Here is a 144,179-nt window from a genome sequence, read left to right as displayed (position 1 = left end):
GTCCCTTTAAGCCGGATGTGCCTGTCTCCCGCCCTGAGCCCAGAGCTTCTGTACGGAGGCCATCCCATGTATGCATGGCCTGCCAGAAAAGACCCCTGCAGGGAGACACTTCAGGCCAAAGGGCCTCCATGAAGAAGACTATGGAAGGCTCTGGTGCCGCCTGGTGGCCACTGCTCCCAAACACAACAAACCCAGTGCCCCTTTCAAGCAAGAAGACTCCATCTATCACAATAGGGAGAAGGCGTTCTTCTTTCATTTATTCTTCTGAGGGTCACTTTCTAGTTTGTTTTCCTACAAAGCACTGAGACAAGTTAAATTATATAAGTAGAAATAGAAAGTTAGGACCAAAAAAGAAGTGTACAAATGTATCTAGCAATATAAAGGAAATTATAACCGCTCTAATTAAATTGTCCTGAAAGTCAGCAAAAAGAGAAAGGTAAGCAGCTTTATAGAACTATAAATGTAACTATACCTACACATAAATATATATATATATACATTCACAATAAACATATATACATGTACATATACATGTATACACGTACATCTGTGTATACACGTATGCACACACACACACACACACACACATGCATATATAACTGAGGAAACTAGCAGTGATTTGTCACCGTGGTACAGACTCTCAGAGAAAAACAAGAAATGTCTAGAAAAGATTCCGAAAGTCACCTTCTCACCTGGGTTACTACATTGGTCCAAGATAGTGGCTCCGAGGGGGAAAGTGACAACAGCTAGACGGGAGGGCGCCCCACCTGTGTGCCTCTCCAGCACAGAGGAACACCTTCTCCCTATTGTGATAGATGCGCATCCTTGAGCTGCACTTCCTACCAAGAGCCACTGTCTCGGCCTTTGTGGGTGGAGGGCTCCCATCTCTCTAGCCCCCTCCCCCACCCCTGCATCCCCAGCTGTCATCTGCAGCTGCAAAGCCCACGCAGGGCGATTCTCTATCTCCCCCAGCTAGGAGAGAGAAATCCCCACCACTGCCTTGCTGAGGTACCTGGAAGTCCAGAGGAACACGAGTCCCCACACTCCTTTCTTCAACAATGAGGGTATTCGATTATTTCATTCATTCATTCATTCATTCATTCATTCAACTGCCATTACTCTTTACCATTTAAGCATGTGTTTTAGAATCATCTCTTTACACGTTTAACATAACTAACCTCAGTTTAATTCACAAATGGAGTCTAGAATTTTAGCATCAAAAACGTCTACCTCCCATATCCGAGCTGTCATTCACTGTGAACAGAAGTGGTCCATCACCTGTAGCATATGGACCTCGGTGGGTCATTTTGAATCTTCAGCTATGTAATCTGTGTCAAAGCTGATAGGTTTTACCTACAAGGGTTTCAGAAATGTGGCGTTTCTTTTCTAAAGAATGGCCATCGTTCCCAAGCTTGAGGATATGGGTAAACAAGGTTCTACGTAAGCCAGCTCTCCTAGCACCCCGCTCCACCTTCCTACAGACAGGACGTCACAGCTGTGATAACCACCTCACCGTCCATCGCTGCCTCAATCCGAGTTTTGTTTCATTTTTCCCTATTTCAAGCCATCAGCAGTAAAGCCAGACCCTGGGACACTGCTGTCCTATACTGTTCCTTCTCAAAGCCCCACCTCTGAGCATCCCTCCCCTAATCATTTCCTTCTTGCTCTCTCCATCCCCTCATGTCTATAGAAGCTGTTCGCCATCTCTGGACTATCTCCCTGCCTAACCCGCTAGGGGCCTAAGGTGCCATTGTCTGCTGCCCTGTAGCAACCTTTGACCCTCTGACCTATGACCTTCATCTGCTCCCAGCCCTCCTGTAAGGTGTTCTGTTCCCATCCCATAACTTCAGGCAACACTGGGTTCAGTCCTCACTCACATCTCTGCTCTTCAGCCTCTTACAGTTTTCCGTGATCCAAACCTTTTTCACTCCCCAAATGGCCCCAAGTCATCCAGCACTGCTCGACTCTCAGAAGCTAACCTGGCCCTACTCAACCGGGGTGAGGATTGCCCATGCTTTCATCCAAGTGCCTCCTTATTGTAAGACACAAAGGCACGAAGGGACAAGAATAATGAGTAAATTGGGTCTACAGCTAAAGCCTTCATCTTTGCCAGTGGTTGGGAGCCAGAAACACAAACTGGTGGAGAAGAGGGAGCTGATTTAAGCGACAGATTGCTTGTCTTACTTCTCCAAAAATTACCTTCCACAAGCTGTGAAATGGACCTCCTCTACCGGAAACCAGCCTACTCGCCCCGCCTCCTCTGCCCAACACCAGTCTGCTCGTCCCGCCTCCTCTACCCAATACCAGCCTGCTCGCCCCTGCCGGGGGTTGAAGGGGCCCTGGAGGTCACCTTGGTCATAAAGCTCAGTGCCTTCCTAGGTCTGTGTTCATTATTCAAGCTGTTTCTGCAGACCTGTGGGGACCCTCTAGCCTTTCTGGTGAGGTTCAGTGTTTATGGCTCTGCCCTGTAATCAGAATTGTCTCCTCTGCCCAGTATTGCGCTTGTCAGAACCAGTAGCCTTGCAACCCTCCCAGCCCTAGCAGCTGGGTCACACTGACCATCCCAGGCAACTCTACTGATCATGTTCTGTCTGCACCTACTCCAGCCCGCGCTCTGAGATTTCCCACTCTGCCCACTCTTTACGTCTCGGTCTTCTTGTGCGGTCCTGTGTCCCTGCCCCAGTCTCCCCGACACGTTCCATCATGCTTTTGTGGGAGCTCCACCTCAATTTTCAGCAGCCTGCCACACACCCATGTTAACGACATTTTCCCCTGCCTCCAAATCCACCCCACCAAGCACCACCACCAACTATGAATCCCAAACGGCTCTCCCTCAGCCCCTCTCAGCTGCTCCTCCTGGTCCTCATTCACTTCAAATACTAAGAGAGAAGCGCGAAGGCAGCGAAGTTGACGGAGTTGTGGAGCCAGAGGAGATGAACTCACTAGTTGTGTGGCCCTCATTAAGTCACTCCTTGGCCTTGCTTTCCTCCTTCGCTGAGTTGTGGGGATCCAGCCAGGACTCCGGTGAAGCAAGAGCCGTGCTTGTATAAGGGGCAAGCTTCCAGAATGGGCCTGAAACCTCAGCCATCCAGATTAATATGCTCAGGAATGAAGGCCTTTCCACCAGTCAGACACGGCTTTCCTCTGTCTTTCAAGTTAGCCAGGGTTAAAAAAAAAAAAAACAAAAAACAAAAAAAAACCCTCATTTTATGTGTGTCTGTGGCTTCAGCACTGATTCTTACTCCTGTTTTTGGAATACCCCACTATTCTGTTTCCAGGACTCTATCCCAAGAAATTATCTAAACAGAGCTAAAGGCTTATATATACTCATCACAGAACAGTTTATTATCAAGCCATGGAGGCGGGAGGAGGGTGCCAAACCTGAATATTGTTTGACTCACACATTTGGAAAGAAAGGGAAATTAGGGACACCAATACAAGAAATAATGCCTCAAGGGATGTTAACAACAAAAAAGAAAGCCTGATAAAATTTTAAGGTTACAAAAAACTCAATATGTTGCCCGGTGGTGGTGGTACACACCTTTAATCTCAGCACTCAGGCGGCAGAGGCAGGCGGATCTCTGTGAGTTCGAAGCCAGCCTGGTCTACAGAGCGAGTTCCAGGACAGGCTCCAAAGCTACAGAGAAACCCTGTTTCAAAGGGGGGGGGGGGGAATGTGTAATTCAGGTGTGGTACATGCTTGCAATCCCAGCACTTGGAGAGGGGAGGTAGAAAGATTATGTCATCATCAAGTCTGCCTGGCTTTTGTCTGTGTTCTCCTTAGGTTTTGAGGCTTGTGTTCCTCCCTCACCCTCCCACCCTAGATACACAGACAGCACAGACTAGCGGGTAGAGCCTGGATCCTCAAGTCTTTAACCATAACCAGTTCCTCAACCTTCTCCGACTCAGTCTCCTCATCTGTCAGCTGAAGACATCAGACACTTCACTGTGCCATGTTTGTGTCTTCATGGTGCAGAATCTGCCTAAGCAAGTCACTGCTTGTTGGAACAATGACCATGCCAGCAGTAGGGTCACAAAGTGACCAAGTCTCCACCCCATGTCTCCTTGATAATGCTCCCAGGTTCTCACTGGGGGAGCGGGCCCACATTGTGACTACAGTGGAATGTGACAGTGACACCTAGGACAGTGACTTTTGGTCGGAATGAGTTTGGTTTAAAGGATGCATGGTGTGCTTTAACCTCTGACCTGTTGCTTGAGAGTCATACCCACGACCTCATGCCGCTAGGAGCTGTGTTCTTGATCTCCTAGCACATGGCCATGGGGCCAAGTTGTCATGGTCCTAGCATCCACCCACTTCCGTCCGGCCATGCATGTGGCTAATTTTTAAGTATTTTGCACACCTTCTTTCCTGAGACGTTTCCCTGACTTCCCGATAACTGTTTTAGTTAGAACTTCTATTCTAACACAATGACCAAAAAGCAAGTTGGGGAGGAAAGGGTTTATTTGGCTTATACTTGAAGGAAGGCAGGACAGGAACTCAAACAGGGCAGGAATCCATGGAAGAGTGCTGCTTATTGGCTTCTTCTCCATGGCTTGCTCAGCCCACTTTCTTATAAAACCCAAAACCACCAGTTCAGGGATGGTACCACAAACAATAGGCTGGGCCCTCCACAATCAATCACTAATTAAGAAAATGATTAACACAGGCTTGCCAACAGCTAGACTGTATGGAGATTTTTTTTTTAAATTGAGGTTCCCTCCTCTAAGATAAATTTAGCTTATGTCAAGTTGACATAAAACTAGCCAGCACAGACTGACCCTTTTGGTCAACTTGACACACAGTGTTAAGCTACCACCTTTCTTTTCTTATTCACCCCCAAGACGACACATTAATATCAATGTCACAATATAAGACATTTCCCAAACTTTAAAAGTCCCACAGTCTTTTTTTTTTACTTTTTTCTGTTTTGTTTTGTTTTTTGTTTCTTTTTCTTTTTCTTTTTTTTCAGTCTTTACAAATTCAAACACTTTAAATTCAGTCTTTTTAAAAGATCAAAGTCTCTTTTAAAACCTAAAATATCCTTAAAAATTCAGTCTCTCAAGTATAGGCTCTGTAAAATCAAAAATACATTAAATATATGCTTACTTCAAGAGGGAAGACTCATAGTAAAGCCACCTCTGAACAAAGAAAAAAACAAACTTCGACAGTGTAAATAACTCGATGTCCAGTGTCTGGGGTTCACTCACAACCTTCTTACTCCTCCAAAGGGCTTGGGTCACTTCCCCAGCAATGGCCTTGATAGCACACGCAGCTTGTCTTCGACCTTCAGACAGGCTCGACTCCACAACTTCTGCTGTTCTCGGTGGCTACCCCATGGTACTGGCATCTCCAAAGTACTGGGGTCTTCTGCTGTAGCTGGGCTGCACCTTCACCAATAGCCTCTCTTCATGGGCTTTCTTCATGGTGCCAAGCCTCAGCTTCTCTCTATGACCCCTTCGGTCCTAGGGTTTCAACTCTTATTGAGGCAGCATCTTCTCTAATGGCCTCTCCTGACCTCTCCCAGTGCCAAGACTCAGCCGCTCTCCATGATCCCTTCATGCCCTCCAAACCAGGTCCAAACCAGCTGTGGCTGCCAGTACAAGGGGCAACCTTGACCACCTCTGGAACAAAGCTTCTGTGTGATGAATCTGAGGAAACACTTCCCAAAAGATTTCACCTTAATGATGCTAGTCTTTTGTTAATCACTGCTAATTTCTTAGCTCCATCTAACCAGCATTAATTATCCCAGTAAAGCAAAGGCATTACTTTAGTGTTTCTGGTCTCTTGTTAACTACAGTCAATTATTCAACTCTAGCTGACCAGACATCACTGATGTGGGATTCCCCTCTGTATGCTGTGAATACCATTGATTAATAAAGAAACTGTCTTGGTCCTGCTCAGGGAATAGAGGTAGGCAGGGAAAACTAAACTGAATTCTAGGAGAAATAAGGAGGAGTTAGTAAGAAGCCATGTAGCCCCACCAGAGACAGACACTGGAACTTTACCGGGTAAGCCACATCATGGGGTGATAGACAGATGAATAGAAATGGGTTAAATTAAGATATAAGAGTTAGCCAATAAGAAGTTAGAGCTAATGGTCCAAACAGTGATTTAATTAATACAGTTTCTATGAGGTTATCTCAGGGCTGAGCAGCTAGGAACCAACAAGCGGGCTCCTACAACACACCACAGATTCTTCATACAAATGGCCTGGTAGAAACTTCACTTCCCTCTGAAATGTCACAAGCCAGACCTCCACTGTCTGCACTTTTCTAACATTCTTATCGTCCAAACTCGCACAGAACAGCCCATTGAGCTCTCAACAATCAATGGCTTTTCTAGCCCAAAGTTCTAAAGTCCTTCCACAGTCCTCCCCAAAACAATATGGTGTCTGGGAAGATGATGTTTTCTGTATGTTCTAGAACAAGGGTGTGGAGGTTCAACAGCAGCCACCCCCAAGGCTCTTCCTTCTGTTCACATAAAACAGACACGATCAGCAAACACCTCATGGAGGAGTAGACCTCTTGCAGGGGATGGGAGAAATTCTTTCTCACGAGCCTGGCCCAACCTCCACTCCCATCCAATACCTCCTCAGAAACTGGCCCCAACTCTTTTCCTCTGGCCTTCCTTTTTCTCTTCCCTTGTTCAGGGAGGGAAGGTGGTGTCAGGGAGCATAGAGGGGCGCTGGATTGCCTAATGGTGTGGGCAGTTTTCAGGACTTTAGAACATGAAGTATTAAATTCAAGTTTAGCGGGACTGAAGAGATGGTTCAGTGGTTAAGAGTCTTGGCTCTTTCAGAGGACCCAGGTTCAATTACCAGCACCCACATGGAAGCTCACAACTGTCTGTAACTCCAGCTCTGGGAGATCCAACACCCTCACACAGACAGACATGCAGGGAAACATCAGTGCACATAAAATTTTAAAAATTAATGAAAACATTAGCTGGGTGTGGTGGCGCACACTTGTAATCCCAGCACTCAGAGGGAGGCAGAGGCAAGCAGATCTCTGAGCTTGAGGCCTTGGGGTACAGAGTGAATTCCAGGACAGCCAGGGCTACACAAAGAAACATTGTTTCAGAGAAAGAAATCTAGGCTTGTTTCTACTCTGTGAATTACAATCACAATTATGAAAAAAAAAAGAAAACATGCACTAGGGACACATGATTCTCTGTATAGCTTATAATGGGGTTCTGCCTATGCCACCTCATTTGATCCTCACAACCAGTTACTGTGAAGCTGGAGTCTGTGGACCACTGGAAGCCCTTAGGATTTTCCGGGGGAGAAACACTGATGATGACTTAGTCTCCAGCCGCAACCCCTTCTGCCCTCTTCCTACATCAGCTCTGCTGAGCAGACCCTGAGTGGAGGTGTTATGAGGACCCGATTTCCCATCTACCCCTTCCAGTCACGTGTCTTCCACCCATCCCCTACCTAATATTTAAATTTATCACGAATCACGATGAATATACATCAGCGCATAAATCAGAAAGGCATTAAAGGAACTGCTCAACCTTGCTATTTTAACTTTTAAAGATTTATTTATGAGTCTGAATGTTTTGCCTGAATTTATGTTTGTGTGCCATATACACGAATGGTATTCATGAAGGTCAGAAGAAGACATTGGATGCCCTGGAACTGGAGTTACAGACAATCGTAAGCTACCACGTGGGTGCTGAGAACCAAGCCTGGGTCCTTTGCAAAAGAGGTTGGTGCTCTGAGCCACTGAGCCTCAGTCCAATCCCCAGCTGCTATTCTAAAACACTTTGCATTTCCATAAAAATCATTGTCCCTAGCAAGAAGGCACAATGCTGAAATCCGCAGTCATGGAAACTGAGACGCAAGTGCTGTGAGCCCTGTCCCGTTCCAACAGCAAATACCACTCTTCACGGCAAACTTTCTAGTAATAGTAAAAAAGACAGTGCTGACAACGTCATGTTTTTCTTTATTCAGAATTCCTGTTTCATTATTTATTAAAATTAGTTGTATATTCTTCTTTTATCAGTTGACTACTGCCTAATAATTCATGACAACAACAACTGAAAGGAGACATTTGTAATGGGCCTTTTGGTTACAGAGTGGAAGTTTTTGTTTGTTTGCTTGTTTGTTTTTTGTTTTTCGAGGCAGAGTTGATCTGAGGGAGTGGATTTTTAATACTTCATCTTATAGTCTTTCTTGTTTTAGGGATCCATGCGATACTCTTGGAACACACACCTGACCACCGGACAACAGGCTGCAACTCTTCCTTTTTATCTATGTATTGAAGGCAGAACCTACTTTCTACTGCATACTTCCCCAGCCAATTTGTAGCCATAGCACAGACAAATGTCTGTGTGGGACATGTGAGGTCAAAGACTTCAAGAAAATTAGCCAATTTAGGGAAAATCTTTTCCTTCATTATTACAAAAAGAAGAGAGAGAGGGGGGCTGGAGAGATGGCTCAGAGGTTAAGAGCATTGCCTGCTCTTCCAAAGGTCCTGAGTTCAATTCCCAGCAACCACATGGTGGCTCACAACCATCTGTAATGGGGTCTGGTGCCCTCTTCTGGCGTGCAGGCATACGCACAGACAGAATATTGCATACATAATAAATAAATAAATAAATAAATAAATATTTAAAAAAAGAAGAGAGAAAGAGAAAGAAAGAAAGAGAGAAAGAAAGAAAGAAAGAAAGAAAGAAAGAAAGAAAGTCATTTTCCCCTTCCTTCATTTGAATAGTTGGGAAGATATGAGGCCTGAAGCTATTACAGCTGCCTTAGAACCACAAGAAAAATGCCAACAGCGCCCAAGCAAAGATGAGGCAAAGTCTTAGCATCATTGAGCTGCTAAACCAACCTTGGAAAGGCTTTTTGGATTAAGGAATGGTTTACTTGACTTACGGCTTGAAGGGATATGATCTGTTGCAGAAGGGAAGGTATGGACAGCAGGACCGGAGTCTGCAGCAGGGACCCCTCACCTCACATTTCGGTGACACAGGAAACAGGTAACAAAGGAAGTAGGGCCAGGCTGTAAAACATTAAGGCCCGCTCCAGAGGGCTTCACCCCCTACACGGGTCCTCAACTATCCAACATAGTGATGCAAGGTGGGAAGGAAGTGTTCAAACACATGCCTTCCCTTGGGAAATTTCACATTTGAGCCACAATCCTCTGCCTCTGGTCCCCATAAGTTCACAATCATCAAGGGTCCCTAGAGTCTTCAGTGGTCCCAGCGTTGTTCAAATGTCCAAGCCCAACATCTCTTCTGAGACTCAAGATGGTCTTCCAACTGTGATCCCCTCAGGTCTTGGTGGAACTGGGAGCAGAGAGAGCCCTCAAGATATGCTATGACAGAGGGTTAGTGCTTCATGGTTAAAACACTGTGGGGTGTGTGAGGTGTCTCTCCCGCAGCCTTGTGCTATACCATTAGCCCTGCTATCACGATTTAATTCAGAATGTCACCCTGGGGGCTCATGTTTTCAGTGCTTGGCACCCAGCTTGTGAGAGGCTGTGGAGCCTTTAGGAGGTGGCCCCTGTCTGATGGTGGCTGATTATGGGTAGGCCTTGGAAAGTTATATATGTCCTGAAAGTTCTAGCCTGTTCCTTTGCTTTCTGATCCATGTATCATGTGAATTGTCACCACCTTGTACCCAGGCACACAGCCACTCTACTGTGGATTCCCCGTAGGATGAGCTGAGAGCCTTCTGAAACCGTGAGTCCGAGGGAATCCTTCCTTCATTATTTCTGCCAGGCACTTTGCCACAGTGATGTGGAAAGTAGCCGGTATACATGGAGAGTCTGGTGTGCGCGAAACCCAGGGGGCCAGCAGAGGATTCTAAGTAGCAGGCTGGGTTCCTTATTTTTAAATTGTGTGTATGTGTGTGTGTGAGTATGTGTGTGTATGAGTGTGTGTGTGTGAGAGAGAGTGTGTGTGTATGTGTGTGTATGTGTGAGTGTGTGTGTGTGTTGTAGGTAAGTGTGCATGGGGGCTGTATGAATGTGTGCATGCACATGCGTATGTGTGCATGTGGGCCAGAGGTTGGACTTGGGTATCTTCTTTGATTACTCTCCACCTTTAAAAAATAATAGTTTCTAACCTACATCCTTTTTTATTTATTATTTATATGTATTTATTATTTTATATGTATGAATATTTACCTGCATGTATCTGTGTGTGCCATTAGGAAAAGGGCTGGAGAGATGTACCACCTAATGTTGGAAGATGGTATCTCCTTCTGAACTTGGGGCTCACTGATTGGCTAGTCTGACTAGCCAACAGGTTCCAAGAATTTGCTTATATCTATGCCTCACCCTGGCCTCAGTAGAGACTGGAGACACATGCCACCACACCTGAACTTTTAACATGGGTTTGGGGGGTATATGACGGTGAGTTCTTAGCTGTCAACTCGGCACACCTAGATATTACCCAGAAAGATAATTAACTGCAGAACTGTCTAGATCAGGTTGACTGTGGGCGAGTCTGCAGGAGATTGCCTCGGTTGTTAACTGATGAGGGAAGACCCTACCATAGCACCACACCTAGGCAGAGGGCCCTCAACTATACAAGAGATAAGAAAACAAAGCAAACAGGTCTCTCTGCTCTGAACTATAAATGTCATGTGACCAGTTGCTTTGAACTCCTGACTGGGTGATCTCTCTGATATGAGAGGCTGTAACCAGGAACTTGAAGCTGAAATAAACTTTGTTCCCCACTGAGTTATTTCTGTCAGGCTATTTTTATCGCGGCGACCAAAACGAAACTGGAAGAGTGTCCAAACTCAGTGCCCCATGCTTTCCCTGCTGGACCATCTCCCCAGGGGCCCAGACTGGCCTCTCTGAAGCCATTTGAGAATGCACTGGAAATTGGCATCATGACCCTTGTATTAGTTGCTTTTCCATCACTTGACAGAATACCTGGTGTGAACAATTTCAGGGAAGGGTGATTTGTTCAGGTTCATGGTTTCGAATGGTTCAATCCATGGTGGCCTGGCCCCAGGATACATCTGAGCAAAATATCACAGTGGGGAGAACTTACGGAGAAGGTCAATGGCCTCATGGTTGACAGGAAACAGAAGGCAAGGAGGGGATGGAGGACCAAGTATAACCTTGAAAAGACACAACCTGATGGCCTACTTCCTTCAACTAGACCCCAATTCTTAAAGGTTCCAGAAGCCTCCAGAACAGCACTACCAGTTTGGCAGTGAGTGTCCAACACACAAGCCTGTGGGGGACGTTTCATGCTCAAACCACAATACTCCTGCCTTAACATGTAGCTATCAGTGCAACCTACTGTGCTCTTTAAGAGTGAAGGGTACCCATTTCTACTCTTATAATCACTTGCTAGTGAATTACAAAATAGTTGAAGCTGCTTACCAAACTCCAGTCGATAAAGAAGCTCTCAGGGGTACAGGGAGTGGGGCTGGGCACCACAACCTTCAACGGGTGGCCTGCTGCTCCAGTCTTTGCCCTTTCTCTAGTTAGGAGGAGGTGAAAGAGACAAGGGAGGACAACTATTAACTTTAAATAAAAGCCCAGACATTGCCCGTTTTTCATTGTTCATAGCCTATAAGGACACTGGAAGATGTAATTCAGATCTGGAGGCCATGTGCTTAGCTAAAACTCAGACTGCTCTATTACTGACAAGAAGGAGGCAAAAATGGCTATGAGAGACATTTCACTTGAAAACTAAACAAAATTAGCGGTGCTTCGTGAGATTGGATATCACATTTCCTTAAACGGAGCTGGCTCTTTGAAGCATAGACAGATGATATGAGACTCTCACAGGCCTGAAGTGACACAATCCTGGCCTTACTGTTCCTTGACTCTTACCAGTGTTCCCGTGACACACAGAAGGAGTGGGCCTCTGAATTCAGGACAGGTCTCAGGAAGACAAAACAGAGCCTGGCCTGGGGTCAGGGGCCTCCAGGAACAGCAGAAGGAGACTCATTATCTGCTGACGTTTTCAATCTCTGTCAAATTTCAATCTATGAAGACATTGAAGAGAAATGCTGGGAAGAGACATCACTTACCACATGAGAAAACTAAGCTTCCAAAAATATGACTGGATTAAAAACTGCTACCTATGAGTGCAAGCAAGCTTGTGAGAAATATAGCCACCCACCAGGCATCCTGACTCACTGACGTCCAGAGTGAATGGCCAAGAGAAGAATCTAGGCAGGGAATAAGGCAGAGCAAAGATAGCTCAGAAAAAAAACTGTATTTGAAATTATATAAATTTATTTACATGTATTTAAAAGTATATATTAATTTCATGTTCCCAACTGCCAGGAGCCACAACGCACCAAGGGACAGCTTGGGAAGAATTAATCAGGTGACTTAGTATCACAAATAATACCACTTTTATTGGTACAAATCGGTGGGCCTCAGTGAAGCTACAAGGCTCCTCTTTCCAATTTATAAGAGTTAATTTAATAGAGGAAGCCATCCTGTTAGAATAATTTTACACCCCAGGGAACGGAACTCTGAGTAATTTCCTCTCCTTGAGTGAATATTCTTGTAAGAATGTTTTGTAAGTTATGAAGTGTGAGTAGAAGCCATAGAGAGAGAAGCACGTACACCCTGTGCACGGTAATATGCACTGGTGCTCCCAGGAGCCTTGGACAGCCTCTTCCAATCTTATGGCCTCTGTGAGATACATTACAATGGTACTTTACAGCTTTGTCAAAGACTTTTCCTGAGATGATCATGTGGTTTCGTTTTTCACCCTGGGTATGTGATGTTTTACATTTATTGATTTATGTACATTGAACCATCTCTTTATCATGGTGGATGGTCTTTTGGGTGTTTTCTTGGATTCTTTTTGCAAGTATTTTATCATGAATTTCTGCATCCATGTTCATGTCTTAGAGTTTCTCTTGTTGTAAAGAGACATCATGACCATGGCAAGTCTTATAAAGGACGGCATTTAATTGGGGCTGGCATTCAGCTAAGAGGATTAGTCTGTTGTCATCATGGCAAGAAGCATGGCCAGACGTATGGCAGCACACAGCAAACACAGTGTTAATGAAGTAGCCAAGAGTTCTACATCTAGATCAGCAGGCAGCAGGAAGAGAGAGTAAGCCACTGGGTTTGGCTTGAGCTTTTGAAACCTCGAAGCCCATCCCCAGTGACACAGTTCCTCCAACAAGGCCACACTTACTTCAACAGGTCACATGTCCTAATCCTTTCAAGTAATGCCACTCCCTGTGAGCTTATTGGGGACATTTCCATTCAAACCACCACAATTCATACTGAAAATTGGCCTGTAATTTTTTTTCCTTGTTGGATCTTTGTGTGGCTAAGTACCAGGGAAATGATGTCCTCATAAGAAGAATTAAGGAGTGTGCCTTCAGCTCAGATATTACCAAATAATATGAGGAGTGTTGACATTTATTCTTCCTTGAAAGTCTGGAAGAATTCTTCTTTGAATCCGCCTGGCCCTGGGCGTTTATTAGTTGAGAATGCTTCATTACTGCTTCTTTTTCACTAGAGGCAATAGCGCTATTTAAATTGCTTGTCTGATCTTGATTTAGCCTTGGTAGGTCAGGTATATCAAGAAATTGATCCATTTCTTTTAGATTTTCCAGTTTGATGTAGTACACACGTTTAAAGTATATCCTTATGATTCTCTGGATTTCCTTGGTATCTGTTGCTATATCCCCCTTTATGTACCTAAGTTTCTTTTTTTTTTTTTTTTTTTTTTTTTTTGGTTTTTCGAGACAGGGTTTCTCTGTGGCTTTGGATCCTGTCCTGGAACTAGCTCTTGTAGACCAGGCTGGTCTCGAACTCACAGAGATCTGCCTGCCTCTGCCTCCCGAGTGCTGGGATTAAAGGCGTGCGCCACCACTGCCCGACTTGTACCTAAGTTTTTTAATTTGGATATTTTCTCTCTATCTTTAGGTTACCTTGGTTAAGAGTTTGTAAATCTCACTGATACTTTTCAAAGAGCTAACTCTTCATTTCATTGATTCTTTGGATTCTATTTTTGTTTCTGTTTTACTGATTTCAATCCTGAGTTTGAGTATTTCTTGCCATCTATTATCTCAGTCTGGGTTTTCTTTAGCGACTCTATCTCTACTCTCATCCCTTGAACTGTTTCCATCATTTCATCCCTATGTTTGTGTTTCCGTAGACTTCGCTAAGGTGTCTATCCACATGCTGTTTATGGTCCTTGTACTTATTCATAAAGGCTGTTCTGACATCCTTGTCTTGTGCTTCAGCTATGTCTCATGTCTCAGGGCTGCTGGCTTCTGGTGTAGGCACATGGTCTTGACCATTCGTGTTTGGGTTGTTCACTGGTATCTAGGCATCTGGGGTTAGTTTGATTGAGGTGCTGCTATGTGGTCTTGACTTTTAAATAAGTTTAAGACTGTTACAGCCAATGGGGACTTTTGAAGCTGCACTGAATGCATTTCTGCATTATGATATGGCTACAAGTCTATGGAGACCAGGAATGGAATGTGGCAGCTTGGAAGAAAATGGTTCCATAGAGGGTGGCCTATGAGAAGGGGTGGCTTTGTTGGAGTAGGTGTGGCCTTCTTGAAGGAAGTGTATAACTGTGGGGGTAGGCTTTGAGCTCTCCTTTGCTCAAGCTGTGACACACAGTTGCTTCTGCTGCCTGCAGATCAAAAATGTAGAATTCTCAGCTCCTTCTCCAGCACTATATCTGCGTGCATGCTACCATGAAGACAATGAACTGAACCTCTGAAATATAAGATAGCCCCAACTGAATGTTTTCCTTCTAAGGGCTGCCATGATCATGGTGTCTCTTCACAGCAATAGAAACCCTAACTAAGACATCAACTGTTGTTGGAATTGTTTGGGTCTTCAATAGGCAGTGTGTTAAGATTTCATGGGTATCGCTATGCAGACTAAGGGAGGAAAACAATCAACAGGGTCCTTCCAAGTGCTGACAGCTATGAACCATGACTAACATGGCAAGATACGCCTAAAAATGCAACAGTGTACTTCTGTCTTGGCGTCTAACTAGCGTTGAGGCCCAATTAGCAGAAGGGACATTGTTCTTGATACTGTGAGCCTAGCCAACTACACATGGCTAGTGAAATCCTGGGTCTTAGAGCATAACCTACTGCTGCCACCTTCCTAAGCCAGCATCATTCCTGATGCAATTTTAACACTTATTCGTATACCTATAGTAAGTGTAGCTCTTACGACCACTACCCCTGGTTTTAAAAATCTAAGTGCAATTCTGGCTAATGAGGTGACTGCAGAAGTCCTTCAGGTTTACAGCACTGCCAGCTCATCTTAGCTTCCCGAAGAAACACCAAAGGGATAATGAATGTGTTGTCAGTTGACCAGAAGGAAAACGATTATGTTCAATGGCCTCATATCCTATCTTCACCCCAAACTCCTCTCACATAGACACCTGCCAGGGCCCCTGTGGACAAGGTGGCTATTATTTTCTGAGCATTCTTGACCATGGTCCAGATTGGGCTTATATCTATTTTGGGGAATCTTTCCACTAAGCTTCAAATGCAGCTTGCAAATGTAGTATCAAAAGGTGGCTATGACATCGTGGCATGGCGAAAGTGTTTGTATCAGGAACCCTCGGCCTTTTGATGGCAGTGAGAATTATAAGACTAGGTAAGAGTACGGCTTTCAAGGTTGGATGGACGTGTTGATAATGACAACAACTGACACTCAGCTCAGATTACGACATCTCACTGCGTTAATCCAGTCAAAGTCTGCCCCTTGCATGTATAAAGCTCCATAGCAATGGTGACAGGGTGGGTTTGGAGACAGGTACAGTCCTGGGCTGTATTTCTTTTCTCACTGGTAAGATTAAATACCTGACAAGAAACAATTTCATGGAGATGAAGTTTATTTGAACTCACAGTTTGAGGAGCTACCGTCCATTGTTGTAGAGATGGCCTGGGAGGAGACAATCGAGCAGGAATGTGTTGCTAGCTTGTCTCTCTCATCTCAGAGGAATAGGACGGGAAGCAGAGATAGATGGATACTGGGGCTCACCTGGCTTTTCCCAGGCTCCCCCTCCCCAGGGTTGGGTGCCAGGGTGATGATGGGATGGCACAACTCATGTTGAGGATGGGTCTTTCCCGTCTCAGTTATTTCTCTCTGGAAATGCAGACATTCCAGAGGTATCTTTCCTGAAGATTTTAAATCCAATTAAGTTGATAGGGAAAATTAAGCATCACATCAGCCATATGCAATCATTGAAAAGCTCAAGCAACCAGACGTTTTAGCATTTCCAAGGTGGCTTTGGGTGTCAACTCCCAAGCCATAGAAAGGAAGGGGAGAAAGCTTGTTATAGCCATGGATTAGACTATCAAGGGGCCTTGCTGAGACACCAGAGAGGCTGACAGATATGAGCCACGTTAGGGAAGAATAAATAGGACACACTGTGTGTGAGACTCTGGCTTTTCTGACACATAAAGTATTACCACCTAAAGTATGAACCATCTTGACTTTCCCAGGATCCTCCAGTTTGGGCACTGAAAGTTCCAGTAAATTAACAATTGAACATAGTTGCAGCTAGAGAGATGCTTCAGTAATTAAGAGAACACAGAATCATAATTATTTTCCTAGCACCCATATGAAGCCACTCACAGGCCTGTAACTCCAGCTCCAGGGCATCCAGTACCCGCTTCTGGCCTCCTCGGGTAGCTGCATACACGTGGCATACACTCACACAGACTCGCATAAATAAATAAAAATAAGTCTTTTTTAATTGAACATAGTACAATATAAGAAATAGAGAAGGCTTCACATGTGATCAAAAGTTTTAGGATATGAAAAGCTATACAAGAGATGGCATACTATTATTAGCTATTTTTAGTGAGCAATTTACTAACATCTAAATCCATTTTTAGAGAGATGGGGTCTCACTATGGATCCCAGCCTGACCTCAGACTCACTATGTAGACCGTCTAGCCCTGAACTCACTCCTCCTGAGTGCTTAAAGTATAAATGCAACATTTTGAGAACTCATTAAAACATTGTCCAACAAATAAGAGCTATAATCAATGAAAGTAGATTGGTAATATATGAACAGTAAACTCTAAACTATTTTAAATCTTCCATAAAGCAGAAAGTAAGCAAAATAAATAATAATAATCAAAAAGCTGTCAAATTGCCCTTTGACGAAAACAAACTGTTCCTATCTGAAATGAGGTCTGTTTGTCTCTGCCAATCACCATTTGGCTAGTGTGTTATTGTAAGGACCACGTATCTAGCAGGGTTTGTTGGTGCACAATCAATAAAAACTCAGAGACAGATATTGGGGTTCAACCTGAAGAGCAGAAAAGCAAAGCCGTCAGCCCGCTGACTCTTACCTCAACCTCAGTACAAAAATGGCGATCCTGTTTCCAGGAATCTCAGAATGAGACTGAGACTAAGAGCTGTCTCCTCCCACTTTATAATCCTCTCTAGTTGTAGGATTAAGGGTGTGCATGACTACCACCTGATTTCTATGGCAAGGTAGCTTGGCTGCTGGGATTAAAGGTGTGTGTCATTGCTGCCTGGTCTGTAAGGTCGGCCCGTGTGGCTGTTTTACTTTTCTGATCCCCAGGCAAGCTTTTATTCATTAAAATACAAATGAAATGCCACGACAGTTTGTTTCATAGCACTGGACTCTGCTCCTGGTCTGTGGTTGGCATAGGTGAATCCTGATTCTCCAGGAAGACTGAGATCCCGCTGGGCTTCACCTCAGCTTCTTTTCTTTCTCCCTCTGTGCGGAGCTTTGCCTCATGAGGTCTCCTCCTCAGCAGCATTTACTCCACTGCTCTCAGGTATGACAGCAACGTGCTCCCTTTGCTTGTATTCCCCTCTCTCGCCTCACACAATCCCAGCAAAAGAAGTGATACAATCTGAGAAGACCCGGTCCCAAACTCTCTCCGGGACAAAATGGATGTCTCACTGATGGCTCCCCACACTCGTCAGAACTAATGTCTCCTTTCCATCTGCTTACCCCATACTTCCAGTTTTCTCAAGGCCTCTCACGGGCTGCTGGAAGCATCTGACTTCTTTGCTAGTCTACGAATTTCTCAGGAATTCTACATTGCCTTGCACTGAGCTGGTTTGACTTGACAATGTTACACGAGAAACAGATGCACAAACTTCAATCACGTGAGAAAGTTAGGGGGAGTTGGATGGCTACCGCATTCCCATTGAAGCAATCTGGCAGCTTCTGTGAGGAATCTGAGCTCTGGAGGGCTACACTGACAAATCAATAAATTCTGCCTGGCAGCTTCAGCTGTTGGCAGCCATAAAAGTCTCATTCTGCCCTGTGTGCCTTCAGTTTTCAGAGCCCCGACTCCAGCTGCCTTTCCTGGGCAGTGGGGTTCATTTGCTGAGGTCATTGCTGATTTAAAGAAAGTGAGCGGGGCTGAGGCAGCTTTTCACAGCTGTGGGCCACAGCTGTGACTCCCCCAGGGTGCTGAAGTAACAGCACCGTGTGCTAATCCAATCTGCGCTCTTCCTGGGGGCTGTCATTACTGCAAAATGAGGTGGCTTTATACTTGGTGGCTTTAAGGCTCTAAGGAAGCTGCAGTGCACGGAGCTGGAAATGAGGCAAAAAACCATGTCAAGACCTTAATGATGAGTTATGATCAGAAAGGAAGACATCCCCAGCAGCCCAAGGACTGTACCATAATCACTATAGACGCGACCACAAATAGATTGCCTACATGTGTATACTGTATGCTCATATAGGTATATACGTATATAAGATACAATACATGCTATAGCCACCACATTACTAAAGACATACCACATATACACATACTGTATATATGTATACAAAATACACATGTGATTGTCTCTGTATATGACTCTCTAGATACATATGTGTGTGTGTGTGTGTGTGTGTGTGTGCTGTAGTCCCTAAGTATACTAATATATATGCTACAACTGCATATGGGTATACAGACTATAAATAATTGCAACAACCACTTACACAGCTTCTTCCCGCTATTCCATCAGTCTATCACAATATGGTCCCTTTCAACATCTCAAGTATGTCATACTTGGTATAACACACCCAATATGTCATGTTCATACATAGGCTTTTCTTACAGCCAGCCCAATGTGCTGACACAACAGGCTCTCACGACGTCACCAAATATGAAAGTGACAGTGGTTGTGGTGCATTTATAACAAGTCCTCTTTGCTATACCAGCGTTTCTGCTGATGCCCTAATTAATGCCCAGTACCTCAAAATGTAACCTCATTTGGAGAGAGAGCCTTTAGAAAGCTGACAACCCTAAAATTGAGGTCATTAGGGTAGGCAAATCCAGTACGACAAGTGTCCTATTAGAAGAGAGAGAGACATGCACACTTGAGGAGAAATGACCATGTGAGGATCCGGGGAGAAGACAAATTTGCAAGAACAAAGCAGACACAGAATACACTCATCTTGCCAACACTGTCATCTGGGATTCTAGCCTCTAGGAGAGAAGATACCTTCCTGTTGTTCAAGCCTCTACCCTGTAGTAGTTAGCCCAAGCAAAATGCTGCAGAGAGTTCCTGCCCAAAGAACAGACTATAAAGGTGAGGCTGATGATGGTTACAGTCTTCAAAAATGTAATAAAAACAAAAAGCAGAGGCCAGGATGAAGATTGACCCTGTCCTTGACAGCTGCATGACCAGGTTTAAACCACTAAGTCCAAGGGGACTCCTTTGTCACAGAGGAGTGGGAGTGTCCTCACAGAGAGGGATTGTCCTCACAGAGAGGGAGTGTCCTCACAGAGGGGGAGTGTCCTCACAGAGAGGGAGTGTTCTCACAGAGAGGGAGTGTCCTCACAGAGGGGGAGTGTCCTCACAGAGGGGGAGTGTTCTCACAGAGGGGGAGTGTCCTCACAGAGGGGGAGTGTCCTCACAGAGAGGGAGTGTCCTCACAGAGGGGGAGTGTCCTCACAGAGGGAGAGTGTCCTCACAGAGAGGGAGTGTCCTCACAGAGGGGGAGTGTCCTCACAGAGGGGGAGTGTTCTCACAGAGAGGGAGTGTCCTCACAGAGGGGGAGTGTCCTCACAGAGAGGGAGTGTTCTCACAGAGAGGGAGTGCCCTTACAGAGAGAGAGTGTGTCTTCATAGAGGAGTGCCTTCACAGAGAGAGAGTGTCCTCACAGAGAGTGTCCTCACAGAGGGGGAGTGTCCTCATAGAGAGGGAGTGTCCTCACAGAGAGGGAGTGTCCTCATAGAGGGGGAGTGTCCTCACAGAGAAGGAGTGTCCTCACAGAGAGGGAGTGTCCTCACAGAGAGGGAGTGCCCTTACAGAGAGAGAGTGTGTCTTCATAGAGGAGTGCCTTCACAGAGAGAGAGTGTCCACATAGAGAGGAAGTGTCCTCACAGATGGGGAGTGTGCTCACAGAGAGGGAGTGTCCTCATAGAGAGGGAGTGTCCTCACAGAGAGGGAGTGTCCTCACAGAGAGTGTCCTCACAGAGAGTGTCCTCACAGAGAGAGAGTGTCCTCACAGAGAGGGAGTGTTCTCACAGAGAGAGAGAGAGTGTCCTCACAGAGAGTGTCCTCACAGAGAGGGAGTGTCCTCACAGAGGGGGAGTGTCCTCACAGAGAGGGAGTGTCCTCACAGAGAGGGAGTGTGTCCTCATAGAGGAGTGCCTTCACAGAGGAGTGTCCTCATAGAGAGGGAGTGTCCTCACAGAGAGGGAGTGTTCTCACAGAGAGAGAGAGAGTGTCCTCACAGAGAGTGTCCTCATAGAAAGAGTGTCCTCACAGAGGGGGAGTGTCCTCACAGAGAGGGAGTGTCCTCACAGAGAGGGAGTGTTCTCACAGAGAGAGAGAGAGTGTCCTCACAGAGAGTGTCCTCATAGAGAGGGAGTGCCTTCACATAGAAGAGGAAGTGCACTCACAGAAAGGGAGTGCCCTTGCCAAGTGGGAGTGTTCTCACAGGAGTTGGAGTGTCTTCATACAGTGTTGCTGTGTGAAGAAAACAGAAAAGTGTATAGAAGTATCTAACAAAGTGGCCGGCATGTAGTAGGTATGCTTTTTGAAAATTAAGAAATAAGCCAGGCCCATACCCTAGCATTTAGGAAGCTGAGACAGAAGAATTATAAGTTTGAGAATTTCCTGGGCCTTTTTTGTCTCAAAGCAATCAAAGGAAATTATAGACAGAAGTTTTTGTCCCATCTGGTCCCGTGCTCATTCAGTCCCAAATAAGCACACAGAGGCTTGTGTTCATTGTAAACTGCGTCGCCTATTGCTCAGGCTTATTACTAACTAGCTCTTACAACTTATATTAACCCATAATTTTTATATATAACGTTTAGCCATGTGACTTGGCCTCTTTTCTCATTGAGGCATTCTCATCTTGTTTCCTCTGTGTCTGTGTCTCTGCCTTTTCTCATCCCAGAATTCTCCTAGTCTGGTTGCCCCACCTATACTTCCTGCCTGGATACTGACCAATCAACATTTTATTAAACCAGTAAGAGTAAGAAAACCTTTACAGTATAATACAAGAGCATTATCCCACAGCAGGAAATGGAGATGTGTAGGCCAGCAAGCGACACAACTCCAGACAAAGGAAGCATATCACCAGTGGTGGGGACCGACGTTTAGTCAGTCTCACAAAGTTCCTGAAAATAAACAACCTATAAGGAGAAAGGGGTCCTTGTGGCTCATGGCTTTAGAGGCTCCAACTTATGTTCTGGGAGAGGGGGAGTCCCCCATTACTTTCAGACCTCCCTTAAGAGTGTCAGGTGGCAACAACAGAACCACATTGTAAAGCAATCTTCTCTCCCTCATGGCTTGGAAGAAAAAAGTGAGAAAAGGGGGGAGGGGAGGCTAGAGACCAAAGTCTATTTTGGGGTACAGCCTAATAACCTACATACCTCTTAGAAGGCCTCATCTCCTAAGATTGTGCCACCCACTAGTAGCACCACTCTGGTGCAAAGCCTCTAACTCATGGATGTCTAGATGACATCCAAGACCCGGATGATAGCAGAAGCTACGATCAGTAGAGGCTCTCTTCTACATCTGTGAGTCATCTCCACTGAACCTCCCAGCAACCTTCAATGGCAGCTCTCTGTTCTCCTAATCTTATAAATAAGGAATTGGAGGCTTGGGGGAAGTCAGGAAAAAGAAGGGAGCCCAAGCCCTCACAGTCAGTAAGAAACGCCAGGAGCCCATTCCAGTTCTGGTCCCAGGGCTCATGTTCTTAACCTCTGCAGCACACTGGGCACTGAGGAAACAAGAGTTCCTGCCAGAACCACTGCAAGGAGAGTACTGTGCCTGGCACTGGCACACTGGGGAGGTTGGCAAGCCCAACAGCAGTAGTTGGGCTCTTTGAAGCAGTGCCAAGTGACAACCCCAGTGTCTTCGGATGAGGCTCTTTAGCAACAAATAAAAATGATACATCTCATCTTTCCTCCAGGAGGGCATGTCTGCTGGGGTCACTCTTGGTCATTTTTGAACTTGCGAGGCCAATAACTGAGGCACTTGACTGACCTAGATATGACTGATTCACCTTGCTCGGAGGCAGTGGAGCAAGGCAGCATCTTAGAAAGACAAGAGAAAGGCAGCGGAGATCTAGACTGCCGAGGTAAACTCTTTCAACATCTAGCATTTGATTGTGTGCTAGTCAAAACAATTTTGTTCTATTTTTAAACAGTGTTGAAATGAAAACTAAATTAATATGGAGTCAGATTCAAAGGGAAAGAAAGGCACCAAAATCCGTAATAAACTGACAGGCTGATTAATGCGTCTGAACAGAGGAAGGAAACCATAGAAACAGGCTGGAAGTCGTGTGGACTTCATTCATAGCAGGGAGAAAGCAGTCAAAATCTTCACGCACAAATCGATTAACTGTGCGATGCACCCAGAATGTGCGGTGGTCTAGCTTTCTTCTAAGTCCCAAGGAAGAGGTAGGCATTGCCTCCTAACCAACAAGAATTTCTAGAATTCATGACGAGTGGGTATTGGGATGCCGTCACACACTCAAATTCATATCACTGATTGCCGGGTGGCCCCGACTGCAAGATCAGGCCCAAGTTTGGCTTCTTTCTGCTTATTCCTCTCTCACATGTCTGCATTACATCTTGGGAACAGCCAGCCCCCCCCCCATGGAGCCATAATACCTAACCATTGTCTGAGCAAGTGGGTGAGGAACTGGACTTAAATATATATTATAATTTTGGGTAGAAATAAGGAAAGCTCACTTAATAACAAACTACAAGGGATTATTTTGGAAGGATGAGCTTGGAGAATTTCTCAGCACTGTATAGCCAGGGAGCAATTGTTGTGGAATATTCTTTTACACTGTGGGAATATATGTCACTGTGATTGGTTTAATAAAAAGCTAAATGACCAATAGCTAGGCAGGATTTGGGGGGCAGAGAGAATGCTAGGAAGAAGGGCAGAGACACCCAGAGTTGCCAGCGGACACAGAAGAATCAAGACATGCAGGAGGGTTAACAAGCCATGAGCCACATGGCAGCACATAAATTAATAGAGATAGATTAAGTTATAGGAGCTACTTAAAAACAAGCCTAAGCTATTGGCTGAGCTTGCATAATTAATAGCAAGTCTCTGTGTGGTTATTTGAGAGCTGGCTGGCAGGACAGAGAAAGACTTGCTACATATAAACAATGACAGCTAAAGACCCACAATAACAGTTCCAGAAGCATCCTGCTGTGGCTCAGCCCTAACTAGGGCTCAAGACCCAGACCTAGCCTGAGAACTCCTGAGCTTTAGTCCAAACCATTGGTTCTCAACCTTCCTAATGCCGTGACTCTTTAATATAGTTTCACATGTTGTGGTGACTCCCAACCATAAAATTATCTCATTGCTATTTCATAACTGTAATTTTGCTACTGTTAACGGTTCATAATGTAAATATCTGATGTGCAGGATGTCTGATATGTGACCCCTATGAAAGGGCCATTCAGCCCTCAACGAGGGTCATGACACAAAGGTTGAGAACCACTGCCATTTAGCAAACAAGACCCTTTGTTCAAGAGGTGGTATTCAATTCTCACCGGCTGAGTGGCTTTGATTGCCACCATGGCTAGAGGAAAGCCACAGCTGATGTCCTTTCTCATTGTCCCACCAACTCAGCAGAGGTCATGGCTTTAAATGTTGCTGTGTGGGTGCTGCCTGTGCTACCAGTGGGCCATAGATGCCCGAGAAGAAACAGACAAATGCGTCTCTTCTCTGCTGCTTTTACCTCCTCGCACCGTCTGGCGCATGGGAGGTACTCCATAAGTATTTTTTTTTTTTGATGAAAGGAAAAACTAGGAAAAGAAAGGTTGTTGTAATGGGAAAAGGATAGTGACATTAGAACTAGAGAGACATGTCTAAGTTCTCAAATCTCTGGCTGATCGCTCCTAGCTCCCAGCAGTATTGTTAGTATAACAGAGATTAGCAATAGGCTCCTTCGGTCTTTGCACATCGCTTGGAGAGCCTACAACTGTGGAACCTAGATGTGAAGACGCACGGGCATCTCCCCTCAAGATGGCCATTTTTCCTAGGCAGGTGTTTCCCATTTCTCATATTCTGTTGGCTCCAGCCTGTGACCCCTGGGCATGATGAGCGCTTAAGATCAAAGCTTTATCGCTGTCACCTCACAAGTGCTGAGGTCGGTGTACACTGACTCAAGGGGCCCTTCACAGAACCAGCCAGCCTCAGTCTTCACCCTGGAGTCTCCACCCTTCCCCTTTACCTGCCGAGCCATCTCGCCAGCCCTCATCTCCCTATGAATGGCAGGCCTCACCCTGTCCCAGCCACTTACAGTGACTACTATCAGGGCCAACTGTCCCCAAGAATCTCAAGTTTCCGGATCTAGAAGCTTCAGAGCTTGAGATTTGCTGCCCGTGCCACCCCTTGCTATGATGACTAATTGTATACACTTGCACCCAGACATTCGGCCAGCATGATTCCACGGTACCTGAGAGGGTGTGCCGGGTGAGCTGGAGATTAGAACTGGTCCGTGGAGGACAGCAGATGGCCCTCCCTGATATAGATGGGGCAGATGTAGTCGGTCAGGTTCTGCAGAATGAGAAACTGAGTAAGGGAATGGCCGCCCACCTGAAGCTGAGTGTTGGTCTTTTCCTGTCTCGAGGCTTGAACTGAACTCTGGCTGCCAATGGGTCTTGAGTCTGCCGGCCTTGGGGACTGGGCTTACACCCCTGGCTTTCCTGGTTCTCCAATATCTTCCCTCTCTCTCCCAAACCAGTACAGAGAATGCAGTGTTGCCAAAATTCCTTCCCAGATAAAGACTTAATGACTTTAATTAGATCCCAGTCCCCATGTGTTTGCAGAAGAAAAGCAACTCCCTGTACTTGCACTATGATATACCTAACACATTCTCTCTCTCTCTCTCTCTCTCTCTCTCTCTCTCTCTCTCTCTCTCTCTCTTTCTCTCTCTCTCTCATGCATTCACACACACACGCACACACATACACACACTCTCTCTCACACACACAAATAAAATGTAATGAGAAATTTAGAAAAATACAGAAAAACATAACCTATATGAGTAAGTAATTTCAGGAGAAGAAACAGAAAACCAAGCACACTATGAAATCCTCATGCCACTGGGAGTCACCCAAATGACCAAACTGGCACAATAAAATACCATTTTGTATCCAATACACCAGAAAAATGGGAGAGAGGTGAATCTTTACTTGTTGGTTGGGATGTGGGATGTAGGTAGTATAATGAAGGGAGATACATGTTCCAGCTACATGCATGTACATTCTAGTCCCCCAAACTGGTTTCCTCTGTAATAATTCCAGGGAAGACAGTTCATGTGAGAAGCCCAAGGCCTGTTTGCACTGGGAACCATGGCTGTGGGAGTGGATGAAGCCACCGTGGTATCTGCACACAGTGAAGGTCGCTGCTGCTGACCAGAAGGATGCAATGGATGTCACTACCTGATGGATCTAAGAACACAGCGTTTGCCGAAAGACATTAGAAGCCTTAGTGAACTGCATAAAGCCATGCATGCAAAGTTAGATGGAGCCACACAAAATGCATATTCTTCATGGGGAACTAAGGGAGAAAGCAAGAGGGTAGACTCTTTGCAGGGTCCGTGTGATAGCTGGCATGGACTGAGGAGAGCTAGCTCATTTTGGTGGTGTGATTTGAATGTGAAGCCTTCCCTTCTGGGCTTCTGTGTTTGATTCCCAGCCAGTGGATTTTACTTGGAATGTTGTATAGCCTTTAAGAAGTGGGGCATTGCCGGGCGGTGGTGGCGCACAACTTTAATCCCAGCACTCGGGAGGCAGAGGCAGGCGGATCTCTGAGTTCGAGGCCAGCCTGGTCTACAAGAGCTAGTTCCAGGACAGGCTCTAAAAAACTACAGGGAAACCCTGTCTCAAAAAACCAAAAAATAAAAAAAAAGTGGGGCATTGCCAGAGGAAGGAAGTCCCTAGGGGCAGATCTGGCCCCACTTTCTGTCTATTCGCCACCTCTGACAGAGCATCCCATGTGTCAAGCTACCTCACTCAACTGTTGCAATGCCTCCTCACCTTGGTGGACTGCACCCTCAAAGTAAGAGACAAAATCAACTTTTCTTCCCTTAAGTTGCTTCTTGTCAATTATTTGGTCAGAGCAACAAGAAAAGTAACCTTGGCACCCAAGTGAACAACACTGAATGACTTACTTTTTAGAGTTAGATAAAACTTACGACTGAAGCTGGACACCTGCAGAGACAGGAGAATCACAATGTTGAGGCTGGCCTGGAGTTTATAAAGAGGGTCTGTCTAAAAAAAAAATAGTTCCAAATCAAGAATAGAAGCCCCTGTTATAAATAAATGTAAAATAAATTTTAAATAAAAAGTAAAAGTTTTTAGACTTTCTTTATAAATGACATTTTAATACCTTTGTATGAAATGCCATAGATTTGTCTCAAGAAGTTATATGGTGACTCCCAAGGCCCTTCATATGTTCAAATGAAACTACCTCAGTGGTCATTTGAGATGGCATGGAGGCTGTAGTTTGAGTCTAAAATGTCTCCCAAAGGCTGGGTTGTCAAAGGCTTGGTCTCCAGTCCATGGTGTTAGTGGGAAGCAATTTCAAGAGCTGGAGCCTAATTTGAAAAAGTTACATCAGTGAGTGCATGCCTTTGGAGGGACAACTAGGCGCTCTCTCTCTCTCTCTCTCTCTCTCTCTCCCCGATGTCTTAACATGAGAAAGTTGCTCAACTGTACGCCTCCACCACAATGTGCTCACCACCCAAAGACCGTGGTGCTGACTGACAATGACTAGGATCAGCGGAACTGGGAGTCAGAATAGTCCTGTCCTCCTTATAGATTGACCTCAGGATGCATTTTGTCATTGTAACAGAAAGCAGGTGCAAGAGGACACAACCCAAAATCTCTGATAGCTTTAGCCTTTCACTCTTACCAGATTCCATGCTCGGTGATTCAGAGAGGCAAACTCATCGCATCTTCAGTGCAAGAGGCAGCTCCTATGAGCCCATTTTGCTGAAGGGGTAACTGATGCTCTGGGCAGATCAGTGACTTGCCAGTGGGATCTATAGTCAGTGAAAGGTAGTCAAGTGTGTTATCCAGTAGACAATACCGACAGGCATTAGAAGGTCACTCATTTGGACCTTATGCACTGGGTAACTTTGAAGAACTACAAAGCTGTTTTGCAACAGTCAGCACTGACAAGTCTAGAGATGGTCCTTTCTATCCTTCCCTTCCTAGAAAGACAGACAGAGGGACAGTCCATGGGTTTCCTCTAGCTTCATGGCATAATCTCCCTTGCAATACTCCCTGACTCATTCTGGCCCCAGGACTTCTTTCTTTGGTGAGGGCCTGGCTCAGACAGCTAGTATGCTTTCTTCCTGTTGTGGACTCACAAAGGCTAGAGTTACAAATAAGGGCTGTTCCCACACAACTCCGGAGGAAAAGTCTGTGTGTTAAATGTGTTCTGCCTAAATTAAAACAACATGCTTCTATTCATTCTATTAATTTGAATAGTAGACCTCCAGGTTTGAAAATTATTTGTTTATGCTTGTAAGAAATTAGCCACTGGAAAATTAAGTGTCTTTTATGCCATTATTCTTAATAAGTATTTTATTGCTCCTTTGAAAATTGTATAGAATATGTTTTTATCATATACAATACCTCCCTTCCTTAACTCCTTCAGGGTTCACCCCTACCCATTCTTCTTTGAGTACCTTCTTTTAAAAAAAATCAAGTCCAATTTGTGCTGTCCAAAGATTCTTGGATGTGTGGCCTTCCGCTGGGATATGACCTACCAGGGTCCCTCTCCCTGTAGCTGCCAATGCGAATAGCTTTTCAGTTAAGGGCGGGACTTTATGACCAACGCCTTTTGCCATGCTGGAATTTTGTCTGGCTTGAGTTTTTACATCTCCTGTGCCTGCTGTCATAAAGTGCTTTGAGTTCAGATGTGCAACTGTCCTGCTGTGTTCAGAAGACACTGTTTCCTTGTGGTTATCTATCACCTTAGCTCTTATATTCTTCCCACCCTCTCTTCCTCACTGATCCCTAAACCTTGAAATGAGGGGGTGGAGTATGGATGTTCCATTTGGAACTAAGAATCCTTCAGTTCATTCTATGAACCTTGGCCAGTTGAAGGTCTCTGTGTTAATTACCATCTACTGCAAATAGAAGCTTCTCTGGAGAAGGTTAGGCGATGCATTAATCTATGGGTATAATGATGTCATTAGGATTCAGATTAATACTATTTAGCAGAATAGTCCTTGGTCTGATAATGGTGCCATGTAGATGGAAGTTTCTTTCCAAGCTAGTCCCACAGTTGTTCAGTCCCAAATAAACACGCAGAGGCTTATATTAATTATAAACTGTTTGGCCTATTACTCAGGCTTATTACTAACTAGCTCTTGCACCTTAAATTAACCCATAATTCTTATCTATGTTTGGCCACATGACTTGGTACCTTTTTTTCAGTAAGACATTCTCATCTTATTTCCTCTGCGTCTGGCTTGTTATTGACTCTCTGCCTTTCCTCTTCCCAGAATTCTCTTAGTCTGGTTGCCCCACCTATACTTCCTGCCTGGCTACTGGACAATTGGCATTTTATTAAACTAATGAGTGACAAATCTTTATAGTGTACAAGAACACTATCCCACAGCAGTGCCAGGTATTGGTTTTATCTTGTGGAGCAGGACTTAAATCCAAACAGAAAGTGGTTGGTTACTCCCATGATATTCACACCACTATTGCACCAGTGGGCATATTTTGCCAGGCCAGTCATTATTATTATAGCTCACAGGGCTCACAGGTAGGTAAGGTTGATGATTATTTTCCTGCTCTGAGGGTTGTATAGGACTTTCCAGAACTATGAAAGCTAGCCAACAGAGATAAAGCTTCTAGCTTAATTTCTTCATATTCTATAACTCAGGTCTGTGGTATTTTCAGCAGTAGGGTCTTATTGTTAATATCTAGAGAGTAACTGAGAGTATTTGCAAGTTTGTAATGTTTGGGGGGGGAGGGTCTATAGGACCTCACTAACCAACAACTACAAAAGATGTAGCCCATTCCTGGCAGTGAGCTTTTCATTCATTAACCTTTGGTGTCTATTAGAGGCATTTTCAATTTGCTATAGGGTAGCTCCATTTTGGATGTGTGTGTATGTGTGTATGTATATATGTATTCATATATATTCATACACACACACACACACACACACACACATATATATATATATATATATATATATATATATATATATATATGCCCGATTTTCCTTTTCCTTCTTCCCTTCTCTACCCTGCCCTCTCCTCCCCAACCTCAGTTTGACTCTTCCTATTAGACTGCTCCATTTATACTGCATTCTCCCTCTCTTGATCTCCCCACCCCTCTCCCGTGACTCCTTAATAATTTCCTGGCCTCTAAGGGTATTCCAAATACAACACACATATCTATAGGTTCAAGAATAACATCTGCAAATGAGAGAAAAGAAGAGACATTTGTTGTGACATTAGTCTGTCTGGGTCAGGGTGGTTCCTTCACTCCAGAATGATTGTATCCAGTCTACACATGTATCCGCTTTATCGCATAATTTCTTACCAGCTGAGTTCTTTTCCACTGTGTAAATATACCACCCTTTCACTACATTCATCAGCTGAGGGACATCAGGCTATTTCTATGTCCTGGCTATTGTGAATAGGGCAGAAATGAACATGGAAGTGCAGGTATCTCTATAATAGGATGTGGAATCCTTTAAGTATGCATCTGTCTTAGGCGTGCTGTTGCTGTAATGAAACACCATGACCAAATGCCAATTGGGGTGGGTGGTATCTGGCTTACACTTCCACATCACTACTTATCATTGGAGGAAGTCCCAGGGACTGCTGAGCAGAATGGGTATTCTTTCATCTTTGTATGGAATATCCTGTAGATGTCTGTTATATACATTTGACTTACAATGTCATATAGCTCCAGAATTTCTCTAATTAGGTTTTCTTCCCCCAAAATGATCTGTCTATTGGTGAGTAGGGTATTGAAATCCCCCACTACCAATGTGTTGGCATCAATCTGTAGTTTTATATTTAACGGTGCTTCATTTATAAAATTGGGTCCCCCCATGTCTTTTGCACATATATTTTGAATTGTAATTTCCTGTCAGTGGATTTTTCTTTTAATAAATCTCTCTTGTCTCTTCTGACTGGTTTTCACTTGAAGTCTATTCTGTCAGATATTTAAATAGCTATGCCATTTTTTTTCAGTTCCATTTGTTTGCCACACCTTTTTCCATATCTTTACCATAAAGTAATGGCTGTCTTGATGGTGAGGTTTGTTCCTCGAAGGCAACAAAAAGACAGACCTTATATTCTAATACAAGCTGCTGGCTTGTGTTTTTTTATTGGGGGACTGAAACCATTTATATTCAGACATATTGTTGAAATATGTGCCATTTTGTTGACAGTTTTGATGTTTCCTTGGCTCCCTTTTGATTAGCTGTCCTGGTATTATTTGGGCTCCTGGTGTATTTATTCTTCACTTCAGATTGAAGATCTGAAGATTCCTTCTCATATCCTCTGTAGAGATGACTTGGAGGTCATAAAGTCCTTTAATTTGTTTCTATCATAGAAAGTTTTATTTCTCCTGCAGTTCTAATAGAAAGCTGTGCTGAGTATGTTAATCTAGGTGGCAGCTGTGGTCTTTCAGGATGTGAAACACAGCTTTCCAGCCCCTTTTGACTTTAAAGGTTTCTGTCAAGAAATCCAATGCTACTCTTGGGCACGCTTTGTACATAACTTGACCTTTCTCTCTTACAGATTTCAATGACCTTTCATTATTCTGTTTTTAATGTTCAATTGTAATGTGCCAAGAAGAATTTCTTTTCTGCCCTTGTTTGTTTCACATTCTGGAGGCCTCTCTCTACATAGAAAACATCTCTACCTCCAGGTTTTGAATTTTTTTCTATGATTTTCCTGAAGACATTTTTTATGTCTTGGCTATGACGTTCTTCTCCTTCTTTATGAGCATAATCCAGAGCTTATATCTTTTCATGGCGTCCCAAACCTTTCCATGTACCGCTCATATTTTCTTAAATATTTATTCATTTATTATATACACAGTATTCTGCCTGTATGTATGACTGCAAGTCAGAAGAAGGCAGCGATCTCATTACAGATGGTTGTGAGCCACCATGTGGTTGGTGGGAATTGAACTCAGGACCTCTGAAAGAGCAGCCAGTGCTCTTGACCTCTGAGTCATTTCTCCAGCCCATATATATATATATATATATATATATATATATATATATATATTACTTCTCATTGACCTTCTCTGAATGTTCCAATTCTCCTATTCTATTTTCCATCTCTGACTCTGATTTCAACATGGTCATTCTGTTGTTGAAGTTTTCCAGTGAGATTTTTTTAATCGACATGTTGAGTTTTTTGTTGAGATTTTTTTAATTGGCATGTTGTTGAGTGTTTCATTTTCAGCATCATTTCTTGGGGTTTTCTTAAAATTCAAACTATTTTTGTGTCTTAGACTGGTTATCTTGTTTTATTCTTCTCTTTGTTTTTGTCTTAGAGTGTTTAACCATAATTATTAATCATTATTTTTAATTCTTTTAGAGTTCTTCCAGGATCTTTCAATAGGAACCATTACTTTTGGTTTTTCATATTTTTTTTTCTGTGTTGGGATTGAACACCTGGAGTTAGATTGTTGGTTACATTTTTTTTCTTCTTTTTTGTTTAAATTGCCTTTCTTCTCTCCCCAGGAGCGATTACAGCCTTCAGAAGGCTAATAATCATACAAGGGTCGGGAATGCTGATTACTTGCTTTTCTGGTTTGGGAGATACAGCCTCTTTCTCAGATCCTCTGCTTGTCAACTACAATCTGACGCCTCAGTGGCTCGGTCCAGGAGCATGACACAAGATTCCCCTGGAACAGTGTGGACCTCAAGATGGTCTCAAGATGGGCAAGACAATGATAGAGTCCCAGCCAGGCAGCTGGAAAGGACTCTGGTGAGCCCAATAGAGGAAATGGCCTGAGTCTTCCAGCTGCATGTCCTGGCTGTAGAGTCCCTAGTGGGGGAACAGGCTGAGAACCAGTGAGTCCCAAAGGGAGGGAGAGGGGCCTGGAGGGGGGCTCAGGGAGGTGACTGCGATGAGGAGATGTGTCATACTCTGAAGGCCCTGCACTTAGACGTGCAGCCCTGGAGCAGCAGCCCCAGGAGATGGAAGCAGAGCAGAAGTTTATCAGTAGTCTATAGAGTCTGGGTAGATTAACAAAAGCCTTAGAATCCCATGGTGAGTTCCAAAGAGCCAATGCCTCAGCCCTTAACACACATCATTGAGGCTGTGAGAAATAACAGAAGCCTGAGGGTGAAAATGACCAGCTCTAGGTGCAAACCTCAGCACAAACTTGAATTCTTCTGCCTTAGTTTTCCCCTCTGTGAAATGGAATCATACATATCCTCATGGCATTTGTCGGGGATTCACAACAATGTTCAGCTGTGAATGCAAAGTGTCTGGCAGAGTTCCTAGAACACAGAGTGGACTCAGGGATGCTTACCTTGCCTTGTTGCCATGGCTATGGATAAAATGTTGCCAAACCATCCTGGCAAATTGGAAGCCAATACGCAATCTCTTTACATGGTCAGAGACCATGCTGACATCACCTTCTGTGGAGCACCCTGAAGAAGAATCAGTTGCTATTTATGTTACTTTCTTCCTCACTTCAAAATATTTAATCCATTGCAGGAAAAATATATCCAGCAGACAAGTTTCCCTGCCATTGCTTCATGAAAATGTTTTCCAAAGCAATTTAGTACGATGCATTCATAAAGTCGGGGGCTCACATCCACGGACATGACACAGCCAGATGATTAAAGTCGGGGGCTCACATCCACGGACATGACAGCCAGATCGCCCAGCTTCACATGCTGTTTTTCAAGCAACAATTCATACTAATATTGGCAATTGGCCAACTTATGCTAAATTAGGTCCAGCCTTAAGAACCACACAGTCTTGCAAGAAAGCGCTTGCCATTGACTGCAGCTTCCTGTTTAACACTGTCAGTGTGAACATCTAAAGTCCACAAAGAGAAAGACTGAGTACCGTGGGAGTTAAGCTCAGATTGCTGATTCAATGCTACCGTCCCCTGACCTGGCCCAGAGCCTTGGACCAAGCAGGCCATTCAGGAGCTGTCTCCTGAATGCGTGAACAGATGGAATGCTTTACATGGGTGCTGAACGGGAGTTAAAAGCATTTCTTTCCCCCTGTCATACTGTGGCTTAAAGTCGAGGCACACAATAGCAAATTCACATCAAAATTCATGATCTGGAGGAATTTTGTATGAAGCAGCTACAGAACTGTAACTACCCTAAGACCTAAATTGCCCTTGGCTCGAGTATCTACAATAAAAACCCGACAGCGAATTGCCCCACTGATTATAGGGATGCGAGTACTTGTCAGGCTAAGGAGCCCCCACCAGATCTCCCTTTCTCAAATGATTAGTGTAGGCTTGTTGTGCTGTCTCTGTGGCCTGCCTTAGAGCTCACACGGACACAGCAGGTGCCCTTGCCCTTGTTAATAACAGGTGAGCTCGGCCGTCTTGCCCCATCCTGATTGAAACCAGACTCTGCGCTGCTGGCTTCTCCTTTACAGCATTGCACTTGTCAGAGTTTCCGGTCATGCTCAAAGACTTAATCTATTGTTTTCTTTCCAGGAGGAGGGGGGGAGAAGCTTAGGTACCTGGCACCCAGCAAACCCCAGAGTTACCGTGTGGAATTCTTCAGAGGTAATAAAGGGGTAGATGAAGGGCTTCTTGCTGGTACAACCAGGCACAAGCCAAGAAGGTTTGATGGGCATGGTGGCTCTGTCCCCAGGGCGTACTCGGTTATCATCTGGGTTTTGCTGCCTAGAGTGGCTTCTCCTGGCAGAGGCCTCCACACTCCAGGAATTTGGAGACCGAGTGGTAGAGACATCGCCGGCAGAGACGACGATCACCAGTTTCCTCCCTGGGGTTTTTGTCTTGTGATTCAGAGCCCATTCTGCCCCCACTCTTTAAAAAGGGCAGCGTGTTGATGCTCGAGACACAAGAGCAACTGAACAAGGAAACCACCATTTAATCAAAGAGCCGGTGAGTGTGAGGATCATCCTGGGAGCCATGACAGGACTTGGGTCACCTGGAGCCTGGGCATTCCAAGTCTGTTTGCTGAAGGTTGCTAGTGTTTTGGGGAGTTCGTCAATGCTGCAGAGCTCTCGAGGTAGGACTTAAAGCTTTTGTAATGACCCTAAACTAAAGTCCACTTTCTCCAGACACATGCCACACACCATGCCAAATTTCACTCCATGGGTTTCCAAGGTCGTGATACTTATGCTCAGCAACTAGATGAAAGGGAGGGCTGGAAGACATGGCTTTTTCCTCTTGGGTCTTCATCTAAAGTGAAAAGCACGGGCTCAAGGCCTTTGCTTGGCAGCTTGTATAGGAAGGCTTCGTAGGAAGCCTGCTGTAGGAAGGCCTGCGTCGGGAAGCTTGTGTAGGAAGTGCTCCCTGCTCCCATCAGCCTTGTCTGGCCCCAGAGTTACCAGCACTCAGTGAAGACAGCTCGTGTCTGTCCACTGGCACAGCCTTGGGAAGGCCCGGTCGTGCTCTCTTCTGGCCTGACTTTCTCATTCATGCTCTCCTGTTTCCTCGCAAGGGCACGGTTCGGAGGCGGGGCTTTCTTTTGACTCATTCCTCCCTGTGGAGTAGTAGCCCACGTAACACGGACTCTAGTACTCTAGGCCAAGTTATCCCGTGCGTCAGCCTCTGGATGCACATCTGCCCTCTTGCTATTTCATAGAGCACTCTTGAAGGCCGAGGTCTGTCACAGCTGCGTTACTCTCTCCAGACTGAGGAGTCACTGAATTCTCTAGAGCACAGTCACCAGGACTGTAGCTGCGATGGCGAGTATGCGTCTTAGAATATTAACCCAGAATGTACACTCTTGATAGCATAGAAGATAACCTTTGAGTGTGATATCACCGCTCACGATAAACATGGCACAACCATAAACAGACTGTGTGCCATGAAACAAGAAATAGGCAGTACTTTTGGCATTTCTTTTCCAACGTAGTGGTGTATTTTGATATAATCAGGACTTTCCCAAGGCCACACATGCAGTAAGTAACAAGAGCAAATCTTCAAGTGTATGGCTGAGTTCTCAAAAGGATCCCAGACCTAGACAGATAGGATCATGGTGGGTAATCAAGAAAGCGCAATGAGCCTGTCCTTGGTCATTCCCGGCCACTGGAAACAGAGCGGGCACCCCAGTTCTCAGGCAATGAGTCTTGCTGCCATCAGAGTCACCAGCATCCCTCCTTCTGCTTCTCCCTCTGAACTGCAGGTGTCCCGCCTCCATGCTGTCTCTCCTGATGGTCACCCTCTTCCTTCTCTCCTCCTGCTTCTCGGCAGGAGGAGGCAGCCCCCTCAGCGAAGGCCTGTGGTTGCTGAAGACCGAGTTTGCCCTTCACCTCTACCGGAGTGCAGCATCAGAGAGAAACGGGACCAACTTTGTCATCTCACCTGCCAGTGTGTCCCTCTCCCTAGAGATCCTGCAGTTTGGAGCCCGGGGAAACACGGGCTGGGAGCTAGCAAGTGCCCTGGGATATTCCGTGCAAGGTTAGAGGCTGTTCTCCCATGCTTCCTCTTCACCCCTGGTCCCTGCTTCTCTCTGTTCAGGGACTCTCAAACGTGGGAAGCTCAGCTTCTAGCGTGCATGGGCACAGAAGTGTGGCTGTGTGGGAAGCACTCTGACTTATTCTTGTTCTTGGCTGTGGAGACTCCCTTCTAGCCTCACGGCAGAATCTCAGTTTTGAGTCACTGCCCCTTTGATAGTGTTGGTTGAGGCTGGACAGTGTGGGAAACACCTTATAAACATTCATTGATGGCCTCAACACCATTAAAGATTAATGATTTCATTGCCACCCTATTGAGGAAGTAGATAGGCACAAGGTAGAAGCAACTTGCTGGGGGTCACGGGGTCAATAAATGGCAGGGCTTGACTTAAGTGCAAACCCTTTAGACCCAAGACTATGCTTTCCACCAACCTGTTTTCATGATTCTGTGATTTCTGGCTAGTACTCAATTCACCAGCTTATAGCTATGCATTGTGTAGCTCAGAACAGCTCTGCTGACAGCAGCAAGAGGCTTTAGCACAGTTCAGCCCACATTAACCTACACTCCTGATGCAGCTCGATACCCGACCGACTATAGGCTACAGCAACCACAACCTCCCTCTCAATCTCAGAACTGGATGCCAATAAAAAGCTTACTGTGGTGGCTGAGGCAGATTTCTCAGTTCCAGGCCACTCTGCCGTGTAGCAAGAACCCTGCCTCAAGGCAATAAACGTGTCACTGAAAATGACAGGCGTGATCTTTGTATGAATTAAGATTTGTCACAAGTACAAGAAATAATGCCAGCCCAGCCTGGCCATGGCCTCCTTCGCCATAGACCCTTGAGCTGGCAAGTCAAGGTTAGTGCTCATCATGTCTCCCAAGAGTCACTTGAATTGCCTGTCTCCCTTTGTACATATGCTGGCCACTGCTAAAACAAGTCTTACACTCCTGTTGGATAACAAATAGGTCAGTTCTCTCTAGGGACAACCGAAGCCAAAGGTAGTGTTTAGAACTTAGTCATTCCCAGCAGTTATACACCATAGCAGTGCCCAGGTCCACAGGCTCCCATTAGAGTCAGCACATGCGACACACCAAGTGTCATGGTGTTCCTACTGTAAGGGCCACAACTGCTTATGAGCTTGGTTTATGCTCATGAGAACTCTGAAGGCAGCCACTCTGTCTCAGGGGAGCAATACATGTAGATGGGGTGGGTGCCGTGTGTTTTGTATATGGAGACGGGGTGCCATGTGTTTTGGTGGGTGGGTGTCATGTGTTGGGTGTGTAGGTATGGGTGTGTGTTTATGGGGATGGGTGCCATGTGTTTTTATAGATGGGGTGGGTGTCATGTGTTTTGTAGGTGGGATGGGTGCCTTGTGTTTTTGTTTATGGGGATGGGTGCCATGTGTTTTGTAGATGGGGTGGGTGCCGTGTACTTTTGTGATTCCACCAGCAGGTCAGAGGATTCCCAGAAGATATTATGTGTGATCTGGTCAAGAAGAAGAAATGTGAATTTAAAAAAAGGCAGGTGCTTCAGCCTTCAGCAGAGACTCACACAAGTCAGGATGGTTTGGGTGGGACATGCAAGGGAGAGTCCGTTCTGAGACCGGATCCCATCATTGTACTCCGTTAACTGGTTGATTGAGGACTATGATGAAATCAGGGCTTCCACAGAGCCCATTAGACTTTGTCTAGATGTCAGGGACTCTATTGCAGGACCCCTTAAGTTTCTGAGTCACACGCTGCTTTCCTTTCGCATGGCGCCACCATCAGTTCATAAGGACAGGGTCGGGTGATCCTCTCAGAGTCTTCCGCACCTCTCTCCATTTTAGTTGTGCTGTGTGCCCTGCTTAAAGCCATGCACCAGTGCCAGCCCCTGCTGCAGCCCAGCCTCTCTTTTAAAAGGTAATGGGAAGATGCCCATAATAGCATAGCAGCTGAGAGTGCACACTTCTCGTGCAGAGGACCCAAATTTGGTTCCCAGCCCTCATGTCAGACAGCTCACAAATACCTCTAACTCCAGCTCCAGGAGATGCAGCACCTTCTTCCAGCTTCTGTGAGCATTGCACAAACACCACAAATACATAGGATTTAACTTTTAATATATTCTTTATATTTTAATAAAAATATACTACATCATTTTTCTCCTCTTCCCCTTCTCTCCCACAAATCCTACCCCAGTGTGTACCTCCTACCCCCTACTCCATCTTTGAAATCATGGCCTCTTTTTATTTTCTATTCACCACCAACACACACACACACACACATTCACCACACCCCTAAATATATAAATATAATCGTTGTCCATTTAATGTTACTTGTATAATCTATACATATATATGTGTTATAATACTATATATATATGTATGTGTGTAGTATATATATGTATATATATATTATCATATTAATAGATATATATATATTATATATATATATGATTTTCAAGGCTTTGACCACTTGGTGTTTGGATAACCAATTAAGGGAAGCTCATCCATAAAGAGGGATATTTCTTCCTTTCTCAGCTTCCTTGGTCACCTGCAGGGCTGAGGCTCCATGAGATCCCCTTCTTTATTAGTATGTTTATTGGTGTTATCCTTGTTTAGGCAGCCATATTGTTGAGATACCGTGGGTAAATCTTCCCTGCCACCTGTAGGGGACAGTCTCACAGTAGATGGCTTGGTCCTCTCCTTCTTACAATCCTTCAGCCACCTCTCCCTTGCTGTATTTCCTGAGGTGAAGGAGTCATGCTGCAGATGTTATCAGCTGGGTCTGGGCACTACAGGACTATTTATGCACTGTGTTTTGTAGATGGAACTGCATGGGACTCTTAATCTCAGGGTCGTGGGTTCGTGCCCCATGTTGGGCGCCAGATGAAGCGTGGTGGTCAGGCGGATATTGGAAGTAACCAAAAATAGCCTTTTTCGAATGAATCAGTTTTAATAAAGGGAACAAGTGGGGTACACTTACAGAGCCAAGGTTCCAGCGAAGAGCAGAGAACCAAGCAGTAGAAAGAAGGGTAGGGGCCCTCCTACCAAAACCCCGGTTTCTTTATTTAAAGGTATGTTTTGCCCCCTTGGAGCGGGCCCCACGCCCCTCAGTACAAGGGATTGGTCAGCCGCCCTCAACAGCGTTCCATCACTTGTGGTGTTCTGTAAATGGTCTCCAATCTGTTGCAGAGAAGTTTCTTTGATGAAGGTTGAGAAGCTACTCGTATCTGTGGTATAAAGAATAGATATCTGAAATGCACTTGGGAACTATGCTGGCTTAGTAAAGGCAGTGTTGGATGGGTTCCCTCTAAGCCTCTAAGATTCCATGTAGTAGGCTAGGCTTCCCCATACCAACGGATGATTCCCCTCCTGTGAATGGGCCAGTTAGACAGCTGTTGGTTACTGGACAAGACATGCGTGCCACTACTACACCTTTTGGATTTTCGTTACCATGCTGGTCATTGTTTGTGGTTTATGCTGGGTAGGATTGCAGGCTGCTTTCTTCTTGGCAGTTTTGCATAGCAACTTCTAGTTCTGTGAAAACCAGTCCTCAGGGAGGAGGCTTTTGAGTCAGACCCAGCTTAAATTCTCTGTGTCTTGGGTGCATGGGGAATGTGCAGTTTTCCAATGCTCCAGCTTCTAAGCATTTTCATTATTATTTTAGGTAAATTAATGAGAACATTTTAGCACAGAGGTCTTGGAAAGGAAGGTGGTCTAGCCCCAGGGAAAGGGTTCTGTTTTTGGTTTTTTTTTGGGGGGGGGGTTGTTTGTTGTTGTTGTTTGTTTGTTTTGGGGTTTTTTTTTTGAAGACAAGGTTTCTCTGTTAGCTGGCTCTGAACTCTACAGAGATCCACCTGCCTCTACTCCCAAGTGCTGGCAGGGTTCTGTTTTGTAATGCACATGAGTTTCTTTTTACAAGGGTGTCATTTGACCTCACCAGACTAAACACAAGAGGTAAATAAATGGCTTGGCAAAACTCAACTGACCCAGTGGCCGGGGTTCTGCTTCAGTTCCTGCCTCTAGGCTCTGGCCCTTGAGTTTCTGCCCTGACTTCCCTCAGTGATTGACTGTAAACTGTAAGGTGAAATAAACTCTTTCCTCCCCAGGTTGCTTTTGGTTATAGTGTTTAATCACAGCAGCAGAAGCCTAACTAGGACAGCAGCTCCTTAGCCACTGACTACCATGGTTAGCACACCGCACAGAACTCTCAGCCTTCATGCTAGAAATTCCATCATGGCCCACTCGGCCTGCCATACCCCAGCTCCATACTCTCCTTGTTGTGGAACGTACACTGTGTGAAGATGTGTTGCTGTGATTGGTGTAACAAAAAGCTGAATGGCCAATAGCTAGGCAGAAGAGGATAGGCGGGACTTCCAGGCAGAGAGAAAGGAAGTCAGAAGGATGAATCTAGGAGCATGGGAGACACCAAGAGGATGCAGAACAATCAGACATACAGGACAGAGGAAAGGTAACCGAACCACATGATAAAATGCAGATGAACAGAAACAGGTTGACAGGTTAACTTAAGTTACAAGAGCTAGAGAGACAAGCCTAAGCTAATGGCCAAGCTTTCATAATTAATAAAAAATCCCCATGTCGTTTTGTGAGCTGATGCCAACACAAAAAGCTTGCTACACTCTTTTCCAGAACTCAGCCATGTCCCTGAATGAGAAAGTCAGGAAAACACAGCCTTTCTACTTCCATCCAGATTTGTTTGGGATCTCGCATGTTTTCTGCCCAACTTTTAAGCTACAGGGTTAGTGGATTTCAATTCAGGTAGCTATGCCATTTCCAGTGAGGGACTTGTGGGTGGACACAGCTTCTGAGACCACCTGTAGGTAGGAGCTGCGCAAGCCCTGACAAACACTCCTTTCTCACAGACCCGAGAGTGAGAGAGTTCCTGCACGCTGTTTACACCGCGCTGCACAACTCCAGCCAAGGCATTGGGATGGAGCTGGCCTGCACTCTTTTCATGCAAACCGGAACGCCTCTGTCTCCCTGCTTTGTGGAGCAGGTCTCCTGGTGGACCAACAGCAGTCTGGCGCCAGCCAACTTTAGAGAGCCCAACAGCACTGCCACGGAGGTCTCGAGGGGCTCACCCAGGCAGAGCACAGGTAAAGGAAAGCCATCGTTCTTGGCAGGGCTAAGGGTAGTGCCGCCCATCATTTGTCAAAGCCGTGGTGAGGCTCAGGATGCCCTGAGTTACAGCAGAAGTTGAGAAGGCAGATTACCTTTGAGGGGCACCCGTGTTCTGTGAAACAACCACAGCTGGCTTGGGGCTCCTCTGTTCCTCTTCTTCACACCCCAGCAGAAATACACATGCACACACACACACACACACACACACACACACACGTACGCCCATACTTAAGCACACGGACACCAAAAGGTGTTTCTCAAAGCCGATCACCTCTGGAAATACCCTATGAGATGGGTCCCATGTCACTCTCTGCAGGCCATTTCTCACCAAGTTCTGCTTTCACCTACAATTAACCCCAGGTGAGAGCAAAATGCAGCAGGGTGCAGAAAAGTAGCTTTTGGGAAACTCAGGTTAAGGAAACACACACACACACACACACACACACACAAAAGGACAAGTTATAATCAGTAAGTTTCGCTTGGTTCTACTGTAGGTTTCTACGCATAATCCAACCATCAGTGGCAGCCACCGTGTGCCGTGATTGCTATGAAGTGGGTGGACTTCATTGCCATCTGCCTGCCTTTTATTTATTTAGTTAGTGCTGTTTGAAATTTTATTCCATTTCACTCACCCGCTAATCCTAAAAGGTGGGGGCTGTCTCCATTTTACAAATGAAGAACTGAAGGACCAAGGGTTAAGTTCCTTTCTTGCCCGTGGACCACCAAGCCAGGATTCTGGTACAGGTAGTTTGACTGCCATGTTCTCGGTAAACACACAAAAGACACAGATAAATGGGGAATGTTTAAGATCCAGTGTTGCTTAAACACAGAACAGAAAGCTGGGATGCACGGGGAGGACTCTATCTTCAGATGCTCGATGCTGTCTTCGGCAATTTACTTTACAAGGAGTGATCCTTGGGACCAGAGAAATGGTTCAGCAGTTAAGAGGGTGGACCAGGTAGGTCACAACGGCCTTTAATCCCCCTGTGGGGGATCTGATGCCCTCGGCTAGCATCCAAGGTTACCAGCTCTCATGTGCAGATACCCATACAGAGACAAACACATAGACAGACACATGGTTACAATATTAAGGAGTGAGTCCCTATATCCTTCTTGGGCTGCCATCATAGGTACTTTCAACTCCCGGCCTGGCTTCCCTTGAAGGAAAAGAAAGACTTGGCAGAGCCATTCGAAGCGATGAATATGGAGCCACTCTGCTCAGATTCAAGAGCAGGGATCTTTTGGTGGGTGGCGGGGTGGATGGCAGTATGTGAGCAGCTTCCCTGAGCCTCACTCCTCGTCTGGAAGATGAAGAACGACAACATAAAGTCAGAGGTATTTCGTCCAGCATCTAGGCAGAACCTGGCACGGAGTATTATTAAACAGTCGAAGGCCTGGGGCAGCAGCTGTCTCTGCTTGCTCCTTCCTGTTCTTACATGACATTTTAACCACAGCCCTCCCAAACTGCGTTCTGAACATAGTTGACCCAGCGAAGGTGTGGTGAGGGACGCAGCTCAGCAATTAGTGGGCTCCAAGGACGGGGGGGAGGGTGGCAGAGTGCAGTCTTCTCTAGTCCTGAAACCTCGGCCATGCAAGCATCTGCGTGGGGAGACAGCGCCTATTGAGCTCTGGGAAATGACTCAGCAGAACCAGGGGCATTCTGGGAACCAGTAAGAAACAGGGAGGGAAGCCACAATGGATGCATGCTGGCAAGAAAGCTGTGGTTCAAGTTCTAAGGTGCCTTGCTGCCCCTGAGCCAGAGGGCAGTCATCAGGGACCCACTCTGAGACCATGTTCTCACTTTCTGTTTCCATGACAATAAGTTAAAAGCCAGTTAGCAGCTGTGGGTCCCTTGGCAGCATAAGGAATTAAAACGTTTGTGGTAAACTGAAAATAACATGAAGCAGGAGAGGGAGAGAGAGAGAACAAGTTCTTCTATCTACAGGCGAGAGCCTGGGTAGCCCACAGTCGGGGGAGGCTGGCACCGTGTCTTCTTGGCTCTCCATTGTGAGCACCATGACCTTCCAAAGCACCTGGCAAAGGAGATTCTCTTCCATGGCCTCGCAGACCATGCCTTTCACCTGTGCCCACGGCCTCGTCCTTCAAGTCCCCACGATGCATCTGGTGGCAGAGGTCAGCTATGGTGAGTCCCCCTCCTCTCCACATTCAGAAAGTCAGAGGAAACCAGCGACTCAGGCAAGAGAGGGAGGTGGCCTCTGCTTTACAGGATTGGATGGACACATGTTTTCAGAAGGGTCCTTTCTCCGGGTTGTGGGTGGACTGAAGGGAAGTCCAGCGTAGCAGGAGACTTACAGAGGAGCTTTGGATGGTATGCCCATCTGGATGCTGGGAACACAGATGTGGAAGAGAAATCATGCGTGGCATTGGCCTCTGCACTGCGTCTGAACATGTTATGTGAAATCGAAAATGCCTGGACCAAACACCTCTCCTAGAAGAGACTTTCATGGCATAGCTAACACCCATCCAGGACCAAACGAAGGCTAGAAGGCCTGCAGACTACAGGATTCCTGGTTCTGACATGGTGTTGCTCTGTGTGGCCCTCCTGCCTGTGGTTACTAGTCTCCGTCAGTGGGGGAGGGTCCCAGTGCCAGCAGAGGCCTGGTGGCCTCATGTGTGCTGTAGGTGCCAGCGTGCTCTGTGCCAAGGATAAGCCACAGCCTGCAATGGGTTCACCTAACGCTCGCCTCCCTTCTCCCTCCAGCAGCACCCGATCCCTCCTCCAGTTCAATGTGTCCTTCTGGACTCTGTCTCCTGACCAATCACATCCTTCTGCAATCACACTCTGCCTTGGTGGCATGGATTTGTCTTCAACCTGCAATTTTCTTTGCCCACAAACTCCCTGCTGCCCATCCCGAGACCTATCTGTTTAGGTCATAGTTAAACAAGATCAGTCCTCAAGCCAAATCCAGTCAGGATGCGTGTTCTGTTGGGTCTGGGTGGTGTTTCAAGAGTCGGGGAGCTTCCATAGGAAATGCAGATTAAAAACCGTTTTTTAAAGACAAGAGAACATGAAGAGCCTGGATCTCCATAAGCCCAGGCTCCCTCAAGACACCGTCCCAGCAGGCTCAGCTGCAGTGAATCCTTGAGAAAGGCCCCATGGGAGATCTTAGATGGCTTTAGGATCAGTAAAAGGACCATGACATGTAAGTGGAGACTGTTCTTTCATTTTCCAGACCTGAATAATTACACAGAAAAATATATTATTTACAACAGTGTTTGGCCTATGGCTCAGGTATATTTCTAGCTAGTTTTTACATCTTAAATTAACCCATTTCTATTATTTTATATTTTACTACAAGGCTTGTGGTTTGTTACCACTTGCTTCTTGGGCATCTACATGGAGCCTAGTTGGCTCCACCTTCTTTCCTCCTCTATCTCTGCTTGGATTTTCCGCCTTGCTATATTCTGCCCTTCCATAGGCCAAAGCAGCTTCTTTATTAACAAATGCTAATAAAACATATTCACAGCATACAGAGGGGAATCCCACATCGATGTCACCCACCAGTTCCCAGTCTCAGACTGCTTCCTGAGGCCAAGATTGGCACTCTGTTTTACTGTTGCTACCTACCGCAGGTTGTGGCATTGTCTGGTTCCCCTGACTCCCGGGACAGAGCTAATCCCTGACCCACTGAACCCCTAGGCCAGTTCCAGGATGCTGCAGGCCACAGGGTAGACGCTCTGGAGCTGTTGTACCTGGGAAGCACAGCCAGCTTGTTCCTGATGCTTCCGCAAGACAAGAACACCCCTCTGGACTGCATTGAGCCACACCTCACAGCCAGAGCTATCCGCCTCTGGGCCACCAGGCTGAAGAGAACCAGGGTGGATGTGTTTCTCCCCAGGTGAGTGGCTACACCTTCCTCACAAGGGGATGACTATGGTAACCAGTGGGGCTTGTCCGTAGAGTCAGACTCCAAGGCCCATCCTCTCACTGGGCTAGCTTGTCAAGTAAGCTTAGGCCAAGGAGAAGTTCCCGGGATCTGAGGCTATTCTAAAGTCACTGCAAAAGTAGAACATGGCACATACAGTTGAGTTAACTTCCCTGGTCTTCCTGAGATGAGCAACTCTCACCGAACTGACTCGGGTCCCTACCTCCTTGATCCGCAGGCATGCCAGTGTGGGATAAAGAAGTGCAAGGAGGCACCCTTGTGGGTACAGCTGTCATTGCCCCCAAACCAAAGAGACAAGATGGCTTGTGTAAATGAGAAAGCATATGTGTAATTCTAGATAGAAGACAAATTAGGACATAAAAATTCAAGACTTTTCCAGGCATGGCAGGACAGCTGTAAACCCAGATCGTCAGGACGATGGTCATCAGCAAGTTCAAAACCAGCCTGGGCTACAGAGTGATCCCCACTAGCCTGAGCAATTTCATGAGACCCTGTCTCAATTAGCTAGTAAATTCAAGACTTGACATCTTTGTGCTGAAGATACATTTGTTCTAAGTGGAGAGGTTCGGTCCTTGAAGAAAATCCAGTAGATATAAATATAAATTGAAAAAAAAAAAGAGAAAACTAGTAATAGTGTTCTTGTTTTCCAAAGCAACGATGTTGGCAAAACTCATTGTTTTACAAAAGAGTTCTGCCTGGAGTTTGCCAAATGATGAGCTGGTCCAGCAATTTGAAGCCAGAGTAGGTTCAGCATAGCTTTGTAGGTCAGCACGAAGTGCATAGCACTGATGTCCGGGAGCTCACTGGCAGCCATGAATTCTTCAGTCCTGTCCACTTGGGGCCTTGGTCACACTCCAAGGCCAGGGCTCCCAGTGGGTAAAGGCAAAGGCCTTGGCAGAGCTCCCTCACTCAGGCTTTTAAAAATAAGTGCATCTCCTGGAACAAAACAAAACAAAAAACATACAAAGAGAAACCCAAGGAGGCAGAGCCCAGGTCTAAAATGAGATCAGGCATAATGAAGAGCCAAGATGAACTCAAAGCCAACACAAAGCCCCTTTCTCAAAGCCAAACGTTCGGCCCCTACCAGAGTCCCTGATCTTGTGGCATTTGGGGCTAATTAGTGCAGGAGGGAAGGCAGCTCATGCAGTCAGCATGGAGAGAAGGGGCAGCACAGCAAAGAACCTGCCGTCTCTCATGAAGAAGAGTAGCTCAGCCTGGAGTGGCTAATGGAAGGAGGCCTCCCCAGGAAACAGAGCTCTACAGAGAGAGGAGACCATGACACTCACATTCTCCCTGGCCCTCAACAGCGACCCTGAAAACACAGGACAGAGGAGGACGTCCGAGGGCCTCGGCAATGACTTAAGCAACCTCATTCTGATAAATATATGCAGTCACCCCAAGGTACCAAGCATTTAATCCAAGACTAATAGGGATTTTTAGATAAATAAAGCCATTTATTTCATAAACAAAAGCAACCTTACATACACACACACACCAGACCAAAGAAACAAAAACACACCAAACAAAAAGTTTAGTTGTAAACTTTTTAGGGGCAAGGATCTAACCTTGTGGGTCATGACCCATTTGGGGAGGGGGGTCAAACAACCCTTTTCAGAGGGATCCCATTTCAGATGTCCTGAATATCAGATATTTACATCACAGTTCATAACAGTAGCACACCACACACACATACCACAACACACACACACACACACACACTCACACCCACAGACATCACACCACACCACTCACACACACACCACACACCACACACACCACCACCACCACACACTCACTATATACAATGCACTTAGGTCACATTCCATATCTAAGAGCCCGGCACCAGCATCTCCTCTGCTCTGCATCACGGCACAGAAGATGAAATGGTAGCAGAAGCAGTCATGGGGTGGAAAGGGATGTGAGAGAGATGGAGGGTCTGACTTCCTCTTTTACGTTGAGAACCACTCCCATAGAAAGCAGCAGAGCAGAACTATGGTTTACCTTCTCAAGGGCTGTCCTGAGCAATCACCTTCTATTAGGTCCTGCCATCCCAAACGCCCCCGCCAACTCAATACCACTAACCCTGGGAGCCAGGCTTCCAGCACAAGAACCTTTGGGGACACACCCAAGGCAATATTCAAATCACACACACATACACACATACACACACACACACACACACACACACACATACACACACACCCACACACACACACAAAGTGAGCTTTGCTCTTCTTTGAAGAAGCTGCTGGGCTACCATTATGTGCAACACTTTCTGAAGGAACTTTCTTTCTCTCTCTTCTAAATGGGGATATAGTGCCCATAAAAGTCATTTTAAAGTGTTCTTTGAGTGGGTATGCTGGAGCACACCTTTAATCCCATCACTCAGGAAGCAGAGGCAAGCAGATCTCTGTGAGCTGGAGCCAGCCTGTCTACAGAGTTCTAGGACAGCCAGAGTTATTTAGCAAGACCCCTGTCTTCATGAATAAATAGATAAATAAGTGCACACTGTATGCCCCCTTTAAGTTTATTTACAAAATTGTGCAGCCATGAAATACTAATTACAAATTGTATAATTTATAAAGAGAGAGTGTGTCTCACGTAGCCAAGGATGACCTGGAACTTCTGATCCTGCAGCCTCTGGATCCTGAATCCTGGACTCCCAGATGTGCACCAGGGCAGTTGGTTTATGTGGTGCTGGGGATGAAACCTGGGGCTTTGTATGCGCTAGACAAGCACTCTATCACTGAGATACACCTCCAACCGACTCCAGGCTCTGGAAGATGTTGGTCACCTTAGGAAGAAACCCACATCCATCAGTCATCTCTTCTCGGCGCTGGGCAACCACTATTTCACTCTTTCTCTGTGGGTTATCTTTTGAGGGATAGTTCATGCAGCTAGCGTTTATGGGGCTGTTTCCATCCATCTCATCTCTTTTAATGGCTGAATAATATTCTAGTGCAGGGGCACACTATTTTATTTAAGCATTTCTTTCAGTGTTTTCAACTGATATGAAATAGCATCACTTGGGGCTGGAGAGATGGCTCAGAGGTTAAGAGCATTGCCTGCTCTTCCAAAGGTCCTGAGTTCAATTCCCAGCAACCACATGGTGGCTCACACCCATCTGTAATGGGGTCTGGTGCCCTCTTCTGGCCTGCAGGCATACACACAAACAGAATATTGTATACATAATAAGTAAAATAAATAAATTTAAAAAAAAGAAATAGCATCACTTTCCCCCTCCCTTTCCTCCTTCTAGGCCCTCCCAGCTACCCTCATTTGAACCCTTCCTCAAATTACTATTATTGTTACATACATGCTGTCGTTAGCTGCCTGTGGTTGTTTTTCTGGGGGTGTGACCCAGAGAAAATTTCCCCTTCCATGTTAACAGGTCCATTGATATCACCATTGTTCTGGTCTTGTGTATTCAGGCATTTCTAGGGGGATACCGTTTGTGTAATTCCTAAAACTCATCGCCTAATTAAAGTCTCAAAGTCTATGCCTAGTTTTCCTAAGAGTTTTAAGGTACAGGTTTCGCTCTTACTTTATGCTTTTGATCCACTGTGAATTAATTATTGTACCTGTGACAACTTGAGGTCCAGAGGACACCAACCCTCCTTGTTGTAGGAAATCTGCATGTAACTTTTGGCTCCCAAAACTACTACTAATAGCCTGCTCTTGACTGCTCTTGTCCCTGATATATCAAGCAGTTCTACCGTATGTATTTTGTGCACGACATGCATGGTTAAAAATGAGTGATGCCCGCACTTCTGCCTGACGACCTTCACAGAGATGGTCAGCATGGAACAGTGGGGGGCACTGCAGACATTCAGTTGAAGAGGTTGTAAAATGATCACACCAGTGTAACACACTGTAAATCTCAGGTGTCAATCTTCTGCCATCATGACTCCAACACAACATCTGTGCATCTGCTCACATGTTTCAAGGGTGGAAGAGCAGAAACTGCTGCGTGTGGCAGTCTCTAAGAGCATGTTAAGCTTAGCTTGTGCATATCTTCTGGTAGGAATGCTAAATTAGCCATATGTGTATTTTATCCATGACATACGTTCCCCCTTCAGCGTTATTTTTCTAGGCTCTATAGTTCACCTGTAAAGTTTTCAATTGCTGCAAATATTCCAAAAAATAAAGAAAAATCTACATTAAGGGGACCCATCAGTCAAAGCCCATGTTATTTGAGAGCCAGCTGCATTTGGTTAGTAAAGAGGGGGACAAGCCTTCATGCGTGTCCTTCATGATGTGGTGATGCCCAGGATCCTATACATTGTTGGTTGAAAGGATCATTCTTTCCTTCATTGGATTTTCTTGATATCATCATTAAAAAAAACTTGCCAGATGTATGGATTTATTTCTGAAACTCTCAGTTTCTTTCTATGGGCATAGATTCTGTATTTTTGTAGTGTTGTGCCATTGTGGCTCCTAGAACACCAGTCAGCCTAGGAATTAGGAGGTGAGTCTAATTTTGTTCTCTTCTTCCTAGAGACTGTTTTACTTATGAATTGAAGATCAGCTTGCCAGTTTCTGCCCAAACAGCAAGTTGGCATTAGACACGAGGATGTCTCAGATACGTATGCCAGTCAGGGAGTGCTGTTTTTCCTGACGTGGGTGTCTCAGGCTGGGGGCTTTGGATGCTTTCCTTCTATTCAGTTGTTTCTTGAGAGAGTTTTGTGCTTCGGGTGTCTCAAATGAGCTCTCATAGGGTTTTTGAGTGTTCTTGTTGTATTTTCTACACGTAAGACAGTCATCTCCAATTCAGATAGAGTTACTTCTTCTCTTTTAAAACCTATATTTTATTTTTACAACTTTTTTTTCATGGTATCTGAGGATTGAACTCAGGGTCTCTTGTATGCTAGGCAAGTGCTGTACCACTGGCTATATTGCTAGCCTCCACCTCCTTTCTGATGTGATCTGTCTTGTGTAGTTACACCCTCCTGCCACAAGGCCAAAGACAAGTGCCGAGAATGGCTACCCTTGTTCTTGACTATTACATGGGAACCTTGAAGGGAAGATGCTAGTTGCGGGGATTTTTGTAGACATTCTTCATCATCTTGAGTCACCTCATGTCCCAAGCTGGCTGGCTATTTGATGCTTGTTGGGCTTTTTGTTTGGGCATCATTTGTGGTTGCTTTCCATAGTAACGTTCAAGCAAGCTAGGCAAGTGCTCTATCACTGAACGGCCCCCAAGTCCTGCTTATTTTTAATCATGAAAAGGCGTTAGATTTTGTCACAAGCCTTTTCTTTAGCTGTTGAGATGACCACGTGATCTTTATTAACATGTTGTAATCTTATTTTCATGCCTAAACACATCTTGCACTCTTTCACTAAACCCTACTTGGTGGTGGCAGAATTGATATGATGTTGGATTTAGCTGTACTCAACCCAATCCCTACTATGTTTTTGAGAGTTCATATGGAATATGACTCTAGCTTCTCTACAGGGCAGGCAGCATCTCAGCTGTTCACTCCAGTTACTGTGCCTTTTCTTCCTGTTCTGCCTTTATAATCACATAGGAGCACCACTGGAACAATATAATATAAAATATAATATAATCATATAGGAGTACCACTGGGATCTTCTGAAATCAGATCCCACTTTTGTTGACTTTACTAAAACATGGACATTATTCAGTTTCCTCACCCACCACATCTTTGGTTTCTTTAATATTATTGTGAAACCACGGTCAAAAACACAAGCTAAGTGCCTAGCCATGCTGGGCACTGTACTGAACCCTTTATACGAGTTCTCATTTAATTGTCACAACGCTATTTAGATTTTACCGCTGTCATGCTTATCACACAAGGGAAACATAACAAGGGAAATAGAGGTGAGGGGTAACTTGCCACTGGGTCTGGAAAGAAGCTCCTGGGAGAGGAAACAAATTAAAAAAGCCAGGTCCATAGCGCTAATCATTACAGTCAGCATTTATGCTTTTCAAAAGGATTTTCTACAAAAGACCATTTATACTATATTTCATTTTTTTTATTTTCAAGATAAGAGCAGTCACAGTCTATTTGGAGGCTTCTTAGACAGCAAATCAGTGCTTTGTCTTGGGGAAATGCTGTGCTGAGTCTCTCTGCTCTCTGTGGTTTCTGGGCAGTTTCAAGGTTGAGTTCCTTCTCTGCTGCACATCAAAGGCACATACTGCACACAGCAAACATGAAAATGTTGCTACACAGTAGAAAAGCTATACAAGGCACTATAGCTACTGTTTTGCATCCATTCTGTCTGAGATTCTATCCAAATGTGAGGAGCGAAGTCCAAGTGATCATGCCTAGGCTTCCACACTCTCGTAGCCCCGGATTTGAACTGAGGTGCACCAATACTCATTAGGGCATTCTTGAGCAGGTTTTTTAAAATATGTAATGCCTTGAATTTTCCATCTACTACATAAGGAATAATAGCCATTATATGAAGATGGAATCATTTCTATGAAGTTCTCATCTTAGTATCTACCACAGTGTGAGCACTCACTAAATATTATTAATAAAAGGAGCTGAGGTAGCTTCTCTTCTTCAGGTCACTTATGGTTGTCATAAAGAATATTAATAGGAAGCAGACTGGTCTGGGCACCCTCAGAGTACAACTTTGCAACTGGACTTTAAGAACCAGAGTGACTAGGCTAGGGGTGGAGCTCAAGCAATAGAAAATCTGGCGAGGATGCAGAAGGTCCTGGGCCTAACTCTAGTACCATCTTGAAATGTCAGGCCATCTGAGTAGGAAGGTAACCGCTGCGGGATGGACACTTAAAGACAGTCCAGGGAAGCAGGGCCATCACAAATGAGCAGTGTAGACAAGCTGGGGAAAGCCCAGAGGGGTCAAGTTAGCCCCAGGTATGACTCAAGAGAAGGAACAATGAAAAACACAGAGTGGTGGAATTTCAGTGTGCCATGACCTCCATGTAGTATATATGTATGAGAGAGTAGTGTGAATTCTAAATAGTACCTGATAGTTGGCTTTTGTTTTGCAGGTTTAGGATCCAAATCAGTTTGATTTTAAAAAGCATTTTAAGATCATGGGGTATCGCTGATCTTTTTGACCCACTCAAAGCCAACTTGAAAGGAATTTCAGGTAATCAGTTTTCAATTCTTCCAATCTTTTGGGGGCATTAAATTGGAACAGTTTTGTTATACTGATGAAGGGACCTTTATTGTTTCCATAGAGCTTTTGATAGTAAAACACTTGTATAAAAGAATAAAGCACTTGGCTTTCTATAAGAGTGTGGTGCCTCTGATAAGTCAAGTTCTGATTAGATTTGGTGAGTGGAGGGTGCTCCTTGGGGATATTAAGCGTGGAGTTGGAAAGCACCTTCATAGTACAGCAAGTGGCCGTAGGTGAAGGGACCTCCCTCTGCCGAGACCAGACTCTCATGGAGACTCAAGGGAGCACCAGAACCTTCATTCTGCTCTCTGCTGTCACATCAGCATCATGGTCATCCCGTCTCTACCCTTTCCCTTCCTGGTTGCCTTCAACTCCTCCTGCCTTTTGTAATGAGCTATAAGCGTAAATCTTTCCTTCATCTATTCCTCAAATTTCCCTTGCTCTTATGACCTTGCCCTAAGAGGCAGCATCCACGCTCAACTTCTTTTCCATAGTAGACATGCTACTGCTGATCACTAGGGGCCATGCTTGCCTGCAGTCTGAGCTTACACTGCACACCCAAGAGAAAAGGAATGGTAACATCTACTATGAAAATTAATTGAGGGAACCACTGTTCAACTTCTGCCAACTCACAATGCCCTGGACTGTACCTACTCCACAGACTGTCTGTGAGGAGAGAACACGGCAACAGACATTCTCATTGGTCTTGACAATGCTTTTACTTGATGAACTGGAAAGTTACAATTTTAAACACCAGATCATTGGAATACCTGGCACTAAAACTTGGTTCAGAATATTCCTTAATTACAGAAAATAATGGGAGTTTGATCTTCAAGTTCAGGTTTGTGCTTTAGACATGACCAGACAGAACAACTGCAAGTTACTTATTAAATAAAGCATGGCAGGAAGTATCTAGAGTACTAAAATTTGCCATCTTTGGGCTAAGACTTCATAATAGAGTACTTGCTGAACATGCACAAAGTCCTGGGATCCATCTCCAACACACACACACACACACCCCATCTACCACCTTTGTCTAAATGTACAAATAAGACAATAGTAAAGCTTTCTACTGTCTACAATCCTAAGTATACAATTAGAAACAAGGCAATACTGCTGGCTTAGTTGAAAATATCAGCCAGAAATTTTCCTTATTAAGAGGAATGCTTTGACCTTTGCAGGAAAGGAAAGCTATAACAGCAAAACGAAAAAAGGCAAGGGGCAAGGGTCAGCCAAGTTATGCATATTCTATCTTTAATAACAGGCAAGCATGTCATCTTCTCAAGGCTTCAGAATTCAGCTATGGCATCCCTGTGGCTAATGGAAATTTCATTATTTTTACATCCAAATAAGAAACTTTAAGATGCTGGGTTTGGTACCTGGTACCAAAAGGGAGGAGAAAAAAAGCAGCTTTGAGGTTATTCTTGGCCCTCTCTTCCACAACATTGCATTAATCAGTTGCTCCTTCATAATTCCTGGCCTTTCTCCCTCAGCATCTAAGAAAGACATATTCAAATGTCCATCTTGTGTCCTTAAACAGTAGTGGTCCTGTATCTTGCAGTCCCACTGTAAGTAAAAATACCCATGGCCTGTAAGATGAGCGGTCCACTGTTTCTGAGACAGAATCTCTCACTAGGATTAGGCTCCACTGGGCAGCAAGCTATGGGACTCCACTGCCTTTCTCCCTTGCTCCTCCCAGCCTGTGCAGCGCTGGGACTGTACACATGTACCACATCCCTTGGCTTTTTAACATGGGTTCAAGGAATCACATTTGGGTTCTCATTACCATCTGAGCCATCATTCCAGCCTGTTACCAAGTCCTATGAGTACCACTGAGATGGCTCACATCTAACATAATTCATTTACTTACATTTGTTCAAACCAATACAATTCAAGGCTCACAGATCTGGCTTGAAAATCCAGCACGTGTTAATACATTTGGGGCTTGTATTCATGCTTTTTACTGAGACTTAACAATTTCCTTCCATTGTTTTGTCCTAATAATATAGAAGTCAAGTGACGACACAACACCTGCTTTTATTAATTAAGCCGCTACTTACTAAAAATAATCTCTTGGGCCGGGCGGTGGTGGCGCACGCCTTTAATCCCAGCACTCGGGAGGCAGAGGCAGGCGGATCTCTGTGAGTTTGAGGCCAGCCTGGTCTACAAGAGCTAGCTCCAGGACAGGCTCTAGAAACTACAGGGAAACCCTGTCTCGGAAAACCAAAAAAAAAAAAAAAAAAAGAAAAAAAAATCTCTTGGGCTGTGGGAGTGCACACCTTTAATCTCAGGCAGAGGAAGGTGGATCTCTTTGAGTTCAAGGCCATTCTGCTTTACAGAGCAAGTTCCAGGACAGCCAGAGCTGTTACACGAGAAACCCTGCCAAAAAAAAAAAAAAAAAAGAAAGAAAGAAAAGAAAAAAAAACAGAAAAAGGAAAAAAAACCAAATTAATAATAATAACAAAAAGCTGCTTCCTAGCTACGGTAGTAAAGTTGAGTCACTGGGACAGACATAAAACTGGTGATAGTTTAAAAAATATTTAATATCTGACCCTTTATAGATATAGCTTGCCAACTAAGCTATTGCTTTCCTATGCCTGTCTTTAAACATAACTCAAGACCATTCATGTCAGTTACCCAAGTGGGCTTCTGCCTACTGCAGAGACAAGGCCACTGAAACAAAAGGGAAGTTACCACCCACCTCACCAATTGTATGGAACAATCTTGGTTTTAAAAATTAAAATTTTATTGTGTGTACGTGCTGAGGTGAAAGGAGTACATGAACATGTGTGGAGCTCAGAGACAACTCTGTGAAGTCAGTTTTCTCCTTCCACATTTCTGTGGCTTCCAAGGATTGAACCAAGGTCATCAGATTTGAGGCAAGCACCTTTACCTGCCGAGTCATCTATCAGTGCTATCTGCAGTTTTACAAGAGAAGAAATGAGAAAACAGAGCCATCTCTCTCCAATTAACAAGGGGTCACCATACTTTGTATTATTGAGGAAGCCCAACAAAGCTTTTTTCCCCCCACTTGATTCCAAAGTCAGAATCACTTAGAATTCTCCTTTCCCAGGGGGTAAAAATCACTTCTCTGTTCCTTCTTGGCATTTTAAGAACTCAATATTCCAGATCTCACCTGAGTCCAGATATAGCTCTCCCTCCCCACTGACACCTTATCTCTACAGATTACAAAGTTATCAACTTGCTCCAGTTTTTTTCTCACTGAAGAGAACAGGTAGGTTCTGGGCAATCCCTTTCCTTAGGTACCATCAGCAGGCTTTGATAAAAAACTCATACCTCCAGTTCAGGTATTGCTTGGGTACAAATTTCAAACTCTTTAAAAACTATCTTAGTCTTTGTTTTCTTAAGCAGGGAGTAAACTTCCAATTTCTGTCTGGTAAGAAGTTCAAACTACATGCAATGATTTGAATAAAGCAATTGTCTAGAGGGCCATAGGCAGTAGTCAACATTGCACGGAAAGGAATTAGCAGCTAGCTAGTTGAGCCACCCAAGATTCCTCCAGACACTTTTCTGTCTTGGGCCAGCTGCAATGGTATATTACATACCTACCCTTCACTTCTCATACCTACCCTTCACGTCTAAGTAGCTAAGTGAAAGAATGGAAAAGATAAGCAACAAGTTCTTCCCAGAGGAAATCATCAGAAAAAGGAAGCAAATGTCCTACCCCTGTCCTGATGAGGAGTTAAGGTCAAAATGCAGACAATGATTTACAAATGTGTTACCAACTGTATATAAAAGGTTGATGGCACCTACCAACCAAAGGAATGGGAATTAAACCTTGCCAAAGACCTGCTTAGTCCTGGATACATACGCCGCTTGACACGTGCAAGTACTAAGCATTACTCTGAAAGCTGGACCAGGCAGTAAAGCGAACAAGCCACAGTGGCCACTTGCTAGAGCTAACAGTAAGAGGGCAGAGGGGGTAGCCTTGAATAGGCAGTATCATGGAGGAGGAATGGGCAGCATGCTGGGAAGGAGGGAGAAGAATCCCTCGCATTTGTTGTGCAACAGTATGTAGGCACTGATATGTTTATACTAGGCTATGAAGTGCTTCCCAGAAAGTTCAGCTAATAAACTGGGAGAAAGGGGAGGTGAGGGTGGCTTCAGGGTAGAAAGCTATGTACCACAGTCCTGCTGGAGCCACTCACAGCAAACATTAGCAAATCAGCAGTCCCAAGAAAGTTTCCTACTCACAACGTGGGGTCCGTTAACCTGCATCTCCCCCATTAACTAAGGAGACTTTCTACAGAAGAGCACCTATAGATGATTCTGTGGGCAAATCTTGGGAAAAACAGGTTGTGACCATTAATGGCACTAAGCAGATGCCAACAATTCAGAAAAGCGAAGGACAGGAAAACTCCTCTGCTTTTCCTGGTTAGTTCATTAGTGGCATAATGTTTCAATAGCCTCATGACAAATGTGAGCACATTGCAGACTGAATACAAGATAAACACATAGTCTACAGAAAGGTCAGCTCTCACCAGAGAATTGCAAAGATGTGATGTTGGTGGCATACTGGCTATGAGTAGTCTCAGCTATGGTTATGCAAACAGCTACGGATATGCAAACAATTTTGGGTCATTCTTGGAATCTGTTAGGGATAAAAGCTACTTAAGCAACTCATTTGCCTTCTAGACACTCAAAACAGTCCAAACTAGCTTACCAAAGGGGCATTCATATCAGGACAATGACCCCCCCCCAGGGTGTGTGGGGGCAAACAAATGCAGACATGGGATTTGCTGTATATTATCTGACAAGGGGTTTCAGAATGAAGTTGCACTCGTTTAATCATATAAAAGTAGTTCAGACAACACAGTGGTAACAGTGTCAGACAGTAAAACCTCAACTGGCAAAGATGCTCTTTATGAAAATTTTTTAATGTTGCCACTGTTTGTTCAGTGGACTAGAAGGAGCTAATTATTAACAGAGAATCTTGTTTCTTCTCTCAAAGTCAAGCAGAAAAAGACCACCACTGAAACAATCTGATTCTCCACTGGTACCAAGTGAATATCCACTGACTTCCGCCTTCCATACTCTACTACTGCCAGCAGTTTTCCCTTACAGTGGGAATAACCATCTCATGATATCCCATTGTGTCACTGCAATGACACACAAGAATCTGTACCCTAGGTTCGCTTTAGTCTCACAGAACCTTCAGGGGCCACCCCCTTGCGTGTACATGACTAATGCAGACAACCTAGCCAGCAAAGCTCCCTAACGTACATCAAAGACTGCTAACACCTAGGTCTCTCAGATGGTGTACTACAGAGGGCAGTTTCTTGAATGGAGGGGATTGGGCAGAAATGGGCTTTGTGTCTGAAACCTGGATATTAATTCTGAATGAGTGTGTGTGATACTAGATTAGCACTTCCCCTCAAGCAGAAGGGCTGGGCAGCTTAGCCTTATTTCTGCACGTCGACCTTCACCCTTTATTGTAACACATTATTCCATCTTTGGAGAATTGTTCAGTTACAGAAATCTGTCAAGCCCTTTCTAAGTTCTCTCATGACTGTTTGCTAAGCTTATCTTTGAAACTGTTAGCACACACATACAGCTGTAACCTCACACTTCGCTGCAGGTTCCGGCCCTTGCAGTAAGCAAACTAGGAAAGCAGCAGTCAGCTCCAAAGAATGGAGTTGTGGAGCAGCAAGCATTTCTAACACTGGATTATTCTCATAATATAACCCGATGACTTTTATCTTCAGCGTCTTAAAAACTACTGCCCAAGAGGACAGTCAAGGGGAAACTTTCTCAAAATGTTTGTTGAACTTATTCCTGGGTGATAGTATCTACTTTTATAACACACTTTTGGGAGCCTAATGACTTACTTAAGTTTTAGAAGTACAGGCTAAAGGAAAGATTTTAATATTAATATTTAAAATTAACTTTATGGGTTCAGTCTTTACTAATTTGGGGGAAGACAGATTAAATCTAGTGACCAGAGCTCTTGAGAGTTGTAGAAAGATAACGTGACTTGGCAGTTTTCTGTACAACCCTTCCCTGTGGACTAGTAGCACGGAGTCTCGAAGTTTTACTTGAGTCTTCAAACACAAACATGATATGTACAGAAAATGTAAACAAATCACTTCACGTTTCTGTCATTTGCAAATTAGGCCAAGATGGCTTTTATGTTTCTGAAGCAACCCACAAGGCCAAGATGGAGCTTTCCGAGGAGGGCACAAGGTCATCTGCAGCCACAGGTACATCCAGAAGCCCAGGCACTCAGCACCATGGGGCGGCTCGCCCAGGTCTAGCCTTGCTGGGTCTGCCCAGTTGACTCCAGTTGTAAACCACACCACTTAAGCCCAAGACCAGGTGTGATGCAACTTTTTTTTTTTAAATGACAGAAGGCAAAATCTTGAAAAGTAATGATGCCAATTTTAACAAAGTATCATTTCCCTATCAACAAGGAATAAAATCATACAGTATTTTACCTTTGAGGGAAGCTACTTCATGGAATATTTTAAAAATAAGACACAGGACTGATTAAAATAGTATCTTTCCTCTTTAATTTCACCATTTGCAGTCCCCAAGTACCACACAGTAAAATGTCACTAAGATGTTTTGACTCCTTAAAGACAAACCAAGGTTAGTACCTCTGTATCTACATTTCCATGTACTTTGCCATGGACAGGAAACATGACAGGGTCTATTCTTTCCCCAGCTGTGTTGCTGCTGAGGAGGTCCCGGACTCCTGTTTTTAAAGCAGATCGGCCCTTCATCTTTCTTCTGAGAGAACATAGCACAGGTACTCTTTTAAAAACTGGATTCAGATATTTATCCTCCTTCTAGCAATCTAATTTTACATATCCATTATAACCTCAAATTATTTCTATGGTGTTTTCCTAGCAGCTGCTGTCTTACATCCTGAGAAAGGGAAATTATTTCATAGAACAAATGAACCTTTTTTTCCTTCATGGCTTTTACTTTTCCATTTTATTTATTTGTAGCTAGTGCTGACTTTTTAGTTGAGTAGATTTCTACTCTGGAAACTTAAAAAAAAAATCATGAAAACACAGGTCCATCAAATCTTGCCTTTCTTGTTAGAAAAGACTGTTTCTTCAGATCAAGATACATAACAGAAGTCACACAGTCTATAGTATTTTAGGGATGCACAGATTTCTATGTTGTTTGCTGGCCTTTCTCAAGTACTTTTCCGCACTACAGAACAGTCTTGATGCAAAGATGGTAGGCACAGGTTAGCCTAGCTAGCACAACAGAGGACAAGCAGGTATCCCTAAAATTCAGCAATATTGAAAATAGACTTTGAATTATTATTATCCCTTAAATTGTTCTCCTGCAACAATTATTGGCCTTGGAAGGAAGCGATTCTCAGTAAAGAGTTGTTGGCAATTCTCAGTAGTGTTTAAAACAATATGGAACAAGATTAATAAAATCAAGCCAAGGTGGACCTACTTTAACTAAACATCAGGCATTACTTTTATTTGTGGAAAAGAAAAAAAATACCAAAAGTTAGAATGAAAATTAGCATAGTTGAACACAGATTGTTAAAAGGAAATACTGTCAACATCATTTTATCTGAGAATCATTTGTATACTGCCATAACTTGTGCTAGAAATCAAATGAACATTTCATGACAAAAAGGATGTAGGTAATCATTCCGTGGAAAATAATCTACTCGGGGATCATGACAATGTCCACTTAGTACTTCACCATGGTCACCCCAACCCCAGTGACTGCGAATAGACAAAATGGCCCTGATCACTCAGACCAGGCAGCAGAGAGTATGCTTTAAAAAAAAAAAGTTAACAAAAAGATAAGTTTTAAGCCCTCAAACTAAGAGGGAGGACTAACCTTGAACAAAAGAGACACTGCAAAAGCTCATATCCAATAAAGAGAACAATAAGACGACAAATAACGGATTCCTGAAATTCAACTGTATAAAAGCCACGTAAAGTTGTTGGACTAGAAAAGACACATCACAATTTCAGTGGTATAAATTTTAACTGTTCTACTAAGCAAAATGAAAATACAGGTCTAACTAGTTCCCTAATTCACCACAAATCTTAGTCCCTGTGGCGTTTTCTTTCCAGAAGGTGGTTGTTCTGATGACATTACTGAAGGAATTATAAAGTTTCAGCTGGGGCTGGAAGACAGCTCAGCTGTTAAGAGCATTTTCTTCACTTATAAAGGCTCGGCTCCCAGCACCCACGTGGAAACTCACAGCAGTCTGTAACTCCAGTTCAGGGGATCTAACACTTCCTTCTTTTTTGGCTTCCAGACACCAGGCATACATGTGGTACACTTACATACACGTAGGCAAAACACTGAAGACATAAAACAAAAAATAATCTTAAAAAAGAACCCTCAGCCTTCACTGTTAGAGCTTACAAATCTTAGGTTGATATAACCAATTAACCAATCAATCAACAAATGGAACACATAGGACAAAGCTAAGGAAAATTACCTTTAAACTCTAATACCAACCTTTTGGAAAGTACCACTTGTCCAGCATAGCATCATTCTATGACCTCAAAGACTAAAAATTACTGACCCTCACAATATACCCCCCACCCTTATCTTTGCTGACAAGGATTCTGTAGAAATTTCACTAGTTTAATAACTTGCCCACCATTTTAAAAAAGGCGAAGGCCTGAGATGGAATTTTAAGCTTTAGTTTTGATAGGCGGCAAACTTTGAGACTAAGTTTTAGTATTAGTATGTAAAGATTATGATGCCAGACAGATGGGGGGGGGGGGGAGCAGAGACAGAAGAATCTGGTATTTTACAACTCCCTTGAGGGTTCACAATGGATACTGTAGTAAAGGCAGAAGATCTATGACACGAGGACCCTTCCAAGACAGCTCCCCCGGTGCTCCAACTGAAGTGTAACTTCTATCTAAATGACTCCAGCGTTCCCACTGACCCACTCTTAACCCATCAAATCCACAACCAAGGGTCAATCTGGATTCTGTATAGTTCCTACTGAGTGTAGCAGCGTTTGACTAAGGGAATCACTTCAACAATTCCATCTCTAAATTATATCTTCAATTACTTCCAGGTATTTTGAAGAGGTAAGATATTTTTAATGAATTGTTATATGAAAATACTACAAGTCAAATTAAATGCTTCTTTTTATTTTTCAGGGTTTGTCTTCAATATTGGGAGAGTTTCAAATCCCCTTGACTAAAATAGCAAATCTCAAGAATGTTCTATGTATGCTTTCCTTCATAAATATTTATAATTTCTTTTAAAGGTATGTGATTTCCAAATATTACTAATGTAAAAATAATTCAATTAAAAAAATAATTTTGGAAGTTTTTTTTCCCCACAATTATTCCAAATCTAAAAACCCTAATCTTTTCTATTGGATCCTCCAAACCACTAAAAGGCACAGCAGTGATTGATGAAGGTGTGCATGAGTCAGGACACAGGGTCACATCCTTTGTAGGGTGTGCAGCCCTGTGAGGATGGAGAATGGAGGTGCCAGGTATCCTTATCCTGTGCAAATCAGTGAGAAAAAAATGAACACAGCCATCTTCTAAATAACAGTCTCAGTGTCAGAACCAAGAGATCCCCTCTGAATCATGTCACAGACTCACGTAAGCATGACACGGGACCAAATTACTACATACTAGACATTTCAGAATGCGACGTATCCTAAACCTACCAAATCCTAACTAGTGGCTAGACTTGAGTGTCATCCAAATTCTGTGCGAAAGGTTGAAGGGTGCGAAGAAACCAGTAATACCTCAAGTAATCTACTCTTAAAGTTGTTTTTTAAAATGTGTCTGTCTGTCAGCCACAGGTGTAACCATTCCCATTATCTAAGTAAGAGAGAAGAATGTTGGCATGGCCAACAAAAACTAAGAACATATAGTAAAAAAGACAATGCAGGTTATGTAACATATAATTACAATAGTTTAACAAATATTAAGTTGTGTATTTTTCAATGCTAAAAAGCAAGGCCTTTAAAATTCCATTGTCTTAGAATGTTTCTAAGTAGTTACTTTAAATGTGATTATTTCCTAAACCACACAAGAGTAAAATAGAGCATTTATTGATGGAATAACAAAAGTGCTTTTCTTAAATATTCTTCAAAATACATTTGTACAACTTACAATAATATATCCAAAATAACTGTATATACAAAACATTACCTAGTTCTTAATGTATGTGCTTTTTTTCCCCAAAAATTACAAAGTAACTTCTTTTTAAATTTTTTTTTTTTTTTTGGCAAAGTTCAACCTTAACAGAGCTGACAATTTTAAAGGTTGGTTTAAGAAAATATAACCTGAGGGAAACTGACACGCAAGAGCCAATGACAAGCAGAGGATTTGGAGAATAGTTTTAGTTTGTTAAATTAAAAAAAAAAAATTAGTGATACTTTTCACATTACAAAAATAAACCAAAATGAAAAGGTCACTGTAAAATGATGGAGAGGATCTGGAGACTGTTTTAGTATTTCAAATAGCCAACAATGCATGTCAAAGAATGAATGCAAGATTACAACAGTCTTGTATTTACTTTGTATTTGGAGAAGACAGTGAAATAAGTGGCCACATTCTATTTTCTTTTAATTAATTGCTATTAATATGGTTGATTTGATTGGCTCTTCGGTGAATTTCATCCAAGAAGTTCTCCAGCTGTTCTATTAGCATTCGTTTTTTAAACCTGCGTGAGAAAAAGAAGAGCATTCTCAATTACTTCTTAATGGACACCATACATAAACTAGCATGTTTCAAAAGAAAAAACTAATTTTGGGAAAGACCACTTTCAAGTAGAATGAAAATGAAATCCAACACAACTCATGAGACCTCCACCCTATACAAAGAACTAATTAGGCAACTAAGGAATGCTGAGAGCAGGAGAAATAATCTTCCTCCGGCGAAAGTACACCAATTGGTTATACAGTAACAAATGCACAGCCCTGAAAACATACATACAAGTAACATTATATAGATCAAGCAGGTTATATTTATATACTTAAGAAAAAATATATAAACAAGTATACACAGATACAATAGTTAATGGTACAAGAGGCTATGGATTTGAAAGCAAGCAAGGAGGGTATATGAGAGGTTCTAGAGAGAAGAAAGGGAAGAGGGACATCTCATGATATTATAATCTCACAAAGAAAATACTTTCTAAAAAAAATGTTGAGTGCCAGGTGGTCGTGGTGCATGCCTTTAATCCCAGCACTCGGGAGTCAACAGTAGGTGGATCTCTGTGAGTTTGAGGCCAGCATGGTCTACAGAATGAGTTCCAGAACACAGAGAAACTCCCCCCCCCCCACAAAAGACAAAAAAAATTATTGGGGACTAGCAAGATAGCTCAGAAGAGCCACAGCCAACCCTGAACCGTGATGACCTGAGTGTTCAATCTTGACTCCTAGAAGTTGTCCTCTGACCTCCACATGTGTACCAAAAACACAAAATAAAGTGGTAAAAACTTGATGAAAGATTTGTAAATTATCCTTCATACCAGAACAGAATTACAGTTTTCTCTTAAAAGAATGAATCTAGTCCTAGGAACAATGTTACAGTGATCATTCTTCCTACCACCAAAAAGGAAAATAAAAAGGAGAAAAAATATTAACATATATAAGGATTCTAAACATTATAGTAAAAGATCCCAAAGTAATTACTATAGTACCATTTAATCAGTTTTGAAAACTGAGTGTTAAAAAAAAAATACAAGGAAGAAATGCAAGTTCCTACAAAACGGAAATGAAAACTGGTAGTGGCATTTAAAAATCACAGTGTTCTACTACAATTTGAGGAGTAGGGGCATCAAGTGTAATAAGGTATCTACAACACCAAATATACAGCACAAAATGTTTTTCTGTACTAAATATATGTAGGTTAAAATTATATACACAAAATCATTACTATCACTGGTGTTTTTTTTAATATCTTAAAATACTAGATGATCTGCTTCTACTTCTTTCTTACTTGTAAAATGATTCAAACAGGCACCACATTCTATGACCAAAGTGGCAAAAGGACAGGTGCAAGGAACACGAGACCCAAGATGCATCAGTAGAGGGCACATGCCTATAATCACAGCATTGGGAAAACTAAGGCAGAATGAGTGAATCTGAGTTTGAGACCAGCCTGGGCTATGAAGCAAAAGACTGTCTCAAAATCATCTACACTAAAAATTCAAGGCATACTTTGAACTGAACAAAAGCCAGAAGAGTTGACATTAACAGAATAATCTAAAATATTTCAACTTATATGAAAATGAAATACCTTATCTTGATCATTTAAGTAACCCATGCCCAAGTCACTCAAAAACAAAACAAAAATCCCTCTCTAGCTATAACTAAAGCAGTTGTTCTCAACCTTACTAACACTACAGTATTACCTTTCGTGGCTATTTCTTATCATTTAAATTAATTATTACTATAAAAAGGTGGGAAATTAAAGATTTACAACAATACAAAAAAGCAAAAGAGGAAAAAAAACCAATTTTAAAGTAATATAATAATTTACAAAGAAAAGAACCATAATCCCTTAAGGGTTTATGTGTCTATTCCAATGAACAACTTTGAATTTGATAAAAAGGGGAAGAGGTAAGGGAGAAATCTCACACATTTCAATGAATTAAATGCATGCATAAACCCAAGTACATAACAAGTGCCATTCAAACATATACAGACTGAAAAGCATTCATTAGTATTCACTAACAAACAAGCTTCTTTACCTGGATGCTTCCTTAATGACATTCTGTAAAAATATTAGTCTTGTTTGTAAACTGCCTTGCACATGCTTCAGTAATGTGAAGATTCTTTCATATTCTTAAAACAAGAGAAGGAAAAGCAATTAACTGGCTTTTATTTGTATTCTCAGTGTTTCTCCTGCAGCTTTTTTGCACTGAGATATACTCAGACAAAAGTATTCCCCACAAAAATGTTACCACTGTTAACAGGTGCCCTACTTGTAAATGTGTGCATGGAAGTATGCATCGCCAAAAATTAAACAACTTTCCAAGCACCTTTTTGTTGCCCAGCCCCAAAACTTCCCAGTATAAGACAGCAGCCAGCCTAGAGATGAATTAAAGAGCTCTGCAGTCACCCAGAGAAACAGGCAAACAGTCTTTAACATTTAAACTCTAACTCTTAACACATAGAAGAAGAAAACCCTAAAAGGTTAAAGGTACTGCTTTCAGTTCCAAGTTTTCACATATAGCTCCATCCCAGACTCTACAACTTCCTCAATACCCTTCTACGACATTTCCCTATGCCATCACAGTAGTGACGGCACTGAATGGATGGATGCCAGTACTACTCAGTTCTTGTGCCCAGAGAGTTCTCTTGCACAATAGTCTTAATGACTTTGGTTGGGGCTAAAGCACATCCAGGTAGCTGTCATAATTCATGAATGATGATGGGTGGTAGAGGGAAACTTTACAAACACACAGGTTTTAAAGGGACTTGCAGAGAACTGAATTTTGGGCTATATGGCTGCCCTACTTGTTAGACACCCTGTCAACTCGACACTCAGGCATTTAGTAGTGTTCACCCATCTGTTTGGGTTTCCTGTTCTAAGATTTGTCACGACTCTGGGCCCCTGTCGTGGCAGCTACTCCATCTCTACCGTCTTTTTTAGCTAGATTCCCTGCTGTCTACCATACTGGAGTACCATGAGCACCAAGATTATTCAGTGTTTTCCAGCTAAACAAAAACTTAAATCTTACAGAATTCAGATAGTACTTTAAGACTGATCTAGAATCAAATATATGCTTTCGTGAATTTGACTTGCTTTTGCTTACTGGGACACATAAAGAAATCAACTAATTCTACATACTTCTTCCTGGCTTTCGGATCTCTTTCATAATTTGTGCTTTTAGTTCAGTGTTGACCTCTTCATGGCTTCTGCAATGCACCGATTTCTTTCCCTTGCTGAGTGAAGATGCTGGTATACTCTCTTCAGCACTTTGTTCTTTATTTCTTGGCTCATCATGATTTTCTAAAAATCCACCAACAGTGAGGTCATTATTTCCTAAATGTTCATGACCAAGAGCTTCTGTATGATTGGTTGATGGTTCCATTAGATTGGCTGGAGATGTTAGAAATTCAGTATCCATAGTATTTGGTGTCATGTCTGATGAAAGCTGGTCTGCAACATGATTTTCAACCACATCATCTACTGCTGAATCATTAGTGGCTTCTGAAATGAAACCCAAGAAATGGAGCCAAAAGTGAGAACCAGTATTAAAGTACACAATAAAAATGCTCAAGTAACACAACTACCACAAATAACTCATTTCTTAGACTTAAGACATACCAACAATGTGATAGAACTCTAAGACTTTGACAAAGATACAGCATATCAATATGAAGCATTCATAACACAAAACCTTCAATTCTGTGCTTAGAAATTTAAAACAAAGCCTATTTTAGCTTTCAATTTTATACCTTATTTTAGCAATTTTATTAAACAAATTTTCAGTACTTCAGAAAAAAAATACATCACTAAAATTGTCACCTTTACCTTAGAGTCCTACCCACCTTATCTTAAGCTTATTTTAGTCTTATAAACCTGCTATTCTTTAGAGAGAAAAATAAGCACTGAACGGTGTTTCCTGCTCAGCATTCTGCAGGGCACACCTCACAGCAGATAGTTTTTTAGCTCTCCTTTAAGTCCCCAGCCATGCAATACTTTGGTGCCCACTTCAGCTCATTAGACCAGTAGACACAAAAGTTTGCCAGCTTACCAATAAATACAATATTCTTAGACATGACTCCTAAAGTTTGGATTGTTCACCAGCCTCCAGAGCACCAGCTGAACTCGTTGTTCTATATCCCAATGTAAAGATCTGGTTTCCACATGCTTTCTTGAACAACATTCCCACAAATCCACCACTCTCCTCCTTCTATCATCTCCTTCTAAATTCTACCCCATGGTTTGCAAACACTTCTTTACTAATAGTTCTCCACAATCTAAGGTCAGGACTAAAAACCACAATAATTTCTGCTTTAATGAAAACCTAGCGCTCCTATTTAAAAATTAAAAACAAGAATACTGTTCTCCTTTTCAATTCTGAAAGTACAAGTGGGACATTACAGCCACTGACTCCTTCACTTCCTAAATGTAATTTCAAGTTTTCTATTTAATTAAAAAAAACCTCTTACACCTTTGAGCAATCTGTCACTTACCTACTCCCTTCGTCATTATCTTCCTATTGAGCCCAGTGCACATGTTCTGTCACTTCATCTACTGTACATTCTCAAGTCCCTCCTGACATTCTAGGAGGTTCTCAAAGTAGCACTAGCTCCAGTTGAGCCTCTCAAATGCTTCCTTTGTGCCCCAGCCTTGATGTGCACGATAACATGTAGTTTAACTAGGACCCCAGGAACACCTCACCAATATCTATGCAGAGCATCATCTATAAAAAAAACTTTCAGTCCCACTTCCATCTGTCCCATTTGACACAAACTTAGAGATGGAGGTGCGTCCCTCTGCAGTACTCCAGCTCGACTTCTACTCTAACGGCTCCTCCTCTTTCTTCTAACAATCAGACTGTCCTATATAGTCACTTTCCTCTTTATGAGGCTTATCCCCATTATAGGTCAATTTTACCAGTGTCCCTGCACTACAGTACATCTGCCAAGTAAAACACCACACTTAATGGCTAGTTTAACCTAACTGCTAGATGAAGACCTTTAATTGGAGTGATAGCAACTGCTGGAAATGGGAGCCAGGTCTGCAGGGGTGGTCCCATTTACAACCTAGGCCTAGATCTTCACAACTGCTTATAGCAAGCCTACCACAAAATCTTCTCCCTCTCCGACAGATACTATTCAGCTTCATTCTCTTTTTCCAATCTCCCCTTTATCTCAGTAGTATACACCTACTTTCTTTTTACAGGAGAAATGCAAAGCCTTGAAATCTCTTCTACACCCTTGTCCCGAATTTATTCCCAAACCCATTTTGTTTAAGAGAAAGAAGAAGCATTCTTTTATTAGCACTCTGGGCCATTTCCTCTTTCCTTCATGGTGGAGATTACGGCCTATTTCATCTTTATTTTGACCTTTCTCTATAATGTGTCCATCATGCCAGGATTTAAAACACTCTCAAAGCAAAACCACCATTTTCATCTCCATTAACTTTTCTGGACCACTTGCCAGCCTCTCTATCCTTTAGAGCTAAACTTAAAACTAAGTTGTTCATACACATTGTCTTTATTTTTCTCTTCTCACTTTCCCTTCATCCCATTTTTGAAGCTTTCTGTCCTTTACTCCACAAATAAATAAATCAAAGTATTACTGGTAAAACAGCCAGCGACCAAAAGATGTTTCTAATTTTCTTGGTCTATTTTTAAGGCATTTGAAATTGCCAACACACTATGAAATTCACACTCACTGCTTTCCCAACTTGCCTATTGTTTCTCAAGACACACACTGTCAGGTTATAATCATCTGTATTTACTAACTAGCCCCTGTGGACACATACTAGTAACACTATAACATTAGCTATCCCGTCCGCATACATAGCCTCCAGTTATTTTATACAGTCTTTTTGAAAATGTTTGATCTTATCTGACTCTGGTCCAAATGAGGCCCTTGCATTGTAACTGGAACTCTATAAACCTTCTGTACCTCTCTTTTCACTTTAACAACAAAAACAAAACAACAGATTTTTTTTGTCCTATAAGTTTCCCTATTACTTTAATTTTCTGACTCTACCCTTTTCTGTACTTAACATGTTTATCAGTCTCTTTTATTTCCTATGGAATTATTGGATCCAGAGGCCTGATCACTCTGATATTCAATAGAGGTAGAAGAGAAGGATCAAGTCTATTTAAGAGGGAGTATTGCAAAATTCCATCAAATGGTACATAATATTGGACGTCTCTCCATTTAAGATATAATATAAGCCAGTGGGGGTCACTATGTAGGACTAATAAAAACACTGATTTATTAAGTTTTCTATATCCTCATACACACACACACACACACACACACGTATATATATTCTCCCTGATATTGCACATTATATTCAAATATAACTATGAAATCCTAATTAACCAGGTTATCACCTCCTTCAAACCTTTCAATAGTTTCTCACTGTCCTTGGGATAAAATAAAATAGAGACTCTTTACAACAGGTTCCAAGGTCATCCATGATCTGGATTCTGGACATTTTTCCAATCTCTTCTTACTAAATATTCCCAAAACCAATGCTATAATGGAATTCTTTGGTGTCTCCTTAATACCTTTATCTTTATATATATTTTATACATATTATCTTTAGACTCTTCAGCATAGGTAAAGCTTTAATTTACACTCATCTACAAACAGAATGTTCTTAGGAAATTAATTCTTCATGTTAAATGCTTCCACAGTATACTCTCTAACATTTATCACACTTGTAATTGATTGACTCTGAATTTCCTTGACTACTGTAAGGACAGAGATCACTACTGCCTTGCTCACATCTGTAATATAGTATAATATAATTTAATAGTTAGTTGTTGGGTTTTACTAAACTGAAAATTATATTTTAGCTGGTAGTGACAACACTCCTTCCAAAACCATTTGTGAAATACTTGAGATTTACTAACATCATTTTAGAGCATAATATGTAATACAATAAAGTATGACTATATAAAGTGTTCATCAAAAATACATCCAAAAGCTACTACACATCAATTCACAATAAACAATACTCACTGGACTTTGCTGAACAATCTTTTTCTGTTTCTATTATAAAACCCAAAATAGCAAGTAGTATTTGAAAGCCCCAAAGTGCTACCTTTATTCAGAGGAAGGGGTTTAATAAGACCTGGCTGTGCTTGAGTCATGGGTGCAGGCGGTCCTTTCCCTCCGATGTGACTATTCACAGCAGGGCTCTGCCGCCGGCCTCTCAAGAGTGGAGAGGCACATCGGCGTCTCTTCGGGATCCCTTGCATGCTTGGCTCTCCAGGCCGTTTGTGTTTATTTTGAGGTCCAGCCACAAATTCATCTGCTTCATCTATCATCATACCCTATTAACAGATATAAAATGTTCTTGGATTTATACATATTTTTAAATATGTAATGGTCACAACTTATTTTAACCGATGAATAACTACACATTTATAGCATATAATGTAATAGCTTGACTTATGCATACAGTGTAGAAAGGTTTACTTAAGAGCTGGCAAGACAGAATAGCAGGTAAGGGTGTTTTGCCTCATAATCCTGGGGACCTGAGTTCAGAGCCCAGAACCTACAGAAAGGTGGAAGAATCAGAGAACTGACAGAAATTTATTTATCCTCTGACTTCCACGTGTGCCATGACATGAGCACGCACACACATACACACACCCACACACTATTTTTAAAGATTTAACTGTGGGATCAAAAGCTAAGAGCACTTATTACTCTTAACCAGTGGAAGGGAGAGGAGAACATGAGGGAACAGGATGACTGAGTTGGGGGAGGGACAGAGAGGGAGGACAAGGAAAGAAATATCTTCACAGAAGGAGCCATTATGGGGTTAGAGAGAAATATGGTACTAGGGAAACTGCCAGGAAGCTACAAGGATGATCCCAGCTAAGACCCTAAGCAATAGTGAAGAGGGTGTCTGAACTGGCCTTCCCCTATAATCGCACTGATGAGCACCCTAACTGTCATCATAGAATCTTCATTCAGTAACTGATGGAGCAGATGCAGAGAAGCACTGAGCCTAGCTCCCAGAGTCCAGTCGAAGAGAAGAAGGAGAGATTATATGAGCAAAGGGGTCAAGATCATAATGGGGAAATCCACAGACAGCTGACCCGAGCTAGTGGGAGCTCACTGACTCTGCATTGATACCTGGGGAACCTATCTATGACCAAACTAGGCCTCTCTAAATGTGGCTAACAGTTCTTGGCCTGGGCAGTATGTGGGCCCATGACTTATTTCTAGTGCATGAACTGGCTTTTTGGAGCCCATTCCCTATGGAGGGATACCTCGCTCAGACTTGATACAGAAGGGAGGAGCTTGGCCCTCCTCAACTTGATATGCCAGACTTTGTTGACTCCCTTTGGGAGGCCTTACCCTTTCCAAAGAGTGGAGGGGGAGGGGTTAAGTGAGAGGAAGGTGGGGGGAGCAGGAGGAATGGAAGGAGAAGAAACTGTGGTTGGTGTGTAAAATAAAAACAAAACACTTTTAAATGAAAATTTTTTAAAAAAGCAAAAATGTCCATTTACAAATTTTGAAATAAGACTACTATTATTATTATTAGTGATTACAATGTTGTCAATAGATCACTAAAACTTAAGTCCTCAAGCTGAGACTTAGTATCCCACTTAATCATTATCTTTCCCTTCTTCACCCTTCTCCCCATAGCCTCCGGTATACTTTTCTACTCTATACCAAAAAAGAAAATATCCCTTTCTTGAATATCCATGCCATTTGTGTGGGGGCACGTGCATTGATGGCAGCATGGTACGGACATGCATACTATATACACATAGAAGTCAGGGGTTACAATCTCAAGCATCAGATCTCACCTTCCACCTTGTTTAAGACATTAGTGTAAGACACTGTGTGTTAGGTTAGCTGGTTGACTAGCTTCTGGGGGTCACCTGTCTCTAACTCCCAATTTGCCAGAAGTGCTGAGATTACAAATGAATGCTACAGTGTCTGGCTTTTTTATGGGTTCTGTGAATCTGAATACAGTTCTTCAGCCTTGCATGGCACTGGGCCATCTCCCCAACCTCTCTATACAGTTTTCTAAGTGGCACAACTAATCTCAATTCTTTAATATTAACATTTTAATAAGATATTCTACACAGAAAATAACTTTAGTTAAATTGACAACAGCTATCACAAACAAGTTATATCACAGAACATTTCAGTTACCTTTTTATCCAATTTAAAGGGATTGCCAAATGTATGCAACCTTCGAGGCTGATCAGGATCAAGTTCTCTCAGTGGAGAAGGTACTTGCTTGAGGTACTCCTGGTAATTCCCCATTTGTGCTATAGGTACACTGTGCACTTGATCTTTTCAGAGAGAACATATCAACAACAAAAGTTACCCTCACTAATAATTGCACTTATCCCATGTTACTATGTACTAAGTTAATATGGGAAAATTAAAAATATAACAACCTTTAATTCCTCAAAAGTAAAACTTAAAAGTACTAATTTTATTTTTTAGGCAAAATATAGTAGAATTTGTAGAAAATAGTAAAGTGGAATTATCAAATGAATATAAACCTGTAAGGAGAATGCTTAAGTCACAGCAAAGGCTAATGATTATCTGATGTGATCTACAGTAGATGCCATAGATAAATCAAGAAAGTAACAGAATATGCCATGAAATGGCCACCCGGAATCAAAACTATCAGAAACTAAAATAATGCAAGAAAATGACTCTAAGTGTCCATGTGTATGAAGGTACGAGGAAGGCAAATAAATAAATAAATAAATAAATAAATAAATAAATAAATAAATAAAAAAAAAAAAATATGAAATAAGCTGGTAAGAGAATTTATAGCTAACAGTGACAGTAAAAAGGAAGGTAGAAAATATGGGATGATTACCCTGTTTAAAAACAATTTATTTGTATATAAATTATTTTATTGTATGTATGTGTATATATATATATGTGTATATATATATATATATATATATATATATATATATATATATCTGCGTGAATGATTCTCCCCTTTAATGTCATTTGCTTGAATTAACGAGACTGTAAGTCTGTAAAATTTATGTTACCATTCCCTTACAAATTATAAAAAAAGTTATTTCACAAACAGAAATATTTAAAATCATACTCTAACCTTCATCCTGGCCTTTAAGAAATTTGCGGGTGCTCTTTAAAAGATTAGATCTCATTCTTGTTAAATGATCCAGAAGATTCCGTCTTGGTATATCATAAGCATTTCTAAAGGTCTGAGGCTTCAAATCCTACATAAACACATTCAAGGATAAAATATTTCTAAACAGAATTTAAAAGGGTCTAAAATCTCGTAGCCTACAGCACAGGACCAAAAAATAAAATATAGAATATTTAAGTTAATTATGTAGTTTTAAAAGGAAAAAAGAAAACAGACATAAGATGCAATTTTAAATACACTATTTTAGGGCCAAATGATAGAAATTTTATGGCAAGCTCAACAAAATAATTTCAAATTCACCTTTAACTTTAAAGACCGTTCAGTATGTTCTGAGTAAGAGAAGCAAATCACTTAACAAAACCCCTTAAACACTGGAAGGGTTTCTAAAAACTGCTTTGACATTTAAGCATGTGACCTGATGAGCAAGTAAGAGCTTACTGTTGGGTGACAGCATCACACCTAGCTTTAGAGTACTTCCCGGCCCCACATTTCCCTAGGCCTATATACCATCAATTCTTATTCTGTCCCAGGCACTAATTACAGGTAGCTTTCTGCCTATGCGGAATCTTCCAATACTTAAGTTTTCATATCTTATCTGACTTCTTTTACTTCACTAGTCTGTTTTACTTTTTATTCCACAATACTATTTCATTTTATGAAAATACAACTTTATCTTTTTAATAAAACCACGTGGGTTTTTTACTATAACAAGTTTATGAAAATCTGGCATTTACTTGTTTATTTTTATGTGTTTTTGCCTGCATGGTTTACCATGTATGAGCAGTTCCTCAAGATTCCCTGGTATTAGAGTTACAGATGGTTGTGAGCTATGGCGTAGGTGCTGAGACTCAAACTCAGGTCCTCTGGGATGGCAGCCATTGCTCATAACTGCTGAGCTATCTCTTTAGCCCTTCCTTCGCTCATTTATGAGAGTTCCAATTCTTCTGTGTCTGACCCAACACTAGACACTTCAAGTAACTCTATGATATAAGAATATCACATTATGCTATAATTTGCATTCCTCTGGTGGCTTAAAGGCTATTTACCTTACTATGTGGTGTTTGTGTTTCTCTGATGAAGTGTTTCTTCAGTTGTGGTATTTTGGTTATTTTTACTGGAATATTCAATTTTTTGTTAGAAGTCTTTTATCATGTTAAGTGCTCTCTCTGACCTGTACCTTGCCTATTTTGATTTTTTTTGTCTTCTTTCTTTAAGGTATATAGTACTAAGGGTAAAAACAAGGACTCTCAGATGCTAAGCAATCATTCTATCATTCAACATCTTGTTGCAATAGTTCAATGAAGAGCAAGATATTTATTATTTTTTTTTGTTTGCTCTGTTTTGTTTTTAAAGACAGGGTTTCTCTGTGTATCTCCTGTCATAAGAGCTAGCTCTGTAGATCAGGCTAGCCTCGAACTCACAGAGATCAGCCTGCCTCTGTCTCCCTGAGTGCGGGGATTAAAGGCATGACCCACCATTGCCCAGATAGATATCTAATTTTTACAAAGTTCAATTTACCATTGTTGTGTGTGTGTGTGTGTGTGTGTGTGTGTGTGTGTTTTATGTTATACTAAAAAAAAAAAAAAAATCTTCATGAGCAGGCCTAGAGAGATGGCTCAGCACTTAAGAGCACCAGCTGCTCTTCCCAGCAACCACATGGTGGCTCACATTATCTGTAATGATATCAGGTGCCCTCTTCTGGCGTGTTGGTGTACACACAGGCAGAACACTGTACACATAAAAGATAAATAAATCTTTAAAAAAAGAATCTTCATTAGCTTAAAACATCATCAAGACTTTTGTAGTGGGATTTTTCTCTTGCAGTTCAATAAATTAAGCTTGCCTGAGGATCAGAAAAGTAAAACGTAAAACTGGCCAGCCTTAAAGACCAGGTAGCAGTAACACATGCCTTTAATCCCAGCCCTAGAGAGGATTATAAAACGGGAAGAAACAGCTCTCAGTCTCATTCTGAGATTCCTGGAGGTAGGGTGGCCATTTTGGACAGAGGTAGAGGTAAGAGTCAGTGGCTGACTGCTTTGCTTTTCTGACCTTCAGGTTGAACTTCAGTTTCTGCCTCTGAGTTTGTATTAATTGTGCTACAGATATTCTCGTTTTTTTTTCTTTTGTAAGCAGAAGTTTCAATTCTTCTATTTATGACTGTGATTACTTCAAATAATGTGAGATAAATGTCTGCAGTTAATTATTTTGTATAGGAATATCCACTGTTGTAGCACTGTTTTAAAGGCTCTTTTCCCATTTTGATTATCATGGCACCTCTGTTAAATGACTGTGAGAGAACCTGCTTCAACTCTATTCCATTCTACTGCTCCTCTGTGTATTTAACCACACACAATCATCCCAATACAACTTCTGTAGTTTTTCAGTTCTAAATCACATGGTTTCATTACTCCAACTTTATTCCTGTTTTAAAATTGGTTCAACTATTCCAGACCCTTTATATTTCCAAATGTTAGAAACAGCTTGGCTATTGTCTACAAAAAGGCAACTGAAATGAAGAGTTATAATAATGAGCATAAAGCATTTTAAGTTGTTCTATATGAATTCTAATACCAGCTCTATAATGTTTAGCAATCTTTAAGCCTTTGTTGTCATCTGTAAAACAAATAAGCTTACTACTCATCAATCAACTCATTCATTTACACCATATACAATTTCTGTTTGAATCCCCAAAACTCAATAGTCTGGTGATAATACAATGAGTATCTTTCTGCAACCATATAAAAGGGCCTCTTGAAGCTTGGACAAATTGAATTCCAGTAACGTAAACTGCGACTTGCTCTATCAAGAATACAACACAACTAAAGCAGTGTTGAGCTGTTACCTTATTTAGTAAAGCAACCTGGAACCCAGCATACTCCTTCATATTAATGTCGAGCAGCCTGTGGGGGACATCCTCTGAAATTCCCTGCAGCATTTGTTGAAAACCTTTCCTATGTGCCATCGACAAACCATGTGACCGGCTTCGGACTTTAATTCCAGTTTCCTGCACTACTTTTTTGCCTACAGATCCGATGACTCTATCAGATTCAATTTTGGCCTAAAATAAAAAGAAACAAGAATTGCGTCAATGCATTTTAAATTTATAAATCAAATACTAATGAATATGTCCTTCCATAAATTATTTATTGCATTTAAAAATTTAACGTCTCAAGTAATCACAGTTTACACTGAGTACTAGAAAACCAAACATACCTTAAATAACAATATCTTATCAGTTAAAATAATTACAGTTCAATCAGGTAGAGGTGGCGTAGGCCTTTAATTCCAGCATTCAGGAGGCAGAGGCAGGCAGATCTCTGAGCTTGAGGAAAGCCTGTTTAAAAGGTGAGTTCTAGGTCAGCCAGAGTTATACAGAGAAACCCTGTCTTGAAGTAAAACAAATAAATTACGACTCTAAACTTCTGCAGCAAGACAAACATTCCTTCAAGTTTTATTTTATTTAATTAAAATACCCATCACACATAAACCATGAAGTAAATGTTTCATGAAAGAAAACATTCCCAATTCAGAGCCAATAAGAAATAAGACAACTGCTTGAAGACGTTGTGACTACATATTTACCATGTGACAGACACTGATGCTGACTTTAGCCGCAGTTTAATTCCTTCTAAGTTTCAAAGAGATGTTTAAAGTACTAGGAAAATTTTTTAAAAAACATTTACAATTTGAATGGAAGTGCCTACTACTTGATATTCGCAGTATCCATTCATAGAACTTATTATAGCAGGAAAAACAAAATCCCATAGTTTTCACAAACAATTCCAAAGAAACAGTTCCCAAACATACAGGTTTTAAAACACAAAGCAAAATAAATTGGTATTCCTTTTCCTAAGAGAAAGATCATTCTAAGATAAATTCAAAACAAACAACAACAACAAAAACCCTGGGCTGGAGAGATGGCTCAGCAGTTAGGAACACTGGCTACTCTTCCAGAGGTCCTGAGTTCAATTCCCAGCAACTACATGGTGACTCACAACCAAATGTAATGAGATCTGGCACCTTCTTCTGATCTGCAGACATGCATGCAGGCAGAACACTATACATAATAAATAAATCTTTAAAAAACCGACAATCATCATATATAGAAATTAAGCCATATTCATAAAATGAGAATTATTAAAAAATTTAAAACCAGCAAGAACTTGCTTGTAGTCTGTTAGCTATGGTGTGGTAGTACACCTGCAGTCATAGCTACAAGAGATTGAAGCAAGAGGATTCCCAAATTCTAGTCTGGTGTGTATTAACTTGCCTCAAATGAAAGTAAGAAAGTGTTGGACAAGGGTATTAGCTCAGTGGTAAAATGTTTGCCTGCCATGTGAAAACCTGTGTATTTGACCCCAGCACCACAACAAGAGTTCTCAAATACTACTATTAACTACCATCTTAGCTATCAGTCAAATTCTTTTTCTTTTTTCTGAGACAGGGTTTCTCTATGTAACTGCCCTGGAACTCACTCTGTAGACCAGGCTGGCCTCAGACTCACAGAGATCTGTCTGCCTCTGCCTCCTGAGTGCTGGGATGAAAGGCTTACACCACCACTGCCCAGTTAGCTGTAGGGCCCGGGGCCTACCCTTGTTCCTGGGGCTCATCTTGAGGACAGTTTCTGGTCAGCTAACTAAGCATCCTGTTTGTTCCTGTGCTCCCTCTGCCCCGCCTGGTGATTAGCTGTAGGGCATTGTTTACTCCATCTTTGGTGTGGTAATTTCCCACCTGCCTGGGTGGAAATCCTTGTGCAGCAGCGAGGTATATAAGGATTCCCCCAAGGTTAAATAAACGGCATTCGGCTGATCTCCTTTTGAATGACCCAGGTCTCTTTGTGTGTTCTTTCACTCTCCAGGCCCAACTTGCATATGGTACAGTGGCGCGCGAACTGTACCCAGGAGGTAACACAGAATCGGGTGTTACAGTTAGCTACCAGTCAAATTCTTAATGCTCACGTCCGCTTTCCGACATTACCTGCTGACTCAGTTTTTTGAGGTATGAAATGACACTGTAGCTGAGTCCGTACTCCATACTGTCTGCTATCAGATTAGGTGCTCCCATCATTCTAACAGCTTTCTTCAGAGGCTACAGAAAAGAGGAGGAAACAGTAGGCAATGTCAAGTTTGTTCCAAATGGGCTATATACTGACTTTTTAAAACTCACCCCAAATTGCACTGAACATAATATAGTCATTATTTGTATTTCATTAAAATGTTTATCAGTAGCATGAAAAGCAACTTAAGAGAGTTAACATGAATTAGAAGCATAGTAATCCATTTCAGGGCATTTCAAGAATGAAGTCTTGAAGTTCTCAGTACATGGGGAGATACTCATGTGGAAGACAGGAGCAGATGCACCTTGAGGTCAGTCAGTCTGACTGCTACCTGAGGTAAGCAGCTGGATTAGAGCTGAACACACCAGCTGAACTAGTACGCCCTCCTTTCCTGATTTAGCTCTCACTTTCAGAAGAACAGTAACATCTACCTTGATCAAGTTATACTGGAATTTGGTGAATTAATACACGGAAAGTCTTATAAAAGCATCTGGCATACAGTAAGCTATCAATAGGTGTTGACCCTCACTATTTCTATCATTAGCTGAGCTGAAAAAGCAAACAAGCTCTAAAGAGGAAAGAAAGAAAATACACAGAATAAAAATTTTAAAACACATATACAACAGTAAAAACCTTCAGGAGTAAGAAGGAATTTTTAGAGTCACTTTTCCGAGTTACCTTATACAGTAAAATATCACCATCAAACACCCTAGTACACGCAGATGAGACACAGACAGAAGACGACCAGTGACATGGAAAGAGCAGTAGCTTTGCTGTCTCCGGAAGTCGAGTCCCAGAGCTCCTATTTACTGCTCATGGAGCTCCGGTTAAGTCTTACAGACTGCTGTGAAAGATAGTTGAGTCAAAATATCTACAAATCCCTTCCTTCTTACTCTGACAGGACAAGCAATTTAACTTTTACAATCATAAAATCAAGTTATTAATCTTCTGGTGAGACTAGAGACCACTTGGAAAGACTAGGTATAAACAGAAAATCCTAGGAATGACCACTTTACCTTCAGTTCCTGACCTTTACCTCATTTCTACCTCACAGAATGACTGTAAGGAGTAAACACCATTAACACAGACATCACACCTAGGCCAGTACCTGGCCTTTGTTATACAGTACTCACATAACCACTATTATTCTATAAACCACTAAATCTACATCACTTCACTCATAATATGTTATCTGTATATTCAATTTTCATGTCATTTACAGTGATGAATTATAATGTTGGTTATAATACCAACAATAAACTGTAAACGTCAAGGTCTACTTTAACAATATTATTCTTACCCCGAGATAGTACGGAGGCATTGTCTTCAAATAACTTTCAAAGGACTGTCTCCACTTCAGTGTTGGCTTTGCTTTGTGCACTTTGAACAGGTCATCTGGGAACAGTCAACAGCAGAGCAGCATCACTCACTGATCTAGTCAAAGCTTCTCTCAAGCCTGTTTTGTTACTACTGAGGCAGCAACACCAGAAAATCTTAACAAAATTAAGAGCAGGAAACCTAGCTCTAGGGTTTTTGTTTGTAATTCGATTTTAAAGGTGAAATGGTGTTAATTATGGTCTAAAATATACACATTAATGAAGTAGAATCAGGAAAAACACAAGGAAAAAAATCTTATGTCCTGTTAGAAAAATCTAGTATGTACAATAGTTCCTACTAAAAAATACCTACTAATCCCTTGCTACAACTTTGAAATCTGATGTTTTGTGGAAGGAATGTTTCCAGGCACTCCTCAAAAATGACAGCCAGATTGAATCTGAAAACAAACACTGAGCTTTCTGATGTCAAAACTAATTCCTTCATTATAAAAGTATTTTCAGGGCTGATAAGATGGCTCAGTGAGTTAAAACAACAGCAACAAGGCCTAACAACCCAAGTTTGATCCTCAGCACCCACATGGTGAAAGAAGAGAACCAATTCCCACAAGTCCTGACTGCCAAACATGTACAACAGCACATATGAGCACATGATCACGTGTTCTTACACAAAGTTAAACATAAATTTAAACAACCCAACAACCACTCGTGGATGGCTGCTTGAACAGTAACACCCGAGGACGACCTGTCACTTCCACACACACACAAAACTGTTTTCCAAATGAAAAGCTGGATAAATTCTTAGAGCATGTACTCAGATTTTAATGAATATAACATGTTTTGTGCATTAAGCAGAAAACGTACACCAGAAAGTAACACTTGTAAGAAATCTTAACTTGTAGAAAGTTAGGATATTTCATTTTAAAACTTTTAGATATAGTAGTACCTTTATAAAAAAATTACTAAAATTTTTACAATGACTTTCAACTTATCAAAAACACAAGCAGATTATAATTAAAATGCTCTTACGTATACTTAGCAGTCTCATTAATTTCCAGAGATAAGTAGAGAGGGCTATTCCTCAGCATTATGGAAGAGCACATAACAAGAATGACTTACCTAAGAGAGGAAGGAGGACTGGGTAATTGTAAGGCATCACAAATAAGTTGACACAATTAAGTGCTGTACTAGCTTTCAAGTAACCAAAGGGATGACCAAGTTCATTATACTTTGCACTATTGCTCACATATACCTGTTTAAAAAGAAAAGTTAAAATCCATATTCAATAAGCCTTCAGTGAATGTTATGCAAACTATGGATTGATTCAGTTTAGCTTGCGTGTACATGTATACATATATATGTATGTGCAGGTATGTGTGGAAGCCAGAGGTTGACCCTGGTGTCTTCCTCAATTGTTCTGTTCTATTCTTTGAGACATGGTCTCTTATTGAATCTAGAGCTCACATTTCAGCCAAACTATGCAGCCAATGGATCCCAAATCTTCTCCCCAATGTGCATATAAGCTGTTGTGTCTGGCTTTTTACACAGGTGCTGGGAATCCAAAATCTGGATTACCAGGTCTTTGTGCTTTTACAGGAAATACATTACTGACTGTCCTACCTCTCCAGTACCCAACCCCCCAAAAAAGAGAAGAAACACCTCACCTAAACTTTTTATTCACTAGTTTTCAGCTTACCTGCCAACATGTTTGAGGAGATTTCCTTTCTAGAATAAACTGAGTCAGTGGTGAAGGTTCCAATTCATACTTGTCAAAAGGCAGTTTGTCAATAACCATCGGTTCACAGTCTGTACATGAAAATTTCACTACAGGATGAGACGTACGAGGTGGCTAAAGGGGAAAATCTCATTACTATTTACACAAAATACCAGAAATCAAAACATCTTAAGTAACTTTCTCTTATCAGTTTACTTTCTCAGTTTAAGTTTGATTTACTAGAAATACCATTACACTGGGAAAACAAACCAATGTTTAAAGTATGTAATATCCCCAAGAAAAAGAAAAACATCAAACTTTATAAATTGCAAATCTATTTGTTTAAAACTCAGCTTTATCATAAATACAAAATTTAGAATAAAAAGGATTCAACTAATTTAGAATTAAAAGGCATTCACTATTTTTATATCCAAGAAAGAATAAATGTACAGTCTTCATTTATGGCAATTAATTATATAGAGCAGTAACTTCCAAGTTAACTACACTTCTTGATTAATTTCTAAATGTTTAATATTCAGACAATATTTACAAACGATTGATATAAATATATAATAAAATGTATATGTAATAAAAGACATGAGCCTTTTTATAAGTTCTTTTTTTGGTTTTTTTTTTTTTTATTCCTCAATGGATTCCTCTGGCAGGTTATTTCATTGGTATATTCATTTCTAAGGTACCTTACACCTTATTTTGAAGATCTCTATCCTAGAGGCATAAAAAAAAAAAAACACTTAAAAAGACAAGATACTAACTTCTTTATCTCTTAATATAGACCCCTTCATAAAAACCTCACTAGTCAGGAAAAATGTATGAGCTATAATTTGAGATTTCATTGTTGGAAAGGACTCCGTTGGCTTCAGACTACCTATACTCTCATAGCTCCCAAATCTATCTTTAGGATTAAAATCATCTCATTTCTCTTATGTCTACAGTTGTCTACTGGATTATTCTGACTCTTTACACAGTCTTCAGATATATCTAATTTCTCTCCAAACTACAAGCCTTCTTCTAATAACCTAGCCATTTTACCTGTCAAAGACTTAGATAAAATAACAGTGCAGAGGCAGGCTGATCTCTGTGAGTTTGAGGCCACCCTGATCTACAGAGCTAGTTCTAGGACAACCAAGGTTATACAAAGAAACCCTGTCTCAGGAAAAAAAAAAAATCAATCAAACAAACAAAAAATTACAAATACAAGTAAGAAAATCTTAATACATTTATAATTCAGTATTCAAGTATCAATAAAAGCTAAGATAGTATTAAATTCCAAATGAAACAAGTTACCTTTTTTCTGTTGCTTCGTAATACCATATGGATAAGTAAATAATGGCTCATAGCACTTTGTCTAATTTCTGTAGGTAAGCCACACCTTTAATAACAACTGGACTTAAAATCACACTGTGCTTCTCAGAGTTAGCTTGAGAAAGGCTGAGCTGCACAGCAGGACCGTCTCTCAAACACAAGGAGTTCCACAATATAGTCATCTGGGGTTATTACCATCTAAATGGTAGTCATTAAGTAGTCATGGTCTCTCTGGCACTTACTAGTGTTGGAGAATTCTGATCCGGCCAAAAAGACTCTGGAACAGGCCAGTGGCCTATAGGAACTCCGGTTTTAGGATTTGGTCTGACATATATGAGTTTGTGACAGCTATGCCAAGGCTGAGATCCAAAAGGTCTTGATATATCTGGCTGCCCGTCTATAACAAAAAAGTTAGAACAACAAAAAAAAAAAAAAAACACAACATTAGGGGACAAAAACAGAAATTAAATTACATCATTAATACTCAATAAAAAGCATTCTGGGGTCTGTTGATTTATGAATTTTCCTCTATTTCTTAAGTAGGAGAATGCCGTGACTGCTTAACAATTAAACTAGACTTCAGTTCACTAGCCAGTAAAATCTACCCGTTTCAAATGGGAGTTCACCCGCCCAAAGATTTTACCTTTTTCTCACCCAATGAAAATACGTAAAACTAATCTCACAGTGAGTTTGATAAACTACATGCTTTCCCTGCCAGATGATAAAGGTAAATATCCACTTTGCATTCTTTATCCCTGTATATTCATTGTCAAAACAGTAACAGGCACATAGTAAATAGCATCTAAGTATTACTAATGGTGGACCACCTATCTATCATGGGTTTAATCCTTAATCCACCACATACACAGTTAAAAGGCAAAACAACTTTAGAATTAAAGGCTAATCATGGCAAAAGAAAACTAGTTAAATTACCTTCAATCTAGAATAATTCTAGCAAAACAGAAATTCTCTTCAATAATTCAATTAACATTTTACCCAGTTTAGACTTAGGCCTAAACCAAACATTAAAAATAATTGTAAAAAAAAATATGTTCTAATATCCTTTAAAATTTATTGTTATATAAACTTGATACACCCACTGATTCACTAGACTTCCTGTCACCTGGTCCCTCTCTGTATCATCTTTGAGTGTTCCTATTAACTTTGCAAAGTGCCACTGATACATTCCAATTCTGAAGCTATGGACAATTGCCATGGGATCTATGTAAGCCCTCAATCCACCGACTTTTATACATAGTTTATGGACGCCAAACTGAGAATAAAGTCAGGTGGAACAGGGCAGGATTCTTAAAAGAACCAACCAAACAGCAAAGGTTGGCTCCTCATTTTGGTGCCCACATAAACCATTATGTCCTATGCTCAGAAAAAAAAGCAGCTAAGGAACTGAATAAGCATCTCACGTTGAACAATTTCCAAGCATAGGAAAAGCAAATATACTAAAGTCAATGATCTTAAAGTAAAAAGAAAATATGAGTTTGTTTGTCTACATAGACACTTAAAAAGCTGTTTGGTTCTCTAAAACTTCAGACAACAATCTTTATTATAGAAAAGGTGATGCTCCTAAACCACCAGTTTATACTGATATTCTTACTGTCTTCCTTTCTGTACCAATAGCAATTGCGTACCCATGAAAACTGGTTTTGTTAATCTTTAAATTTTATTTTGAGATAGGATCTCTCTATGTAGCACTAGCCTTGAACTCAAGAGATCTACCCCTCTCTGCCTCCAGATGCTTGGATTTAAAGTGTGCTGCACCACACACAAGCTGCTCTTGTTGATCATAAGACCAATACACATACACACACACACACACACACACACACACATTGGGGGAGCTGTCTAGTTCTATTAATTCATAAAATCAAACTCAGAATGACTGTAAGAAAATACAACAATACCTTCTACAGGAGAAGGATCTGGTCCTGCCTTCTCAAAGTTTATTACCACTCCACTTTGTACTTTCTGCACCAAGGATTCCAGACACTGATTAAGCATTCTTGGAGAACACACAGAGTATGAGCGGCCTGAGACAAAAAGAATGAAGCAACTAGTTGTAAGAAGCCTACTTCCTGGAAGAACTACAGTAGGTTTCTGACAACATTAATAGAAATTCAATGTAAAGGTTAAGTATTTCCCAATTTTAAGGAAGAATAAACAAAACTTATTATTTCTAACCAATAATCTCATTGTAGGCGAGTATATAAGTATTTTCTTCTAACTATAGGTATATGGAACATAGAGAAACCCTGGGCTGAGCAACTCACAAAGAGAAAGTCAAGTACCTATCTACCTTTATAAAGCTCTGTTATCTCTGTTAGCCAATATAATTTATCATTAACAGACATACATACACACACCTAGCAGTAATGAAATTTCTAAAACCCTTATTCTTGTTTAATAAAAGTTGTTGTCGCTAAAACAAATGCTAAGTACAAGGGAGATGATAATAATTCAAATGGTCTGACAGATTTTAAGTATTTTGCATTTTTATTTTAATGTATAGATAGTAGTAATGGGGTTGAGAATGAGTTTTTGGTTTTTTTTTTTTTTTTTTTTTTTTTTAGTTTCTTCTGAGAAGGTTACACTTGAACCAGGAACCTGTAAAACAGAATGAACCACAAGAAGATCTGGAAGGAGAAGTAGTAGTACAGAAAAAGACATACTACATGCATTTGGCAGCATGTGCTGTGAGCTTACATGTGGAGGAGTGCTAGATTTAGAGAGACATGTGGGGGGACATAATATTGACTAAGTGTCTTCCAGGCCATAATAAGTATTGCCTATTTGTCAAATATGGAAAGTCATTTTATAGGGTGGGAGGTCAGATTTCTTTACAGATCAGCTTTTTTTTTTTCTTTTTCGAGACAGGGTTTTTCTCTGTGGCCTTGGCTGTCCTGGAACTCACTTTGTAGGGCAGACTGGCCTAAAACTCAGAGATCTTCCTTCCACCCGAGTGCACGTGTGTATACATGCGTGGCATGTGCTACCACCACCAAGCTCAGATCAGCTTTTCCATGAGATAGTTTATTGTACAGTAGAAAAGGGAAGCAGCGGGACCAATAAGGGACCATAATGCTTTAGTGTGTCAAGGTTGCCAGATCTAGAGGAGGCAGGAAATACTCTGATCCAAGGAAGAACCAAGGGTGATTCCCAGGTGTTTCATTTGTCCGGAGTTGGAGAGATGAGCTACAGGGCTCCTAGTCACTTGTGCAGTAGGTTTGGGGATGACAGCAAATTAAAAACACCCAACACACATATTACTCAAAAGATAAAGGCACTTATGAAAAACTGCTTACAAATTTTTCTAGATTAAATAGGTAACTTTCTTTGTCCCTTTGACTCTTTATTGTTGTGCTCAGGTGCTCAGCTGACTCCAGGTCATGCATGACTTGAAGATGTACAATAATATATTTCACTTCCCAAGTTAAAATAACTGATTCTAGAGATTTTTATACTTTGGTATAAAAATTTGGTATAAAAATATAATAATTTGGTAGAAATTATCAAACACTACAAGAAAGAAGATCTGACCTAAACAATAATCATAAAGAGGAACATTACACAGAATAAGGCTTAGTTTGTAAGGATAAAAAAAGTTGCTTTTGCCGGGCGGTGGTGGCGCACGCCTTTAATCCCAGCACTCGGGAGGCAGAGGCAGGCGGATCTCTCTGAGTTCGAGGCCAGCCTGGTCTACAAGAGCTAGTTCCAGGACAGGCTCTTAAAAAAAAAAAAAAAAAAAAAAAAAAAAAAAAAAAAAAAAAAGCTGCAGAGAAACCCTGTCTCGAAAAACCAAAAAAAAAGTTGCTTTTTCTCTTTAACTAATTTCAGATCAATAGAATTTTATTTGTAAAATGATTTATTAAGCCAGATGGTGGTGGTGCACACTTTTAATCCCAGCACTCAGGAGGCAGAGGCAAGTGGATCTCTGTGAGTTCAAGGCCATCCTGGGCTACAGAGTGAGTTCCAGGACAGGCTCCAAAACTACAGAAAAACCCTGTCTCAAAAAAGAGAAAAAAAATATTCATTTATTCTAACTTCTGTAAAAATCTTTAACAGTTTTCACATTTAGATGACAACTTGTTTATATTTTCTATTCAATTAATAATTAATGGCTATCCACAACATTTCTATCCTAAGACAGGGATTCATTATGTAGTCAACCCTAGCTGGTCAGGAACTCAAGAGATTCACCTGCCTATGTCTCCTCAGTGTTGGAATTAAAGTTATACACCACCACTATGTTAGCAAAATTACTGGTGTTCTTTGTAGACAACTTGTTTAACAACTTCAGATTTGTTACACCATTTGCTACATTAAATATAAAAAATTTAGCATTCAGCCGGGCGGTGGTAGCGCACGCCTTTAATCCCAGCACTCGGGAGGCAGAGGCAGGCGCATCTCTGAGTTCGAGGCCAGCCTGGTCTACAAGAGCTAGCTCCAGGACAGGCTCTAGAAACTACAGGGAAACCCTGTCTCGAAAAACCAAAAAGAAAAATTAGCATTCATGAAATCTAACAATAAATACAACTATTGACTTGTCAAGAATACACACCATCCTCAACACATACAGTTTTAAAACTACAGGTCTGTGGATTTTTTTTTTAAAAAAAGACATGCAAATTTTGATATGTACATTTTAGCACATTCAGAAAAACTGTTTTAAACCCCTGAATTACAACCAGCAAAAATCTTACCTCCTGTCACTTCACACATTGGTGTGATGGCAGAATCATCCAAAGGCACACCTGTCAACTGTTCTGATTCTACTGACATGGTGCCAGGCAACCGCAATACTAAAGCAAATAGTCTCTGATCCCAACGAAAAGGTTCCTTGGTCAATTCACTTCCAGGCAAAGGAGAATTAAGAGGTAAATGAAGCTGAAAGTAATGAAGAAAATATAGTAAGTTCTCCACAGTCTTTTTATTTTAATTTTTAAAGATTATTTTATTATTGTATATGTATAGGTACTTTGCTTGTATGTATGTCTGGTTTACCATGCGAATGCCTGGTGCTCGTGGAAACCAGGAAGGGCATCAGATCCTCTAGAACTGGACTTAGAGATGATTGGAAGCTGTCCCATGGGAGCTGGGAATTCAACCTCAGTCTTCTGGAAGAGCAATCAGTGCTCTTTTTAAACCATTTCTCCAACCACCCACATTGTATTTTAAATCAACTTTAAAAACACATCAAAACTGCACTTGAGTCTCTTATCACTCTAAAAAACCAAGTTTCAGCCGGGCGGTGGTGGCGCACGCCTTTAATCCCAGCACTCGGGAGGCAGAGGCAGGCGGATCTCTGAGTTCGAGGCCAGCCTGGTCTACAAGAGCTAGTTCCAGGACAGGCTCTAAAAAAGCTGCAGAGAAACCCTGTCTCGAAAAACCAAAAAAAACAAACAAAAAAAAACAAAACAAAACAAAAAAAAAAAACAAAACCAAGTTTCAGAAGTAAAAGCTTCAGATTTACCTAGTAACACACACTACTTAACTATAAACATCTTAAACTGAAAGACATAGTCTGTATTACTGTAATGGCTCAGCAGAGGACTCACATTTGGCTCCCAGCCTCCATAATTGGGGTACTCACAACTACTTCTAATTCAGATTCCAGGAAATCCAACACCTCTGGCCTCTTTAGGTATATACCAACTCTCTCTCTCTCTCTCTCTCTCTCTCTCTCTCTCTCTCTCTCTCTCTCTCTCTCTCTCTCTCTCTCTCACACACACACACACACACACACACACACTCATACCATAATTAAAAACAAGAATAAACCTTAAGAGGACTAGAGATGGCTCAGAGGTTAAAAGTACTGTTCTCTTTCAGAGGACCTAGATTTGATTCCCAGCAACCCCATGGCATTTTGCAACTGCTTGTAACTCAAGTCAGGGATCTTTCTGGCCTTCAAGGGCACCAAGGCATGTACATGGTGCACAGGCTTATATGCAGGCCAAACACCCATACACATAAAAATAAATAATTTTTAGAAGAAATTTTAAAAACAAAGCTAACAAAAAACTTGACTAATCATTGTGTCTAGCAGTCTTAAAGCCCAGTCTACTAGCGCGAGCCCTTGGATGGGAAGTACTGGTGTAGTACAACCCTCACAAGTGTGCGGCACATGTCCTAGAATAGAAATCAAGCATTTTAAAGGGATTGTTAAATCAGTATAGAAACTCAAGTCTTAAATCAGGATAGAATTGACAGAAGACCCCAACTTAATCAATTTCAGAGATCTCAGTGTAAAATTTCACACACACAGATAAGTAAATAAACAGATTTACTTTTAAAAGCACTAATTAAAAAGACACTGGCTGAATAAGTTTTCAATTGTTAATTCAATGCTCTGAGAGGAGGCACAGGACCTCAAGCATTCAGGGCCAGAAGAGGCTCTACCGGAACACCTGATACACAACTCAAGCAATGATAAACACCTGCAGCACTGACAACATCAAACAACCTGCCTTTGTTTATACAATGAGAAGTCTAAAATGTACTTCTCATTAAGAAAAAAAGTCATGAGAATATTTTGAAGTATTTTACACATGGTTATTTCAATTTTATAAAACTGTTCACTTTTCACTCATGTGCTGTTGCATTTCTTATTCACTCCCCAAGTATCACCAACTTCTCATCTCCTGGGGCATGGGAACATTTGAATAAAAAAAATGGCTGCCAAACAGGAACAGGGAAAAAAAACCTGAGAAAACTACATTCATTATTCAACCTAAAAGAGCTGAAATCCTAGTTAGCATTAGTAACTAAGGGGAAGAATCCTCATGAATATACAGACTTTCAGAATTTTTTTAAAAATGCACATAAATCAAGAAAAACACAAAACAGATCATCATAAAAATATGCAATGAAAATGAATACTTCCTAAAATTAAAAAATAGAAAAGTACTCATGTGGAAATTCAAGTGGCTAACAACATGTGTAAAGAGGATAAAGTATACTAGTTACCAGATAATACAAATTGAAATATCTAGAAATGCTATTTCATACTTATAAGATCAGCAAAAATAATAAGAATACAAAGCTTGTAAGAATGCTCCCACACTGCTGGTGAGCTGGCAAATATCTGGCCATCTGGAGGACAATGATGTCATTTGGCAGAACTGAAGATAAGTACAAACCACACAAATGCCACCACCCAGAGACATCGTCATTTTTATAAAAAGTTTGGACAAAAAATATTAGTGTGTATAATCAGTGGTGTTTAGCATGCATGAGACCCTAGGTTCAATTTCCTCAAACTTTCATACAATGGTATTATCTGAAACCAAAAAAAAAAAAAATTTAAAAACCACCTATAGTTAAGTCCCATAAGACAATCAATATACAAAACTGTGGTCTGTTGTTCATTTATACCACAGTTAAAGAGTAATTCAAATCTCAAAGATTTAGCATGAAGAGATCTCAAAATAGTACTTTTTAGAATATAACCTACTATATAAAAGAACATATATATGTACAATTTGGTAAATTTTCAAATATAACATGACCTAATACTCAATACTATAGGTTAAGTTTCTTAACGTTTTGCAGTTGGCTATAAATCATTCCCACTGCTACACTGTATGAATGTTGTGATTTATCCACTTTTGTTGAAATTCGGTATAATAGAAAGTCTTTGTGATGGGCACATACTGTTCAGTCAGAAGGCAAAAAAAAAATAATGACCTTCATCATAAAAAAATTTGAAAGTTAGTACACCTGTAAGTCCACTCAGAAAAGCTTAATGCAGGAGGATTCCCAAATGTGAGACCAGCCAAGACAATACAGAAGCATTCTACCTCCAAAGAGAAAAGAAATGTTCCTAGTAGTGGTACTAAATTAGAGTCCTATAAGCAATGTATGAAAAGCAATGTTTCACCAAAGCTTAGTGTAAACTGTCTTTCATTAGCTATTTTAGTGTGTGTGTAGTTTCAATTTTTCTGAGATCATAGAAGGTGATTTATCTTTTCATTCAATCATTGCTTGTTAGAGGAGGCTACCTGTTAGTTTCCCGAGCGCCCGGAAACAAAATAATCACACAGAAATTGTATTAATTAAATCACTGCTTGTCCCATTAGCTCTAACTTCTTATTGGCTAACTCTGACATCTTAATTTAACCCATTTCCATTAATCTTTGTTATCGCCACTTGGCAGTGGCTTACTGGGTGAAGTTCCAGCATCTGTGTCTGGTGGGGCTACATGGCTTCTCTCTTACTCCGCCCTTCTTTCTCCCAGCATTCAGTTTAGTTTTCCCTGTCGACCTAAGTTCTGCCCTATCATGGGCTCAAGACAGTTTTCTTTATTCATAAATGGTAATCACAGCATACAGAGGGGAATCCCACATCAACTGGTCGTTTCAATGTACTCTTTTTGTGATGTGACTATTAAAGTCTTGGAGGTTTGTTTATTGATTTGTTTGTTTTTCTGGAACGGATTTCAAGGGTTGCAATATTCCAGACACCAGTATTGTTCTGGATATAGGTGCTGCAAATATCTTCTACTCTGTGACCACTTTCATTAGTTCAGCAGCAGCATCATTTGATAAAGTTCCTATTTTTTCTTTCACAATTAGTACTTTTTATTGTCCTTATAAAAATCATGAAGATTTTTTTTCTAAAATTACTTTAGAACTTAATATTTAGAATTAAACCAGAATGCAACTAGAATTGATCGTGCTGTGTTTTAAGAGATATGGCTATCTACTTGACACAGTTCTCATTATATAAAAACCATCCTTTCATTGTTTCATTTCAACACAGCCGTTTTTCTATGTTAAGTGGTTGTACCTGTAATCAAGTATATTCTTATGAGGAAATGGCAAAATGTAAATGATTTGAACAGAAAACCATATCTATATAGCATTAAAGCAAACAAGTGTCACTTCCTGTATTCCAAAATATATATGTAGTATAGGACAATATGGACCAGAAAACTGTACAAGAAGCACAAAAATGGCATTATGTAAGAAAATAAAGACTCCACTCATAGCTGCAGTGTTCTCTTCACTGTGCTCAAGTTCACAACAAAAAGAATACAATTAAGTAAATATGGCAAACTGTTTATATTACTTATTCTTATCCAAACTACTGTAGCACACTGCCGTAACTATGGAAACCAATAAGTATTCAGGCAGGTATCCATTCTTCTTAAAAATAATGTCATTGTTTTTATAAAAAGCAAAGACAAAACTTCACGTGCTTCAATGAAATAGACAGTAGATTAGATAACCCTAAAAAGATTTCTATTTGATCAGCTAACTAAAAAGTATGTGCAAATGCACTCATTTTTTTCCCCAATGTAGCTACCAAATAAACATTAGGCAAATTTAGGTTTGGGTGATTTAAAGATGAAATAAAAAAATGGTTCCAACATTAAGAAAGCTTAGTGTGTGAGGAAAGAACTCATGATCCTTTAGGAATCTCTTTCTTAGATGTGTTTAAATTAAGCTAACAAACAGAAAGAAGAAAATTTTAAATCACAGTACCAGCAGCTTTAACCTGGCTTAGACTAACTGGGTCAGCCAGCTCCCCTGTCTCTACAGCCTCAGCCTAAGGTCAACCTTGTAGCCATGCCTGTTAGTATTCAGGTATCTGTACTGACCTGCCTGCCCTTAGAGTCCTGACAGGATACTTCCTCAGCTGCAGCCACTAGGAGCACAACTGCTATGAACATTCGCTATGCTCCCCTTTACCTCCCATCTCCCTCTCTCTCCCACCACTCTTGTTTCCTGGAACGGGTCTCTGGCCCCTTCCCTGCCTCTTTTTTCTCCTCTTCCGATAAATCAATGTGAGCCTTGTTGCATGGCGTGACTTCTCTTCACAGCATGTTTAAATAAATCACAACAATGTCCAAACTCAGGTCCCCATCCCTTGCAAAGCAAGCATTTTACTGGCTTATCTCTCCATTCCTGATGGTCTTACGTTTGACAATGGCTTGGATACTAGTTATCTGTGACCTTGCTAAAAGTGAACTAAAAATTCAACTTCAGTTTATTTAATTATTTATGGGACAGGCACATATCAGGATATTAAAAGCCAAATAAACAAATGTAAAAACATTAGTTTTTAAGATTCTTTTTAAAGATTTATTTTATATTACTGTAAATGAGGGTTTGTTTACATAAAAGTAGTCTTACATTACGTGTGTGCCTGCAGAGGTCAGAAGATTATCAGATCCCTTGGAACTGGAGTTCTGGATGACTGTAAGCTGCCATGTGGTAGATAGATTTTAGCTGTTTCACTTTTTATGGAAAACATATAAAATCTCAACCAGAATGCTTACATATTATTTACATTTTAAATTGCAGAATAATAGAAATAAACAGAAGACAGAAAACAGTAAAAGAAGGTAAATTATTTTTCAGCCATCTCTAACTCTGGCATCTGAGCAGACAGACATCTCCTAGTTGTAACTCAAATGGTTCTCAGATGAGGAGCACACCATAGTCTGCACAAACATACAGGACCCTGTATCTTCTCTGGCATGCTCTACTGACCAGCTCTATTGTGAAAGTTAATTCCAAGTGTATGCCCTTCCCACGTGAGCTTTAACGGCCTTGTTTACTTGGCGGCCTATCTTACTAGTTTAGTGAGGGTCCAGAGGACAACTGTTTCTCCCTCAACCCCATTACATCATCAAATGAAATTCTGAAGAAAACACTGCAGAAGAGTCGTAAACCAGTGAGTAAGCACCTTTTAGTGTCCTGCCAACAGAAACTGCTACGTCTAATGCAACACCATACAAACAGAGACACAAATAGCTTCCATATAATAAGTGTGATGAAGCTGGGCATGTGGTAAATGCCTTTAATCAGGAAACAGAGGTAGACAGATATCTGTGAGCTCAAGGTCAGCCTGGTCTACACAGTGAGTTCCCTGCTAGTCAGGGCTACATAGTTTTAAAAAAGAAATCAAACAATAAAAGTGTGGTGGATTATAAAACCAGGTAGTCCCATTTCCAGACATAAAGGATAAAGTAATGAACTACAAAATCTGCCCAACACCTGGAACACAGACAGGGTAGATACAAATATTGCCTGTGCAGATACCATGGCAACTATTTCTTCCTGTTTAGCATTCACAATGAAAATTTACTATGTCAAGACATAATTCCATTTAGACCCACACAGAACACAACCTCATAAATTCTTACTTTAATAGAGATATAGAAAAGAATGACTATATATCATTTCTTGTAATTTTTTTTTTACCCAACACACCAAACCATACTTTCTTTTTATAGTTTCTCCAATGAGCCTGGCAGAGTATCAAAGGTGAAATAAGATCTAATAGTTATCTGGTGAGACCTTTTTGGAAAGGAATTGAGATCATAAACCAAGTTGTGACTCAGGTTATTTAGTAAAAAGGTAAATATATTACACATTATAATTTCTTACCTTCACGATCATACAAGTAAATAACTATTGCATGTATAATCATAAATGTATGAACAAGGTACAACAGAGTAATTAATTATCTATGGGAAAATAGAGAAAGACTTCCCAACAAAGAGTAAAGAATGAAAAGCTTACTGAAAATTTACAACTGCATGGAGATGGGAAGGTGACAAAGAGTGAGGGTAGTTATTAGAGACAGAGGAGAAACACTAGTCCCCAAGCATGCACACATTCTCTCACACATTCTCACACACACACACACACACACACACACACACACACACACACACACACACAATTAAAAGCAACTTTAGAATAGATGGGGAAAGAACAAAAAAAGAGACTGGAGACTTTTAAGAACACCTTTAAGTCTGGCACAGTGGCTCAAACCTAAAATCCAGGCAAAAAGCTAAAAGAGAAGGATTACCATAACTTCAAGATCGGCCTGGGTTATGGAGTAAAACCTTAAGACCTCCAAAAGAGGAGGGGACACAGAGAAAGGGAAGGAAGCCACAAAGAAAGAGAAGCAGAAGGGAGAAAAGCAGGAGGGAGGGAGAGAAGGGAGTGGGGTAAGAGGGTAGGAAGAGGAAGAGGGGGAGAAAAGGAAAGAGAAGAATAAAAACAAGCACCACAATATTCAAGTAGACCTCAACAAGTGGTTTACAAATAAACAGGCAGGATTTTAGTAAAGGAAGAAGGAAACAACAGTTTAACATTAGGGAAATCAGCAGTGCAAGTCAAGCACAGAGAAGATAATATATAAGAAATAGGTACTTTTCTTCTAGTTATCTCCCAGTCCACCCAATTCTTAACCACTCTTTCTGAGTTGCTGTGGTAAAAGCATGCATGGTGTGGTCAAAATATTTTGAACTAAGTCTTATAAAGCCTTGAGAGGCTTATTTCATCCTTGTGGGAAGTGGAAACCATGTAAAGAAACTTGAACTGGATTACTGTTAAGACAGGGACAAAGAAACTCCAGGAAAAAAGCAGCCAGGTTTTTCTCAGAGCACGAATTTGTTTCGGCTTTATGTCATTTACTTTTTGGAAAAACCTAGAAGAAGAATGAAACCCTGAAAGTCTTGGCTACTACTTCTTGTTTACAGTGCCAAACATTAAATCCTAACATTATGAATTGGATTATGCCCCTCAAAATTTACACATTAAAGTACTATCCCATGCTGAACTACAGTGTGACATTTGTCAATAGGGTCCTTAAAATTATATTTAGTTAGCATGAAGCTACAAAGGTAGGACCTAATGCTTTATAGTCCTAGAGTCACATTAGAGTAAAGACCATGCAAGGAATACAGCTTCCTGAAGCAACTTTCCCCACCAACCTTATATTTTGGATTTCTTGAGTTCAGAACAGAGAATTATACATTTTTTGTTGTTGTTCTTGAAATGATCCTAGTTTTTGGTATTGTGTTACTAGCCCTAGCAAAAAAAAAAAAAAAAAAAAAAAAAAAAAAAAAGCAGCCAGGTACCTTAGCTGCTAGGCAGCACCAAAAGTCCAGATATGAACGCAAGCCAGCTCACATAACCCAAAGAAATAAGTTGTTTTAAGCCCATTAAGTTTCAAGATAATATGCTACGCATCAAACAATAACTATAGTTACAAATATTGAGATTTCCTATTTGCCTTCAAAAGAGCATGTGAAGTCCTCATCCGTCTGTCCGTCCCCCGGCTGCCCCCTCCCCGCCCCCACCATTCCCTCTAACTCTGTCACACTTTAGTATTTTCATGGCTTCCCTGCTTCTCTGGCTGCTCCTATCTTCTAGGCTCACCCTCAACCCTTCCTCAAACCCTAATACCTAGGCTTGAAATGTGAAAGATCTGCAAGCTTATGCTTGGGTCCAAGTCAGTTTACACTCAGCCCTAACCCACCTACTCACAGGTTTAATTACTATCTAAGTCTAGATCATAGTCAACTTGAATATGCCCAGCCAAATTCTCTCTGCAGAATATCAAAGTCTTCTCTATATGACATTCACTTTTATGTTGTTGCTGTTTCTTTTTTCAAGACAGAGTTTCTCTGTGTAGGCTGTCCTAGAACTTGCTATGTAGACCAGGTTGAACTCAAACTCAGAGATGCACCTACCAACTGCCTGAGGGTTAGGATTAAAGGAGCTTGCCACCACTGCCTGGCAATATTCATTCATAAATGATTTTGAGATGCCTCAAAATCCAAACATTCTAAACTTAATTCATGATTTTTCTTCATCTGTAAGTCTTATAATATTCTCTAGGCCAGGAAATGAATTATCATTATCATTATCATCTACAAAGCCATTTTAGTGCCCCTTTAAAAGTGTTAAACATAATCTTTGACAGTGAATTCTACTGATTTAACTTCCTAAACATTTTTTAAAATTGGGGGTTTGTCATCAGATACTAACAACCATGGCCTCAATGACCAGATCTAAAGTGCTCACTAGCAGGATCTCCTAGCATATTCCTCCATACTCTACCCCCATTTGTTCCCAGGGTTAGATGAGCCCAGTTCCACATACATACTAAATAAGCACTCTTCCAGTGAGCTGGATACCATTCTATATTCCTCCCTTTGGTAAGAAAAAAATGATGAATACAAATTTACTTTCATTTACACAATTATTTTTTAATAATAATAATTTTTGTCTTCTCCACACCCAAAAAAGACTCCTGTTTGCTTTTGCTCTCCATTCTATGCTCAGACTCTAGTGTATCTAGATCATGTAGGCTATTCAATAAATATGTCTGAATGAAAATGAAGGATTTTATGTGACTGGGTAAACTGTGAAGCATTGAGGAATCTACTGGACATGGAAAGCAGAGATAGTGTGAGTAGGATGATATACACAAAAGGCATACTTTAGAGAAATCCTGCCAACATGTGGCAGATTAAAAGCAGTCATGAAAAGTAGGCAAGCAAGAGGGAAGGCTCAGTAGACAAAGATGCTTGCAACTAAGCCTAATCCCCAAAACCCACAGGGTAGAAGAAATAACTCTCACAAAACAACCTCTGCGCGCGCACGCACACACACACACACACACACACACACCATGGCACATATGTATCCCACATACAAAATTAATAAGTAAATAAATAGATAAATAAATAAATGTGATTTAATGAAAGGAAAACAGGACAAGGTGGTAGTAGCACACACTTGGGAGGGTTTTTAGTTCTAAAGACTAGGGAGACAAAGGCAGGCGGATCTTTGTTAGTTCAAGGCCAGCCTGGCCTACAAAGCGAGCTCCTGGACAGCCAAGGCTGTTACACAGAGAAACCCCATCTCAAAAAAAGAAAGGAAGGGAGAGAGAGGGAGAGGAAGATGGAGGGAGAGGGACTGGGGGGGGGGTAGGATTCCCCTCTGTATGTTGTGACTACCATTGGCTAACAAAGAAACTGCCTTGGCCTGTTGATGGGATAGAACTTAGGTGGGGAAAACTAAACTGAATGCTGGGAAGAAGAAGAAGGGTGGAGTCAAGGAGAAGCCATGGAGCCTCAGCTGGAAACAGACACACTGAAACTTTGCTGGTAGGCCACGACCTCGTGGTGATGCACAGATTAATGGAGATGGGTTAAATTAAGATGTAAGAGTTAGCTAGAAATATGCTTAAACTATTGGCCAAACAGTATTGCAAACAGTTTCTATGTGATTATTTCTGGAGTCTGGGCAGCCAGGAAACAAACAAGCAGCCTCCTTCAATGGGGGGGGGGGAGGGGGGAGGGAGGAAGGGAGGGAGAGAGGGAGGGAGGGAGACGGACAGACACGGAGAGGGAGGGAGAGGAAGAAAGAGGGAGAGAAAAAAGAAATGAGAAGGGAGGGGAGGGAAGAAAAACAGGTTGGAGAGGTAGCTCAGCAGTATGGCAGCTGACAACCACCTGTAACTCTAGCTGCAAGGGATCCAATTCTGGCCTCCTTAAGGCACCTGCACTCATGTGCACATACCCACACTGCCATACACAATTGAAAAATAAGCAAATGTTTTATTAAAAGGAATGAACTAACACTTGTCTAACATGTGAGGCCTGAGGTCTAACTCTCAATATAGGGGAAAAAAAGGAAGGAGAAGGAAGGAAGGAGAAAGAAAAGGACCACAAAAACTAGTGGCAATGGGAAAAGAAAGGGTGTAGCAGAAGAATGACTGCTAAAGAAAAAGACCTGATACCTAAGGCAGAGAAGGCATGACACAGAGCCTGATAATGTGTCCTATGACCCTAATATCTATATTACTACAAATTGCAGGAACTACTTAACACATTCAAAAACACACCATATGAATCATGACTTAAGACTTAAGAAACTATAAGCCAAGCTCTAAACATCTCCAGTAACATACAAATCACGTGTAGGGATTTTGGTGTGACTATTCTCTCCTCTCCCCCCCCCTCTCTCTCCTCTCTCTCTCTCTCTCCTCTCTCTCTCTCTCTCTCTCTCTCTCTCTCTCTCTCTCTCTCTCTCTCTCGTCCCTCCCTCCCTCCCTCCCTCTCTCCCTCCCTGAGACAGAGTTTCTCTATGTAACAATCCTAGTTGCCTGGAACTCACCTTGTATACCATGCTGACCTTAACCTCACAGAGTGCCTCTGCCACCACGTTTTAAGAGTATAGTTGCAGCCTGGGCAGTGGCAGCGCACACCTTTAATCCCAGCACTCAGGAGGCAGAGGCAGGTGGATTTCTGTGAGTTTAAGGTCAGCCTGGTCTACAGGCAAGTTCCAGGACAGCTAGGGTCACACAGAGGAAACCCTGTCTCAAAACAAAAGGGCAACTATACATATTAACTATATTTCAAACTATTCAGAACCCAGCATGAAACAGCTTGAAATAAATCATAAACCTTTAAATCAGAAAGCTGTCAAAAAAATCAGTAAGCTGGCTAACAATTCTCCATTTACTGAATGAGCCCACATATAGTAAATACAACTCCATCATATTCCTTGTTTTATTTAACTCTCCTAACAAATGTATTAACTATGACTCAAGACTTTAAGGAATAGCAGCAATTTAATGTATTTCTTTGCTTGCCAAAATGTAAGATTGAACATACATAAAAATATTCTCTGAGCAGCAAGATGACATAGGTGAGGGTACTGTCCCCACTAGCCTGACCCTGCAAGCTTTGATCTTCAGAAACCAGGTAAACAAACATAAAAGAAAAGAACTGACACTTCAAAAATCCATCCTCTGAACTCCACAGGATCATGGCTAACATGCTTGTACCCTCTAAACACACAGTTCACACATATCATCATTATAATGGTGCCTTAAAATCCCAACAATAGTATATGATTGTCCATAAAGGTGCAAATCTATCTCCTTTTCCATATAAAATTTTACAGACTGAGTGTCAGAATATTTGAATCTAAGTCTTCTCTAAACTGGTAGAAGGTTTTTCTTAATTGTTCATTGGGCTTGAGAAACAGCTCAGTGGTTTAAGAGCACTGGCTGCCCTTGCAGAGGACCAACATAGTGGCTCACAGCCATCCACAGCTGCAATTCTAAGAAATCTAATGTTCTCTTCTGACCTCTGAGTACATGGGGCAGACATACATGAAGGCAATACCCATACACTTAAAAAAAAAAAAAAAAAAAAAAGCTAAGTAGAGTATCAGTCTGCAATCTTGACTTTTGAAAAACACCTTATAGTTTAAGTATATTCTGAAATTATAAAGACTATTAGTATGTGTGTTTCCTAACTGATTAACCTTAGAATAATTTCATATTCTTTTTCAAATGTAGACTACAATACAAAATAATGCTTACAGTAATAATACCACTTAAAGCTTTGAGTTTAACCTCAGAAACTTGGGAGATTTAAGCTGACTTTACACTGATTGGTCCATGTTTGTTGGTCCAGGTAATAACTGGTTAGTTTTTTCAAAGTTCCTTTCCCTCTGCAGAACAGGCTATGGTTCTCTCAGGCCTTTCTACCTTGACGCTGCTGAGTCCATCTACAATACAGAATGCTGAGATTGCAGGAGTATGCCAACATATCTGCTTTTTGTTATTTTTCTAAGGATAACTAGGAAGCCAATTTTATGTTAAACTTCTAAAAGACTTCAAGCTTATAAGATACCCGAGAGAGAGAGAGAGAGAGAGAGAGAGAGAGAGAGAGAGAGAGAATACAGTGAGTGTACCATGCTAGCTAGGGCTCTGACTTAAGCTGGGGTGAGAAAAAGGAAAACAGATGTAAGCTGCACAGCAAAATACAGATAATTACTGAAACTGGACAAGAATTCCTGATGTCCACCATTTCATTTTATTTCCTGCTCTTTTGTACATATTTGAAAGGTTCTACAATGAAAAGGTTTTCAAACTCCTTATTAGAACAAACAACTGGAAATGCAAATCTAAACCTCTGTGGAAGGAAATGGAACAGGAAGGGAAGCTTACTTTTATCACCACCTCTCCGATAAAACTCAGTCAAAAAGTTCTGTTAAAAATCATAAACTTAGGACTGGAGAGAAAGCTCAGTGGGTAAGAGCACTGGCTGATATTTCAGAGGTCCTGAGTTCAATTCCCAGCACCTACATAGTGGCTCATAACCATCTATAATGAGATCTGATGCCCTTTCTGGAATCAGATGCAAACAGAGTACTCATATACATAAAGAAATGTCTTTTTAAAAAAATGGTAAACTTAAAACAATTTAAAAATTCTCATCATTATGAGGTTTTGCCCTAAAGCAAAAATTCAGTTCGAGTACCACTTAGTCACCATATACCTTTGTGAGAATATGCACTGGATATGCACTACTCTTGTGCACGGAAACTTGCAATTTTCTGTCAGTAATTTCCAGTCCCATCCAGCTTTCAGAAAGTAGGTAGGGAACGAGTAAGTAATATTTTGTACAAAGAAACATAATTGTCGTAATTATCACCGGAAAGGTAGGAGACCGGGGTAAGAAGATCTTCCCATCATGGGATTGGTTTACATGTCCTAGTTGACGCAGGTTTTTGAAAGAACCAATGTGCTAAATGCCTATCCCATGTCTGGAACCTCACTGATGTTTGCAGTGTGGAATACACTAGTTTTACACTTGGCAAGCTCATACTTGCTTTCTGGTTACTATTGACTGCCTGACTACATCACCACTGTTGTTTCCTCACTTACAAAACAGAGTGATAAAACGCATAAATAATAATTGATTTAACATTCAAGTTAATAAAGTAACCATATTGACAGAATTTAAAAAGTTATGATTTACCTTAAAACTCAACATCTATTCACAGTTTTAAAAACAAAATGTTAACAACAACAACAACAACAAAGAACTGTATCTCAGCAAACCATGAATAGAGAGAACTGCCTCAACCTGACAGAAATGTTTGTAGCAGTGCCAGCCTGGCATATAGTAAGTATAGATGGTGGTGCTAGCTGGTAATCACAGCGGTACTTGGAAGGCTATGGCAGGACAACTTTGAATTAAGTCTAGTCTGGGTCACACAGTGAGTTTCAGACCAGCTTGGGCTACAGGAAAAGGCTGTCTTAAAAAACAAAACAAAACAAAAACACAGGTGTACACACACCCCACCCTCACAAACACAAACCTGCAACTAACATCTTATTAGCAGAGGAAAAGACTAACTCATTTCTAACCTGATCTCCCAAGATCACAAACAAGACAGGAATGACAAGTCCCACCTTGTCATTAAGTACATTAAGGGGAGAAAAGAAAGGGTAGACAAATAGTGAAAAGGGAAGAACTTATAAAACTGTTCTGACACAGCTCTGTGTGTACCAGCTCCCAAAAACTCCAGAAAAGGCTACTATACACTAAGTAAATTTGGGCAGCTCACAGGATAAAGGTCTCAGAATAAAACCCACTATATATTTCTACACTAGCAATACAATCAGAACTTAAAATTATAATTTATAAGAAATGTGCCAAGTTCACACACTGAACTTATAAATATATTCAGAAAAAGATGTAGAAAATATGAGAAATAAGCAATAATAATGGATCAAAATGACAAAATGTCAACCCCATCTCCAACTGTTCTAACTGGATTCCCAATCAAAACTTCAGCAAACTTTCTTGTAAGACATAGTAATCCTGATTCCCAATTTAAACATAAATTCAAAGCCCTTACATTACACAAAGCAATTTGAAAAGGAAAAAGTTGGAGATTTTCAAGACAGAAAAACAGTGAGCTCTGGGATTTAAATAACTCAGACTGTGGCCTAGCAAAGTCCCTTACCCAGTTATTTCTTCTGACTTAATAAGCTGCTACATCCCACTTACATGCAATCCTCTCTGAAGGCACACAGATTACCTTTAAAGGCAACTTCCAAACCCCTCTAAGAAGTAGAAACATCTCATCTTTGTTCAGTGATAGTAAGGACTTTTTAAAATCGAAGTACCCTTAAGCTGTAATCACTATATTGATTCTAAAGGTTAAGAACACTAATGGGCGCACACCTTTAATCCCAGCGCTTGGGACACAGAGGAAGTGAATCTTTGTGAGTTTGAACCCAGCCTAGTTTAAACTTTGTACTGAAAGAGAATACAGTTAGATCTCTAATTAGTTACAGTCAGGTTCAACACTCGGTTTTTAACACATAAACACTTCAACCAGTGCATTTTAATAGCTTAAATTTGAAGTGGATATAAGTATTAATATAACCTATTTTCCCTTTTAGATAAAAAAAAATTCCTAACTCTGTCCATTGACAATGGGAACAGGGGAGGAGGGATGTTTGAAAGAAACACAAACACCAACACAATAGTAAGAATTAACCCTAAGCCCAGAGTATAGTCTCCATAAACCATTTGCTAAGCATAAGAAATCTGACCCAATTCTAAGCCTGAAGCAAAAGAGTAAGCTTTGAACAGCCATTATATAAGAAAACAAAGAAACAATCAAGCTTTTGAAGCATAATCTTTATTATTCCTTTGATGCCAGCTCCTCCCCAAGTCTAACCAATCTCTTTCCTCCTTCTACTAATCAACCCCCACCACCCAAGTCATAACATAACTAGTATAGGTAAGTTGTGAAGTTCCTGACAAATGCTGATAGGGAACTGTGTTAAATCTGGAGTTAACTTCATATAAATAAGTCTCCTGATCTCCAAAGTCTGTTGCTTTTCTTAAAAGTCAAACCTTGGTTGCAGGATGTTTTGTAAAATGAGCCCATTTGGCATTTTTCTATCCACCAATGAGAAGCAACTGAGACTAGCACAGTTTGGAGCAGAGCCACTCTACTTCTGGGACTACTACCCAATCAAACATATCTTTAAAATAGAATTCTGTTTTTGTTACTGTTCTTTCAAAAAGACCATTAACCCAATTTAAAAAAAAAAACAAAAACAAAAAAAACCCTAGAGCAGTGGTTCTCAACCATCCTAATGCTACAAAACCCTTTAATACTGTTCCTCATGCTGTGGTGACCCCTAACCATAAAGTTATTTCCACTGTTACTTCATAACTGTAAGTCTGCTGTTATTAATTGTAATATAAATATCTGCTGTGAGGATATCTGGTATGTGACCCCTCTGGTCAAGACCCACAGGCTGAGAACAATTAAACTAGAAGTTTGTCAGTTTGTTTACTGCAGAAACTATATATTCAAAGAAAAACTAATTCTGTATGGTAGCATGTGATACAGCACTTGGGAGGTAGAGGCAAGAAATCCAATCTAGGCTTTGAGATCCTGTGACAAAAAGCGACATGTTGTTGTAACAAGGGCAAGAACTGATACATCCTAATAACGGAAATGTTTATGTCCCTTAATACATAGAAAGCTAGTGTCTCCAGTACTTATGTAATAAAGATAGAAATTTTTCAAAAGAAAATTTAATGTTTTCAGTGTTACTTACTAATCTCTCAAATACAATACTGCCTTAGTTAGGTTTTTAATTCAAAACAAACTAAAGGAAGACAGAAGCTATGCTGTATTTGGTCCTTACTGATTCACTTCTTTCCAGTGGACACCTCTCTTCTGTTAGGCCTTCTGTCAGCTGGAGTTCATATTATCCATCATTAGCAAAGACCCTCAACCTCTATTCTCCAAGGCTTTACTTTCCAATAATCTCAATCCTTAGTACTTTTCTAATTATTTCTAATAACAGCAATTCCAAATGCAGGGATATCTAAACTGAAATGATCTGGTCAAGGTACATGAAAGATACCCTGCTTATTCTAGGACTTTTGCATTTTATATGATTCCAAGTACAAGTCCACTTAAAAAAAAGGAATGAGGGATGGGCCAGGGTTATAGCTCAGTAGCACAGAGCCTATTACAGAACTCACATGAGGTCCAGGGTTCCATACCCAGCACTGTAAAAAATGTGTGTGTACATTCATATTTATATACAAAACACCTAAGAATATTATTCATTTCAAAATGATTAATTTTATTATGAAAAGTTCACCTCAAACACACATACACACAGAGAGAGTTGAGAAAATGCAAGTATGAGGTCCTGAGTTTGGATCCCAGAGCCCAAATAAAACGTCAAGCAGAGCAGAGTGTACCTATCTACAAAGAGCAACATGGAAGATTCCTGGGGTTTTCTGGACAGAAAACCCAACTCTTCAGAGTTCCAGGTTTCGTTTCAGACCCTGCTTTGCTACCACATGCATACACACATATATAAACATACATACACACACATATAAACATACATACATACATACACACACACACACACACACACACACACCTTTCAAAAGTCAAGCAATTTATTAATTCAGTCAAAAAAAAAAAAAAAAAAAAAAACCTCCCCAAAACTACAAGACAGGTGTAGGAGAAAGAGGAACTGGAGGATAGTGAAGGATGGAGGGTAGAAGGGAAAGAAAGTCTCAATAGAGTTCCAGATGCTTGGAGCTTACAGACCAGTTAGCCTTAAACTCAGAGATTCCCCTGCCCCACTACCTCTGGGATTCTTGAGATTATAGGCATGTGTCTTATGCCCAGGAGACAAAAAAAAAAAAAAAAAAAAAAATTAAAACAAAAAACAAAAATAAGTTCAAAGTTCAATTCAGAATTCTACTATCCAGAAAGAAAAGAGATGAGGGAGTGGGGGTACACCAAGGCAATACCTGAAAGAGACTGTATGTAAAAGAGTAACATTTTTGAAACAATATAAACTCTCAGACTGAAATGATCTATCCCATGCCAGGAGTTCAGCACTCAGGATATCAAATAATCACCCCTCAAGACCCAACACCTAACCCTGTGTCTACATTTCAAAGCAATTGTATAGTACTTATTCAATAAAAGTTGAGTGCATTCTGGCTCAAGAAGAGTAAATGTATGGATAAAGACCACTCCAAAGGGGGCTGGAGAGATGGCTCAGAGGTTAAGAGCATTGCCTGCTCTTCCAAAGGTCCTGAGTTCAATTCCCAGCAACCACATGGTGGCTCACAACCATCTGTAATGGGGTCTGGTGCCCTCTTCTGGCCTGCAAGCATACACACAGACAGAATATTGTAAACAGAATAAATAAATAAATAAATTTTTTTTTTTAAAAAAAGACCACTCCAAAGACGATGTGGAAAGCATCTAACACAGTAGCACAGTACCAGTCTACAGCTGTGGACAACAGAGGCTATTCCAGGACTCCCCCACACTATGGTCCACAAGTCTACTGCACCCAGTCTATCTCGGGACACACCACAACTTACTCACTAATAATTATGAGTGCTTCTTTCCTACAACAGCAGAAGTCAGTAATTCTAATAAAGATCACAGGGGTTGAAAATGTTCATTATCCCTTTTTAAAACTTATATTTAATTAATTATATTTAATTGCATGTATAAGGTGCAAACATATGCTGTGTGTATGCCACAGTCCATGAGTGGAGGCAGGAGGACAACTTTCAAGAGTGGGTTCTCTTGTCTCCATAAGGTCTTTCTAGGGGTTCTATTTAAGTCTTTTAATTATAAAGTTTACAAACTGTAAAGGCTAATTTTAGTTATCAACTTGACATCCCAGAAAATGAGTGTGTACATTATATGTACACACTCATTTAAGGAACTGCCTCTATCAGACTGGTCTGTGGGCACTGTCTATGAGGGCATTTTCTGGATTGCTAATGATGTGACAGGGTCTATCCCAATTGCTGGAAGTGCTATCCCTGAGCAGGCAGGCCTGGACTGTATACAAAAAATAGCTAGGCAAGTCAAGGAAAGCAAGCCAGTAAGCTCATTCCTCTGTACTCTCTGCTTCAGTTTCTGCCTCCAAGATTCCTGCCCTGCCTTGAGCACCTGCCCTGGTTTTCTTCAATGCTGGACAAAATTTGTAGGATGATGGCATAAGAACAGACAGGAGGACCGGTTGACCCAGTTATCAATCCACACATCTTCGAATACCTGATCTTTGATAAAGAAGCAAAAAATATCAAATGGAAAAAAGAAAGCATATTAACAAGTGGTGCTGACGTAACTGGATATCAACATGTAGAAGAATGAAAATAGACCCATATCTATCACCATGCACAAAACTCTCAAGTCCAAATGGATCAAAGACCTCCACATAAAGCCCGACACACTGAACCTTATAGAAGAGAAAGTAGGAAGTACACTTTAACTCATTGGCACAGGGAACCACTTCTTAAATATAACCCCAGCAACACAGACAGTGAGAGAAACAATAAATGGGACCTCCTGAAACTGAAAAGCTTCTGTAAAGCAAAGGACATGGACAACAAGACAAAAAGACAACCTACAGAATGGGAAAAGATCTTCACTAACCCAACATGAGACTGAGGTCTGATTTCCAAAATATACAAAGAATTCAAGAAATTGGACACCAAAAGATCACATAATCCAATTTAAAAAAAATGGAGTACAGACCTAAACAGAGAACTCTCAACAGAAGAATCTAAAACGGCTGGAAGACACTTAAGGAAATGTTCAACATCCTTAGTCATCAGAGAAATGCAAATCAAAACAACTCTGAGATTCCATCTTACACCTATAAGAATGGCCAAGATCAAAAACACTGATGACAACTTATGCTGGAGAGGTTGTGGGGGAAAGGGAACACTTCTACATTGCTGATGAAGCTGGCACAACCCCTTTGGACGTCAGTGTGGCGATTTCTCAGAAAATTAAGAAACAATCTTCCTCAAGACCCAGTTTTGGGTATATACCCAAAGAATGCTCAATCGTGCCAAAAGAACATGTGCTCAACTACGTTCATAGCAGCTTTGTTTGCCATAGCCAGAACCTGAAACAACCTAAATGTCCCTCAATCAAAGAATGGATAAGAAAAATGTGGCACATTTACACAATGGAGTACTACACAGCAGAAAAAAATGATAGCTTGAATTTTGCAGGAAAATGGATGGAGCTAGAAAACATTATTCTGAGTGAGGTAACCCAGACACAGAAAGACAATTATCACATGTACACACTCATAGGTGGTTTTTAAACATAAAGCAAAGAAAGCTGGCTTACAAACCACAATCCCAGAGAACTTAGACAACAATGAGGACACTAAGAGAGACTTACATAGATATAATCTACATGGAATGTAGAAAGTAGAAAAAGACAAGATCTCCTGAGTAAATTGGGAGCATGGGGACCTTGGGGGAGGGTTGAAGAGGGAGGGGAGAGGCAGGGAGGGGAGCAGAGAAAAATGTAGAGCTCAATAAATATCAATTTAAAAAAAACTTGTAAGATGAAATAAACTCCCCAAAGTGGTTTTGGTCAGTGTTCATCATAGGAACAAAAAACAAAATAGAATAAAAATTTCTGGTATGTATCACAGCTCGTGTTGCACAGAAAGCAAATTTGAGAACACATACGCACAGAAATAAACATGTGGTTTTTCTCCCGAATGATGGAAATTGAATCCGGGGCCCACTGACTATCTACAAGCATGCTACACTGAGCTATATTCCCAGTCTAGTATATATAATTACTAAACTTTAAGAAGTACAAACACTGGGAATTGTACATGCCCCATATAATTTATTACTATTAAATAGCAATTCAATGAAAAGAAATTAACAGGTCTTAGGACTTTTCAGTTTACCTAAATTTAGAAACTTAGGTTATTAGTGAACTAATGGGTTTTATAAAAGTGCTTCCATTACAGAGAAAGCAATGTAAAATTAAACTTTTCCAAAATAAAATGGTCAAAATATCTCTTAAGAATTTTTTTACTATGATAAAAAATGTTGAAGGAAGTAGTACTAATATTCTTCAAGTTCAATGCAATAAAATATGAACTACTTCAAAGCGCTTATGCTCTTTGCCTTTCATTGTTTTTCACTTTTCTTAAGACAGGGTCATACTCTGTAGCCCAGTTACACTTGTCCTACCCCTCCCCCATGCTAGGATTAATAGGCATGCACTACCACCCAAAAATAATTTTTTTAAAAAAACTTTATGACAGACAAAAGTCAAATGCAAACTTGTTCTAATAAACCTCTGAAGCTTAACTGCCTGATACTTATATGGTAATTGTATAAATTAAAAAAATACTTCATTAAATTTTTAAAATTTGCAGTTAACAACTGAATGCAATTTTGAAATCAAGAATCACTTAGCTATAACAAAAAGGCTATGTCCGATTAAGAGAACAAGCATTAAGCTAAAGCTCTCAAGAGCACAGGAAATTCCTCCCTATGGCTGTTAAGCTCAGAAAGACACTCAAAGTTGGGGTCTGATCATTGTCAGCAAAGGAGTTCTGAGTTTCAGATTAGTTTACCAATTAAACCTAAATAATCAGCTTAGGGTTATCATTCTGTTTTGAATCAGATTCTCCAACAAAAAGGCACAGTCCCCAGAGAGAACTACACTCTACTCTGCTCACCTTTAAGACTTTCTCTGAGGCCTTCCGAGATGACTAGCATCAGACTTTTGAGGAAGGCTAGCCATTAGACAAGGCTTTTCCCCACGATCTGACTGCTTGAAGTGACATCCAGGATCAGGTCGATCCTGTATCCAGGAATCATGACCCTCCCTGAGGCACCAGTCATCATGAGACAGTCAGTGTGCACTTTGGCACTTCTTGAAAACCACTGGGCTGCTCCTTTAGCTGAAAGGAAAAGAAACATCAAAACCACAACAAACAAAACAAGGGGGAGGGGGAATCAGTAATTCAATCTGAAGAGAGCGTGGGAAAAAATATACCAAAACAGCCTCGTTTAGATCAAAATTTAGCCTTGTGTTGGTGTAAAGGCAAAGTTTCAAGATTATTCACTCATTTCAAGTTTATTTCTAATAAATAAATCTAAAAAACTTAAAATTATTGCACTATATTTGAAAAAAAAACAAAAGTAGAAATTAAGTTTTAAAAACTGGGAATAGAGCTAATATAATCAATATATTTATAAGTAGCTAGCAGCCTAATGCTTACGTTAGTGTGGCCATCAGGAATCCAAACATTAACATCTGCATTTTCTCAGATTATAATCTGACACAGAAAGGCAGAAAATAACCAGTCTAAATTCAACAGAAAATTGCCTAGGGCATAAATGCACATACATGTTCTCTCTCTCTCTCTCTCTCTCTCTCTCTCTCTCTCTCTCTCTCTCTCTCTCTCTCTCTCTCTCTCTCTCACAGAGGGGGGGAAGGCAGAGAGAGAACAACTATTCCAGTTCTAGTACTTTTTTTGAATGTCAATAACTGCTTTAAACAAGCAAATTTAAATGTTATTAAAAATAAAAACAGTGGGGTTGGATGTGGTGTCACACACTTAATCCCAGCCTTTGGGAGGCAGAGACCGGCAAATTTGAGGCCAGTTGATCTATACAGTCAGTCCCACGCCAGCCAAGGGAATATAAAAAGACTGTCTCAAAATTCATTTTTAAAAATAAAATACAAACAATGGGCCAGAGAGGTGGCTGGAGCGGGGGGGGTGGGTAGGAGAGGACAACCTTGACCACAGTATATATGGCAGCATCATAGCACTTTCAAGAATGAAGCAGAATGGCTTACATAAATAATGGCATCTGTCTTAAAAAAAAAGTTTTGAGACAATTGTTTTCATGAAAGCTAAAGAACTATCAGTCTACCCCTCACTGGCCTACAGCCCATCAATTAGGCTAGACTAGTTGACTAGCATGTCCCAGAGATCCTTCTAGCTCTGCCTTCAGTGGCGTAAAGAAACCAGCAGCATATCTTCAGCCCTTTACTGACGGAGCCATTATCCCAGCCCTGAGGTGATTGTTTTACAAGTTGCCTCATAATTCCTTGACAACAGCCTTACTATAAATGTAATTATTTTATTTTATTTTCTTCCTACTTTTTTCTAAAACCAGAAACTAAGACGTCTGAGACAGGAGGGTGGTTGAATTAAGGGCGGCCTAGACTTCCATACCAGAGCACTGTCACCAAAAACAAAAGAACACAGACAAATCTATGGACTTCACCCCTGTAAAGTGTGCATGAACACAAACACAATATTTAGATATTACTTTAAAGTTCAGAACCCTATAAAAACTTTTTTCCTTCCTACTACATCTTTAAAACCTGCATCACACACGATCATACCTCTTCTTTAAAAACCTGCATCACACACGATCACACCTCTTCTTTAAAAACCTGGATCACACATGATCACATCTCTTCTGATTTTCACGTTCCTGTCTAATAACCAGCTGAATTTTGGCCTACACAATTATTCTTTTTGAATTACTGAGTGTAGCTTACTCATTCTTTCCATATAGCACTCACCTTTAGTCTCTAGTCCATTCATTCACCTGGCTAGCAGAACAACTTTGCTAAAAATCCAAATTTAATAATGTGCCTGGTCAACTTCAATCTGAATACCTTCCCCTGCAAATGTTGGCATAGGAAATGTTTCCTTATAGCACTGTCATCTGCCTTCTACCTACATTTTATGTATCTTATACTTTCCAATTTATAATCATCTATTAAATGATGTCCATTTATGTATACTTTAGCATACTCTCTTGGAATATCGCAGCTTAATTCCTTACTCAAAATTTAAAGTTCCTTTGTTTATGCTAAGAAACTTCATTTCTGCTATGACATCTCTCACTATACAACAAGTGCTAATTTTGTTGCCTGTTTCCAAAGACAGCATGTTTCTAGAAGCAAGAATCTTATTTACTTCCATCTTTGCTCCTGCAGTAGCTGGAATACAAATAAAGAACTATACATGTGTACACTGATTGCCAAAGTTCTGGTGTACAGCCAAACCTATTACATATCACAGGGGAGAAAATACTGAACTAAAGCATATTTAATAACTCAGATCTGAAGAATCCATTCTGGAAGGTAATTAAGTGACAACTCTCCAGGAAATTAATCATTAACTGTCATCAATTTTTTATAGTCATGGAAATGTATTTTCTAAATGATGTTAGTTATATAGCATTCAAAAACAAGTAATTATAACAGAGTAAAGACACTAGAATTCTAATATTATCCTTTGGATGAAAACTTCTAAGGCAGGGATAGCAATAGCAGGCAACATGAGTCAATTATTCACCTCTTCCTAGCAGTTCACCTCCACTATATCATCTTGAACGCAGGGTCAAAAGAAGTCCTCAATACAGCACACTCGAGGAAGTAACTTTAAACAGGTAGTCAGTATGGAAGTTAGCATTTTAAAACTGTCCAGTAATCTATTCTAAACCATATTAACAAATCAGAAAACAATCCTGCTGTAAATATTCACACAACTCAATTCCACAACCTTGCAAAGGATTCCAAGTAATTATTTGTACCTTAGAATAACTTTAGGCTAGTCCTAAACATTTCACTGCTATTAAGGGATTTTCACATGCTTTTATGTGGGAAAAAGTATCTGCAATTATACTGTGTTTTCAAATCTGACTGCTCAACTCATCAAAATCATTTGGGAGATTTTTATAAAATACTAATGTCTCCAATTCCAGCCTAAAGCAATGGACCCATAAGCAGAGCTGAGGTCCATATATTTTATAAACTCACTTGGTGATCTTGCTGCAGTGGTGTAAAGTTACAACTATAAAGACCACATTAGTTTATGTATGGAAGGACTAAAAGCAGTGGTTAAAGTCTCTAAACTTTTTTGATGTATCTTACCAAAGACTTCTAGGTAATAGTTTCTACTGCCATGCCACTTTCATTAGGATGACCAAGACATTTCTTTTTTCATCATTCTGTTTGCCTAGATGCTTCTTAGGGGTTATTCTTACTACCTAAGTTTAACAATGTTACTGTATAACTGAACTGTTCAATGTGCACTACATTGTGTCAACTTCTTTATTTTATAAATATGTATTTTCAATAAACTATTAACTGTAAGTAGAAACATTTCTAAACCATACCAACAGTGGCAAATCCAGGAATGGAGAATATGAGGCAAATGTATAGACAGAAAAAGAAAATGTTAATGATCTATATCCAACAAACTCCCTTGGCTGTTCTTACAAAACTGCCTCAGTAGAGATGACATAAAGCATAAGTCTGAAATATGTGTTACTCTTTAAGAGCTACTAGACTCCAATAATATAGATATGAAGAGGCCACTGTGAGACAACCCAGAAACCTACTACACTATGAAATTCCACAAGATTTCTTTTGGTTTTTAAGATTTATTATGCACTTTATGTATATGGATGTTTTGTCTGTATGTACACTGCCCACCAGAAGAGGGCATTAGATCTGATGGGATTGCAGTTGTAGATCTCTGTGAGCCACCATGTGGATGCTTCTTAACCACTGAACCAGCCCCTCTTTCAGTCTTTTTTTAATAAAAAAACAAAGAAAGTTACCCAGTGTCCTAAGCAGTCAAGGGAGTAGAAACCCACTCTAAATCTGTTTTTACGTCTTTACCTATAAAAAAGATGTAAACGGCCTCTGGCAAATAGTTTTATTACATGGATAAAAATATTTTGTGGAGGGAGGAAACAGTTTCTGAACCACTTCAGAAACTAGAATCTATTGCTTTTAAATCATTAAGAAGGCAAATGCATAATGACCTTTTCAGAAAAAATTAAACCATTTTCAATGTATAATATGTAGGATGGTCCAGAAAAAAAAATGGTGCTATCAAATCCAGTAAATCATAGCTTGGACTTTTGTACCAACTCTAAGAGCTAACAAATCAGAATATTTGTAAGACCAGCTGAACCCACAGCTGAGACTATGCTCACATTCTTCTTCTATACAAGTGTCTTAACTGGACATCTCTCCAGTTAGTTATAAAAGTAGTTACCCAGCTTGGTCTTAAAAACCTAGTTAGCCCAGGCAGTGGTGGCGCACACCTTTAATCCCAGCACTTGAGAGGCAGAGGCAGGTTCTGTGAGTTCGAGGCCAGCCTGGTCTACAAGAGCTAGTTCCATGACAGGCTCCAAAGCTACAGAGAAACCCTGTCTCGAAAAACAACAACAACAAAAAAAAAAACCAAGTTAGTTTTGCAAAGTCAACAGTTCATTTTGATAACAAATACCTTCTCAAAGACATCAACTCCATGGCAAACATAATACAGAAATGCCAACAGACTCATCTATAAAGAGAAATCTCAGTATTCGAAATAGAAGACTACTATTAGCATCTTCAGGAATGAGAAAAATAACAGTTTCGATACACTGACTGTTACAGCAGGATTCTTTTGCTGCCTTACTAAACAAAGGTACTTGGCCATTCGTTTCTTGAATCAGTTCAGAACACATTTCCGCTGCAACTTAGTACTCCAGAGGATCTTTGCAAATTATAAAAAGTTAAGTTTTCAGCAAAACCTGGTGACACATGACTCATCACTCTGGAAGCCAAGGCTGAGGAGGACTGGCAAAATTTGAAGCCAGCCTAGGCTCTGAGTTCACATTCAGCCTTTGATTTCAGCGGAAGACACTGTCTCAAATAGTTAAGTAAATAAACAGCTCTTATTATCACTTGGTGATTTTATGGAAACATTTGACATGCTGGTAATACTGATGTGATTAGCATTATGAGTATTTGGACACAAGATTGTTTATCACCACCAATAAGTACTGTGGAAACAAGAATAACTTTCTTTGTATATCAGAATTCAAATCCATATGTAACCATTTCTCTTATATGAAAATACTGGAGACAACCAGTTTTACTAAATAGCTGTATACATGTGGACATACCAACAGTCAAAAAAAAAAAAAAAAAAAAAAAAGACCAAATAATACACTTAAACTTGCAATCCAAACAATCATCAAAAGTCCCAGACAATATTCAGGTCACCTCAAGTAATAGCCTAGACTTTTATTAGATGACTCTCAATGTTTCATTTAATTAATTAATATAAAATTATTACAACTATCTCAAGAGTTTCGTCCAATTTTTACAAAGCAGTCGGTCTTCTCTCCTGTGAGCTGTCACAGAATGCACGGAAGTTCTATTTGTCTTCTCACAAACACGCTGTAAAAATGGGGGCCCATGTACACTCAAGCCAAGGCTTACTACAGCTCTAAGTATTTCAACTAACTTCTTTTCTATGCTGCAAACAATTTAATACTGAGCCTTTTTTATAAATTTCACAAATATATGTAGTAAAGCCACACACAATAAATGGTCATCCTAATAAGATCTTTAGATCAAATTAGATCGTATATTAAAAAGAATGTGCAAATTACATGAGAAGTAGCAGTGCCTATGAGATGGGATAAGTCCACTTTTTCAGTGCCTCCACATACTTAGAATCACTATTTTTATCACTCCAAAAACTACTTAAACACTGTCATGAAATACCAAAGACTTATTCTGTTATATAGTCATTGCCTAGAAATGTTCTGCTCAGTATTCACCGGAGACTAAATTAACATTATACTTGCATAGAAAGCTGAAATAAAGATTAAGAATTCAGATGGCTTAGTCAGACAAGTACCTGTCATACAACACAAGGACCAGAGCTCAGATTCCCAATGAGTGCCTGTGAGCCCAACACTAGAGAGGCAGAGACAGGAAGATCCCTGAAATTTGCCAACTATCTTGTCCAGGTAGTGAGCTACAGGTTCAAGAAGAAACTCTCAAAAAAATAAGGTAGAGACCTGCCCAGCGCAGGCTGGAACCAAGAATCTCGGCAGAGGGTGTCCGGATTGAATGAATGCACAGAGCACGAGGTTGAGGTGGAACAGCTTCTTTATTGTCCTGCTGGGGCTGGCTTTTATACCATGGCACCAAATGAGGAGGGGGCTGCGAAGGGACTGTAACCTGACCCTGGCAGAGATCAAGGAAAGGTCACCATACACTCAAAATTCCTTCCTTCCCCAGCTCCAGGAGCAGAGGGAATTTATTAAGTTTTCTTTGCAGATAAACACCTCAAATGGGGGCAGGGATCTCATAACTCGGGGCTGCAGTTCCCACAGAGACCAATAGAGGAAGACACCCAACATTAACTTATGATATGCATACATATCTGCATATACACTTGCACAGTACAGACACAAACATACACAATAGAAGGTAAATTCTAAACACATTCAACAACAGAATCAAAGAGGTTCTGGTAATTTGAGATGGGATACCTTCACAATTTAAATTAATTCTAACAGATTTGGCAGCAACAAATAGCGTAACTGAAGCAAATCATTTTATTTCTCTTGATCTCAAGTTCCTCATTTGTAAAATACAAGATGAGACTAAATGACCTTGTGCGCGTGTGTACTGAGAATTATGTGAAAGCAGCAAGGTCACTCATTCTGGACAACAAAACAGGTATGACCTACCACAGCATACACCATACCTCTCAAGCAAAGAATATCATGAGCGTAGAACACACAAACCCACAAAGAGAAATAAGTTACATCAACAGTAGTCACAGCTGGCCAAATGTTATGGAGCATGCCTGTAATCTAACTACTTTGGAGATGGAGGCAAGAGGATCTGAATTAAGGCCAGTATTACTCAATGAATACAAAGCCAGCCTGAGCTATAGAGTAAGACAGTCTATTCAAAAATAGAATAAAAAGCAGATACAAACTACACATGTTCCGTTAAATTCCTTAAATGGAAATTAATCACACATTTATTCATTCAAAACTACAGAAAGAGAATCCAGTTTGCCAAAAGCAAAGGTAAAGAAACTTGAAGAGATGTAAAGACCAAACTGACATTTCCTAGTAAAAATAACAATATAGATCATGCATGGAGCAAGCATATAAATGCACAGAGAGAGAAAAACATTGCTCAGTGCTAAAGCACTTGCCTAGCATTGACTAGGTCCCCAGCAGCACTGGGTGATAAGAGAGAGGTAGAGGGAAAGAGAAAAACTGCAGGGGCTTTCTCAAACATGAATATCAAAATAACTCACAGGCCTATGTTCCAACTTCATAATCAAAAATGCTTGCCTTAAAAATACATGAACTTTCTGCTTCAGGTAAGGAGAAGCAATAGGAACCAATTTTTAACTCACAATCAGATTCAATATATCAACACAAGTAATATTTTAATGTAAATGTTATTCTTAGTATTATACTAAATATTATATAAGATATGAAGAACAGAAAGGTTAAGATCTGTGACCACAGGAAAATATTTTCAATCTTATTTGCAAATTAATATTGGAATATTATAAAGACACAATAATAGGAGCTGGAGAGATGGCTCAGCGGTTAAGAGCATTGCCTGCTCTTCCAAAGGTCCTGAGTTCAATTCCCAGCAACCACATGGTGGCTCACAACCATCTGTAATGAGGTCTGGTACCCACTTCTGGCCTGCAGGCATACATGTAGACAGAATATTCTATACATAATAAATATTTTTTTAAAAGACACAATAATTTACTTCCCAAGGAAGGAATCAGAATGAAAGTTCATCAGTTCCAATTCCTATGTTTCAAGATTATTTTTTTAATTGTTTTTGTTGCGCTATACATTTTTCTTCACTTCCCTCCCTTCCTCCCTTCTCCACTTCTATATTGTCCTGTGACCCCGCAACCAAGAAATTTTAGGGCTAGAGGAAGTCCCATAAATAGATTCTATATATATAACACAGATCCAGATATACAGGAACAAACTATATCACAAAAGGCATTTCTAAAAAGGCAAGAGAAAATGTGCCTTGAATGAATAACCTTACAGGCATACTTGACAACAGAAAACAAAATTAACTGTTTAATCAAAATCATTAAGGTAAAAAAAAAAAAATGATCATCAACAGACTTAGAATTTCAAGTCAGGTGTGGTGGTGCATGCCTTTAATCCCATTTAGGAGACAGAGGCAGATGGATCTCTGTGAGTTTGAGACCAGTCTGGGCTATAGAGTCAGTTCCAGGACAGTCAGGGATACACAGAGAAACCCTGCCTCAAAAAACAAAGAAAACAAACAATAAGACTTGGAATTTCTACAAAATGAATTCAAATACTAAAAATATTATGGTTAAGAGAAAAAAATCAATTTGGGAGTTTCTAACTTACAATCAGTGTCTGTCTACTAAGAGTGGCCGGACCATAAACGGCTACATACCAGCTAAGTCTAAGAAACTCCAATAGACCATTAAGTTTTACTTTTAAGCAGGCAATAAAATAGCTAGTAATAGTTTATAATCTATTTTTTCAGTGCTACCTCAATGATTATATCCTAAAATCTCTTTGATATTAATTGCTGGAACAGCAATTGTAGCATTTCCTAAGTCAAATTAGGCAATCTAAATTCTACACTGTTCTAGTGCCTCATGATGGAATGATATAATACCCTTTTTCTGGATAGCCCACCACACATTTTCATAGATTTTTTTTTTCATTTTATATTTCAACAACCCTCTGAAGGAAAGCAAGAATTATTGTCATTATTTAATTGATAAGGTAGAGATTTAGGGAAATTAGGTCACTGGTATAAAGTTTACTACTAGAAGTACTTTAATTAGAAGAAACCCATATGCTCTGACCCCATGCAATTTATATTCCACAGTAAATTCCAAATCTTTAACTTTAATTCTAATTCTAAATTTTAATCTAATCTTTAAAGTCTGTACCTTTCCCATTTCAAACTCTAATATAAATACATATAAACTAAGAGCAAATGCAAACAGCAACCAGTCTTTAAAAGATCACCTGCATATCAGCATGTCAAGAAGAAAAAAATGATAAAACCACCAACAGTCGAATATAATAAAAAACACTGTAAAGTTTGCTTCCTTTAATCTAATGGATTTATCATAATATAGCACACACAACTCGCAGAGCAAATAACATAAGCTCTGAATTACTTATACTACATATGACAGAGAAAACATTAATGCTGAAGAATCTTCACTTTTTCTAGTTAACCTACTCTTGGCATTCCTGTACTCCAGCTTAAACTCTAACAAAAAAAAAAACATACAAATGACATGATCGGGGATGAAATGTCTATGATGAAAGGCCTATGAATTATTAAGTTTATGTGCTATTGAGTGATGGTGGCAACACTGAGAGCTGAGGCCTGGTTGGAGAAAGTTAAGTCACTGTGAGAATAGCCTTCAGAGTGTTATCTGACTGCAGTCTCTTCCTCTCTGCTGCCGGGCCACACGAAGTGAGAAGCTCACTCCTTCACACTGTCCCACCAATGCTGCCTTTCACCAAAGGGTCCAAACTCACAGTCTACTGACTACAAATTGAAAATTTTTTGAGTTAAAATAAACCTTTCCTCGTTATAAGCTTATATACTTCAGTCGTTCTGTGATTTAAAACAATCATAGTAATTTTAAAAAGTGAAATGATTAGATTTCTAATTCTAGATTGTTGGGGTTCTTTAAACCTGAAAATAAGAAGTTTATTACTATATAGACTGACATTGGAGCAGGAGATATGCTCACAAACTTTGCAAAAAAAGGATTCCTAGTCAAGAAAATATAAAGACAACTGCTATGAACGAAGATAAATAGTCCTAGGAGGTAGATTATTAAAAACTGCACCAGATAACTAATGAGAAAAGCTACTACAATGTATTCAATACCCTACTGTGCACATACACAGAAAGGTTTTAGCTGCATATGACCATGGCATACACACGACTTACCTCATCCTGGACACCACTAGTAGTAGTTAATTTGCTCCCATCAGTGATTGTAATAATTATTGCCGGCTCCAAGAAAAAAGGGTTTCTTCCCTGAAGTCAAAAAATAAACAGGTATTAAGGCTTAAATTCTGGCATGACTTTTTTTTTTGGTTACAAAGCCAATTCTTAGAATAGAACATCCCCAATTCCCCTAAATGTGTACCATCTCTTTTCATTTTCAAAGCATGTTTTATTGCATTTAATTTGTGTGTTTACTGTAACTCTATAGGGCAAGTGTGAAGTTGGAGGACAACTTACAGGAATCGGTTCTCTCATACTACGTGGGACCTGAGACTCAATTTGTCAAGCTCAACAGTCACGTACCTTTTTATTACCCAGAGTCATCTCACTAAACCCCATCTCTCCTTAGTAAAATTTACAATACATACGCCTGTTTGCACACTTAAACTTTTTAGGATACTTACTAATAGTGGTTAGCTCTAACTAGAGATATATAAATGGATTTCTCACTTCTTTATATAATACTCTTGTACATTCATTTTTACAGTGCACATTTATATTAATGAACCTTATATTTATTTTAAGATTTTATGCCAGGTGATGATGGCGCATGCCTTTAATCAGTACTCAGGAGGCAGAGGCAGGAGGATCTGAGATCAGTGTCTATAGCCTACAGAGTGAGGTCCAGGGCAGTCAAGGCTATACAGAGAAAGTCTCAAAAAGAAAGAAAAAAAGGAAAAAAATATTATGTATATGAGTGTTTAACCTGCAAGCATGCATATGTACTATGTGGTTGGTGCCACAGAGGCCAAAGGAAGACAAGACAGTTCAGATGCCCTGGAACTGAAATTATGGACAATTATGAGCCACCCGAAGTGGGTGCTGGGAACTGAAACCTAGTCATCTGGAAGAGCAGTAAATGCTCTTAACCACTGAGTCATTCTCCAGTCCTGGTCTTTTTTTTTTTTTCCTCTCTTTTTGAAATAGGGTTTCTCTATGTATCTTTGGCTGTCCTGAAACTTATTCTGTAGATCAAGTTGGCCTCAAACTCACAGAGACCCACCTGCCTCTGCCTCCCTGAATGCTGGGATTAAAAGCATGCGTCACCACTGCCACACTCTGATATTTAATTTCTCAAATGGTGCCATAACAGCTGAATTCTGGCAATTTAATTTTTCAGGAGCTACCTTCACCAGGCGGTGGTGGTACACACCTTTAATCTCAGCACTGGGGAGGCATGAGCAGGCGGATCTCTGTGACTTTGAGGTCAAACTGTTTTACAGAGCAAGTTCCAGGAAAGCCAGGACTGTTTCACAGAGAAAAACCTGTGTTACCCTGACTTGAAAAAACAAAAATCATTGCTTAGCCTTCTGGTTAAGATTGAGTACGATACAAAGTGCAATAAAGAGAGTACTTGCGGGATATGGTGTACACACCTGTGTTCCACATGGGAAGTTAGAGGAGGAGGATCACGAGTTTGAGACCAGCCTGTATAACAGCAGAACCCTCTCAAAATGAAAAACGGCAGTCTAAAAGCTAAGTGCAATGGTACACAACTAAAATTCTAGCACTAAGGAACTGAGTCAGGAAGAAAGTGATTTCCAGGGCTGCATAGAGAGAGCCAGTCATTGTCCTGCTCCACCTGTCCTCCACCTTAGGGGTGGGAGTGGCAGGAGAGGTCAATATTTTTAAAGGGGAAAGTTATTCTTGAAGAAAGTAAGACGGTAGGTGTCCATTACCATAATCTTACCTATCATCACAATGTCTAAGCAAGTGACTAGAAACATGGATAGGACTGCAAGAACTAATTTCATAGTATTATTAAGGTTACTCTCAGCTTAGAAAAATTAACAGGAGCCGGGTGGTGGTGGCGCACGCCTTTAATCTCAGCACTCGGGAGGCAGAGGCAGGCAGATCTCTGTGAGTTAGAGGCCAGCCTGGTCTATAAGAACTAGTTCCAGGACAGGCACCAAAAACTACAGAGAAACCCTGTCTCGAAAATCAAAAAAAAAAAAAAAAAAAAAAAAAAAAGAAAAAAGAAAAGAAAAAAAGTTAGCAGGAGTCTAAAACAAAGAGTTAAAGTTAAGGAGTACTTTAAAGTAAATGCATGGACAAAAACAAAAACAAAACAAAAACAAAAACAAAAACAAAACAAAAACAAAAAGAAAATGACATGCTGCTATCAAATGTTTTCTGTACTTCAGTATCTTCCATTCAAATCCTGACCTAGCACTGTTATGGTAAACAGTTCAAGATAATAAATTTTGGGAAAGACAAACACAACCTTGACTTTTATATACAAACAGTTCCCAGTTTTGAACTAAGCACATTCAATATTAACCCTTTAATTTTATTACCTTGGCTTTTAGTTATTGTTAATTTGCTGTAAAGATGACATATGCCATAGCATACATGTGTAAGTCAGAGGACAACTTTAGGAGCCCATTGTCTCCTTCCACCATGTGTCAGGTAATCACACTTGGTGACTGACAAGTGCCTTTACTGCTGAATCATCTCTTCATCCCTCCACATTAACTCTTAACAAAAAAATAGGCTGGGGAGGTGGTTCAATCAATAAAGTGACTGTCACACAAGCATGAGGACCTGCATTTGTATCCCAGTGCCGTATAAAAACTCATACACAATGGTACACATTTGTAAACCCAGCCATGGCAGGAGAAATTGAAGACAAACTGGTCTCTGAAGCTCACTGGGCAGCCAACCTAGCTGAATTCAGTAAGTTCCAGGTTCAATGAGACACTGCCTCAAAATAGGGGATACCGAAAATTAACCAATGGCTTCTACACATGCACACACACCAAACACTATACAATGAGTAAGATAAATGACAAAAATTTTAAGTAGGTAAAACTTGTTTGAAGCGGAGATGATTACACATACATATTCTTAAGCTCCACAACTCAAGAGACTGGAGCAGAATTCAAGGCTAGCCTGAGCTACATAGTAAGACCCCCCATCTCAAAAAAAAAAAAGAGAGAAATCCAAGGACATTAAATTCTCTATCATAATCAGCAAAAACTGTATGAAGTCTTATTGGATTTGATGTATATCAATATATGACAAATTGATTTAGGAATCACTTGGACATATTGGTAAACTGTAATCATTCATTCAGTGTTTTAACAAGACCACATGCTGGGAGATGCTAATGTCCACAGACCACACCTACAATAGTAAGGTAAAGGATTATATGCATAAACCATCAACAGTTTATTCCCTTCCCTTCACATTTACTACTCTTAATTCCTACCACAGTATAAGCATATACTCACTATCTGCTGAATGAATTTATAGTTACAGTAACTATGATTATAATCTAATCATAAAGGAGATCTGCTAGATTAAGTATTTTGATCAAAAAGACGGGCGGTGGTGGCGCACGCCTTTAATCCCAGCACTCGGGAGGCAGAGGCAGGCGGATCTCTGAGTTCGAGGCCAGCCTGGTCTACAAGAGCTAGTTCCAGGACAGGCTCTAGAAACTACAGGGAAACCCTGTCTCGAAAAACCAAAAACCAAAAACCAAAAAAATATATATATATATTTTGATCAAATCATGGCAACCTATAAGTAGTACATATACTTCTCAAATAGATGTCAGAGGAATAAAAATAGTTCCAAAATATTAAATCTTCGAGCCGGGCGGTGGTGGCGCACGCCTTTAATCCCAGCACTCGGGAGGCAGAGGCAGGCGGATCTCTGTGAGTTCGAGACCAGCCTGGTCTACAAGAGCTAGTTCCAGGACAGGCTCCAAAAAGCCACAGAGAAACCCTGTCTCGAAAAACAAAAAATATATATATATATATATTAAATCTTCTGTTGATTAGAAGAAAATTTTTGTCCTCGTTAGTATAGTGGTGAAAAAAATATTAAAAAAGAAGAAAAACCTTTAACTATAACTTGCAGATCCCCAATACAGCCATACAAAAAGCTAGTCAGTAGCGTTTGCACCTTTAATTCTAACACTAAGGAGACAAAAACAAGATGATCCCTTGGGCTTGCTGGTCATCTGGCCATACAGGTGAGTTCTAAGATTACTGAGAGAGACTGTCTCAAAAAAATGAGGAGAAGCAACTGAGGAATGACACTGGTCTCTGATTTCCACATCCACACCCAGAGACAGGCAGAAAGACAGAGAGACAGAGAAACACACAGAGAGAGATTGATTCTAAATGCACAATAGCATGAAATATCTCAGGATCCTTATAGAAAGAAAACAATTACTAACCTCCTTTTTCATGTTAGATAGAATACATCTCAGGAATCATTACATTATATTGTTTCTAGTACCAGTCACACTGTCAATCCTAAATTCTAAAAAGTGCAAGTCTTCTCACAAAGCCAGATATTCAAAATGTATATTCCCATGTGAGTTTTGTCTCAAGTAAAATGCTTGCTATATTCCTTGTTTAAAACCTATCCTATGGGGGCTGGAGAGATGGTTCAGAGGTTAAGAGCACTGGCTGCTTTTCCAGAGGACCTGGGTTCAATTCCCAGCAACCACATGGTGGCTCACAACCATCTGTAATGAGATCTGGTGCCCTCTTCTGGCATGTAGACATATACGCAGATGGAACACTATGTACATAATAAATATTTTTTAAAAATAAATAAAATAAAACCTATCCTATTCCTACTCATTCCAAAGACCTAGTTTAAACTTCTGTTCTTCCATGATGTCTTCCTTATCACCAAGGCTGTCAGGAGCTAAGCCTTCCACTCTAAAAATTGTAACAGTAAAAATTTTCAAGCTTTATATTAAAGGAAACATTCCTTCAAATAAACTTGAGGTTCTCTGTGGTTTCGTGGAGCACATTTAAAATCAGGCAGTCGCATATCTGTGGGACCCCGAAGAGTAGGCTTGAGCCCATACAATGTATCAGGGGTAGCCTGAACAACATAGCAAGAAGCTGTCTCAACAACAACAAAACAAATGATATATACCATTTTCACAATAAAAACATACTTAACATTACTGTATGGCAGATTAAAAATCAATAAAGAGCACCAGGGAGACAGTTCAGCAAGTAAAAGCCAAGCCTGACAACCTGAGTTCAATCTCCAGGATCCACATGGCAGAAAGGAGATTTCCAGAAGTTGCTCCTGATCTCCACCGGGCATGGCATGGCATGTGTGTGCAGGCAGAAGCGTGTGTGTACACACAGACAATAAAATTTTTTTAAAAATGTTAATGATTAAGAAACTAAGCTTTAAGTTGGGTGTTTTTATCATGATTAAAAAATAAATACAGGGCCGGGTGGTGGTGGCGCACGCCTATAATCCCAGCACTCGGGAGGCAGAGGCAGGCGGATCTCTGTGAGTTCGAGACCAGCCTGGTCTACAAGAGCTAGCTCCAGGACAAGCTCTAAAGCTGCAGAGAAACCCTGTCTCGAAAAACCAAAAAAATTAAATAAATAAATAAATAAATAAATACAATCTAGTTGGAAACAAGAAATAGCTCCGAGGTTAAGAGTATTTGCTGCTCTTGCTCAGTTCCCAGCACCTACATGGTGCCTCATAATCTGTAATTCTAGTTCCAGAAGGTATGATGCGCTCTTCTGGGCTCTGTAAGAACAAGGTAGGTGCATAGTGCACACACTTCCATGTAAACAAAACATTCATATGTATAAAGTAAATAAATCTTTATAAAAATATATACATACATCATCTAATATTGCTCCCTATTGTTTCACTTAGTCTCATTCTTAGTCTTACATGAGCACAATGAAAACTAGCTTTTAGAGGCCAGAGAATTGGCCAAAATTTTAACTAAGTAGCAAAACAGTATTGTAAATTAGGAACCTTGTATATGATGAAGCTCACCCCAAAAATACAGTTGACCTTTTTCTCTGGTTCTATAGTAGTATTCAACTACTATAAATCAAAAATATTCAGAAAAGAAAAACTGTCTACACTGCATATACTGTCTATTTTTTCCGGTTATTCCCTAAGCAATGTAACTACAATGATGACGTGAATTAGAGACCCAGTGGGAAAAGAAAGCCAACAGATGGCCCACTCCCACTAACTAGTGTTGTCTTATGACCCCCCCCCCAACACACACACACAAAACACCCCAACAAATAAAATAAAGCCAGGCAATGGTGGCACATGCCCTTAATCCTAGCACTTGGATCTCTGTATGTTCGAGGCCAGCCTGATCTACAGAGTTCCAGGATATCCAGGGTTATACAGGGAAACCTTGTCTCAAAAAAAACAAATAAATAGATAGATAGATAGATAGATAGATAGATAGATAGATAGATAGATAGATGATAGATAGATGATTGATAGATAGATAGATAGATAGATAGATAGATAGATAGATAGATATAGATGGATGGATGGATGGATGGATAGATAGATAGATAGATGGATAGATGGATGAATGGCTGGGTGAACGGACGGATAATAGGAAATAAAATGTTGCATAGGTAGCACATAAATTCTCTCAATACAATTCTACAACAACTTGGTTTATGCTGTATGCAACCATCAGTGAATGCTTCTATGATCAAACTGCTGTTCTCTGTGGCTTTTGCAGTGCTGAAATGGAACACATCAGAATCTCACACATTAGACAAGCATCTATCACAGAGTTAAACAGTCCACCACTACAACTTCCAGAGTGCACCCACAGAAACACATAAGAATAAACATATATGAATAAATGATAAAACATTAATGACTTTAAATTTTGGAAAATTCACATAAATATCAAAGATATAATAATTTTCTTGATGCCAATTATTCCCCTTTATAATAGCTAAGATCCCTTCTTCTATAAGCAAAAAAAATCATATACACAAAATAATTACAGAATTAACTAATGATTAAAGATAATATGTAATGTACTTTTCAGGGTAAAAAGCCCTATGTACATGAGGAATTGGTGAATTTCAAGTCACTAACAGTAGCAGTACGTGCTGCTGCAATAGTTTTCCATGTACAATTCTACACTGTTCTTTGCTGCTTTGCACAGCACTTACTCTCAATGGCTATATAATAAACTGATACTTTCTCTTGTCAGTATCATTATGCATCAAATTAAGTTTTAGTTATCTACCAGTATAAGTTATTTTTCATGTTTTAAAATGAAAAGCAACTTAATTTAGCATTCAAAAGTTTACATTAGGAATAAGATTTATACTGAATGTGTTTATTAATTTTACAGCCAAGCTTATAATGTTTACTTCTCTGATCTTATATATTTAAGAGTCTATTATATACTTTTATTCTTAACATGATGTATGTAAAGTCACTTAGTTCAGAGACAACATAAGAATTTTTCTTGAAGCCAGGTGGTGCAAGTACACGCCTGTAACCCCAGCACTCGGGAGGCAGAGGCAGAGGGATCTCTGTGAGTTCGAGACCAGCCTGGTCTACAGAGTGAGTTTCAGAACAGCCAGGGCTACACAGAGGAATCCTGCCTAGAAAAAAAAAAAAAATTCTTGGTATTCGCCTTGGTCAAGTTGGTGTTTTGGTTTGGTTTGGTTTTTAGCATGCAAAATAGCAGGTTTCCTTCCAGTACTTTCACACATACTTGGCTTTGACTAGCTCCCGTCTCCCTTTCTGCACTGACCTTTTCCCATAATTCTCTCTCTGCTCGCTCTCTCTCTCTCCTCTTCCCCTCCTCCCTCTCTCTCTCTCTATCACACACACACACACACACACACAGAGAGAGAGACAGAGAGAGCGCTGTGCTAGGACGTTGTAGCAACCAGAGGGACAGAGAGTCCATTTTGCCTGTTCACACGTTCTTAGGAGTACAGATAATCATTAGAAAACATGACAAGTTATAAAATATCTGCTTTAAGCATCTATCTGACTTTATAGTGGCAGAAAAAGTACTCCCAGTACTTGAAGGGGGAGGTAACCTGTAGAGTTTGAGAACAGTAAGATACATACACAGACCTACTTCAAGTTCAGGCCACTGTACACAGTGAGAATCAATTCAAACCAAAGAAATGGCAAAGAAAATCTGATTTTAATATTGACCAATAAGAAGTAAAAATCCCCACTTGAAATAGTTCAATAAGCAACTGATCATGGTGTTAAATGTCAATGAAAGCATAAAATTTCAAAAAAGTAAAAGAATTAATGAAAAGAGCCCATCTAGAACCAATAATATTTTTGCAATATTGATAAGCTTATGAAATGTTAAATTATTTTGAAAATAGTTTTAAATTGTAAGACAATTTCTTTAAAAATACAAAAACAAATCCCAGGGACAGAAGTCTGTTCATTTTATTCAAAACCCCAAAAAAGCAATGGGAAAGGAAGAGACTTTTATTGTACCCTTAAACCAGTTATAATTAATCTAAAGCAAAAGAAAACTAGGCCTGAGCACTCAGTACAAATGGCTGTGGCTACATCTATTGTCATAGTGAACTCAAATATCTTCCTAAGCAACCACATTCCACACATGTGCAGAGCCAAGAGCCTGATTACTATTTTGCTATGGTTGACGCTTCTATTAAAGAAAAAATGTGAACCAAGAGTTAGATCTCTCTGCCTCTCCTACCACAGCATCTTAACATTAGAAACTTATTAGCCAAGGTGGCTGGGTTTTTTGTTTTGTTGTTGTTTTTCCAAGACAATTTCTTTGTGTAGCTTTGGAGCCTGTCCTGGAACTAGCTCTTGTCTACAAACTACCAGTCTGGCTTCAAACTCACAGAGATCCACCTGTCTCTGCCTCCAGAGTGATGGGATTAAATGCACGCACCACTACCCTATTTTTTTTTTTTTTTTTTTTTTTTTTGGTTTTTCGAGACAGGGTTTCCCTGTAGTTTCTAAAGTCTGTCCTGGAACTAGCTCTTGTAGACCAGGCTGGCCTCGAACTCAGAGATCCGCCTGCCTCTGCCTCCCGAGTGCTGGGATTAAAGGCGTGGGCCACCACCGCCCGGCCCACTACCCTATTTTTTTTTTTTTTTTTTTTTTGGTTTTTCGAGAGAGGGTTTCCTTGTAGTTTCTAGAGCCACTACCCTATTTTTAAAGACAGGTAAATGAAGGCAAAAAAAAAATAAAATTAAAACTCAATTTGCCTCAACAACTCACACGGAGCTGTCCATCCTATCGTCAAGTTAATGATCTCCTTGGGGGCTGACTACCACACAATCTACAGACACTACCTTGGCTAAATCATTTTTATTTATCGATTTACTATGGTTCATGGGTGTTCTGGTTCTGCCTACATGTACATCTTTATACCATGTGCACCTGGTATCTGAGGTTGACAGATCTACTAGGATTAAAAATACAGATAGATGGCTGTGAGCTGCCATGTAGGTGCTGGCAATTGACCCCGGTCCTCTGAAAGAGAGGACAGTACTCTTAATCACCGAGCCATATGTCAAGTCCCCTAAATCGTTTCTTGAACTCTAAAGTCAAATTTAATTTTAAATACTCTAACAAGCGGACCTTGAATGTATGATTATTCTGGTTACTTCTCTAAACATTTACATTACAAACAGGCTCTCAAAAGAATAAATTTACACACAATGCTGTCTTTAAAAACAATAAAAAATAAAGGAGTGCTGCGAAAAGGCTTTGCAGTTAGGGAACTGGCTGCTCTTCCAGAGGACCTAGGTTTAATTCCCAGTACACACATGGTGAGAAACAATCATCCATAACTCATCTCAGGGAATCCAACACACTCTTCTGGCCACCAAGGGTACCAGGCACACCTGTGATGCACAGACATATGCCACCAAACACCCATGGTTATACTAATTTTTATTTTTAAATTAAAAATTTGAAAACGAAGCAGGGAATTCTGCAACAGCTTTCCCTATAAATAGTGAAATAGTCAATATATGTTATAGATAACAAAAACTGGCGACAAAACTTTACCTTTTTGAAAGGAAAAAAACATTCACAACTAGGTATTATTTCCCATATGCTATGGCTGAGAGTAAATCTTAACTGGGTTAGACAAAGTTAGTTTCAAGGTTTCTTAAAGAATTTTTTTAATGGATTTTAATTTAGTTTTCTATCTAGACCTATCTTTCAAAAAATGTTTTACTATCTGTTCTGTAGTAGCAGAGGTCAGACTCAAGAGTTTGCCAGGCAAGCTGGGATGAGCTATGTTATACCTCCACAGTTCTCCCAAAATGCCTATAAGCCCTCTGAGTTGCACACAGAGCAGACAATGGCTTTAGCATATTAATATGGATCATAAAGAAGCAGATGTCACATATGGTTGAAAATACAGACTGCAACCAATTTAAAACCTTACTACCCACATTTCATTGGACCAGAAACTCTACAAACATAATGTAATACTTTTTTACATTAGGTTCTGCATTCATTGTAACCTTATTTAAGATCAGACATTATCCATTCAAAATTAACAAAAGTTAGAATAAACAGAAAAATTTAAAATAAAGACCTTTTATTTCTTTGTTTAGGCCCATTTTTCTGCATATGATCTCTTCTTTTTCTAACTTACCAGTTAAAAATTCAAACTTTTACATTTGTAAAAGTACATAAATGATCATGAATTATCACAATTTAGACATTAACAAAGACATGAAAATTATTGTTTTGTTAAATTCTGGTAATTCAAAAGAACTAATCCTTGCCATCTCATGATACAGTCTTTGTAATCACCCACTGTCTTTATGGACTAACTTTCCTCAGCACTTTGAATATGCAATCGTCTTAACTTTCTTACTTTAAATAATTATTTTTAATTTTGAAATAATTGCATTTGGAGTTTTTAATCTAACAATGTTCAAAATCTTTAAGACGAAAATATTTTAACAAACCAATAGTTTTGTCATTTATTAATCGTAAGCTGGTAAATTTATATTATTAATATTATTTAATATAATTTTAATCATATTAATATAATTTTAATCATATTAATCATAAGCAGGTAAAATAATTATCTTTGCTCACAGACTTACAACTAGCAATAATTTTATAGAAAATATGATTCTTCTACAACCTTGTCAGGACCTTTACCACAAGCCCCATACTATATATGGGCAAATCAAACTGATGGAAAAGATTCCATAGTCTTTTAAGGTACGCATTTCAGAAAAGACAAGTATATAAGGATTAGAACACATTTTCATTATGAAAAGTCACTAGGCTGATAACTTAGAGGTTTTTCAACATACAAATGTATCTCTTAAGTAATCAAGCTTCAAATAGCATATATCAAAAACACCCTCCAAATTAAAAAAGGAATTCACTTGGCCTCCTAACGTATCTTCTAACATACCCCATTCTAACCATCACCAATATGAATTCTAAAATAAATAATCTACAAATAGACTGATCTGAGATTCCTCAAAGACAGAAGATCCTTCTTATTCTGAAATTCACAAATGTATATGCATGTGTCTATTGGTATAAATCTGCTTTTGAAAAGATAAATGAAGATTTCAGGAAAGACTTCAGTAAAGTTGTTTTAAAAACATATTTTTAGAACAACATATTGAGACTCAAAATTAAAACCAAGAAACATGTTCCCTACAGCAAAAGCTATGATTTCAGCCGGAAGTAATAGATAGTTTCCTGACAGGAGGAGGGGTGGAGAACAAGTATACAACAGATTTCAGCATCTGGTCAGTTTAGAGCAGAAAGCTTTTATCCTGTGTTTTCCTTAATACTAAGGATGACAGTTCTCATCAACTGAGTTTCTACAACATGTCAGGTAGTTTATTTTGCTAGGCTGATTAACAAACATTATTTCTAATCCTTACAAAACTCTCAAGACTGGTACTGACAACAGTTTGTGGATGAGAAAGTTGAAGATCACAGAGATTAAAGGACTTGTCAAAACATAAACTGTTAGGTGGGACAAACCAGCACATATACTTGTTTGTTAGGAATTTCGGTTTTCTAAATCACCACAATGTTCTGGGGGGGGAAGAGGGAGTGAAAGCAGGATTAAATCAATGTAAGGTTCCCATTATTTCAATTTAAAATCTGAAGGGAAACTGACAAAATAAATAACATCACAGTAATGTGGGTTGCACATCACTCAGCCTTCAGCATGGTCATCTATGGTGAACTCTTCTACTCAATTGTCCTCGTGGAAAAGCAGGGTGAGTGGCTACAAGACCTGCCAGGAACTCACCAGTGTGGTATAAACCCATAAGCAAGCCAGTCACATTTTTCTGACTCAAGACATGATGCTTAAATATTTTCAAAACCATTAGACAAAAAGAAAGACTGACAAACAACTACAGAGCTGTACAGGGAAGTTATTACTGTAGCCCTATTACTGGCTGGCTCAATGGAAAGACCAACTAATTAACTGACAAGTAATCAGCTTTATGTTAACTACCTAGATCAGAAAATAAAGTATGAAAATGTGGAAACAAAAATTCTATTAACTACATACAATACTACAACCTTGGCCTAGGAGACAGGGAGATGGCTCAGCAGATAAAGATACATACACACACCAAAATAAACTAAGTTACAAAATTTGTATTATTAAAACCTTGTCCTTAAAATGTCATAAAATCAAGCCAGGCAATGGTGGTGCCTGCCTTTAATCCCAGCATTTGGGAGGCTGAGGTAGGCGAATCTCTGTGAATTTGAGGACAGGTCTATAGAGCAAGTTCCAGGACAGGCGCCAAAGCTACATAGACAGAAAGAGAATGTCATAAAAGTCTATCAACCACCCCTTATACAGTATCCTTTTTTCCAAACCAGAAGGGAAACACTGAATTGAAGCTAGTAAGGTAACAAATACTTAAATAAAATGTTGCAAGAAAAGTTAAAAGTAACAGCCAAACAAAATGCTATTTTCTTTGCTATTTTTTGTTGTTGTTGTTGATGCTGCTGCTGTTGTTCTTTAAGACATGATTTCTCTGTATAGACCTGGCTACCCTAGGACTCACTCTGTCTACAAGCTGGTCTCAGAGACCTACCTGCCTCTGAGTCCAAAATGCTGGGTTAAAGGTGTGTACCACCACTGCCCAGCTATTGAATGCTATTTTCAAACAGAAACCACAAGACGTCGTCACACTTTATCGCTTACAGACAGAAAAATTGAAATAAAGAAAATCTGCTGATTATAGCTTGGAATAAGACTCATTAAAGTACCAATTACTAATAAATTATATATGGCTATTTCAAATAAATTATCTTTTGAAATGCTTCAATGTTTCATAAATTGTAATGAATTAAGCATTTAACTTTTTCTGGGCCTTCTTTCTTCTATAAATTTAAGAAGATACACTAAGCCACAAAAATGAAAAGTTGCCAGGTGATATTCTGCTCAAGAGTGTGTATATATGTGTATGTGTGTGTATATATATATATATATATATATATATATATATATATACACTAAACTTAACCGTCCAAGTCAGGATTTGAGTTTTTAAGTTCTAGCCCAATAAAAACAAATGGAGTAGGTCAGGTGGTGATGGCGAAATACCTTTAATCCCAGCACTCAGGTGGCAGAGACAGAGGATCTCTGTGAGTTTGAAGCCAGCCTCCTCTACAGAGCAAGTGTCAAGACAGCCAGGGACACACAGAGAAACCCTGTCTCGAAAAATAAAAAAAACAAAACAAAAAACACACAACACAACAACAAAACAAAAAGGACTAGAAAAGATAAATAATAAAAAAAAAAAAACTAAAGCAGGGGTTGAGGGTATAGCTCATCAGAGTGCTTTCCTGCCCACATCAAGTCTTGCATTAGACTCCTGGTACTACATAAACCCCATGGTGGAACACAGTACTCAGGAAGTGCAGGCAGGAGGATCAGAGTAACAGAGCAAGCTAGCAAGATGAATCAGTAGTTAGTTAGGAGCACCCTCTACTCTTTGTAGAGGCCCCAGGTGTGGGTCTCAACACCCAAACAGCAGTTTACAGCTGTCCTTGACCACAGTTCTAGGAGATCCAAAGCCAGTGCACCAGGCACAAATGCATGTATACTACAGGCAACAGCAAACATGCACAAAGTAAGTAAATCTTTTTCTAAGTTCAACATCATCCTCAGCTACATAGTGAGTTCAAAGCCAGAATGGGATACAAGAGAGTTTGACTCCAAAGAAAAAAAGGGGAAGTAGGGGCAAGCAAGATGGCTCAGCTGGCACTTGCTACCATGCCTAACCTGACTTTTTATTGGGACCTCACAGTGGAAGAACGGAGCAGATTCCTACAAATTTTCCCTCTAACCTCCAAAAGGTTGCTTTGCCCCAATACACAGTAAATAAATGTAATTTTAAAAGTTACAGAAGCAAAGTAAAACAAAACAAAAACAAAAATTCTTCTATGTTTATAATTGGTAAAACATGTTTAAATTAATCTAACAAAAATAAATTTTATATAAGGAAACCAATTTTTTCAATGGAAAAAATGAGGTTACATGAGCTTTTGTCATTTAAAGAAAATACCTAAAGCCAGGTGGGTGGCACAAGTCTCTAGTCCCAGCACTCAGGAAGCAGAGCAAGTGATCTCTGAGAGTTTGAGGTCAGCCAGGTCTACAAAATGGGTTCCAAACACAGAGAAACAATGATGTCCTTTGAGTGTCATTTTTTCATTTTCCTCTGGAATGCCAAAACTATGTAATGTTTTAAGTGTTTAGAAAACAGATTTACAGTATAAAGATACTATGGCAAGTTTTATACATGTGTGCGCGCACGCTCCTGAAAGCACCTTAAAAATCAGACCTGTTTAAAAAACAGTATGGCTTCTGTCACACCTCTGACCAGTCAGCTAAACTCATATCCAGCTTTTATTCAACACACTGCTTTAAAATGTCTTCCCAAACCAGGCAGTGGTGGCACACACCTTTAATCCCAGCACCCAGAAGGCAGAGGCAGACAGATCTCTGTGAGTTCAAGGCCAGCTTGGTCCACGTGGTGAGTTCCAGGACAGTCAGAATTGTTAAATCAGAGAAGCCGTCTTTCAAAAATCAAAACAAAATAAAACAAAAATGACTTCCCAATACTTATCCCAGTTTCCATTTAATGTATTTCTTTAAAACCAAAATCTCATAGTAATCAACTACCAATAAGACAACTTTGGCAAAGAATTTTCTCACACGTGCTTCTCTAGAATGAACAATAAAACCCGATTGGGGGGTGGGGGGGAACCTCTACATGCTAACAGATCTCAAAGCATTTAATAATAGAACTCAACATTAAAACTCACTATTTTTTATAATGGCGATTTGAAACAAGGGGAAAAACAGTAAACCAGACATAAACTACTGTCCATCTTCTTGTTTCTAAGACAGTGACTCACTGTGCAAACCAGGCTGGCCTTCTTGCCTCTGTTGGGATTAAAGTTTGGCTTGGGCCACCAAGTCCATTTTCTTGTATGCTTTTTAAGTTTGTTTTGTCCCTAACTACGCACTTATGAACACTTTAAATATAAATCAGATGTAAGCCTCTCATTCCTTTTATAATAGTATGGCTACATAGCTGCTTATTCAGAATACACAGCAGAGACAAAGGGTGACGATGCCATTGCTCAGTATTACATAGCAATTCAATGACAAGTCAAGATTGCCTGGGCACTCCATTTCCTGCTACTGCTGTTCTTCTCTAAAACAATACTTTTATGGGGAGGAAGTCCTCCCCTCTTGACAAATTACTTAAAAATGCTTTTGAAAAGGATATGAGAAGACTATCCAACAGTGCTGGGGAAACTAGACAGTCATATGCATAAGAAAAGTTGGATCCTTTATATACACTATATATAAAAAATCAGCTTGAAATAGATAAAATGTCTAAATGTATTCTAAAACTATAAAGGAAAAGCTTCAATAATGTTAGATTAAGTAAACCTTTATAGACATGAAAAAGTACAGAAAAAAATAGACTTAATTACATAAAAACAATTCTGAGCACCAAAAGAGCATAACCTACAGAATGACAGAAGACGTGTGAATTTTGGTTAATAACCAAAATATATACTTAAAAAAAATCCTAAAGGGCTGGGAATGTAGTTCAGTCACACAGTTCTTGTCTAGGGTGTATATGACCATAACTCAACTCCAATACTTTGAACAATACAAAAAACAAACAAAAACTCCAGTATGTGTCTTCAGTTCATATTTAACTCAAGACTTTAAATACACACATCTCCAAAGACTGTATAAAAATGGCCAACCAGAACATGAAAAGATACCTAATACAAACAATAATCTAACAATGCAAATCAAAACAATAATGCTATCTTCTCACACCTGTAAGATGGCTAAGGAAGGCTGTGGACCCTGAATGAGTCAGCAGAACATTGGAAGCATAACCTTGTGTACTACTGTTGGGAATGTAAATGGTGCAATTATTATGGAATAGATTATGGAAAGCTTCTCAAAAAGAATTTACTATTCTATTTCTACATGTATATCCACAAAAAAAAAACAAAAGCAGTCTTAAAGAGATACACATACATTTAATTGTAGTATTATTCCTGATAATAAAGAAAATTCTGACAAAAATTATACATGCTACAATATGGATAAACCTTAAGGATTAGGCAAATCTTTAGTCATAAAGACAAGCATGGGGGCTGGAGAGTTGGCTCAGAGGTTAAGAGCATTGCCTGCTCTTCCAAAGGTCCTGGGTTCAATTCCCAGCCAACCACATGGTGGCTCACAACCATCTGTAATGGGGTCTGGTGCTCTCTTTTGGCCTACAGGCATAGACACAGACAGAATATTGTATACATAATAAATAAATAGAAAAAAAAAGGACAAGCATGGGCTGGAGAGTTGGCTCAGTGGTCAAGAGCACTTGTTCTCGCCAAGTACCCAGGTTCAATTTCCAGCACCCACATTGAGGCTCACCACTTCCTCAGGCACTAAGCATGCATGTGGTGTACAGATATGTACAGGCAGAAGCACTCATATGACTAAAATTTAGACAGGTGGTGGTGGCACACACCTTTAACGTCAGCACTCAGAAGATAGAGGTAGGTAGAGCTCTGTGAGTTCAATGCCAGCCTAGTCACAAAGATAATTCTAGGACAGCTAGAGCTGTTACGAAGAGCAAACCATGTTTAAATAACAGCAACAACAAGAAAAGACAAACACACTTATCCCTTCAGTATCCACAATGTTTGTTCTTGGTCTTCCCCAAAAGATATCAAAATCCAAACTCTCAAGTACTCTATACAATACAGAGTATTTATCTACATAACCTACATATAACCTCTTATGTACTTTTACTTCATCCCTAGTTTATTTAAAATACCTAATGCAATCTTTTTTATTAAAAAAAAATTATTATATATACAGTGTTCTGCCTGCAAGCCTGAAGAGGGCACCAAATTTCATTATAGATGACTGTGAGTCATCATGTGGTTGCTGGGAATTGAACCCAGAACCTCTGGAAGAGCAGCTCTTAACCTGAGACATCTCTCCAGCCCTACCTAAAGCAATCTTTTTTGTTTTGTTTTGTTTGCTTTTAGTGTATGTTTATTTTTTGAGATAGGGTTTCTCTGTGTAACAGCCCTGACTGTACTGAAACTTATTCTGTAAACCAGAATGGTCTCCAACTCACAAAGATTCTCTGCCTCCTAAGTGCTGGGATCCTAAAGCAATCTTAATGCTATATAAAGAGTTGCATTTAGATCATGCGACCAAACCCGTCTCTCTGAGTGTGGCCAACAGCGGGGGCTGACTGAGAAGCAAAGGACAATGGCTCTGGGCTCTGATTGTTCTTCATGGACGGGCTCTGTGGGAGCCTTCTCAGCTTGGTCGATCACCTTCCTGGACCTGGGGTGAGTTGGGAGGACCTTGGTCTTAGCATAGAGTGGGGAACCCTGATGGCTCCTTGGCCTTGAGAGGGAGGGAGGGGAGGTATGGGTGGAGGGGAGGGGAGGGAAGGGGGAGAAGGAGGGGAGAGAAAGGGGAGAAGAAGGGGAGGGAGGGGGGAGGAGGAGGGAAGGAGATGGAAATTTTTAAATATAAAAAAAAAAATAAACCATGAGAAAAAAAAAAAAAAGAGTTGCATTTAGTAAACAATGACATAGAAACATGTTCAGTACAAACACAGAATATGTTCAGATACTTCTGTGGTTGGCTGACTCCATGGATTATTAGCAAGCCCACAGATGCAGGGTCCATCTATACTATGTGATTACACTTATAACATGTATACATAATAGTTTAACTCAAAACAAACAAACAAACAAACAAAAGAAGTAGAAAAATCATCCTCAAGGAAGTGTAGGGAATAGGAGTTATTAATAGGTAGTTTTAATTTTCTAGGCACTGCTTGCACAAAAAATGTGAATATACCTCATACCATAGAACTGCCTGCTTAAAAATGAAGATGGGAATATTTGACTTCTACGTCTTGGTATTTTTTTTAAATAAGGGACTTATGGATGGTATGATGACTCAGCAGAGAAAGGCACCTACCACCAAACCTGAGGACCTGAATTTGAGTACAGGGACCAGCATGGTGGAAGGATAAAACCACTCCCACAAGTTATCCTTTAATGTCACATTCACTGTGGCATGCTACACCTCTCCACACACCAATGTCATTACATTCTTAAAATAAAACTTATTTTAATTAAGGGGCTTACAATTTTTCCAATAGGACAGAGGGTGTACCTCTATAGTGGGATCTTTGTCTGGCATACACAAGGTTCTGGTTTCATATCCAACCATACAAAGACTGACTATTCACTGTTTCCGGTCACATTTCAACCCAGTGTACAGGCAATATACAGGCAAGTATAATAACCTACTTCCACTTAGAAAGGTTATTGATAGCTTAAAAGTACCAAAGAAATTGCTGATAATCTAAGGGGAACAAAAAAACAAACTCAAATAGGAATCAACTTTTTCACTGCTTCACTAATTAACATTAAAGGAAAAGCCTGGCCAGGAATGGTGGTACATGCCTATAAGTTCAAGGCTAGCCAATCTACACAATGAGTTCCAGGCCAGCAATGGCTACAATGAGACCAGACCCCTCCCCCCCAAAAAAGGATCATCCAACTCATTGCACACTGAAGTCATCATTGTCAAATGGGGTACAAAATACTCCCATGTGGACAAAAATACTCCCATTTAAAATCCTCAAAGCACTGAAGAGTTTTTCCCTTTTTAAAACACACCATTCTAAACAATTTAACCAGTGCTACTGTACTGGTGAATGGGATAGTCAGACCAGCAGGAAAAATCATGATGTGCAGGACAGAGTCAGATTCAGCAGGTAAACCTAACTTTAAAAAATCTGAAAAAGAATGCTACAAACACGGAAAAACAAAAAACACAGAACAATATAAAAATACATCTATATAATGAAGCTATCCAATGTATCAACATTCTTAATCCTAGTCATTTGAGCTTATTTTCAGTCTCAAAGGATCAACGTCATTTGAAGCTACTAACATATGTGGACAAAAATTTTCAAGATTATCTTCAATAAGCAATTTCATAAGGTGTTGCTTTTAAAGGCAAGGGTACTGTTTACCAAATATTTAAAAGGACCACCTACACATAGCCAAATAATTTGTTAGTGGAATATCCAAAGGTGCTTGAGAAAACCATTCAGGAATCTTTTGTGCTCAGCTATTTTAAAACCTTACAATTCTGAGTATCCTACCTAATTAAGAATGTCAAGTTAATAAATGCAATATGGAAATTAGTGTTCTTGCAATTGATTATATAAAATCACCTGTGTCTATATGTGTAAGGGAAAAGGCTATTGCTGTAAATGTACAAATTGTGTGTACATTTCACCCATATTTAAGAAAATAATTTTAAACCATATTAAGATGTATAGATGCTCTATAAGACTAACATACCATCTTCCAGTTAACCTACCTTTTCTCATTTCCCTCAACTATTGAGACTATATCCAGTATTGCTATTACTCAGCATGAAATATTTATGTACAAAAATACTAAGGTTACAAAATAAAGCTACTCTACAAAGTTCTTTTCCAAATATTCAAATATTTAGAAATATTTTCAATTATTCAAAATTCTGATATTCTGTATAAATAGGAAATATCAGATATTTAAGTAGACAAAAAAAAAGGTTTTATGATGAAAAATCCAAAAGAATGTCTTCTCCCAAGTAAAACTGACTCAAAATTTTCCATTTATTAAGAAACTGTAGCTTCTTAATTATTTCAAAGCTAGTTTCAATCTGTGCAAAACCATTAACACTGCTTCCTGAATCCTAGTTGATTCACTAAATAACTGAGAGGCATTATCCTTCCTTCCTACGAGATAGAAACCCTGGTCAGTAAGAACATCCCAATCTCCAGGTTTCCTTGACAAGAGCTCCGTCTTCAACCTTAAACTTCCTACAAGATTAAGTACACAAGTGTCCGGGATCTCTCCATGGTTAACTGTTCTCCTATAGGACTTTTTGCTGTTTAAAGTATGTAGTTGAAGGTAGATGTAACCAAATAATGTTCCCTCAATAAAATGTGACACAGAATAACAGGAAAATGATAGTTCTATACCACACAACCTGACAACAAAATAAAGGAATGGATCTTAAAACTTGGCATAGTTTGATTAAAATCTTAAATGATAAAATAGCACTACATATAACATAGGAATGAAAGGCTTTTATAGAAACAGACCAACAAGGGGCAAAGCAACAGCAAAAAAATAAAAAAAATAATATTTACTAATTAAACGGTAGAAATGCTGCTCAGAGGTCTGACTTGTAAGGCATACTTCAAATGCCATAGGACTCAATTCCACCATTTCTAAAGATGGTTAAGTGTTAAAGAGCTGTTCCCAAATGAGGCATATAGCTTGTGAAGTCATGGAAAGAATTTCCCTGAAATGTTTTAAATTCATGAGAACTGTGCACTATGGAACTTGGGGAAAATATATAACACATATTCCTAAATATAGCATTATGGTAATAGTGCTTGGCATACTGAATTCCTTGGGTGTGGTATTACTCCATGTGTGCAGCACTACATATTCTTTGGTATCTTGTATTTCTAGGATAGCAATATCATAAGAAGTTATAATGGATCACCTCACATTTCCTTGGTGAATGACTTGTAATTTAAGTTCTTGTCTCACCCTCACAGATGAGGGACTTTTAGGGAGCTGCAGGAAGATAGGCAAGCTTTTATGTTTCTCATTTTTCCAAGAGTTTGGAAATTTTAAACTTTAAATGGTCAGAAGCTACTTCCTACTATAGTAACTTCTAATATTATATGCTTCTAGAGACATCTGAATGTAGTCAATCTACTACACTCCTGACAAATCTTACTTTCCCAAGTACACTACCTGGGTTAAGATAAACCCTAATCTAACAGTCATTTCTTCCAACGACTTTACTAATAGAGAAACAACTGCTAAGTCAACCAGCAGCTGTGACCACCGCAATAGGTGCATATGTGCCTACACGGAGCATAGTTCCAGACTGGTGTACTGACTTCCCTTTTATGTCTTTTATGAACTTTGAGGGGCTGAAACCAAATTTATGTCAATGTTCTAGCCAAGAATTTAGATTCAAATTCTGAATGCAAATACATTTAAAGGGGGAACTGAGGGACAGAAAAACCATACACCTTAGGTGTTTTGAATTGTGTGCACACTGTATTTCAACCTCATTATGCTTTATACTTCTATTCCACGTTGCATACTTTTGGACTGGATTGTGTTTTATACACATAATAAAAACAACTCTTTTCTACCTTAGTATTCAACCTACCTGCCCATAGTTGTCTATGCCAGTTACTAATCTATTTAAATTTAACAAATCAAAAGCTGTCCTTAGGGATTGGCCAAGAGTCGTAAGTCCTTCTGCCTGAAGGTTTTTCAGTTCATTCATAAACGTTGCATGATTTTCTTTCCATCCAGCCTGAAAAGAAAGATGTAAGAATTTTTTTTTTTATCATTTGAAGCCACGAGCACACATGGACACCGATTATAACGTGATGTCCACCAAGCAGGTATTCCACTTCGGGTTTGTACAATTAACTTCACTTTTGGTTGATATGGTTTGGGTCACATGTTCTAACTGTTGTCTCTGGTGAGGAAATTCTTCCATAGGTGGCCAAGAATGAACCTGCTTGCCCTACACCTTTTGGTAAGTAACAACAGTCTTAATACTTTAATAACTTGACTGGGAAATTTGCTAACATAACATCCTCCAAAGTGTGTGTAAGGGGTGGGCGTTGCGAAGGTACTAGTGGAAGGCAGATGGCAGCAGGACTTCTTAAGTTGACCACAGCTGTCCCACCAATCGGTGGCCTTCCTAGTTCCACTCTGTGATGACCAAGTCTCGAGGCCCCCCTCCTGGCTTCCCTGCCAGCTTGGGCTGATTCCCCTTTTAATGCAAACCCGGGCTAGGCAAGGCTGGGCCCGGCTGTCACTCGGGCTAACTTGAATAAATATCCCCCACAGTTCATTGCTGCCGCTCACGCCGCGGAGGGGAAATGTCGGCCATGTTGATCGTAGCGCCTCCGCCGCCAGGCCGAGCCGGACCCGGAGGGGACGGCGGTGGGCCAGAAACTGCCACCACGCCGGCGCTCCCGAGCTGGGGAGGGGTGGGAGGCCGCAGGGGAAAGGGACCTGGAGGCGGGAGCGGCGGTGGGGGAGGGGAGCATAATGAAGAGGGGGGCGGGGAGGGCGAGCTAGGAAGGAGTAGGGAAGGGGGGAGAGGGAGAGGGCTGTTACCTTGATAGCATAGGGCGGCTCTTCGAAAGTGACCAGCATGTACCTGTCTCCTCTGCTGGCAGGGTCCCGGGCACGGAGCTGCGGGCCAGGGTGGGGACGGGAGGGAGAGAGAGGGAAGCACAGAGGCGAGGTTACCAGTGGCAGAAGGGTCGCTGGCCGCCCCCACAGTACCGCACACGCAGGGCCGCCCCTCCGCCGACCCCCCCGCACCCACAGTAGCCCCACATGGGCCAGGCCCGGCAGAGCCCGCTCCCAGCGCCCGCCCGCCCGCCCGCGCGGTGGGGGAGGGGTCCCCGCGCCCGCGGCGCCCGCAGTAGCCCCGCCGCCCCCCCTCCGCCCTACCCCCCGCGGGCCACCGGGTCGGGGTCGCCACCGGGGCTCGGTCAGTCGGTACCTTCATGAAGGTCTCTACCGCGCCTTTGGCCGTGTCCAGGTAGGTGGTGCCCAGATGGCTGCGCTGGTTCATAGAGGCAGACGTGTCTATCAGGAACAGTAAGATGGGCATAGTGCTGGCCGGGGACACCGGGGCCCGAGGTGGTGAAGAGATGGCAGAGGTGGAGGCACCGGCGGCGGCGGCGGCAACCGCCGCTACGCGGGGCGGGGAACGCGGCCCCCGGGAGGAAAACACCGGCTGTGGGGAGTTTCTCCCCCGATAGTTGAGAGGAAACTCCCTAGCCCAGGTCCTCCCGGTCGTACCCCCGCCTCCGGCCTGCCTGCCTGCTGGGGCGGCCGCACGGACGTCTGTCCGTCCGTGCCCCCCGCCTGGGGGGGGGGTCCCGTCCCCACTCCCGGCCCCTGTGTGTGTCCCCGCGGGAGACAGGCCCAGTTCCCCACCCCACCCCCAGTGCAGGGAGTGGGGAGCAGGGATCTGGCGAAGAGGGGAGTGGGCTGAGGGAAGATTGGCCCTGGGGCTGTTGGGAGAAGTTTCAGGGACTCCCTCCGCACCCCAGCGGTGTCACCACTTTCTCAGCCCCTCTCGCTACTGAAGCGCTTTTCTCTCTCACTCTCCGGTTTTAACTCGGGCAGGGGCTACGTAGGCTCCGCCCCTGACACGTACTCGCTTCACGTGATGCCCAGCCCCGCCGCTCTACTGGCTGGGCCTCAGAGCCTCATTAGCATATTCAAACAGCTCAGGGGCGGGGGAAGTCTGTAGGCCGACTTAGAGGACAGTTATTGAGCACGCGCGGAGGCGGGGCACGGGGCGGGGGAGAGCGCCGGGAGGCGGGCTCCGGGAAGGGGCGGGGCCACGCCGCGGAAGCACCGCGGGCGGGGGTGGGGCGGGGACTGTGTCGGCGCGCTCAGGGCTGCCGCGGCTGCAGGCGTGCTTGTCAGAGCGGCGGGCCTTTGGGCTTGTGCGCGGTGACAGGGTCGGGAGAAGGGAAGTGGAAGCCGCCCTCAGGCTGTGGGCGAGGGCTCTGCGTCGTGATTGAGAGTGCAGGGCTGGGGAGAGTGAACGGCGCAGGCTCACTCGGCCGGAGCAGGCCGGGTCCCCGGACGGCCTGGGGCGCCTGTGAGGGGGAGGGGAAGTGAAAGGTTGTTTATGACCTGGTACTAATCCCCCGCCAGTCATTCGGCTCCGGTTGCAGCGGGTCAGAGGACCCACCGAAAAGGAAGCCAGTCCTGGAGTGCCTCACCCAACCCTGCAAACACTAAGGGGAACTCAGATGTGGACGAGGAAAGCCAACCGCGCTGTCCTCCCCAGCCAAGTTCCCTCTTGAGCTCGCGTTAGGGCACTAGAATATATTAAGAAATAAAAGGGACTTGCCAAATCCGAGTCCACTGCCCGTTTTAAAATGGAAAGGATGACCACGTTGTGCAGGTGACCAGAGAATAGGTTTCCCGGAAACCCGCCTTTCAGTCCCTGCCAGTATTGTGTCGGAAAACATTCTCGGCCCATGTCACATTACCCCAAGTCTTCACTCTGCGCCTGCAAGTCCGAAGAACTGTTCTCAGATGTAGTTGGAAAACTGCAAGACGCTGCTGATAAACAAGTTGAATTGGGGACGTAGAGACCTTGTTAGACTGTAGGTATTTATAGGGCTTCTCCCACCGGCCCTGCAGTTCCGTATTTTCTCTATGCTGAAATTCTGGCCTGCTGGGCAACTGAAGTGGCATGCTTGTGACACTTTAAAAAAAAAAGGGGGGGGGGGGGTTCTGCCTTTGTTGTTTGGGCTTTTCCTAATATTTTAGGGGAAAAAACTTAAAGTTTTTAACTTATTAACAAATTGTAGCGTGCTGTTTTGTAGGAATGAACCATAGTAGAAGCATGAGATTATTAGAGATTACGACTATAAAAAATGAACTACCAGCCAGTATTTGCTGCAGACTAGTTATGCCTAGGGCTGATGGGAATTAATATATAAATTAAAGGAGGGCCCTGACTTCAAGGAGTCTAAAAACATAAAGACATTGAAAATCAGAAGATGATTGCCAGAATTCCGGAAGAGAAAGAAACCTGTTAAATTGTGTAGTTTCCAAGGTTTGTGTGTAGTACTTCTTGAGAATCTAGATCCTGATCAGGGATTGATGCTTACACAGCCATGCATGCCACTTTTCTCTCTCCCGGCGAGTGCAGAATTTTCATAGAATTAGTCTCATTTTCTTATCAGGCCGTTTAAGGTGTATGTGGGCCCTGCCTGTCTGAAAACAGACTCCTATGGGCCATAAGAATGTCTGTTTCCTGTGTTTTGCGGAATGGTGTGAGTCCAGTGTGAATTAAAGAAGCAACAGTTGCCAGTGAGAAGAAAGAAGAAAAAAAAAATCAGGCCACTAGAAATGTGAAGGAAGGTAGACTAGCATTGCTGATAGCCACAGCTAGACTGCAGCACCAGCCAGGAAGGTCACTGGGCACAGATAGCAGAACACCTTTAGTCC

The 144,179-nt window shown here is 40.8% G+C and overlaps 2 protein-coding genes across 4 annotated transcripts; one reads left to right on the top strand and one right to left on the bottom strand.

Annotated features, from left to right (window-relative positions):
• Positions 1-35,764: 35,764 nt before the first annotated feature.
• Serpine3 (serpin family E member 3) lies at positions 35,765-61,342 on the top strand. Its single transcript, XM_038309898.1, has 8 exons — positions 35,765-36,026; positions 40,888-41,137; positions 43,108-43,289; positions 44,808-45,006; positions 52,040-52,140; positions 58,305-58,391; positions 58,856-58,939; positions 61,299-61,342. The coding sequence occupies exons 1-8, from the start codon at positions 35,765-35,767 to the stop codon at positions 61,340-61,342; spliced, it is 1,209 nt and encodes a 402-aa protein (XP_038165826.1).
• Positions 59,608-142,271, bottom strand: Ints6 (integrator complex subunit 6). Of its 3 annotated transcripts, none has more exons than XM_038309895.1 (18): positions 141,700-142,271; positions 141,306-141,383; positions 140,338-140,487; positions 118,686-118,775; positions 87,123-87,306; positions 84,327-84,452; positions 82,650-82,804; positions 81,067-81,219; positions 80,490-80,622; positions 79,337-79,431; positions 77,958-78,068; positions 75,823-76,038; positions 72,924-73,050; positions 71,990-72,132; positions 69,915-70,146; positions 65,964-66,326; positions 64,861-64,954; positions 59,608-62,826 (listed from the first exon to the last, which is right to left on the bottom strand). In XM_038309895.1, exons 1-18 carry the CDS (start codon positions 141,808-141,810, stop codon positions 62,733-62,735), a joined length of 2,655 nt encoding a protein of 884 aa, XP_038165823.1. In that variant the 5' UTR covers positions 141,811-142,271; the 3' UTR covers positions 59,608-62,732. The 3 variants fall into 3 exon arrangements, with proteins under 3 accessions (XP_038165823.1, XP_038165824.1, XP_038165825.1); XM_038309896.1 differs by having other exon boundaries at positions 69,945-70,146; XM_038309897.2 differs by lacking the exons at positions 140,338-140,487; positions 141,306-141,383; positions 141,700-142,271 and adding an exon at positions 108,574-108,798 and having other exon boundaries at positions 118,686-118,778.
• Positions 142,272-144,179: the final 1,908 nt, after the last annotated feature.

Source organism: Arvicola amphibius, chromosome 13 (genome assembly GCF_903992535.2).
Source record: "Arvicola amphibius chromosome 13, mArvAmp1.2, whole genome shotgun sequence".
Lineage (NCBI taxonomy): Eukaryota > Metazoa > Chordata > Mammalia > Rodentia > Cricetidae > Arvicola > Arvicola amphibius.
Note: the sequence above shows the minus strand (reverse complement) of the source record. Positions and strands in the feature narration are given on the sequence as shown.

What these genes read in the sequence shown, in the direction of transcription:
- Ints6 (XM_038309895.1), bottom strand. Translation starts at nt 141,810, where the DNA reads ATGCCCATCTTACTGTTCCTGATAGACACGTCTGCCTCTATGAACCAG. An exon ending in TGCCTCCGTACTATCTCGGG is followed by an intron (nt 78,069 to 79,336) that starts GTAAGAATAATA and finishes TCTTTTCTGTAG; the next exon opens with CCTCTGAAGAAAGCTGTTAG. An exon ending in AGGTTGCTTTACTAAATAAG is followed by an intron (nt 73,051 to 75,822) that starts GTAACAGCTCAA and finishes GTGTTTATGTAG; the next exon opens with GATTTGAAGCCTCAGACCTT.
- Serpine3 (XM_038309898.1), top strand. Translation starts at nt 35,765, where the DNA reads ATGCTGTCTCTCCTGATGGTCACCCTCTTCCTTCTCTCCTCCTGCTTC. An exon ending in AAGGTCATCTGCAGCCACAG is followed by an intron (nt 58,392 to 58,855) that starts GTACATCCAGAA and finishes TTCTTTCCCCAG; the next exon opens with CTGTGTTGCTGCTGAGGAGG. An exon ending in TCTGAGAGAACATAGCACAG is followed by an intron (nt 58,940 to 61,298) that starts GTACTCTTTTAA and finishes TTTATTTTTCAG; the next exon opens with GGTTTGTCTTCAATATTGGG.